Here is a 144179-nt window from a genome sequence, read left to right on the forward strand (position 1 = left end):
CAAAGGAGTATGGTTAGACATGGGACAAACTCATTAGGAAGGCTGAATATTTCTACAATGACACAGTGAATAGATCCATAAGTAAAAGTCCTTTTGAAATAGTTTATGGCTTGCATCCTACAAAGATTTTTGAGTTGAGAGAGTTGAAGGATGGAGTATAAAGTAGTGAATATGCTGAGAATTTTTTCCATTCCATGAGAGAAGTCCATGAGAATGTGACGAAGACACTAGCTGAAAATGATGACAAACTAAAACAAAAAGTGGATGCAACAAAGAGGGATGTTTAGTTTCAGATAAGGGATCTTGTGATGGTGCACTTGAACAAATACAAATTTCCAAAAAGGGTACCACACAAGCTCCAAATGAGAAGGTTTTGTGCTTTCAAAATACTTTCCAAGTATGGCAACAATTCTTACAAGGTGACACTTCCTAAAGACATTGGACTATCCCCCATCTTCAATGTTGCAAATTTGATTTCTTACAAGGGACCTACCCAAGTTGCTGATCAAAGTCTTCAATAGGTCACATGTAATGCCCTACCCAAATATTCTTGGAATAAGGATAAATAAAACCAAAGATAATTTTTTTAGACACATATGGATGCGCATGACAATCAACATACAAGGATCACAAAGATCACAATGAAAGATTGAACAAACATCCAAACACTAATGAATCTCCAAGTACCACTACTGACAAAAAATGACAAAGCTATGAAGGTCACAAATGCATTTGAATCTAAAAAATCTTAAGTTTGAAAGGTTGGGTTCAAGAAATCTTTAAAGGGTATCCCTATCACCTCTAAAAATATTTTGATTAAGTTGAAAAGTGCTCACTAGTTGCCCGAGCAGGCTTTCTCTCAAACCTAGGTGATACTTCCATATAGCATAGGCAATCCTTCACCAATATCGTGCAATATTTCTCCCTTTGTCATGTGATATATTCAAGGTTTGGGCAATAGATTTACTATGGTCATGTGATACTCTTCCAGTATCATATGATAGTTTTGCAATAGGTATGCAATACTTTCTAGTATCATACAATAGAATTCCTTTGGGTGTACTACAAGGATACATTCACCTAGGACTAAAAGGATACATTTTAATGAACAAATAGAAGGATAGAATATAGAGTAAAAACCTCTACACTAGGGAGTACTAAATCCACAAATCAAGGCTTGGACACTCAAAAATGAGAATAGCATGAAAAAATGCCACTAACCATCTAAATATAGTAGTAAAATAAAGACATATCAAAACCAACATGACAATGCACATAAAAAACTAAACTCTTGCATGGTTCCTCCCAACAATAATAGCATCATGAGACCTTGAAGGCCCTAACTATTTGTCATATGTAACATCCCAAACTACCAAAAAAGTAGTTAGAGCTATCTTATGAGGGTGTTACTACTAAAATGTAACAACATCATAAGAACAAAAAGATCTAACATGATAAACAATAAAGAAATAGATATTCCAACTAAGTGAATCAAATCATCTAACCATATGCTAACATCATAATATAGGCCTACATCAAGTAAACTAACATCATCAAAACATGATATCCAAGCATTCTAATTAAAGCATAAATCATAAGGAAACATACTCCAGAAACTGAAATTTACCAAGTGAAACATCAAGCATTGATTGCACTAGGATAATTGAATGTCTTTGTACATCAATCTCCAATAGTGTTATAGGTAGCTACACCTCCCAACCATGTGGAACCTATAGGTCCACTCCCACTATGTTGATGGAGATAATGATCCAACCATAAACACACATAAAGAAAACATCCATGGATAACACTCACACTAAACAGTAATGATGATTAAAACCAAGATCTTGAGATAATGCAAGTGGATCGGGTACTATTCAAACACTTTATGGGTCACTATGTAGGGGCTCACAAGAGGGTATGTAGCTTGGCATATGGTCACCCAAGCTAGTGTTGACAGTATCAACTCCCTCGGTGAGGAGCACGATGCTATGTCTTCAAACTTAACTAGGTGCTCACAAAACATTTTATTATCTTAAATTTATTACCCAAAAGATTATTTAGTTATCAATTAATTAGAACTTGTTCTTTTCAACCCTCTAGGAAAATAGTCACCAGGTTGTGAGAGAGAAGCCCCTTTATGCTAAACTCCATACCCATGCTAATCACATGATGAGTGCCCATAGGCATGCATATTTCCAACCCAACCCCAATGAAAATAATTGCACCAAATACAATGGGAGTTCAGGTCTCACAAGCATCGAATAAATGCATATGCACATGCTAATGTATGGCACACAATTATCATGAAGATCACAAAATAAGGGTTGGATGAGAACACAAGAAAAATAACACTTAACTGAATCCAAGCTTGGAAGTATGGATTTGACATGCATCCCAATGATACATAAAGGAAAAATAGTGGTCTAAATGACATCCTATAGATAATCCAATTCCATGACCAACATCATGCCAAGAAAACTAGAGAGAACTAGATGCCATGAAAATTGAGGTGAAAACCTTGCAAAAACCAACATTGAAAAAAATAAATGAAAATAAAACCCATTCACCCCAAGGATGAATAAGCCACAACAATATAATGAAAAATAGGTTCGAACACTGTATGCAAAAATGACCAGCATAACAATGCAAAACCCCAAACCCTCATCCCAATAATTAGAAAAATGTTCATACCTGACCAACCGGGCAAAACTATCAATTAGAAATAGAAGGGAACACTAGTTCTTAAGCTCCTAACATATAGATACTACAAACTAAAGTAGAAACAAAGCCAAAACATAAAAATGGGAGAGCCCTACCTGATAGCCAAAAGAGAAAAAATGGGAAACAACACAATAAAATAAATAGCTTGAGGAAGTTGTCAAAAGTCATGGCAATCCAAGGTCTCCTTGAGCTAGATCCAATGAGACTGATCTTGTAAAGATCCCACACTTGTAGCTCCTACAGTGAATAGAAACACAATCGTACAGAAGAGGATTTGGAAATTTACTCTCAAATTCTATTTTCCAAAACTGAGAAGTGAGGAATAAAATTCCAATTTGGATCTTTATTCACTTTTCGAGTGAGTAATGGATTAGGGTAAATAACCCCAAACCCCAAACCCTCATCCCAAAAATTAGAAAAATTTTCATACTCGACCAACTGGGCAAAACTATCAATTAGAAATAGAAGGGAACACTAGTTCTTAACCTCCTAACATATAGATACTAGAAACTAAAGCAGAACCAAAGCCAAAACATAAAAATGGGAGAGCCCTACCTGATAGCCAAAAGGGAAAAAATGAGAATCAACACAATAAAATAAATAGCTTGAGGAAAATTTCAAAAGTCATGGCAATCCAAGGTCTCCCTAAGCTAGATCCAATGAGACCGAAATCATGAAGATCCCACACTTGTAGCTCCTATAGTGAATAGAAACACAATCCTACAAAAGAGGATTTGGAAATTTACTCTCAAATTCTATTTTCCAAAACTGAGAAGTGAGGAATAAAACTCCAATTTGGATCCTTATTCACTTTTCAAGTGAATAATGGATTAGGGTAAATAACTAGGTAACCTAGTTAAACCTTAAAACAACCCAAACAAAAATAGGCTATTCCAAGTAATTGAAATTCATCTATGGCAAATTTGTCAGGAATTAAATTAAATTAAATAAAACAAGAAATTTCCTTAAACCAAAATTATAGAATTTATTAATAACCTTCACAAAAAAAAATGAACCTCTAAATGCACAAACATTCTCATGAGTCTAACAACATAATGAAAATGAGTCCATATTTATCAAATCACTAGAGGGTTTAATTTAAACAATTTAAATAGGATATGTCAACCATACATAGGTGACATGGGCTAGATATGAAAAAATAAATCACTAACTCCATGTGCCACTGCTAGGGATATAAATCTTGGGCACTAAAACACACGATCGAGTGCATTTGCATAAAATAACATAACCAAAGAAATAAATGCATTAAATGAGCTAGTTTGACCATTAATTTAATTATACTAAAATAATCTATTTACATCATTTACTTCCACATAAAGCACCACAAAGCAAGAATGGAATAAATAACCATAGCATTAAATCCAACATATAAATGAAATTAGAGGATATATCCAATACCGGATAACTAGATATCATCATAAAACATATTGTTCTCTCATAAAGGCATCATCATGTAGATATGATCAACTGAACAACATAGTAATCTAACATCTATGATACTAAAAATGAAAGTATAATTTCTAACCATTAGGTCATCTCAAATTTTAAAAATAACATGAGTAACAAGTATCTCTTGGATCAAAATATAACAAGGTATAGACTAAAAATATGAGAGGCACTACATCCTCCCCCACTAGGCATAAGCTTACTCCTAGAAGCCTTCACAAAGATAGGGGTACAAATCTCTCAATCATGTAGCATCCTCCCAAGTAGTAGAAGTCTCATCACTTGGGTCCCACTAGACCCTTACATGCTCTATATCCCAACCTCTCAAAGTAAGTCTCTGATGCTAAAGGATACAAATGGGCTATATAGAAAGCTACCCATCTTCCACCTAAAAAGCATCCAAATCAAGAACATGAGTCACATCAGGAATATACTTCCTCAAAATAGAAACATGGAAAACATCATGGATACATGATAGGTTAGGTGGCAATGTTAGTCGATAAGTAATAGGACCAATCCTCTCAAGGATCTCAAACAGTCTAACAAAATGTGGCACCAACTTAGAGTCTTTCCCATAATGGATGGGGCTCTTCCTTAGATGTACTCTAAAAAAAACCCTATCACCAAAAGAAAAGTGATGATCCAACCTATGTGCATTTTCATACTCATTATGCCTATCTTGTGTAGTAATAAAATGCTCTCTAATGTGAACAACCTGCTACTTCATATCCTAAAGTATCTTTGGACCTAGAAGTACTCGGTCCTCTAAACTATCCCAACTCAAAGGGGTACAACACAATCTACTGTACAAGGCCTAAAAATGTCACATGCCAAGAGAGCTATGATACCCATTGTTTTAAGATAACTCAACAAGGTATAAATAATCCTCCCACTTCACCTACATGTCCATCACATATGTGTGAAGCATGTCTTTTAAAACTTAGTTCACTCTCTTTGTCTTAGCATCGATTTCTAGGTGGTAAGCCAAACCAAAATTGAGCTACATGCTTAAAGCATGTTGGAGACATGTGCATAGTGCTGAAGTAAACACTAGATCTCTATCTAATATAATCTAATGAGAGATCCCATAAAATTGAACAATGTCTTCCAAGAAGAGATGTGCTACAAAAGAAGTTGTATAGAATTTCCTCATGGGTGAAAAATATGCTAACTTGGACAACTTGTCCACTATCAACATGATACAATCATGTTGTTATAATGACATAGGCAACCCTATGATAAAATCAATAGATATGGTATCCTATTTCCACTCAGGAGTGGCATGTAGCTACAAAAGACTCATCTAATGTTGATGTTCTACCTTCACTCTCTAGACCTGAAGAGAATGAGCAAAAAAATCACCAACATTATGCCTCATCCCTGCACAAAAGTATAGTGGTTTAAGATTGACATGCATCTTCATGATGTCGAAACATGTAGAATATGGTACACAATGTGCTTCCAACATAATCAAGGTATGAAGATCACTAGACACTGGTACATAGATATGTACCAAGTGTCATAGTAGTTCATTGTACTCAAGAAAATAACATGAAAACCTCCCTTCAAGGGTATGTCTAGAATCAACCTCTGACCTCACTTCCTAATACCAAGTGTCACCAAGAAAGGCCTCCAAGATATAGCCTTGCAAATCCACTCCCAATAAAAAGCCTTATATCTCATGTCACCTCTTGCTCAAGGCATCTGAAATTTTTTTTCCTTTTCTTTACTGTAGTGAAAATAAAATTCATACTCATACAAAAACTCCATCCAATGATGATGTCATGCATTTAGGTTTGGCTAACTAAAGATATACTACAAGCTATGATGATCACTATGCAACTCAAACCTGTGCCCCAAAAGGAAATGTCTCCAACACACAAGCACATGCATTATGAAAGCTAGTTCCAAATCATAAGTAGGGTAGTTAAGCTCATCATCCTTGATTTTTCTAGACTCATATGCAATCACATGACTATCTTGCATTAAAATCACACCCACATCTTCCAACAAAGCATTTGTGTAAACCATAAAATTTCCTATAGGATTAGGCACTACAAGGATCAATACACTACTAGAGTAACCACTAGCCTTCCTCTTTGAGATTTGTAACATGGCTTAACTGCCTCTTATGTTCTATAAGCCTAGTGGTTGTATCGGGCATTAATAGGTTGATCTTTTGTTGCAATAACAAGTCCATCTTATAACAAGTATCAAAGCTTGGCCACAGGTTTGAATCTCCCTAGGTAACACTAAGGGGTGAGTTGTTGGACTAATCGCCATCCATTTCCTTTAAGATTCATGATATGGCTTAACTACCTCCTATGTTCTATAAGTCTAGTGGCTATATCAGGCATTAATAGGTCAATCTTTTGGTGTAATGACAACTCTAGCTTGTAACATATACTGGTCAAATGCTCCTTAATAGCATCAAATACTTCCTCACATTGGTCTAACCAAACATACTTCTTCCCTTTCTACTGAAGATAAGTGATGGGATGAGCCATGTGAGAAAATTTCTTCATGAATTGACTGTAATAACTTGGTAATCTCATGAAACTAGGAACCTCAAAAACATTAGTGGGTACCAACCAATTCATGATAACTTGGACTTTCTCTAGATCCACCACAATACAATCACTAGTGATGATATGTCCCAAATAATTTACCTTCAAGTACAAGGCTCCACATTTACCCAAGTTTCCATACAATTGATGATCTTGAAAGCATTGCAAAACCTAGCATAAATGAACCTCATGCTACTCTATAGTCTTAGAATAGATTAATATGTCATCCAAGAATTCTATGAAACACCAATTGAGGTAATTGTAAAATTCTCCATTTGTCAAACTCATAAACACTAATGGTTCTTTGGTTAACCCAAAGGGTATAACCATGAACTTGTAATGCCCATAATATGTATGAAAACTTTTCTAATTAATTTCAACCTCATGCATACAAAGTTGATGATATCCTAACTTAAGGTCAATCTTCAAGAACACTCACACTATTTTCATATGTTCAAACAATTCATCTATCCTTAGAAAAGGGTAACTATTCTTCACCATCACCTTATTCAACTATCAATAATCAATGTATAAATGCAAGGATTCATCTTTCTTCTTTACAAAGATGACTAGTGCACCCCACAAGGTTACACTAAGATGGATATGGACCTTGGAAATTAATTCATCCAACTACAATCTTAGCTCACTCAACTCCTGAGTAGTCATGCACTAAGGAGCTTTTGATATCAGCTCCATTCCTAGTATGAGGTCAATCTAAAAACCAATGTCACACTACAATGGCATACCTAGTATCTTAGCAAGAAACATATCTACATACTCACAGAAGAGTGGGTGATCATCAAAGTGTCATTATATGGCTCTTGGCCTCCTTAAGATCATTAACAAAGACTAAAAGCATCTAATATTCCTTTTGCACACTTCACTTTAGTTAGTTAGCTGAGATCATCCAAAGTGAGACTGGTCTCTAGACCCCTAAATGTTCCACCTAACCACTTTTGTTGTCAACACAAAGCACCAACTTACACTAATAATCTATGTTCACCTAATAGGTGGCTAACCAATCCATGCCCAATACAATATCATATAATCGGATGAAAAGATCCATTATGGTGGTGAAGGTACCCAATTCTAAAATACATCTGTTGACCAAGGTGTCCACAACCACTTTGGATCCTATGGCTAACTCAACTTGCCACCTATCGACCAAACATGCTACCACTAGCCCACATTATTGAACAAGAGATGGTGAAATAAAAGAATCTGAATTAATTGAGTCAAATAATACTAAAGATGAAATACCATGCAATGTACCTATAGCCTTGACTATTATACCATGGTGCTCAGCTTGATAGTTATCAACCATCGAAAAGACTTGATGGCTTCTACCTACATATCCCATGGTAGGCTCTAATCTAGATACACCTCTGCTAGGTCCTAAAGAACTCTTAATAGGGCATCTTGCTGATTTATGCTTGAGCTGGCCATAAGAGTAACATTTTCATGCAAAGCAAAAATGGGGTCCACGTCCACCCTGCGCAACACTAGAATATGGTGCACTACTCTTGCTAGAGTTCTGATAACTACTCTAAGAAGGGTGATCCTGATGAGACTAGTCATGGCTCTAGTCATCCCCTATCTTCCCTAAGGAACCTAAATTATATCCACCCTTAATCCAACAACCTTATTGATTTTTATGAAGATTACCACCATGAGAGGGTGCTGACTAGGTTTGGCCCTTTCCTAATGACTAAGGAACCTATGCATCTTGTCTTGAAGTTTTTGCATTAAGATTATGAGAACCTACTTTTCCACTAAACCTCTTAGCCACATTTCTCTCCATAATTCTTGCTTTCTTAGTAGCAAAGCCAAGTGTCCTAGGCTGATGCATCTGAATATCTCCAATGATGTAGTCTTTAACACCTTGGAAAAAACACTGAGTAAGGAGTTCCTCAAAGATCTCCTAGGTGAGATCTGCTATACCAATCTAGAGCTTATATCCCTCAATTTTCCACTAAATGGATTTGTGGTCTCTCAGTTACATGACACCACAATAGGCTCTCAATTTAGTTGCATACGAGTACATGCAAGAGAAATGTTCAATGTTTAGTAACCAAGTCTCAACCCTAAGGCCACCTCCCTTACCATCATAATATGGTGGTTTAGACTATTGAATTGATTTCATAATGTCCAAATGGATAGAATCCTCACCATCCTAGTGTTGACCTTTCCAATGGTGCCCTCCACCACTAGGTGGTGTGTGAGAACACTCACACTCATGCTTCTCTTCCTCTCTATAATACGATATATAGGAATCTCCATGGTGATATCCCTCTTCCTGATCATGGTCATGTTGGTGTTCCTCTACAGGAGGTCCAAACTAAGCTATAATCTCTTGTAGCAAAGGCATCCATGCCCCAATGCTAGCTTGGTCATTGTTACCCAATTCTTCCCCACCAACCTAACATTCCTCCTCTTGGTGTTCTTCTTCATTATCAATTTTATGATTATTACCCCGACCACTAGGTCTATATGCAAGAGGCATCACTAAGTAGTCAACAAGATAAGGGTTAGAATCATATGTGACAACCATAAGAGTCACACACATGAACCAAAACAAGATATCAAAATAAGAAAACATAGTAACAACATAGTGGAAGCATAATACAAAGACCCCAATGTTGCAACATGGGCTCTGATATGGGATCTAATGCCCCACTTAGAGATCCTTCGAACAAGGATAAATAAAAGCCAAGATATGTTTTTTTTTTAAAATAAGTATGGATGTACATGAAAATAAACATACACATATAACAAAGATTATAACAGGAGACTCAACTAAAATCCAAACACCAAGGAATCTCCAAGTGCCAATACTAAACAAAAATGACAAAGCTATAGAGGTCACAAATGCATTCAAATCAAGAACTCAATAAAGGGTATCCCAATTAGCTCTCAAAACCTTTTAGTCAAGTCAAAAAGTGTCTGCTAGTCACTCAAGTAGGTTTTCTCTCAAAACCAAGTAATACATTCATACAACCTAGGTGATACTTCACTAGTATCATACGACATTTCTTCCTTTGTCATGTGATACTTTTAGGGACTAGGTGATAGAGTTACTATGGGTGTGTAATACTTTTCTAGTATCATATAACAGTTTTCCAATGGGCATGCAATACTTTCAACTTTCATATAATGGAATTCCTTTGGCCCTATGATACTTTCTAGTATCATATGACAAATTTCCTTTGGGCATGCGATAGTTTTTAGTATCACCCAATGTTAAAGCATTGTCACCTAGGACTACAAGGATGCAGTTTGATGAAGAAACAGATGGATAGAATAAAGAGTAAAAACCTCCACACTAGGGAGTACCAAATCCACAAATTGAGGCTTGGACACTCGAACACAAGAATAGCATGACAGAATGCCACTAACCACATACAGAAAGCAACAACTAAACTTTTTCATGGTTTTTCCCAATAGTAATAGCATCATGAGACCTCAAAGGCCATAGCCATCCCCTACAGGTAATATCCCAAACTTCCAACTAGGTAGCCAGAGCTATCTTATGAGGGTGTTGCTACTACAATGTAACAACATCATAAGAACAAGAAGATCTAACATGCTAATCAATAAAGTAATAGATATTCCAGCTAAGTGAATCACATCATCTAACCATATAGGCTAACATCATCAAAACATGATATCCAAGCATTCCAATCAAATCATAAATTAGAAGGAAACATAATCTAGAAACTTGAATACATACCATGTGAAACATCAAGCACCAGTCACACTGGGATAATAGACCAACTCCATACATTGATCCCCAACAGTGGTGGTAGCTATGCTTCCCAACCATGTATAACCCATAGGTCCACTCCCACCATGCTAAAGGAGATAATGATCCAACTACAAATAAACATATAGAAAACATTCATGGCTAACACTCATGCCAAATAGTAAAGATTACTTAAGCTAAGATCATGAGATAATGCAAGTGGATTAGGTCTAGGAATACACTCTATGGGTCACCATGTAGGAGCTCACAAGAGGGTAAGTAGCTTGGAATTAGGTAGCCCAAGCTAGTGTTACCAGCATCAACTCCCCTAGGAAGGAGCACAATCCTGCATCGTTGAAATTTATCAGGTTCTCACATAACATTTTATTATCTTAAATTTATTACCCAATAAATTATTTAGTTATCATTGAATTAGAACTTCTTTATGCCAACCCTCTGGGAAAATAGTTACTAGGTTGTGAGAGAGAATCCCCTCCATGTTACCCTACATGCCTATGCTCATCACATGATGAGTTCCCATACACATGGACATTCTCAACCCAACCCCAATGAACATAACTCCACTAAATACAACTAAGATTTTGGGCCTTGCAAGCACCTGATAAATGCACATGCACATATGTGGCTCACCACCATCACTAAGATCATAAAACAAGGGTTGGATGAGAGCACATACAAAATAGCACTCAACCAAATGCAAGCTTGAGAGTAAAAATGTGGCACACATCCCAATACAATATGAAAGTGAAATAGTGGTCTAAATGACATCCTATAGACAATCCAATTCCACAACCAACATCATGCCAAGAAAACCTGAGAAAATTGGGCGGCATACAAATTAAGGCGAAAACCTCCCAAAAAGAAACATTGACGAAAATAAATGAAAATAAAACCCATTCACCCCAAGGATGAATAAGCCACAAAAATCCAATAAAAATTAGGTTTGAACAGCATATACAAAAATGACTAGCATAATGGTGTAAAACCACAAAGCCTCATCCTAAAAATTAGGAAAATATTCATACCCAACCAACCAGGAAGAACTAGCAATCATAAATTTAGGGAAACACTAGTTCCCAACCTCCTAACATACAACTACTAGAAATAGAAGCAAAAATGAAGTTGAAACAAAAAAAATGGGAGAGTGCTACCTAACAACCAAAAAATAGGAATTAGCACAATAAAATAAAAACCTATGGAAGTTGTTGAAAGTCATGACAATCCAAGGTCTCATCGAGCTAGATCAAACGAGACCAATCATGAAGATCCCATGCCTATAGTCATGAAGATCCCATCCCTATAACTCCTACAATGAATATAAATGCAATCCTAAAGAAGAGGATTTGGAAATTCACTCTCAAATTCTATTTTCCAAAAGTGAGAAGGGATGAATAAAATTCCTTTTTAGACACTTATTCACTTTTTGAGTGAATAATGGATTAGGGTAAATAAACAAGTAGCCTAGTTAAACATTCAAAAAACCCAGATGAAAATCTTTTATTCCAAGTAATTGGAATTCATCTACAACAAAGCTAGTTGGAATTAAATTAAATAAAAGAAAGCTCAAAATTCCCTTAAACCAAAATTATAGAATTTCTTAGTAACTTTCATGATAAATGTGAACTTATAAATGCATAGACATGCTCATGGGTCTAATCACATAATATAAATGAGTGTGGATTTATTAAATCACCAAAGACGTTAATTTAAACATTTTAAATAGGATATGTCTACCATATAGGCATGAAATTGGCTAGATATGAATAGATGAATTACTAACCCAATGTACTACTATCAGGGATATAAATCCTACACACTAAAACACATGATCAAGCACATTTTCATAAAATAACATAGCCAAAGAAAGGAATACAATAAATGAGCTAATTTAGCCATTTATTTAATTATATTAAAATTATCTATTTACATCACTCACTTTCACATAAAGTATCACAAAGAAAGAATGAAGTAAATAACCATAGCATTAAATCCAACATATAAATGAAATCATAGGATATGTCGAATACTAGATAACCAAATATCATCATAAAATATACTGTCATCTCATAAAGGCATCATCATGCATATATGATCAACTGAACAACATAGTAATCTAACATCTATGATACTAGAAATAAAAGTATAAAATCTAATCATCAGGTCATCTCAAATGTAAAAATAACATAACTAACAAGTATCTCTTGGATCAAAATATAACAAGGTACAAACTGCAATTACCATCCTTTTAAAATAAATGCCAAGTATGGCAACAATGCTTACAAAGTGAAGCTTCCTGAAGACATTGGACTATCCCCCATCTTCAATCTTACAGATTTAATTTCCTACAAGGGACTTATCCCACCCTCGAATTAGGGACTTCAATAGGTCACACAAGATGTGGCAGACCTCCTCCTAGCCCTTACTCCACCTCTACAAGAAAATATAATACTGGATTCAAGCATCTACAAGAAGACTAGGAAGAAGGATTACTTAGAACATCTTGTCAAATGGCTTACCTAGGATGATATTGATGCTACTTTGATTAGAGAGACGAACTTCAAGAGGTTTGGTATTGATTCCATCTTACCTAATCCAAGGATGAATTAATTTTTTTTTGTTTGGGGGAGTATGGTGTAGGAGCACCTTAATCAAGCTCCCTAGGATTTAGTTCTTTGTTTTGGTTTTGGCATGTACCGACTCTAGCCAAGTCAGAAGGGTGAGTTTTGGCCTTTCTAGGTCTTTTCTTTGTCCAGGTTGGTTCCTAGATGAAGTTTCCATTCTAGGAGGTTCTAGTTTTATTGTTCAAGTGTTGTTTTTATTAGGCGTCATGGATCCAAGACCATAAAGCATAAGGAAGATGTATTTTTTAAACTATCTTGTCCTCCATGATGTTTTTGACATCTATTGTATGGATTTAAGATCCTACATGCCATTTGGAGCAAGAAAGGCAAAAGATGTCAAAAAGCCAAGAATGAAAAAAATCATGAAATTGACATCCTAAAGGATAAATCATTCCTAGACACCTTTAATGAATCATAATGGATAGGTTTGGAAGTTCCCAAGTGAAGGAAAGAAAAGTTTCTTAAAGATGCAAAATGTTGTCAAAGGTGTGCAATTTTTTGAAAAGTTGCTTGACAATTTTTAGACAAGAAAAGTTGCATAATGCAAGAAAGGGCTTGATGGTTGTTCCAACTAGCTCCAACCTCTTGGGGAACTAATAAAACCAAGAAGGAAACCCATCAAAATTGTTAGAAGTTTTAATCAATAAATTTTGTGCAAGTGAAAACATGAATTACAATCTAGTTTTAAATAGTTTTTGAGTTTCTTGGCTTGTTGTACAAAATAATGCATTGAAATAGTCATTATAGTGTTTGATTCTTTTTTTCATCTTATTAAATTACTTTTCATTTTATATTTCAAGTTTTTAGGTGTTCATTTATGTACATTTTGAATTTCATTTGTAAATACTTTGTATGCTAGTCCAGTTTTGACCATCTCTACAAGAATGGTTCCCCCATGAGTTCCTACTATAAGTTCTTCATGGATTTTGGAAAAATGGGAGTAGAGCCAGTTTTCATAATGTTCATAGGTTTTGGGGCCCTACAGAATTATTTGAGTAATTCAAATATGATGCCCGAGGCAAGTCTTTAATACTTAGTTAGGCACTCACATTATTGGCAGAAAGGTTTTGGGGTTTGAATGTGAAGCGTACTTGAAAAAAAGAGTTGTAGAAGGAGGAGGGATAAATTATGTCACTATATGGAAAAGGAGAAGGTCTCATAATAAACCTTTTTTGAGGGAATGATCAAACCCTAGTCAACCATGTCAGCTTTATTGTGAAACCCTTAATTATAGGCATACAAATTACTTTCAGGTGTACAAATGGTTTGGAGATTAGAGACCCACAAAATCCTTGAGCTTTTCAAAAGGGTACTCAAATATAATAAAAAAATTTCATCTTTTTTTGAGAAAATTGGAGTTAAAACCCAAAAACCCAAGTAGGACGGCTAATTCAATTAGGCCTAATTTGTGCAAGTTTGGTAGTTTTGCAAAGATTAGTAGAAAGCTCTATTGGTTTTGATTCCAAAAGGTTTGATGATGTACAACACTCCATAAGGAAACCCCTCACTCCATATAGTGGTAGGAATGATGAAGAAAGATCAAAAAATGTAATTAACAAAGTGGCTTGAGGAGGCATTTATGAGTCCAAGAGGTAATTCCATTGGTATATCTAGGTAGGGAGTAGTTAGAGGATAGGGTAGAGATCCTCTATAGATTAAGGTATCAAAGGGAACCCTAATAGGCTAAGAGAAAGCCTAAGAAACTCCTTCATAAGATAAGGACTAAGAAAGCTACCTACTTTTCCTTACATCAAGGGGGGGGGGGGGGGGGGGGGTGTGCATATTTAACCAATATTCCTGATCAAAATTTGAACATGTAGCTTGATCTAAAATTTGAATGTGAAACTTTTACTATCATACACATGAGAGAAATTAGTATAAATAAAATATATACCTCTTGGTGTTTGTTGTTCAAAGTATTTCAAGCTTGTACCATGCACATAGAAACCATTATCTTCAATAATAAATCTTAGATTTTATCATTATTATGCAATTATATTCTCTTCTTGAAATAGATCATTCCACTTTGCAACCTTTCTTCAACCCAAATTTTGTAGATGTGCATTCTTGTATTTACACAAATTATTTCACAAATATTTATAATCAATGATGTGCAACTGAATAACCACAATCCGGCTATAACTGTCAAACATAATAGTAGCAAATTAATTAATAAGATCAACTTGAATATTTTGATCATTTATTCATACGTTATCGACCCATTCTGTCACCTTCTAGTTTTAGAAGATCTAAATATGATTAAAACATGAAAAAATAGTTTCAATACTCTTTTTTCCTTTTTTTATTTTTTAATCTTAAATCCTTTTGATTTGGAATAGGAAGATGTTGAACTTCCTATAGCAACTACTAATTTTCATAATTTGATTTGTTTGACCTTCTAAATGTTATCAAAAAAAATTGGAAGCAAGAAATGTTATCCTAAATGTTGATGCTACGGGGGAGTGTTGCAAAACATTGTTATGATGTATTTATAATAGTGTTTGTCATTGATGACAACATAGTAATGAGTTTGTAAAAGACTAATAGAGCAGTAAATAGTGATTTGTGTGTTAAGGACAATACATTACTTATTTTCTTATGTTAAATTACCAACACATACTACAGTATGTATTTGTCATTTGGGCAAGTGCGTAGAACCTAAATTGATAGTGTACAGAAGATATGGTTGATATATAGAAAACCACATAGAAACGAAGCATTAGGAAATTAGTTCCTACTATATGATTGATACAGCTCATTGTAATTCATATAAAGGGTTGCACAATTAACTAGAGGTAGTATACTAACCACTAATGATGTCAGAAAGTGTGCAAGTATGAAAGTCACATGCTTGAAAGTTTTTGTATAACTCTGAGCCGACAACATTAACTAAATGTGTATTTCATTTAGTTAATCTATGATGATAAAGTGTGAAGCCAACTCAAGGATTTAATATTGAGTGTGGTACAAAGGAAATATGTTTTTCAAGTTTTAGACATCATCATTAAGATCGATGAGTAGAGAAGAGTTGCAAATTTTGAAGCAATAGAGAAAAGTTATTTTCTTATGTGTGTAAGTAACCTTAAGGGTTACTCTTGATGGTTATAGAGTTCTAGATCTGATTGCATGATATAAAGGTGAAGAATTCTAACATACTAGATAGGGGAAGAAGCAAAAGATTGTCACACGTCTATTATTCTAAAAGGAATAGTACCAAGGTCAATTAGAAAATGGGTTCATTGATCTAATCCTGAAGCTATTTGGATAGTGGGTTCAATTGCCTTTTACAACTTCTAGCAGGGTTGGCACAACTCCTAACAGAGTTGAAATCTCCTAATAGGGATTCAAAGTCTCCTAACAAGAACTCTTTGTACTAAGTCTTCTAATAGACTCCTAACAGGGTCCATCCTCTAAAAAGGAATATTCATATTAGTACATCATTTTGTGGGAATCATTCCCACCAAGATTTTCCCTCTGATTAAGGGTTTCCCTAGTCAACATATCTAGTGTAATTGTGTGTGTGCATCTCATTATGGTTTTTTTTTACATTGATTGAATGGTTGAATTTTCTTAAGAGGATAAATGTTTTAGATTGTTATATAACTAATTCACCCCCCCAGTTATATTGGTAGACTATTATTTCTAACACTTGGTATCAGAGCTTTAAGTCCTTGAAGGAAAAGTTTAACAACTTTGGGAGATGCATGGAAAAAAAATTTAGAAAGGAAAGCCCTAGATTTGATCACACAAACTATGACAACTAGAAGGATAAAATGAAGACTCATCTTTTGTGCATGGATCTAAGATATTGTCTTGTAACCAAAGAATCCAAAAAAATTGTGTAAGAAGACATTCTTGAAACCTATACTAAGGAGTAGAGAGAAGTATATATGTGAAACATAAGGGAAAGAGAAGCAACATTTTCAGCTCTACCTGAAAGTGAGTACAGTGAGGTAAAACAACTCAAAAAATCTCATGAAATTTGGAAAACTTTAGAGGCTAATTATGAGGGTAATAAACATGTAAAAAGGGTTAGATTACAAAATTTGAATTGTGCATTTCAAGATACTAGAATGATGGAAGATGAATCTATAAGAAGCTCTATTGGTAGAATATCTAAGATTGTTGTAGGAATCACATCTATTGGTGGAAAGAAATCTAATAATGAAGTGATATAAAAGATATTGAAAAGTCTAACACCACCTTTCAAGATAGTAGAACAAATGATTCAACTGATGATACCTTGTACTACTAATTTTGCCAAAGAAACATTGCTTGGCAGATTGGAAGCTACAAAATTCAATCTGAAACAATTAGGAGAATTAGCAAAAGTTGAGATAGCTTTTGGTGCATTGAATATTAAACTTGGTTTAGCAAGGAACACAAAAGTGCAGGGAGACATTTGTTAGCAGTAGCAAGACTATTGAGGAAAAGATCCAAGAAGGAGTGGATCTTCTTGTGAAAAGAGAAAAAGATGGTAAGAATATCTTCAAATGTTGGACATGTAATGAATTTGGTCATTATGCATCTAAGTGTCCTAAAAGAGAGAAAGTATAAGGGACGATTCAAACCTAGAAGACCTAGAAATTGTTTATATGCTAATGAAGAAGAATCTAATCAAAATAAGAGTGAAGATGAATTAGGATTCATAGCTATAAAGGAGGATGAGCTTGATAGAGAGATCAGAGAAGAAAGTGTGCTGATCTCACAAGTTGAAAAGAAAGATTGGATCATTGATAGTGGTTGTTCACATCACATGATTAGTGATATGAGTAAATTTGTCAAATTCAGAAGCCATGATGGAGGAATTTTCATAGTAGGGAACAATGCAGCCTGTCATATAATAGGAATTGGATCTATCACACTTGATGATAAAATATATACTAATGATGTTTATTTTGTTGATGGAATAAAACATAACTTGTTAAGTGTTGGACAACATATGGACAAAGGTTACCAATTATAGTTTGGTAATGACACATGCATTATCAAGAATAAGGAAGGAAAACTACTTGGTATTGACACAAGAACCAGATGTAATGTATTTCAATTAAACTCCACTAAAACAATGTGCTTGGTAGCTAATGTTGACAATAGTTGGTTAGGGCACAGAACATTTTGTCACATTAACTTTGGTAATATTGTGAAAGCCAGTAATACACTTGTTGTAAGAGATTTACCTAAGATCACTAAGTCCACCAACATTATTTCTAAGGAATGTATCTTGGCTAAGCAAAAGAAAGTCTCATTTCCCAGAAAATAGTTTTGTACTACACAAAAGTTGGAATTGGTTCATACAGATCTGTGTGGTCCTACAAGAACAAGAGGATTCTATGGAGAAAGGTATTTTATGATTTTTGTTGATGATTTTACTAGAATGATGTGGGTAGCCTTTCTTAAGGAAAAATTAGAAGGATTTTAGAAATTCAAGATATTCAAGAACAAAGTAGAGAACAAACGTGGAGTTAAAATCAAAAGCCTAAGATTAGATAGAGGAGAATTCACTTCTAGAGAATTCAATATCTATTGTGAAAAGCATGGTATTAGGAGAAAGCTATCCTCACCCCATACACCTTAGCAGAATGGGATTGCCAAAAGAAGAAGAAAATCAATTGCTAAAGCAACAAGAGCTATGTTATTCAAGAATGATGTACCAAAAACCTTTTAGAGAGAAGCAATCAATACAATAGTATACACACCAAATAGAGTGCAAATTAGAAAAGGTATGACAAAACACCGCATGAGTTATGATTTGGTTACTCACCATCAATCAAATATTTTAGAATGTTTGGAAGAAAATGCTACATTAAAATAGATGATGATATTGGTAAATTTGATCCAAGGAGCAATGAAGGCATCTTCTGTTTCTATTCATTAAAAAGTAAAGCTTACAAATGTTTCAACTATAGAACAAAAACTATAGTAGAGTGCATAAATGTTAAAACTGATGAAAAGTATGGCACTAAGGAAAAGATGATGGATTATAAGTCTGATGGAGATGATTATTCTAGGACGACCAACAGATGCAATTAAGTATTTCTCAAGACTAACAATGATGTATAGAATAATGTTCAATTTGAAGGTGTAAGAGAAGAATGGAGTGCAGTGCCTAAAATAAGAATTGAAGTATCAACTCCTACCCCTAATAGGAATTTGATAAGAAAACATCTTATTGATCAGATAATAGTAAGTAAAGAAAAAGTAGTAATGACAAGAAGTAGAATTAATGAAGAACTATGCCTAATATCTCAAGTAGAACCAAAGAGTGTAGATGAATCAATCAAAGATGACCATTGGATAAAAGCAATGGAGGAAGAACTTCAAAAAACAATTAAAAATGGCACATGGGAATTAGTCCCTAGACCAAAGGACAAAAATGTGATTGGCACAAAATGGGTATTCAAAAATAAAATGAATGAACAAGGAGAATTACTAAGGAACAAAGAAATACTTGTATGCAAAGGCTACTCTTAGCAAGAAGGAATTGATTATGAGGAAACATATGAACTTGTAGCAAGAATGGAAGCAATCAAAATGTTCTTGGCATATGCAGAAAATAAGAATTTTAAGGTATATTAGATGGATGTTAAGTCAGCATTCTTGAATGGACAAATTGAAGAAGAAGTTTATATTGAGCAACTAGAAGGTTTTCCTTTGATAGAAGAGAAGGGTATGGTTTGGAAATTAAAGAAAGCCTTGTATGGATTAAAGCAAGCACCTAGAACCTAGTATGCAAGGATGGATATATACTTAGCAAAGCTTGGATTTGCTAAAGGAACACCATATAGTAACTTTTACTTAAAAGAAATAAAAGATGGTTTGTTGATAATCATTGTATTTGTTGATGACATCATTTTTGGAGGAAATGATGAAGTCAGTAACAAATTCTTAGAAGACATGAAGAATGAGTTTGAAATGAGCATGATAGGAAAAATAAAATTTTCCTTAGGATTGCAAATTGTTCAAAACAAAGAAGGTATCTTTATTTCTCAGACCAAGTATTTAAAAGATTTTCTAAAAAGATTTGGTCTATAAAATTGTAAACATGTTGAAACTCTTATGGTAATCAGTCACAAGTTATCAAGAAAGGATGAGACACCTACTATTGAACAAAAAAAGTATAGATCTATGATTGGAGGATTGCAGTATCTGACTCATAGTAGACCTAATATAGCTAATGCAGTTGGAATTGTGGCAAGATTGTAGGCTAATACCAGAGAATATCACTATGAAACTATGTAAAGGATATTCAGATATCTAAAAGGGACATCAAATTATGGCATTTGGTATGACATAAGCAATAATTTCACTCTTTACACTTATCTAAATGCTGATTGGGCTAGAGATATGGAGGATAGAAAAAGCACTAGTGGAGGAGAATTCTTCCTTTGAGGAAGACTAGCTTCTTGGCTTAGCAAGAAGCAAGATTATACCTCAGAAAGTACTACAAAGGCACAATATGTTGCAACAGTAAACAACTATAATCAAGTCATATGGATAAAGCAGATGATGAAGGATATTGAAATTACATTTAGAGAACCTATTATCATTTACTATGATAACACAAGTATGGTTAACATGTATGAGAATCATTTTTTGCATTCTAAGACTAAGCACATATTTATAAAGTATCATGTGTTGAGAAAGAAAGTTGTAGAGAAAGAAATCAGACTGGAGTACATCAACACTAAGGAACAAATTGTAGACATTTTCACAAAGGCCTTACCAAAGGATACATTTGAGTACTTAAGAGGCATGCTTGGGGTTATGCCCCTACTTAGTTCATAATAGAATATGCAAAAGTGCATCAGTCTAGGGTACATAACACCATTGTTAGACTAGACTGAATGTTGATGCTTCCTTAATGGGGGAGTATCTGTGATGAATAGAGTCAATCAAGGACTCTTGGTAATTGGTAATTGGTAATTGGTATGCAATAGTTTCTTTAAACACTTGTGTTGTTTATAGAGTTATATGAAAAAGTTGTAAAGCAATAGACAACCTTGTGGTTGTGATGATAGATTATTGTATATTCAAAACAATTGAACCATTTGTATACTATCTTTGACATTGATGTCAATGGGTGGGAAGTATGACAAGAAAAATATTTTGCTATGGGGGAGAAATGTTGCAATAAAGGATTTTCTTGAAGCAAAATTTGATTGATGAAGAGACTTGTTGGTATTCTTGGAACTAGATTTTTTTCATCTATGTTGCCATCAATGCCAAAGGGGAAAATTATTTGCATGAATGTTGATGCTATGGGGGAGTATTGCAGAACATTGTTATGATGTATTTATAACTGTGTTTTTCATTGATAAGAACATAGCAATGAGTTTGTAAAAGACTAACAGAGAGTAGATTTTGATATTTATGTTAAGGACAATACATTACTTATGTGCTTATGCGTAGTTACCAACACATACTATAGTATGTATTTATCACTTGGGCAAGTGCACAGATCTTAAATTGATAGTGTATGGAAGATATGGTTGATATATAGAGAACCACATGGAAACAAAGCATTAGCAAAGTAGTTCCTCCTGTATGATTGATACAACTCATTGTAATTGATATAAAGTGTTCCATAGTTAACTAAAGGTAGTATACTGACTATTGATGCCATCATCAAGTGTACAAGTATAGAAGTCACACATGTGAAATTTTTTGTATAATGGTAAGCCAACTAAAATAATTAAATGTGCATTCACTTAATTAACGTATGATGGTAAAGTGTGAACCCAACTCAAGGATTTAATATTGAGTTTCATACAAAGAAAAGATGTTTTTTGAGTTTTTGACATCATCATTGAGATCAATGAGCAGAGAAGAGTCACAAATTGTGAAGCAGTAGAGAATAGTGATTTGCTAATGTGTGTAAGTGACCTTAGGGGTTACTGTCAATGGTTACAGAGTTCCAGATCTGATTGCATGATCTAAAGGTGAAGTTTGATGTACTAGATAGAGGAAGAAGCAAAGGATTGTCACAAATCTATTATTCTGAAAGGAATAATACCAAGATCAATTGGATAGTGGGTTCATTGATCTAATCCTAAAGATATTTGGATAGTGGATTCAATTGCCTTCTACAACTCGTAAGAGGGATTCATTTAAGTCTCCTAACAAGGACTCTTTGTACTAAGTGTTCTAATAGATTCCTAACAGGGTCCATCCTCTAACAAGGAATATTCATATTAGCACATCATTTTGTGGGCATCATCCCACCAGGGTTTTCCCTCTGATCAAGGGTTTCCCTAGTCAACATATCTGGTGTAATTGTGTGTGTGCATCTCTTTATGGTTTTTGTTTACTTTGATTGAATGGTTGAAATTGCTTAAGAGGATAAATGTTTCAGATTTTTATATAACTAATTCACCCCCCCTCCCTCTCAGTTATATTGGTGGACTATTATTTCTAACAAGAAAAATTGTAGAAATCATCAGCATCTACCTTCTAAAAAATTTACAAATTTATATGAACTATCATCTAATTGTAATAATTTTTTTACTAACTGTAAGCTCTAACTCACAAATCTGGATTAACAAACATCACAAGTTGGTATCAATGAAAATATCAATTGACATCAATGAAAAAAATAAATACCAAAGGTTCAAAAAATTCTCCCTTTGGTATTGATGTCAATTTATGAAGAAATGCTCCCCCCCCCCATTCAAATATAATTAGAATCCATTATGAAAATAAGATCAATAAACAACAACTTAGTTGAATATCACTATACCTTGTATCTGCATTCCACTTTCTCCCCCTTGGCAACAATGGCAAAGGGTAATACCAAAGATTTCAAAATTAGATAAACATAAACATGAAAATCTCCCACTAAAATCCATCACATGATAACGAGATTATGTACAAGAAGAGAGGGATAATACCTTTAATCTCATTCGTAAACCTTCAAATACTTCATTTGGTACTGGTATAGTAATGATATCATCCAATTGATCAATAGAAAGAATAAACTGCAATATGAAATCACCATTTAACACATGCTCTCTTATGAAATGGTAGAGAATATCAATGTTCTTTGTACGTGAATGCATAATTGGATTCTTAGAAATGTTGATTGCACTTTGATTATCACAAAAAATAGAAACTATCTTAGAAATGATTACCTTCATATCTGATTATGTTTGAACCATCCAAAGAACTTATTAACAAAAATAATATATTGTTATGTATTGAAAACAAATTGATACAAGTATGATAAACGTGTTTCAATTATTGTTTTGTCACTAGTGTCAAACATGTTATTTTTTGGTAAGACAATTACTTATATAATTTAAGTACTATCATTTGTTTGATTAATGAAAAGGATTTGATCAAATGAGGTAACAATAGCACCTAGAGGAAATGTTGAGTTATGATATGGAAAAGGAGTACAAGAATCAGTTAAGACAATGATATTATAGTGCAATAATAATCTACTTAGGGTTGCAAAGGTTGGCTACACTAATTAAGTTTAGAAGAATGAGTTAAACAAAGTCTATCTGCCAAGCTTGATAATTTACATAGTAGGTGCCAAGCAAAGTTAGTGCAAGCCGAGTAGAAAATCAATTGGAACTTAGCAAATTCAATTTTAGTGTAAGTCAAGTAAAGTTTAGTTGATACCAAGCACCAATAATCTTTAGTTCATATCGAGTGATTTGAAAATGGATGTTGAGCAATGCAGTATGTGTTGAGCATCATAAGATAATTAGTTCTAAGTGTCAATATTATTAGAAAGATCAAGAATTTGATGAATCTAAGTTGACAAGTTTGATTTCTTGGATTGTGTGAACTGTGTGGAAGATAAGGTTGATGAGCTAGTCGTACAAAATTCATGATCAACCATTTGAGGTGAATTCAAAGAGGATTGAAGGAGAGAATTTTTTAGAAGGGAAGGAAATGAAATAAAGAGGTAGATTCATTGAATCCTACCTAATGTAAAGTAAACCTAAAATGGATGATGGAGGATGAATGAAAAAATATCTTAATTCTCTATTTATAGAGATGGTTGGTCAGAAGAAAGGGTTTTCATGTGTGAGAACTTAAGGAAGACAAGGAGTCTAGGGTATTACTTCATTCAGTTGCCTAAGAGAAGAGACTACATTGGCAAGAAAAGAAAGAAGGCTTAAGGGTGTGGATGCTTGAAGGGTGAACAAGCTATCAGAGCTAAAGTGTGTGAAAGCCAAGCAGAATGGAGGACTAAAATAGATATTTGTAATCTGCAAGTGTGTTGTAAGTTGTTATCAGATCAAGCCTTATTGTTACTTTCTAATCATTGTATCAATCTAGGGTAATTCCTTTGGATTAAGGTTGACCTGATAGTCATTTGTAAATCCTTTAAATGGGTGACATTCCAAGTGAATGATCTAAAGTTCTCTAACAAGGTTCACTCCTAATAGGGTAACTAAAATCCTTTAACAAGGTCATATTTAATAGTGTGTATCCTAACCTTTAAGAGGGTTGGCCTTTCATAGGGCATCACTTTAGAATGAGTAGCATGTTACTACTGGTTTTTCCCAAGTTGGGTTTCTATGTTAAATCATTATGTCAAATGTTTATTGAATGTGTTATGTTTCATGTTTACATTTCTACAAACTGATTTGACAATAACCTACAAGTTTTAGTGATTGCATAATCTAATGGATGCATGTATGATGAAAATATTTTTATGAATATGGATTCACTAAGCTTTGAAAACTTTTAATTATACATCTCGACCTTGGATAACTTATTCACCCTCCCCCCCCCCCACACTTAGTTAGTCTAAATAATTCCAATGGTTATATACTTAGCCTCTGTAGTAAAAAGTGTATTAGCCACTTGTTTCTTATTATGCTCACACACAAATCTATTACCCAAGAAGAATGTTTCCCTAAAGTACTTTTCCTATCATTAAGACAACTCCCCAATCTAAGTTGGTATAAGCAAAAAATTTGAAATAATCATGTTTAGGATACCAAATACCATAATCATGAGTACCCTTAATATATCTAAAATTATTTTGACTAAATTTACATGAGATTACTTAGGTGAAGACTAAAAATGTACAACAAGACATACAACTTGCATAATATTAGGCCTTGAAGTAGATAAATAAAGAAAACTTCCAATCATAGACCTATATCTTCTTTGATCAAAATATGGTGAATCATTAGATTTTAATATGAGAAATCTGTAAGCAAAGAAAATATGACAATTCTCCAAGCATTAACATTTCAAATTTAGATTGCATAGCTTAGAAAATGCTAGACTTAAAGTATCATCATTAGAACCAAATATGACATCATCAACATTAACAAGGACCATAAGAACATCATCATCATTAACCTTAACATATATTTTACTATCAACACCTCCTCTTGTAAAACCATTATTTATGAGATATTGATCCAATTATGAATACCAATCTCTAGGAGCTCATTTCAAACCATAGTGTCTTCTTTAACTTGTAGACATGGTTAAGAAATTATTTTCTTTCAAAACCTTTTGCATGTTCCATATATACCTCTTCATCAAGATAACCATTAAGAAATGTAGTTTTAACATCCATCTGATACATTTTAAAACATTTAATTGTTAAAAATGCAAGAAAAATTCTGATCACCTCAAGCCTAGCAATAGGTGCAAAAGTTTCTACATAGTCTACACCTTCTATTTGAGCATATCCTTTACATAATAACTATTCTTTATTCCTTTCTATCTTTCCATTTTCATCAATTTTATTACTAAAAACCAATTTAGCACCTATTAAATTTTGATTTTCAAGCCTAGGTACTCAATCCCATGTCTTATTCTATTCAATTTGACTTATTTCTTCTTCCATGGCCTTTATCTAAAAATTATCAACCTTTTCCTCATTATAATTTTTTGGTTCTATTTCAAAAAGTAAGTAAAGGTTATCATGTTCACCTAATTTAGATGTCCTTTTTCTTGTTTGAATACCTACACTTTTATCCCCTAAAATCTGATCTTTAGGATGATACATCTTTAGTATTTTACAAACAAATTTTGTTCCTGGTATATCTGCGATAGGAGCATTCTATTTTTTTGTTCTTGTCATTTCTGTGATAGGAAAACTTTTTTTTTCTACTTCCTCTTCACTCTCGGTGGTTTCTTTTTTAGATTATGACTTCGCCTCACTTTTTCTAGATTTTTTATTAAGAGTATTTTCTACACTCGCTTATTCTACATAGCTTCATCCACTTTGACATATATGCTCTCAATAATTTTATTCAACCTTTTGTTAAGATATGTGTAATCTTTACTATGAGAAGAATATCATAAAAATATTCCTTCATGAAAATGTGAATAAATACTTCCAATGTTATGTTGAGCTATCATTTTGCATGATGCTTAATGGCTTGAATTCTTTTGAACTCCTCTCTTGAAAAGCTAATTGGAGGATCAACTCCAAGGTTCTGAGTGATCTTGTGACCTATTTGAATCTAGTCAATTGAAGATAAATGTGAATTTTCATGAGAAGGCCTTTACTGGTTCTAAAATGATTTGAATAAGATGCATGATCTACTTTCTATCTCAAAAAGAATAACCACACAAAAAGGAATATATTTTTGTATTTTCTATTTTTAAGATGAATGGAATCTAACAAGGAAACTATATGAATTCCTAATTTAATCAAAGAGGTTAGTAAAGCATATAATGAAGATAAAGAAACAATAAATTTAATAAAATAACATGAAATTTAAATCCTAATGGACATAAGCTATTGAAAAAACACGTCTGCGAGTTAAACTTTTGAAAAGATCAGTGGTAATTGATGAAAATAGGAGTAGAACTTTCTTAATTCCACTAATGCAATCTTCAATGGGAATTTAGTAATTTTAAGATCTTTCACTTTTCATCAAATCACAAGGAGACAAAAAGTGCACTCAAATGAGACAAAAAGCTATCCAAGAACAAAATGGCGATCTCTTCTCACACTAAGTACATTAGTGAAATTTGTAAACCCATAGCAAACACCAAAATTAAAATATCGCACAACTAGAAATAATGCAATAAAATTTTGGCTCAAATTACACTCCATGAACATACATTCACAAACTATAACACACCTAGGCATGAATCACTACTCTCCAAATGCAAGCACCAAAAGCATATATTATTTCAAAATAACGATGTCCCTGATTACATATTACATTCTCGTATTTATAAGAAATCTTCTCCTCAATTTGTGTTGAGAGTGAGAGATATCTTTATGTAATCATGTGCTCTTAAAATAATAATAAAAATCTATGTATGTACGAAATGACTATCTAACTGGTGCTAAGTAGGACTCCATCCATTTTATATCATTAATTGGATGCATGAGCCTTTACATGTCATAAAACAAAGAAAGCATGAATGAATAAGAAAGAGAAAGCCTACAGTTCATACAGAAGTGACTGGATGTCAAAAATAGAAGCTCCATCTTCAATAGGCATCTTTAGGAGTTAAAATACCATCAGAATTCATTTTCGATGCATGGAAATCTCTAAAGTTAGAACTAGCAGTTAACTATCGGTGCACCTTTGAATTCCTCAAAATCTTCCATGATACCACTAAAAAAGTGCACCTACACACCAATGCACCTGGTAGACCTGTGTACTTGGTGCACCTACACAACAATGCACCTTAGAAGTAGGTTCCAAAAAAAATAAAAATTTCACTAAGGGTCAAAATCAAAATTCTAGCTTTTGGGTTTTGTTCACCTTTATAATAGAGCTATCTCTATGCATTTTCCCTTGAATTTCTTAATGATCTCAGTGACTTGAGCCACATCTGGAAAATCTAAGGCTTCATATTCATCTTTTACCTTTTTCCTGTAGTTGTCAACTTCAATACAAGTCTCTACAAAATCTCCTAATTTCACATCAAGTTCTAGTAAAGCCTCTTTTTTTCTAAATGCTTGTGTAATGTCATCATCAATGGTAGCTTCCTCAAAAATAGCTAAAGAAGAATCACTATAATGCTTCTTAGCTTCCAAAAGTTTCTCTTGGGCTTGGTCCTTGAGCCTGTGAATCTCTCCATGTAATATTTCCATTACTTTATTGCCATCCACAATCTTTTCAATCCAATCATCAATCTTGTCTAACTCTTTGGCTATATATACACCCATCAATATCTGATACCTTTGGCCTTTAATTTCCTAAAATTCTTGCAAATTCTTGCCCTAGGTATGTATCTCATCCATCAAACCAAAATCTTGATTCAAAATGGCTATTAGCCTATCCACATTCTCCTGCATGATGTGTAAAAGCTTTAAATTTCCCTGAATGATCTATACACCTTTTTCCTCAAAAAATTCTTGTCATTGCTAAAAAGATCTCAAAAATGGGTCCAACTATACCACCCCCTTATCTCTTCTTTTAATTGTTGCATTCAAAGTTTCCTCAAGATGTGTGGGATCCAAGGGACCAACAACTTCACTTAGATATCCCTTTCGGATTTCATTTTGTCGTTGAAGTGTTATTAATTTTGCTCCATCTTTTTTCTAAGCTCTTGAATACCTCCTCCATTCCTATTGTAACCATTAACTTAGCAATATCCAAAGTAGGCTTCCCAAGCATGCCCTAATCTAATAATCTTGTGGTGTTAATTCTTCAACATTTGAATGTGGAGGAGGGATAGCCACATTAGCAAACAAGTCCTAGCTCTAATCACTCATAATGAAGGCTAATGTTTGTGCATCTTTTGGAGGTGATTCAAGCTTCCTTAGAACTTCAATTAGTTCCATTCTATCCTCCTCTTTAGTAGTGAACTACTACCTTTTATTCCTTATTACTTCTTTCCTCAGCCACCTTGGGATATGTTGTATCAGGGATTTACCTTTTGAGGATAAAGAATTTTTCTCAGCTATACTCTTCCCCTTATCACTCCTTTCTACTCCTTCTATGAGAGATTTTCAAAAGGATTTTATGTATCTATAGAGTCCATAGTCCTCCCCTTGGGGTCTTGGGAAGTTTTCTAAGGTTTTTCACCTATCTTCCCTTCTTCCAACACTTCCTTGGTGGATACTTGTTCTAGCTCTTCCTCTTGTTCTGCTTGTACCTATTCTTCTTTAATATGTGGAAGAAGGGGAGTAACTAAACCTTTATCCACACAAAATGTAACATGATGTGGAGATGATGGAATTATTTTAGGTCCTTTAAGGTGGTTAGGTTGATTAGTTGGAGTGTCTACTATATTTTCTCTTACCAATTTAGTACCCACAGGCATAAAATCAAAGTCTGACATCTAAAAGATATTAGTGCCTTCTACATCCTACTCATTTATCCATTGTTGCATCTCATCTTCTAATGTTATAGTTTGAATGGATTGTTTAGGAATAGATGTAGGTGTAATGGTGGAGCTTCTTCTCCTTTTTGACTCTATAGCTCTTGTAAGATGAGTTCTCCTATTCGAAGGTAAGTTATCCTCTTCATCCTCATCATCCTTTTCTTTTTCTTCTTCTAGAATAGGTTCAGGGATAGATGGGAAAGGAGTCACTTTCCTATTGACCTTTCTATCCTTTTTACCAAATTATTAATATTTCTTCTCTTTATAGGATCATCTTGTACTTTGGTTTCATCTCCTCCTTGTCCTTACACAGTTGGTGGCAGTTGAGGATCATCTTGGGTCTTAGTAACTTCAATATTTTCTAACCCTTGTATGTTTTCTTCTCTATTTTGTGTAGGTGCCTAAATTTCTCCCTCTTCTGTCTTAGCTTGTTGAGGAGAATTACTCTTCCTTTTTCCTTTACCCTTACCTTTCTAAGTCCTATAATATCCAGCTAGCCTATCAAGTTGGTGCACCATTTCAAGTCTCACTGGTGACTAGGCCATGAATGTAGGCACTATGACTTTTGCTTCTCAACCTTTAGTTGGGTGGGCTTGAGCATGGAAGATCACTATTTCAAGAATTGGATCAATTTTGAAAGGTCTCTTGATCCAATCATTTTTTAATTTAATTATGTGCCTTTCCCTATAATTAATGTTTGATTTTTTCTTCTTTGTCAATCTCAATATTCACTATAGGCCTATCACTAATCTTATCCATATTGAATAATGGATCAAGAAGATATGTTGTATCTTGTCACATAATCTTCAATGGAACCTTGATCTTCAAAGCACTCTTTGCTAGCTACAAATTCATCTGACAATAGTCCCTTATGTGAACATCATAGTCATCAATTGCATTCATCTAGTGATCTTCAAAGGAATCTTCATGTTTAAATGTTTTACCCACTAAGTATTGTACTCTCTTGATGTTATCAAAATAGGGCTAAGGGGAATTATACTCATCTAAGGGATAATGATCTCATTCATACTCAAAAATAGAATATCTTGTCTTTGATCCACCCTAAAAGGTCCTATAGCCATTGGCCACATGCAACATGTTTTGTGTTGCTTTCTAATTCTATCATATGTAGACAAGAGTTGTCAAGAGATCTCTAGGAGAATAATTCTATCACTAGGATACCTAGGGAGCTTCTTAGAGTTGAGAGTTGTACCCACTACCCTACAATATGTAAATGTTTGATATTAAATATAATAATCTTTGGCTTCTAATACCTTTGTAGCTGTATCTACTGACATACTCTTTTCATAATATCCCTCTATAAATTGGATTATCACAAATATGAAAGCATCATTTACAATCCTATATTCTTTTCTTTTCTCTGAAAGCTTCTTATTTACCAGCTAAGGATACATAATTTAAGGCCATGCATTTGCATCCTGTATGCTACCCTTCTTCTAGAGCCCACGGTAATCTATCACCCTTGTGGCTAACAAGTATACCAAGTATGATGTCATGTAGAATTTTTTGTTATCCTTGACAACCATTAGCTGCACACCCAAGTTCTCACTGAGAATGGAGGCCTAGTCAAGTGGAATCTTCACCATCTTGATGGTCTTGATAAAATGCACCATCCAAATGTTCAAATGCCCTGATGTTGGCAAACCCATGACTCTACTCAAGAGTATGATCAAGTATCCAATATCCTCCTTCATATACCCTCATGTCATATCCACTTTTCCTTCTTTTTGCCCTAAAGGATTTTTCTCAATGAGGTATGATGACTATATAATTTTAGAGGCTTTCTCCACATGTTCCCTATACCATCTCTCAACTTAGTGATAAGTCAAACAGATTAACTAATCTTCCCTTGGTAGATGGAATACCTTCTCTATATTGTTAGGTTAGAGATCTAGGATGATCTCTCTAGTTATGCTCTTCACAACCCTTTCCTCGAGAACATATTTCTCCACTAGTGTCATGATTAATTCCAAGGACTACACTAAAACTGGATGTGATTTTGCATTGGCAAGTCCTAATCTGATTAACATGTTTGCATACTATCAGGAGTGCACCCAAATCTATATGGCCTAACTCAGTATCCTAGATCTCTAAGTACTCATCATGAAATCTTCATTTTGTTAACACAACCTAGAACTTGAATACCATTGACTTCAAAATAATTTTCTTAGCATGGGAGGATGATGAAGATTCCATCAAATCTACATAAAAGGATGCTCATCAATCTAGATTGAAGGAAAAAATGATTAAATCAAACCCTAAAGGTGACATAATCAAAAACCCTAAAAACCAAGCTACTCAAAAACATGAAAAAACTTGATTTCAGCCCTAGAATGCAAAAAAGAGTGTGCTAGCCACACTTGATAGGTGTGCCTTGTGTGCTATTTCTTAGAAAAGTTTGAAACATAGGGTGCATAGTAGCACACCTCATGGGGTGCATTGATGCACACCCTATAATCATTTTGGTGCAAAGTCTAATTTTTTTAGGGAGATGAACAACAACACACCTAATTAGGCACACTTCTACGCACCCAAAATGCATGTTTGTTTTTTTTATATAAAAATTTTAAGGTTTTTTTCTATTTTAGTGTTTTGATTTGAAAAAAAAGGTAGTGCACCTAGGTAGGTGTGCTACTGCACACCTTACTTTAGGTTTAATGCCTTGTTTTCCTTTGAATGCAGGTAAGAGGCAGAGGAGGTACACCTAGCTTAGTGTGGTGCTGCGATAATGCACAGTGGAGATGGGGAATGAAAATGAATGGAGAATAAAGGGAGGGTCCTTAGGTTTTATAGACCTAGGGACCCCACATTCTTTTGTGCTACACAACTGCATTGTTGCACATCTATACATCACAAAATGCCTCTATCTTGAGTGGTTTTGGTGTTCTAGTGCACTTGTTGAGGTGTGTTGGTGCACCATTTGATTCAATGAAAAAGTTATATTCTCTAACAACTCTAATTCTGGAATCCTTATCTTCAAACTAGGACCTAGACATGAACTAAGGCACTAGATAAAACCTCCAAAAAAGGATTAGACCCTAGACTAGGGTTTTAGAGAGCTAAAAAATAAAGTAGGGGGTCCCCATTTCTTTTCAAAATGGGGAATGCATTGTGAAACCACAATACATTACCTTGTAAATTTTTAATAAAGAATTTACTACCAAAGATTTTAATATGTTTAACTAAAGTAGGATAACCATACTAAAGTTCATATGGAGTATGCTTAATTTTTACCCTGAGTTGTGCCTTATTTAGTGTGTATACTATTGTATGGAAAACTTCTTTCCAATATCTATATAAAATTTTAGATTCATCCAACATAGTCCTTGTCATCTCTTTCACAATTTTGCTCTTCCTCTCAACAACCTTATTTTTTTGAGGAGTCTTGGGTGTTGCATATCATCTTTTGATGCCATGTTGTTTAAAATAGTTAATGAACTCTTTAGAAGTAAATTAAATTTCTTTATCTAATCTAAAATATTTGATTTTCATATCTAATTCCTTTTCCACCATCTTCTTGAAAATCTTAAACTTGTTCAATGCTTCTGATTTCTATTTCAAGAAATTAGCCCATGTCATCCTAGAAAAATCATCAATGAATAACATAAAATATGTCTCACCATCTATAGATATTGTCTTTGTAGAACCACATAAATCAATATGCACTAATTTTAATGGCTTAGAAGAATAATGTCCTTTAGATGTAAATGAAAACTTCTTTTTTTTATCATGTAGATATCCTTCACAAATAGTATTGGTTAGTTTGTGTATGAGTGACATACCTCTTACTTTATGATACTTACATACTCTAACCTGTCTTGGCCATAAGAAAAAACACTTTCATGATTGTTAGTATTTTTAATGTCTTTCAAATTGTAATGGCTTAGAAGAATAATGTCCTTTAGATGTAAATGAAACCTTTTTTTTTTACCATGTAGACATCCTTCACAAATAGTATTGGTTAGTTTGTGTATTAGTGACATACTTCTTACTTTCTGATACTTACTCTCACCAAGTTATCAAAATTTAAGTGTCTAAGCCTTTTGTGCCATAACTAACCTTCATCATCCTGTCTCGACCATAAGAAAAACACTTTCATGATTGTTAGAATTTGTGATGTCTTTCAAATTGTACACATTTCCTTTAAATCTTTTACCTTCTACAACAATATTTCATGTTTTTAATTTTATTTGACAAATATTTTTATCAAATAAAACTTCATAGCATTATCAAAAATATGACTTACACTTGGAAGATTATATTTTAATCCTTCAGCATAATATACATCATTTATAAGTATTTTTTCATTAAACATCAAGGAACCCAAACCTTTAATTTTTCTAGAGGAGTCATCACTAAAACTTACACACCCACCTTTATAACTTTCCAAATCTATAAACTTGTTCTTATCACCTATCATATGTTCAAAGCATCCAGTATCTATAATCCATAGATCCTTGATTTAAAAATATAAAGCAACTTGCACAAACATAGACTTATTCTTTGGCACCAATTTCTTAACCATGTTAACCTTTTTGTTGTGTTCTAAATATGATGAACGATGCTCCCCTTAATACCATAAACACATAACAAAAACAAAAAACAATAGTAAATGCAAGAAAAAAATATGGACTTCTTATTTGCATCACAAATGTAGTATTATACAATTCACAAGTATAATATGCAAACCCACATGGGCACCTTCATTACAATAATCTACAAGACAAGCTACGAACCATCACCCAAAGCTATTCTAGACAATGTTTGAGCCTTTCTTAAATAGGCAATTTTGTGCCACCTAAGAAGGTTCTAGACATTGAAACTTAATACCTAAGGCTGACGGACCCTAATAATACATATAGAGTCAGCCAAATACATCTTTGACAATTACTTTAGATATTTTGGGTAGCCCAGCTTTGGAAGGCCATAACTTTTGAACTATTGCTTCGATTGGCTATTATAACCACTTTTGAAAATGCCAACTCCTGATCTACAAGCTTGGAGCTATGAAAATACCCCTCCATCAAGTTTTTAGACCTCATTTAGGCACTATAAGGCCTCCAATGGTGAGCCTCAAGATTTTTCTACAAATTTTTCCGCTGAAAATCTGCAATAACTTCTCCAATACATAAGCTTGAGCAATGATATTTTTATGGTAGACTTATAATTCTAAAATGAACCTTCCTGTAGAAAATGAGAAAATTTGGAGCTCATATGAAAAACTTACTAAAAATAGCAAGTTCCCATAAATAGTAACTAGCCTGTCTACTAGTCCTTATTAAAATAGAAAAGTCAAAATAAAATATTTTTGGGTGATGCAAGATTGCTCTTACACCGAGGATGCTCTTGCATTAGACACCCAGGGTAATTTGAGAAGTGACTCTATCACATCTCAAGTGTTCAAAGGAAAACCAAGATGGTTAACCTCCTCCTTTTCTAGCCATGATGAATCCTCATTTGGCCTCCCTTTCCATTTGAATATATATTTTACATAAGTTTTTCTCTTGGTACTTTTGCCAACATGACTATCTAGTATCTCCTTAATCTCCCTTGTAACTGAACTAATTGCTAGAATACTCCAATACGCTTCTACAAATTCATCTCCAACACCTCCTTCATAATACTCTATCAATTCTAAAATGTTAAATACTAGTGAAATATTCAATTCAATAGGAAACTCCACTTCATAAGCATTTCCAAAATCATGCCTTTTCACTATCTTGCATGGTCCAAACTTCTTCATCTTTAGCTTATTAAATGTACCCACTAGAAAATGCTCCTTTCTCAAATGAACCATGACTTCATCTCCAATTTGAAATTCCTTATACCTCCTTTTCACTTTTTCCTTAGCCTTGTACTATGTATTTATCTTTAAAATGTGCTTCCTCACCTCCTCATGGATGTTCTTCAAATGTACTTATCTCTCATTTGTCCAATGCCTCAATTCAGAAGCATTTCTAGGACTACCTCCCATATACAATCTAGAATGGTGATTTACTAGTGCTCCTACTGACAGAACTATTATATGAAAATTCCACCTATGGTAAAATCATATCCCATCTTTTTGGCTTGTCTCCAACCAAACATCTCAACAAGTTTATTGTGATTCACAAATTTTATCTATCCATCAATCTATGGATGATGTGATGAATTGAACTTCAAATTTTTCTTTAAATTTTTCCATAATGTATGCCAAAAATACCCAGCAAAATTTGCTATCTCGATCTGAAACTATACTCTTTGGTAGACCATGTCATCTCACCACTTCTCTGAAAAACAATTCTACTACATGAATAGCATCACTAGTCTTCTTGCAAGGAATGAAATGTGCCATTTTTGAAAACCTCCCAACCACCACAAAAAATATAATTATGCACATGCTATGTCCTCACTAATCCAAGAACAAAACCCATATTGACATCCTCCCATGGCTTCTTTGGTACAGGTAATGGCTGATACAACCCTTTATTCTACTTCAATACTCCTTTTTCCATCTGACATACTCTACAACTCTATACAAACTTCTTCACATCTTGTTGCAACAATGGTTAGTAATAATTCTTAGCAACCAAAACAATGGTCTTATCTCTACCAAAATGTTTAGCCAATCCTGCACTATGCTTCTCCTTGATGAGATTCTCCTTTATTAAAGTTCTTGGAATGCACAACTAGCTTCCTTTGAACAACATACTATCTTGGATCATAAAATCCAACCACTTTATTTTGTCAAGTGTAACAAGTTTTATACAAGCCTTCCATGCTTCACCAAAATCAAGATCATTTGGATACAAAGTACTGAGTTCCTTGAACCCAACCACCTCTAGCTACATTTTTTTTAGTAAAATTTGTCTTCTACTAAGAGCATATACAACTTTGTTAAACTTCCCACTCCCATGTTTCAAAACAAATGTATAACTCTGCAAAAACTCAACCCACTTCAAATGCCTTTGGTTCAATTTTCCTTGACTATTTAAATATTGCATAGCTTGATGATTAGTATACAAAACAAACTCCTTAGGAAGAAGATAGTGTCTCCACTTCTTCAATGCTTGAAATATAGCATAAAATTCCTAATCATAAAAAAAAAAAATTTCTTTTTAGCATCATTCAATTTCTCACTAAAGTAAGCAACAAGTCTACCTTAGTGGCTCATAACAACTCCTATTGTAGTATCACTAGCATCATGGTCTACCTAAAACACCTTGTTAAAATTAGGATGTGCTAAAATAGGCTGCTTGGTAACTTTCTATTTCAATATATTAAAACTCTTATCTACTCCTATGGTCCACTTAAACTCTTTCCTATCCCCTCTTATTGTTTTAGTCAAGGGTCCACAAATACTACTAAAACCTCTTATGAACTTTCTATAAAAACTAGTGAATCCATGAAAATATCTTACCTCTATTGCACTCCTTGGAGTAGGCCATTCAAGGATAGCCTTCACTTTCTCTAGGTCCATTTTTAGACCTTCTGCTAAGACTACAAATCCCAAGTACACCAACTCCATTACAAAATTGCACTTCTTTAGGTTTATCAACTACTTTTCTTCCCTCAACTTATCAAACACCTTGAAAATATGAATAATTTGCTACTCCTATGTCTTACTAAAGATCAACATATCATCTAGTTAAACAATCACAAACTTACCTAGAAACTCCTTTAGTACCTCATTGATGAGCCGCATGAAAGTTCTTAGTACATTGGTTAGCCCAAAAGGCATGACTAACCACTCTTATAGTCCTTCTTTGGTCTTGAAAGAAAACTTCCAATCATCACCTTCTCAAATACAAATCTGATGGTACCCACTCTTCAAATCTATCTTTGTGAAATACTCAACTCCACTCAAACAATCCATAATATCATCCATCCTTGGCAATGAAAATCTATAATTGATTGTGATCTTGTTGATGGTGTGAGAATCTATGCACATCCTCCATTCTTCATTATTCTTTAGTGCTAATACTACTAGTAGAATAGATGGACTTAGACTCTCTCAAATCAACCCCTTCTATGACAACTCATGAACTTGCCTATTTAACTCTTCACTTCTTGCTGGTGTAATTCTGTACACTACCTTGTTTAGAAAATTGGCTCTTAGAACCAAATCCATCTGGTGACAGATTTTCCACATTAGGGGCAATCCATTAGGTACATTATCCGATACAACATCAAAAAAATCTCCCAACATATCTACAACTTCTGTTGGTAACTTCTCTATTTCTTCTTTACTATCTTTTGGAATTATAGAAAAATACACATGCTCATGCTTCATACCTTTGAGAAAATATTTTCCATCTACAAAACATATTCTGGTAGCACTACATACCTTTTATTCTTTCTCCTTTAATGGCTTCAACTTATGTTTCACTCCATCCTTAGTCAGAGTGTAGGTATTTTCTCACCCATGATGTACAACATGCCTATCAAACTGCCATGGCCTACCTAACAACATATGACATATGTCTATAGGTATGATATCACATAGTACCTCATCTTGGTAGCTTCCAATCTTGAACTTCACTAAGCACTGCTCATTGGCCATGACCTTATGGTCATCTTGCACCCAAGAAATATGGTATGGATATAGGTATTTCTGTCTCTTTAGCTTCAACTTGATGACCATCATTTTTGACACCAGATTTTCAATACTTCCACCATCAATGATCACATCACAAAAATTATCTTCATCTTTGCACCTTGTGCAAAACAAGCTCCTTCTTTGATCAGGTTCATTCTCACCACTTAGCAAGACTCTTTTGTTAACTATGACTTATCCTCTTTTAGCATCTTTAGAGTGTGAAGATTTGGCATCTTCATAAACATGTACAACTCTAACCTAGTCTTTGGTTCTTTGATCTATCCTTCCTTGGCACTGGGTACATTCAAATGCTCTATGCCCTTCTTCTCAGTAGTGAAAACATTTCCCATAGAAGCCTCCTCTTCCTAATCCTTGTCCTCTGCCTCTTCCTCTCTGATCTCTCTTATTCTAATCATGGAAATCATTGGAATTATTTCCCCTTTGTTTTTGATTGCTACTTCCAACCTCATCCTTATTCTTCTGATCATCATTACGACCTTCATAAGATCATCTACTAGATCTTCCACTATGACCTCTTTCTCCATTCTTGTTGTCAAACTTCTTGCTTAGTTTCTCCTCAAATTTTATGACAAATTGGTATTCCTCCTCAGTACTATTCATTTGAACCATACTTATCTCATCCTAAATGCTTGTCCTTAACCCAAAAAGATAACAATCCACTTTCTCCTTATTAACTTCTACATGCCCAGTTCTAAAATGAACTCGATAGAACTCTTTGGTATACTCTTGAACATATTTTTGCACTTGCTTCAACCCTTACATTTTCTTTTATAAATCAAGCTACCATCCATTCCCATCTTGAGTTTTTTTCCTTTCCCTTTCTATTTTTCCCAACTAAACCTACTGCCACTAGATCTTTGCATGTCCCTTTAGTTTTGTCTTCACAAACTTGGCCCTATTAAGATCTTCAATATATTCATACTCAAAGTACTCCTCCAGTTCATTGATCTAATCGATCAACTCCTCTAGATTAAGATTTCCAAAAAATGTGGGAACTTCAAACTTAGGTCTTTTTCTAATCTTAAGGATGGCCCTAAAAAGCCTCTCTTCCTCTAGGTTTAGAACTACCTCTGCTCTGACATTTTCTTCTACTTCATCCTCATCCTTGCTTTCATCTCTTATAGGAAGATTTATTCCTCTATGTATTTGTTCTTCCAATGCTTGTATTTGTCTTTGGGGTGTTAGAAAACCCTCAGGTGTAACACCTATAGCTCTTTCGCCATGCTCTCTTCATGGAGGCATTTTCACACAAATTGCCTCACATTTGAAGATCTATCCACACACTCAAGAACTCTAACTCTGATACCACTAGATAAAGGATGCTACCCTTAATACCATAAACACATAAAAGAAACGCAAAAACAACAACAAATGTGAAAACAAAATATGGAATTCTTATTTTCACTACAAATGCGGTATTACAAAATTCACAAGTACAATATGCTAACCCACATGGGTGCCTTCATTACAATAATCTGCTGCAAGACAAGCTATGAACTATCACCCAAAGCTATTCTAGACAATGTTCAAGCCTTTCTTAAATAGGCAATTTTATGTTAGTTGGGAAGGTTCTAGACATTGACACTTAATACCTAGGGCTAACAAACCCTAACAATACATATAGAGTTGACCAAATACATCATTGACAATTATTTTGGATATTTTGGGTAGCCCAACTTTGGAAGGCCATAACTATCCAACTATTGCTTCGATTGGCTATTAAACCACTTTTCAAAAATGCTAGCTCCTAATCTATAGGCTTGGAACTATGCAAGCACCCTTGCATCAAGTTTTTAAACCTCATATGTGCAATCTAAGGCCTCCAACAGTGTGTAAAGATTTTTCTACAATTGTTTCCACAAAAAATCCACAATAACTTCTTTGATAGTTAAGCTTGAGCAATGAGATTTTTATGGTAAACTTATAACTCTAAAATGAACCTTCCTAAAGAAAATGAGAACATTCTAAGCTCATATGAAAAACTTACTAATAATAGCAAGTTCCCATAAATAGCAACCACCTTGTCTACTAGTCCTTATTAAAATAGAAAAGACTAAAAATAAAATATTTTTGGGTGATGCAAGATTGCTCTTACACCTAGGATGTTCCTACATTTGATTTTTTTCTTTGAAACTACATAAAACTGCATTTTTTCTTAGTATGAACAAAAAGGTTACATTTGTAGCACCTTAGAGTATTCATCTTTGAAAAAAAAAAACCATAGTGAAACTTAGTAAATCTCTTTGATACAAATCTACAATTTCTTAATCTATGTCCATATTGATGGCATCAAAAGAAATACCCACCAAACAAATGAGAAAATTAGAATTGTTATTTTTTATCCATGAAAGATGAACTTGAAAATGTTTTTTTTTTTTTTAAATCATTAGAGACTTGTTTTAAATCTACACTTTTCACACAATCTAATTTTGGACTAGTGGATTGCATACTTGAACTCTTATTTTCAGACTTGAATATTTCATAAAAGGTTTGTCATTTTTGTTACTAGAGCATTGTCCATGTACAAATCCAATTCCAATTAGATTATCTGACCTTCTTTGTTTACATAATATTTCATCCAAAGTATTATTTTCATACTTTTCAAGTTTCTTTTGTGTGGTACTAATTCACTTTCTAACCTTGTACATTCTTCTTCTTTTAAATACAATTCCTTCTTAGTAACATCAAGAATTCTTCTTTGTTCCTTTGTTTGCAGTTTTAAATATTTGAGACTAGCCTCAACAAATTCTACATCACTATCACTTTCAAGTTATTTACAAGGAGTTTCTATAGCCATGAATAATACTTCATTTTCATCACAATTAGGCTGACTAGAATCACCATCTTTGTATTTACCTGAATCTTATCTCAGCTTTCTTGAAAGATGTGATTCAAGAACTTTAAGGTACTTTAATTTACATGAATGTTTCTTAGACTTCTTTTCAGCCTTGAATGCTTCTTCTTTGCTTGCAAATTCTTGTTTTCCATCTTTCCTCATCTCATAGGCTACTAGAGATCCTAAATATCATCCATAGTGTACTTATTTATCTCTTTGGCTTCTTCAATAATGAAGATCTTGGAATCAAAATTATCTAGAAGTGATCTTAAGACTTTCTTCACAACATCTATATCTTCCATCTTTTCTCCAAGTCCTCTTATGGAACTTGCTACTTCTTCAATCTTTACTTAGTAGTCTTCTAACTTTTTATTATCTCTCATCTTAAAATCTTGTTTTCATGTTTTGGATCTTTGCTTACTTAACTCTAACATTGCCATGATAAGTATTTCTCAAATTGTCTCACACTTCTTTAGAACATTTGCAATGCATAACCTTAGAAAAAACATCTTTAGACAAACTATTAAAAATTGCAAATTTATCCTTCATATCCATTTCATAATCCTTTTTACCATTAGCATTTGTAGGAAAATTAATAGGAACATTAAAACCATTCTCAACTAAAGCCTATACATCAACACTAATAGATAATAAATATGTTTTCATAATAACTTCTCAAAAGGCATAATCCAACCGATCAAATATTAGAACTTTTAAAAAACTATCTTGAGCCATAATGACAAAGTATTCCACCCAACCAAGACCTACCCAAGGTGGTTAAACCTAACAAAGGGAACTTGGCTCTAATACCACTTGTTGGAATACAAACACCACTGAGAGCGGGGTGAATCAGTGGTTTAAAATACTTTTCAAAACTTAAAATAATCACAAGTTATAAGCTTTAACACATGAGAAAGATAGGTAATGCATAACAAAGTGACACAATATTTTAACATGAAAAACCTTGTAGGGTAAAAAACCACTCTTAAATCCTTCCTTTCTATTAGACCTTTCAAGAAAATAGTTTTAAAACTACAACTCTGTGAAGAGCCAACACCATTTATATTTAGGAGCTACAACTCCAAGAAACACCCATCCCTATCTTCTGAAGCACCCACTTTCCAAACTAGAAACACCTAGTTCCCTTTTTACAATTTGTAATAATGAAATTAGAGGATTACTCTATTGGCATATAAATCAACCTTTTCTGAACCATTTATACTTCTTATAGATTACAATTCAATAAAAATAAAAAATAAATCTACCCTTGTAATATAAAGCAATCTAAAATATTTATAATTTGCCAACTTCTTGTCACCCTTTCTTCTTGTCAACTTTATTTTGCGCTTTTTTTTCTCTCAACTTCCCGTCACACTTTCTGCCTATCAACTTCCTGTCTCACTTTCTACCTATCAATGCTTAAGATCTATCAAGATTTTTGGAACAAAAATTGATCTCAAATTTATCTAAATTTGATTAGAACAATGTTGTAATATCAAAAAATATCTTTGTCATGAGGATAATATCAATCTTTCAAATCAAGTATCTTTCATCAAAAACCTTCTTATCAATCATTCTTAGTCCAAGGTAAATTGAAATTGTAAAATCAAAGTGTAGATTTAACAAATATTCTTGATAAAAAATCTAAACATGTAACTTGATTTGAAATTTTAATATGCAACTTTCACTATCACACACATTGGAGAAATGGATATAAATAAAATATATACCTCTTAATATTTTTTGTTTAAACAATTTCAAGCTTGTTCCATGCACATAGAAATCATCACCTTCAACAATAAATTTTAGATTTTCTCTTTACTCTATAATCATATTCTCTTCTTGAAATATATCATTCTACTTTACAAACTTTCTTTAACCCAAATTCTGTAGATGTTCATTCTTGTATTTACAGAAATTCTTTCACAAATATTTATAATCAATAATGAAACTTAATAACCAAAATTTGGTTGAAACTATCAAACATAGCAACATCAAATTAATTAATAAGATCAACTTGAATATTTTGATCATTTATTCATACATTATTGATCCATTTCATCACCTTCTACTTTTGGAAGATATTAATATGATTAAAATAGAAAAAAATAGTTTCCATCCTCATTTTTCTATTTTTTATTTTTTATTTTAAATCATTCCTATTTGCAATAGGAACATGTTGAACTTCTTGTAGAAACTATTGATTTTCACAATTTGATCCATTTGACCTTCTAAATGTTATCAAATTTTTTTTGAAAGCAAGAAAAATTGTAGAAAATATCAATATCCACCTTCTTGCAAATTTACAAAGTTATATGAGCTATCGTATAACTGCAATAATATTTTGACTAAGTGCAAGCTTTAACTCACAAATATGAATTTGCAAACATCACAAGTACCAAAAAATATAAAAGACTTTGGAATAACAATGTGCTCAATACATCTGAATACCCCTCAAAAATGATATTTATAAGTGAGTTTAAATGGAAATGGAAGACCCATACATGAATGAACATCCCTTCCACATAGGATACATGTCCATCCTTAGATGGGCCCCCTTTTCACTTTATAGTATAACCTATTCTTTTTAACCATCACGACTGAAGTCATGGTTTCAATAAGACTCATTCATAATCATAGACCCCTAGCCATGACTAAGTCACTTCAACTTTAGTTTGGTGATTTTGATTATGATATTCAATGATTTAACTTTTAATAACATACACACATATGTATATGTATGTATGTATGTATGTGTGTGTGTATATATATATATATATATATATATATACATATATATATATATATACATATATATATATATACATATATATATATATTATGTATATATGCATATATGTGTGTATATATACATATGCATATATATACATATATATCTATGTATATGTATGTACATATATATGTATGTATATATGTATACATATATAAACATAGATATATACATACATATATGTATATGCATATACATCTATATGTATATGTGTGTGTATATATAAATTTTAAAAATGTAAACTTATTTAATTTCAAATATATAATATATACATAATGTTTTCAAGTTTAAAGAATTATAACAACATAACTATACCATTAGAAGATAAATTCAAGATCGGTTCTACACACCTTGGAACATGTTAAATAATAAATCTAAAGAACTCAAATTAGAAGAAACCAATGTTTTTGAATTAAAAAGCAGCTAAAACAAGGGGGCTAGCCCTTAAAATAGATAAACTGGTCCAATACCAGCAAATTACCACCAACCAAAATTACCCTCTACCACTTTTAACACAAAAACTTTTTTCAAAAGCACAAAGATTGTAGAACAAAAATCAATGTTGTATCTATATTGTTTTTTGGATAGGTAATAGGTCAAGAGGCCCACGCTTGTGTTTAGATTCAAAAACCATCTCAATTAGGCACCAAAGATCAAGGATGGATAGGTAACCTTGGTGTAGAAATTAAATAAATATCTCAAATTAATTTGACCAATTTTAGCACCTATTTTGATTTCCAAAATTATAAATTTGCTCTTCATAATTCCTTGCAAATATCACCAAAAAAATAGACTTGGCTATTATCAAGTTGTTAGAACAAAAAGAAGTATGCTTCATAATAAATAAATAAACTTATATCCTATTAAATTTAATTTTAAAATCAAATATGATATAAGGAAAAGATTTGAATAAACAAAATTAAGTCACTTATTACTATGAAAATTCCATGTTATTAGCTAAATTTAACATGATTATTTTGAAAATAAAAGTTCTAAACCAATTTTGCTTCAATAACACATGTCTTTAACTTATCATATTCACTTGTCTTATTAGACTCTCTTCTCCATTTTCTCCTTTGTTAGTGAAATTATCTTAGAACATTTATATTTAATCTTTATTAGATTATATCCTATCTAAACTTTTATCCTTCTACAATTCTTACTATCTAAGTGCAATTGTCTATCTAGTTAAAATATCAATTTTATCTTGTTAGTACATCTTCTCCATCTACTCCTTTATTAGCAAGGTTATTTTCTTCTTTCTTACCTTCTTTTTAAATATGTTTGATGATTGTTTCTTCAAAATGATCAACTATATCTAACACATACTCAAGTTTATAATTTAGGATCCAATTAGGGGTTTCCCTTTTTCTTAATACATTTGACATAATTTGTGAATCTCCCTCTATAATTATTTTCTTACTTGTGATATCTTGACTAAGTCTCAAGCCTACTATTAGGGCTTCTAATTATGCTAGATTCTTAGACATTAATCCCAAGGGTTTGGAAGGTTTAATTAGACATAGTTCCTTATCTGAATAAATTGTACAGCCTAGGTCTGTAATCCTTAATTATATTTAGAAGCCCCATAAAAAAAAAATTGAGCAACCTATATGAGGATGTTCCCATTTACATTCTTTCTTAGAAATCATTTTTGTTTTAGTATAAATCATTGGAGGACTCATTAGATTAAACTAATTTTTTTGCATATCTGCATCCCAATCTAAAAAGGATCTTTCATCATTATATAAAAATTTTAGACTATTATTGGCTACCTCACTTATGCACACCTCCAATTTACTAAAGAAGAACGTTAGATCCATACTTTTATTACAAAAAAATCTTATGTTCCTTGCTTTCCATATTTCCCATAAAAGGATAGATGGGGGCATTTTCTATAGATTATTATAAACATTTGAACTACCATATTTCAGTGAACTACTTAAAAAGTTCTAAAAAATTTAGGAAACACAGAATTCTAGTTTAATTTCCAACATAACCAATACCAACATTCTTTAGAAAATGAACATTCAAAAAACAAGTGTTTAGTAGTTTCAAAAAAAAATTCACATAGAGGAAATCTTGATGCCCCTTCAAAACTCATTTTAGAAAACCTATCTATTGTTTAAATTCTCCTTTGAAGAGATTCCTAAATGAAGATGCCTTCTTTTGAAAGACATACTAGATCCCAACATAAATTTATAAGTATATCAATCTTATTCCATTGTTTTGAGTTTATTATCTTTTCATACCCAGATTTAACTTTATACTTTTTATCTTTTTATGTTTCCCAAATTAGGATATCTTCCCATTCTTTACGATTTGTTTGTCTTTTATTTAAAAATTGATTAAATATGCATTTCTCCTATTCTAATAGGGGGGTTTCATCTAAAGATTTCTATTTCCATTCTCCAAATTGGTTATTGTTTATTTTACTTTTGTTTAATCAATCATATACTTTCCCCATAGATTTTTTAGGGTATGTTTTATGTTCAATGGTATATTTGCACTATTTCGAGAAGGAAGCCATCTAATGAGTACTCCCAAAGTAAAGAATCCTATCCTAAAACATATCTCAAGTTAGGATTTTAGCTATTAAAGGATGACAACTTAACATAAAGCTCCAAATTCATGATCCTTTTGGAAAATTTATCATTCTAAACAAAGATAAAAGATTACTACTATTTAAACATTTATGATATAAAATTGTGTCCCATATACTATTGTATTCTTTGAATATTCTTGTTGGTGGATAGATTTTCCTTTTAATAAAAAAGAAATGAAATAAAAATTCTACACCCAAATTTACATGAAAAATGCAATTTTCCAATAGTTGAGGAATTTCAACTTCTTCAATTCCTCTCTAAATTTCGGTAAGGGCCAGCTTCCTTATTAGATATTCAATCAAAACTACCTTTTAAATAAGAACTACTTTTAACCAGAAAGTATTAAGGCTTCCTGTCTATTCTTAGATAGGGGGATAGTCTGATAAAAAAGAATTTCATAAACAAAAAAAAATACAATGAAGAGAATGCACAGTTTCTTTATCAATCACCTCTTGAAATACATTCAAAACTAATACTCATCTTAACATGAAAAGAATTATTTAGCATCAAAGGAATTTCAGCAATTCAATATTGATTCAATACTAAATCAATAATGATTAAATTCAAAGCATAACATCTTTGAACATTCAAGCATTTCCTTTCCAAAAGAACAATGCTATTTAGATACAATTTTAGAAACTTAAAACATTTTCATAGCTATAACACTTAAAAATGGTCACAGTATGATACCATCAAAAACTACCAACCTTAAACACTATTGAGTTCTTCACTTAAATAGAGAACTATCCAAGAATCTCCTTGAAAACTTGTTTCTCAAATAATTAAAAGTAGTTATAAAACCCAGCATAAGGGTATGTAGACCTTGAGTTTAACTTTTTAAAAATAGAAACTAAATATCTTGAAAGCATTTAAAAGATAACACTAATCATCTGTTGATTGGTCAAGTAGTTCTTCTTCCTCCTCATCTTCAACATCACCCTATCCATGTACCAGCTTCCACATCCTAAATGCATTCATGAATTCGGTCATGGTAGTTGTATTCATGCTCTTGATGCTCTATAGTTAGTTTTTCCAAATGTCCTTATCTAAGTTCATCTTATGCATAGTATCCAGGTAACTAGGGTGTTGCAAAGTGTACATGCCTAATATTACTTTGCTTTTGGCCACCTTGGAGAAGTCAAATGATGTGAGATCAATTTTATCTTTCATAGACTTCATGCATTCTTCATGTTGTTTGATCATAGTCTCCATGTCAAAACCTCCTTCCCTAAGAGAATTAGAAAAAGTTGAGCCAATGGATTGGAAGTCCCTACTTACATGTTCAAAAATTTTTGAATTCTTTTTCAAATGATTCTATCCTAGAGATAGAAGAAGTGTAATTGGATACCCTCTAAGCTATATTCTTTCTCAAAACTTAAATCAATCATGCATCCACATGTTGCAGCAGGTTCTCATTTAGGAACTTTTCTAGCTTGAAATCTTCTACTTCCACCAATTGGGTCACCATTGCCGAGAATTTCTCAAGTTCACCTTTCCAAACCATTGACTAAATACAAGATTAATCAAGTGCAGTCTCAACTAGAGAAAGAATCTCATGTAGATTTTTCATTAGTTTAGTGACTTGATTTTTTACTAGGTTAATCCAATTGAACATGGTAGACATCATCATCTTTCCTTTCTTTAAATCCTCTAATAGTTGTTGATTTTTAGGAGCACTCAAATCAAAGGTAAGCTATGATTGGTTACCAGAAACCAAACTTTGACCTTTTAGTGAATTTATATATTCATCCATTGCATTATCCTCATCTTTCAGTTTCTTCTTTTCAATCCCACCCTTTTGTGACTATAGCACAAGTTGTTTGGTTGATGTCTCCACCTATTGTTCTTTTTTTTCATGGTTCATTACCCCAAAATTTGTGCATGTGATTTCAAATTTTCTTAGGTCCAAATTATCAATTCCCTCTTTTTGATTGTAGGTGGCTACCTCAGCTATACTCCTCCTCGTTGCACTATCAAAGGTTACCCTAGTTGTTCTTTTAGTCCTTTTGGGTTTGGGGGCCTTGTTGGTATATTTTCTCACAATGTCATCAATAGGGAAAGAAACAAGAACCAAACTCCTCTTCCTATTTACTGAAGCTATGAGCTAGTTAGGAGTGGTAGCATATTGTTACAATTCAATACCTTTTTTAGGAGTGTTTACAACTTGCATCATTGAAGGGGACAAACCCACAGTCATCTAAACTCTTTGACTATTATCAAAAAGCTCACCACCTAGGTCTTTATCTAACTTTCCATCCACCTAGATCACCTACTGGAGCTTTGTCAGTACTAACATTTTATTTTTCTTATTACAATGAACTTTTTACATAGGAGGGGGATTATGGATCTTCTTCTCAAAGATCATTGACAACCTTATATTACCTACAATCATAAGACCAACATTAGAAATAGGATCAATTTGGTCACTAATATGTGTGTCCTTTTTCATTCTCAACCAAGACTTTGTCTTTTGAATCAGATTTGTTGTTCTTTCAATAATATTGTCCTCCTCTTTAGAGTTCTAATCTATAGCAACTGTATTATAATTTATAGGTTCAATTTCTTGGGGAGCTAGGATATCTATTATGTCTTCTATGTATGTGATATCTACACCTAGTTACAATTGAAAAAGATGGACTTATGTGATAACCTGGATAACCCCCTTTTTTCACCTCTAAATCATCTGTACAATCCTCCCAAAAATATTCCACATTAGGAACATGTACAATCCTTTCATGATTGTCAAATAGGCTATGGATAATTCTTTTGTTGGCAAAATCTAATCTAGCCTAATAGAAGCCAAAACCAAATTTAACCAAGTCAAAGCTTATACATGTTGCATCTTCCATGCTTCCCAATGTCAATTTTCCTAGCTTAAGTGGGGAAATAATATCACAACCTTATTTAGCTTAGAATTTTTTTTACTACAACAACTAATTATTGAGCTACCTCTGCCAAGACAAAGCAATCAAGGGAAAACATGGGAAAGTATATAGGTTCTTCATCAAAATCTCCTACTGTCAGATAAGTAAATCTTGGGAATTGGATATATAGGCTAATGAAAGATTGAATGAGCTTTTGAGAGTCAAGGGACAATCTATGGTGCAAGGGGCTTTACATATCAAAGCACAATTTTCCAGAAAAGACATCATGGACCCTTCTAAAATCTTCCAAAACTTTATCATTGTGCAACAAGGGAAATAGTTATATACAATATTGTTATTAGTCCAAGGGTCATGTGCTAAATGTTGTAAATCCTAAGTGGTACCTAACATGTACATCAAATAGGACAACATGAAAAAGTTCTTATTCAAATTTAGAGCCCCCTTCAACTGATCTCTAAGAGAGATAGCTATTAATTCTATGCAGTCTAGAAATTGTGAGCCCTTTAACAAAATTTGAATGTAAAAGTACATCCATTCTTGACAAATAGAGACATTAGAAGACCCAAAAATTCTATGCATTAGGACAATTATATCTTGGACTTTAGTGGCCATTTGGCTTTTCTTCAAGGTTTTGGTTAACCTAGAACTACCTTTTGTAGAAAGATTCAGTCCAACTCTTTGCTATCATGTTCCTATAGACATTTTCTTGTTCTAAAAATCTAGCCATGAGCAAGGTAGGAGTTAGGTCAGCAAATTGTTTCTCTTCTAGGTGGAATAATCTAGTTATAGTTTTCCTATTGACACTCAGCAAAATGCTTCCATCTTTCCTCAATATATTCCCTCTAGACACATTATACATATGAATGCACTCTTGAATCAGTTTTAGGAAATGGTAAGTTGGTGGGAAAGTGGAGGCCATGAGGCAGTTAGTATCCAACACTTTAGTGGAAAAAGTTTTGACAAGTTTTTCACACAATATCTTTGCAATACCTCCTAAATCAACCCCTAATAGGTCTGTGTCAGCTACTATAGGGGATTTGCATTGTAAACTATGAGTATTCCCAAATAGGTGCAGTGTAGACTTCATGATTTAGGAGCTTCAATTATATTTGAAAATAAAGAAACAACCACAAATACACTTTGGTCAATAGGTACAAGAAAAATAACCAACAAGAAGAAGGGTTACCTGAAGAGTGACGACCATTATAGATATGGAAGAAGGCTTGCTCTCTCCAATTTTCCTACAATTAATTATTTGGGACAAGAAAAGAAGTTTAAAGCCCTCTTTTTAGAGGTGAAATCTTCTTTATATGCATCTCAAAAATGGAAAATGATCATTAATTATGTAGAGGATCAAAATAATTTCAGCATTCCATGAAGATAAGGTAATGGGACAAATTAGTGAATGGTATTAAACTAAGAGACAAGTACTTCAAATAATTACTACCCTTTACATGTTCCAAATCTTTATTTCCACACTATTAAATCAAGGTTTTGGTGTGGTCATTCATGATGAACTTATTTCAATTATTAACTGCTTGCACTTACCTTTAAATCATGACATCACCCACTATCTTGTCATACTTGACTAGGCATCCAGCTATCAGGTGTCCTCCACACATGCATATATATAACATGTGAATTGGGCCCACCAAAAAATATTGTCTATGAGAATTGGATGAAGCATTGAACTTGTGAACTAGTTCAATTGGTACAAAGGGTTCAGGGTAGCTTCATGCTATTTGAACTTGGTATAAGGAGCTCAAAAGGTTAAAGGGATACAAAGAAGTTTACATTTGATACCAAGAAACTTTTAAACTTTTTGTAAGATGGTTTTAGGGTGAATTACTTCAGATCAAAGCTTTCTATGGAGAAGACTTGGTCAACAATTATCTTGAGGGAATGATGAGCTAAAGGAATAAGGTTGGAAAAAAATGGAAATGTTATCATAGCTCAAAATACATTTGACTCTTGATAGAACCGATGGTTCAAATGAAAAATTCTTGAAAACAAGAGTAGACCAAAGATAAAAAATAAAAATGGTGACTCTGAAAAATATGAACTAACATTAGCTTTGTTTGGGGACTTGATGCAAGAGCATACTAGGTTTCCTTATTGTCTTCATCATTTTTTTTCAATCTACAAGTTGGTGCCAAGTTATTGTAGCATTCAGTTGGTGGCTAGTTACTGTAGCACTTAGTTGGTGCCAAGTTACTGTAGCACTCAGTTGGTGTTGAGTTACTGTAGCACTTAGTTGGTGCCAAGTTATCATAGCACTTAGTCAGAGTCGAGTTACTATAGCAATTCCTTCATGTGCTAAGTTACTGTAGAAATTCCTTCATATGTCGAGTTAATGTAGTAATTTATCCATGTGCCAAGTTCTTATACCAATTCCTTCTTGTGTCGAGTTACTGTAGCAAGTCCTTCATGTGCTAAGTTATTGTAGCAATTCCTTCATGTTCCAAGTTACCTAGTGTATGTTGAGTGACCCTTCATATGTCGAGTTCTTTTACTTATGCCAAGTGCCAACATTTGGACATGATTTCTACGAGTCAACTTGCAAGATTTACTTCAATTGTGACATTTATGTTAAGATCTTTTCTTGGGATGTATTTTGACCATTGTGGGGTCAACCTTCCTCTTATGTAATGTTCTAGAATAATCTATAAGCCATTTTGGCAAGTATATATAGCATTTTTATGCTTAGAGTTAGACAAGTTTTTGGGGAAGTAGATTGTAGAGAAAAACTAAAAGTGCAAATTTGCTATTGTATCTTTGAATGTGAATGTATTTGTATTTGGCACCTTATAGCTAGGCATGTATGAAGATATTTTGATGAATCAATAAAAGTATTTCACTCTTCTTCCTCGTTTGGTTATTTTTCTTTGTGTTTGCTTCCATTGTCTTAACTCTTGCAAGGTGGTTTGGATAGTTGGGTGAGCCTTTGGCCCTAGTTTTCCCTATCCTTCCTACATTAGGTGATATCAAAGCTTGAGTTTCATCCTTTTGGAGATTAGGTCATGGAGAACCCTAATTTAGATTTGGTTGTAGGGTTGAAAATATACAAATTTGACCTATAACTTGCAGAGGGTTACAATCTTGCAAGAACCTAATTTGTAAAGATGGTTCGTTGTAGAGGAAATGATAATAATGCCATATTAGATCAATTGAGACAATTGTAGCCAGATTAGATGCTGTAGAGATAGCCTAGAGGAGAGGAGCATATCTTGATGATGTAAGTGATGATGAACTAGTAGCACCAAACCATAATGTAGAACCTAAAGAAGATCAAGATGAGGAAAGGTTGTTGCGAGTGTTGTCTAGGGAAACTTCAAAGCCTATTGTAGAAGTTGTTCTTTATGATGGAAAATTGGATACCAATGCTATGTTGGATTGGATCTCTAATATGGAAAAGTTCTTTGAGTATGAAAACACTCCTGATAATAGAAAGGTGAAGATTGTAGTTACTAGGTTGAAAGGAGAGAAAAGGAGAAGATCAAAACTTGGCCAAAGATGGTGAACAAGGTAAAGAAAAAATTCCTTCCTATTGATTACCAAGTTAGCTTGTTGAGAAAGATAAACAACTTGGAACAAAAGGACATGACTATGAAAGAGTATATTGATGAATCCTATAGATTGGACATTAGATCTAGACATGTGGATGATGATGTTGAGAAAATTTCAAGTTACATAAATGGATTGAGATCTAAAATATAAGATGAAATAAGTTTTGTGAAGTTGGAAAGTGTGGAAGAAGCATACCAATATGCCTTGAAAGCTGAGCAGATCTTGACAAAGAAGCATGAACAAAGATAAAGAGGTAGAGGTGGTAGATTCTAGAGAGGTAGAGGTAGATCTTATGGTGAAGGTACAAAATCTAAAATTTTTGTGTAGGATAAAGGCAAATATAAATGGAAGAATCATGAAAAAGGAAAGACCAAATGGAAAAGTGGTAATTCTTACCGAGGAGGTACTAATTCTTACTAAGGAAGAGGTAATTCTTATTCTAGAGGTGGATTTCATGGTAATTTTTTTAGATGTGATAAAGAGGGACATAGATTTTTTGAATGTAGATTCTCTGAAAGTGGACAAGGTAACAAGAATGTTGTAATTCAAGGAGATAATGAGGGTTCACCAAGTGGAATTGAGGTTGGAGAAAATCAAATGATGAGAAGAACCTTATGTAATAAGGGAAGTGATGAGGAACCTATTTTAAGGAGAAATATTTTCAAGACAAGATGCAAGATGGCTGGAAAATGTTGTAAAGCGATCATTGACATTGGAAGTTCTACAAATTTGGCATTAGAAGAGCAGGTTACAAATTTGCAATTTCCAAGGCTAAAGAATCCTAAACCCTATCATGTTTCATGGATCAAAGATAAGCATAAGATATTGGTAAGTGAGCAATGTCTTGTGAAGTTCAAAATTGTACATTACTTTGATTAAGTTTTGTGTGATATTGTGCCCATAGATTGTTGTCATATTTTGTTTAGTAGACCTTGGCAATTTGATAGATATGCTATACATGATGGAAGATTGAATCAATATACTCTTTGGGTAAATGGGAAGAAACAAAGTAAATGGGAAGAAACAAATATTCTTGCCTTTGATTGAACATCTAGATGAGGCTAGTTGTACTGCAATAAAAGTTTGCATGGTTAATGGGAAACAATTTGAAAGGAAGTGAAGAAGAATCAAGTCTATTTTTCCATAGTTCCTAGAGGACCGAGTGTTGGTAGTAATGACCAAGCAACAGAAGCTAGTAATAATCGAGTGATAGTAGATAGTGATAGCTAAGTACCAATAAAAATTATAGAATTGCAAAATGAGTATAAGGATATTTTTTTTGATGATATTCCTGATGGTTTACCTATAGTAATAAGCATAAGTCATTGTATGCATTTGATTCTTGGAGCTAGTTTGTTGAGCATAGCACCATATAGATTGACACCTATAGAGAATGAAGAACTTAATAGACAAGTGAATGAGTTGTTATAGAAAGGTTTGATCAAAGAAAGCTTGAGTTCATGTGGTATACCTATTGTATTAGCACCTAAAAACAATGGAGAATGGAGAATGTGTACTGATTCCAGAGCTATTAACAAGATAACAATGAAATATAGGTTTCCTATGTCGAGGATGGATGACATAATGGATTGTTTGAGTGGAGCAAAGTATTTGACCAAGATTGATTTGAAGAGTGGCTATCATCAGATCATAATTAGAGAAGGTGGTGAATGGAAGACTACTTTTAAGACAAAAGATGTTGTGTATGAATGGTTGGTTAGGCCTTTTGGTTTGACTAATGCACCTAGTACTTTCATGAAGTTGATGAATGAAGTTTTGAAAAGATTTTTGGGTAAGTTTGTGATTATTTATTTGGATGACATTTTGATATTCAGTAAGACTAAGGAAGAACATCTTGAGCATATTAGACAAGTATTGTAGAGGTTAAAGGAGGAAAAGTTGTTGATTAATCTAAAAAAGTGTTCTTTTATGCAAGAGGAGATTGTGTATTTGGGATTTGTGATTATAGCTGATGGATTGAAGATGGATCCTGAGAAGGTAAAAGCAATTTTGGAATGGTTTACACCTAAAAATGTGAGTGAGGTAAGATCATTTCATGATTTGACTAGTTTTTACAAGAAGTTTATAAGGAATTTCAGTTTTGTTTGTAATGCTATGATTGAAACAATTGGTGGGGGGGCGATAAAAAGGAATTCAAGTGGACACATGGAGCTGATAAGAGTTTAGAAACTTTGAAACAAAAGTTTTTTGAATTACCTATATTGGCTTTGCCTAATTTCAACAAAGTAGTTCAAGTTGAATGTGACGCAAGTGGTAATGCAATAGGAGTTGTATTAAGTCAAGAAGGTAAACATGTTGGTTTCTTTAGTTACTATAGCACTTAGTTCATGCTGAGTTACTATAGAACTTAGTTGGTGCCAAGTTACTATAGCACTTAGTTGGAGACAAGTTACTGTAGTAATGCCTTCATGTGCCATGTTACTGTAGCAATTCCTTCATGTGCCAAGTTACTGCAGCAATTCCTTCATGTGTTGAGTTACTATAGCAATTCCTTCATGTGCTGAGTTACCTAATGTATGCCGAGTGACCCTTCATGTGTTGAGTTCCCCTACTCATGTTGAGTGTTAGCATTTGGATGTGATTTCTATGAGCTAACTTGCGAGACTTATTCCAATTGCAACATTTATATTAAGATATTTTCTTGGGATGTTTCTAGACCATTGTGGGGTCAGCCTTCCTCTTATGTAATGTTATAGAATAATTTTTAATCTATTTTGGCAAGTATATATAGAGTGTTTAGGCTTAGAGTTAGGAAATTTTTTGGGGAAGTAGATTGCAGAGCAGAATTGAAAGTGTGAATTTTTTATTGGATCTTTGAATGTGAATGTATTTGTAATTGGCACCTTATAGCTGAGCATTTATGAATATATTTTTATGAATCAATAAAAGTATTTCACTCTTATTCCTCCTTTGGTTGTTGTTCTTTGTGTTTTCTTCCATTCTATTAACTCTTGCAGGGTTGTTTGGATAGTTGGGTGAGCATTTGGCCCTAGTAGGAACCTAGGCTAAATAAATACAAGAAGAAGAACCTTCAAAACTTAAATAATATCAAATCCTATCCATTATAGGTATATGGAAGGATATCACCATTTACATATGATAATTCAACTACATTAGGGCCAATTAGTTCAATTACCTTGAAAGGACCTTTCCATAATTATTTAAACTTCCCAAGACTTTCTTTCCTCTCATATTGCTTATCCCATAAAAGAACTTCATCACTAGGTATAAACTTTCTTGGTCTTGCATTCCAATCAAAAATATTTTTTACCTTCATTTGATGTTCTATGATTTTATCCACCATTTTATTCCTTTCTTCCTTCATTCTTGTCAGGTACATAATACTTTTCTCTAGGGAGGACTAAAAGTAGGAATCTTCTATGACTATTTGTAATTTTGTAACAGCAAGATTCAATGGCAAAGAGACTTGTGTATTAATTCCATACACTAATTCAAATGGAGACATACCTATAGCCCTCTTAGGAGAAGCTTTTTCTACCCAAAGTGATTCATATAATTTCTTATGCCAATCTCTACCATTACTGCTCACCAATTTCGTCATGATGGAGACCAAGTCCTTATTACTTGACTCTACCTAGCCATTGCCTTGTGAAAAAATAATTTGAAGCATGTGCTAAGGTCATTCCATTTTCATAGTAGAACATAGTGATATCTTCAAAAGAAAATTAAGAGGAATTATCAACAACTATCTTGGTAGGAACTTCAACTCTCACCAAAATATGATTCATGAGAAAGTCACAAGTCACTTAAGTATTTTCTTTCTTGGTGAGAATAGCTTCAATCCACTTAATGAAATAGTTAGTTTCCATCAAGATAAACATGTGTTTAGAACTAGATATTGGACTTATAGGTCTAATGAAATTGATGCCCCATTACTTAAAAGATTAGTCAATAACCACTAGTCTCAAAGGTAGTGTCACTAACTAAGGTTTGCATGTGAATAGTTTACATTTTTCACAACCCTTGACATACAAATAAGCATCTTGAAACATACCAAGCTAGTGAAAATTATTTCTCAAAATTTTAAATGCTATGACAGAAGAAGAAGAAATGACCTCTGCAATTTTCTTCATGGAACTTCTTGAGTAATTTCCTTTGCTAAACTTCATCAACACATCTCAGATAGGTTCCATCTATCCCTTTTTTGTATAACATGCCTTAAACAATTACACATTTTGTGGCTTTTAACCTCAAATCTCTTCTCTCCTTGGGAGTCATCCCTTAGGGTAGTCTCCATATGTTAGGTAATGTGCTTCTTTGGAAAACCATGATTCGATGATACTTACCAATAAAACATGAGGTGATTCTTCTTTCTCATTTGTAACAATAATATTTTCAGCAATCAATTTACACAAACCTTTTTCTCTTACTAATTTTTTTGGCTTTATATCAATATCATATTCTCATAGTTTAACCACCCAAGTAGCCCTTTTATTTAGTCCTACATCCTATAGATTTAAAATAATTTTCACAATAGTTTTGAGAACATAAACAATAGAATACAAAATGCAGAATATAGTACTTAATTTTTTAATAGCTTTTACTACTACAAAGGCTTTCTTTTTAATGATTAAATATCTTAATTCATGTTTTTCAAAGGCACACTCACAGGGAATTCATTACCTTGACAATCATTCTATGCTAAGATACTCAAAACATATGCTCAGATGCATAACAATAAATGATGAAATCTTTTTTTAAATCAAAAGCGGCCAAAGTGGGAGCCAGAGAAATAGACTTCTTAATCTCTTCAAATTCTTTCATACCTTCTCCATTCCACTTGAAAACTTCTTTCTCACTCATCATTTTTATTATATCTTTGGTGAGTTCAAAAAAATCTAGTATAAAAGCCCGAAGAAAATTAACTTGGCCAAAAAACTATTTGACTCCACTCCTATTCACTGGAAGGCTTAGTTGTTGGATAAATTTCACCCTTTTAGGATCTATCTAAATTCCATTCTTTGATACAATGTGTCCCAACAATTTCCCTTCTTCAACAAAGAAAATTGAATTTTTGGGATTTAGAGGCATCCCATGTTCCCTGCACATATGGAGTACCAAAAGTAGGTCATTTAAATGATCATTTCTTCTCTTAGAGAAAACTATCAGGTCATCGAGATAGATCACAATGATTTTATCCCTCAAATCTTTAAAAGGAGAATCCATGGCTCACTAGAATGTGGTGCTAGCGTTAATGAGACCAAAAGGAATCCTATTGTAAGAAAATGTGCCACAGGGAGTTATGAAAGTTATTTTGTGCTGATCAACTTCTACTATACTAATTTGGTTATAACCTAAAAAACCATCCAACATAGACATCATTTATGCTCTAGCTACCTTTTGTAGCAAATGTTCCATTATGTGGAGTGCATAGTTATCATTGAGACTAGCTTGATTCAGATTATGAGAATCTATGCAAATCCTTATTTCTCTATTTTTCTTTTGTACTAGAACAATGTTAGCCACCTAGGTAAAATGATGAATAGGATAAATAATTCATGCTTTGAGCATCTTTCGTACCACTTTGAAGATAGCCTCTCAAACTTTAGGATTGTAATTTCTCAAATTTTGTCTTAAGGGTACAACTTCTAGCTTCAATGGGATAGAATCTGTACACTCTCCATTCCTAAATATTTCTTTGATGTAGTGCAAGGTAGGATATTCCCCAAAAGAGATGTCCTAGCCTCCAACAATATAACCATACAATAGAAACAATAGTGCAAGATCTAATACCAAATTACAATAATATATATTCATAAAATATAAGTGATTACATTCAATGCGCCGAGCTATAAGGACTTCTTGGTTACAACCAAATACAAAGTACATAATAGTTCTACAAGATCCCTCAATATCCAAATCAAATCCTATCTATTTTAGATCGACACTCTAGTAGAAACCCCCAAGGAAGATCTCAACTTGTGCTCGCAAGCCCACCAAGCAATCTCCTTGTTTTCCAAGCCGTAACTTCTATCTCTTCCCCAAATTTTCTCCTCAAGCTCCTCTTCTCCACAGTGGATGAATAATGACATAAGACTTTCCCAAAACCCCTACTTATACTAATATAAGCCACAAGTAATCCTAGAACACAAACTAAATGCAAATACATAAATTAAATGCCACAAGTTGGCCTACAACAACAATTAAATGTCCAAAAATTGATATCTGAGTAAAATCACAATATCTCCTAGCTCTAATTTAATTAGAACTCATGCTTTGAATTTTAGGTAGAAATATAGGTCCTCTACAATTAATTAAATTCATAAAGTTTTATTACCCAAGGTAAAGTGTGCATCCATCTTAAAAGTCACCCACAACATACTATCGTGTGAAACTACCAGAAATTGAAACTCTAAAAGAATTGTCATATCCCCAACTTGTAATGAACTAGGACTTCTTCTCTCAATGAAAGGAAGTAATCTAGGTCCTATTAAATCCTTGAAGTGTTTAGCCTCTCAATCATTATGAAAATCTAGTTACATGCCCTACACTAGGCACCCAAAAACAAGAAAAATAGAGTTTTAGCATCAAGGTTCAAATAGCTCGAACTTCAACTGAATCCACCCAATCTCTATGTAATCATGAGGAAAAGTTATCCAATGTGTCTCCAACACATCTCCAGCCATGAAAATCATATCTCCACCAAAATCTAGGCTAGATTCTCCTACATTATACTCCCTAGGTAAATAGAAAAGTGTGTCCCACACTTTGATGCCCAAAGAAAGATATGTAACCAACTTCATCTTTAGCAAAGGCTTCCACTTCATCAAAGTCAATAGAATAAATTTGAAAATCCACCATATATGCTTCATCAATTGAAACATCAGAATCAAATACATATCAACAACCCAATTAGCATGCTCACACCTAAGAACAAATTGAACATAATATTTCATCAACAAACCCTCATCCACATCGGCAACTAGTGAATCCGCACTAGTAGCAAAAAAATTCACATTAGTAGAAATATGAAGATCTCCATCAACACATGTTAAAATCACAACACCAACAACCTCTTTTCTCACAACAAGATGCTCTTCAACACACAACTCATCACCAAAAATAATTGAATCATCCATTACCAAGTGCTCTGCAATTCCCTTGTCAGATTCAGCCAACTAATCATGAAAACCAATCTCTATCCCAGCATCAACAAGGTTAGAAATATCTTCAACAATAACCTCTAGCTACTCTACAATTTTTGTATTAGACTTCACAAATTGATCAATAAAACCAACCTCTTCCACCTCAATCTTGCTATGCCATCTTCTTTCACAAACAAGTCTCTTAACTGGCCAAACAACTCTCTTTCGTATCAGTATACTTTATCTCCACAAACATCTATGAAATGCCTTCCTCATCCTATCCTTATCTTAATCAACCAAACTAGTTTCAAACTGAGTAACCACCTTCTTATTCTGATTAGCCAAACTAGCTTCAAACTGAGTAGATATCTTAGGGAAACTCCTCTCCACCACATCATAGAGATTCATAATCATCTCAAGTTCCAATCCTCTCAGAGTCATCTCCCAAGATTTCCATAAATCCTCTACAAAAAATCCTTCCCACACTCCTTATGACAACCTCAAATTTTTTTCAAGTCAAATCACAACTTGCCACCTTACATGAACAATCAAGAACCACATCACATGTCCAGGACCATGGATCTACAATCCACAAACTCTTTATGATCACTCCTCAACAAGATCATTCTTCCATCATCACATCCATTGATCCATCTACAAGCCCTCTGAAATTGCAAGTTAGTACCATGATCTACCACCTTATAACCAAGAGATCTATGAATCCAAAAAGAAAATCCACTACTAGATCAAGATCAAATCAAATCTACTTCTCCACCCAAGTCATGGTGCAAACTACCTCAACTTTAACGATCTATCTACACACTTAGGAAAAACCTTCACTATGATACCACCTAATGCAATGCAAGGTAGGAGATTCCCTAAAGGAGATGTCCTAGCCCCAAGCAATACAACCACACAATGGAAACATAACACCAATAAACAACAATGCAAGATCTAATACCAAATTACAATAATATATATTCATAAAATATAATTGATTACATGCAATGTGTTGGGTTGTAAGGCCTTCCTAGTTATAGAAAAATAAAAAGAAAGTAATAGTTTTACAAGATCCCTCAAGATCCAAATCAAACCCTAGCTATTATAGATCCACACTCTAGTAGAAACCCCCAAGGAGGATCTCAACTTTTGCTCACAAGCCCACTAAGCAATCTCCTTGTTTTCCAAGCTTCAGCTACTAGCTCTTCTCCAAACTTTCTCCTTAAGCTCCTCCTCTTCTCCATGATGGATGATAATGAAAAAATACATCCCCAATACCTCTACTTATACCAATCTAAGGCACAAGTCATCCTAGAACACAAACTAAATACAAATACATATATTAAATGCCACAAGTCGGCCTACAACAGTAATTAAATGTCCAAAAATTGATATCTGAATAAAATCATGATATCTCCTAGATCTAATTGAATTAGAACTTTTTCATTCAACCACAAGTATAAATATAGGTCCTTTACAACCCCTTAAATTTACAAAGTTGGATTCCCCACATAAATGTGTTCATCCATCCTCAAAGTCACCCACAATAGACTGTCCTATGAAACTGTGAGAAATTGATACTCTAGGAGAATTGCCATATCTCCCAACTTCTAACGAATTAGGATTTATGATATTGATAAAAGAAATTAATATAGGCCCTCTTCAATCCCTAAATTTTGCATCCTCTCAATATTTATTCAAATTTAGTTACATGCCCTGCAATAGGCACCCAAAAACCAAAAAAACACAATTTCAACAAGGTTCAAATAGCTCAAACTTCAAATCAATCCACCCAATCTCTATGAAATCATGAGAAAGGTTTGCCAATGTATATCTAACACATCCCTAACCATCAAATTATATCTCCACCAAAATCCAAGCTATATGCTCTTGCATCATTTTTAAATCATCATAACTCCAAGTAAAAACATCTTTTAAATTAGTTAATAATGATCTAGTGTATTTATCTTTTTCTTCTAAGGAACAAGTTTTACTATACTTATTGAAAATAAGGCACCTACAAGAGAAGAAGATTTAGAACTTCAAAAGTCTATGCTAAGAACTATTTGCAAGACTAACGACAAAGAAGAGATTAAGAGATTGTTGAATAATCTTGCACCTTACTTGACAAATAAAGTAAGACCATTTTTTTTTATGGTGGGTGAGAAAGATAAATTAAGAAGTGACACTCCGGTAACAATAAGTTAAATGTTGACAAAATCTAAGGCAATATCTCCACAAGCACCCAGAACCTCAGAAGCATTAATGAGCAGTGACACTATGCAGATAGATCAAACCAATATTACCATTAACATTGATGATACTAATCCATTTGAAGATTCTGAATAAAATGAACCCAATATTGAGGATATTCAAGAGAAACTGAGACAAACTGAAGAAGAAAAGAGGTTACTTGAAGAAGTAAAGAAGAAAGTAGAAGAGGCCAAGAAGAAATTACTTGAGGATGAGAAGAAAAGAAAGGAAGAGGAAGTAAAGAAAAGGATAGCAGAAGAAAAAATAAAGAAGAAAATAGAGGAAGACAAGAAGAAGAGATTGGAAGAGGAAGAGAAAAGAGAAAGCAACTGATGATGATGATCAAACTGATTTGATTTCATCCTTATCAAAGCTTATTCAGAAGATTAGAATAGTAAAGAGCCTATAGAAAACCTTTATTGAGGTTACTGATACACTACATAATACTCTAGTAGTGTAGCACACTGAAGTAGATCCAAAATAGATGGCACATGTAGTGTTGAAGTCATTTGATGAAGAATTTACTAACTTGTTGAATTTTGTAAAAGAAAAGGCACAAATTTCACATGATGCTAACTTGTTTAGCACCATTTGCCAAAATATTAAGAATGATTTAATAAGTCTTGATACTTGTATCAAGGAACTTTGCAAATGTCAATAAGATGGGAAGATATTGTACATTAAGTGTACTCTATCATATAATCTAACTAAAGACATTGACAGTCGGATAGGAGAAAAGTTGAGTGAGCTAGAAGCTCTATCTAGCCAAATTCAACATCCATCTTGTAAGATTGATGATTTTCAAGGACAAATAGCCAATATTCACAATGAAATTAGAAAATTAGAGCTTTGGAAGGAACAATTTTTGAAGAGGATATCAGATTTTAGGGAGTCTATTGCTTTAAAAGTATCTTTTGTTGAGAAATAGTTGGAGGTATGTGTCAAGGCCATGGACACCTATTCTAAATTTTAGTAATTAGATCCTAATGTAGTTGAGATTTCATCATATTCTTTGAGTGCAATTCTCACCCTAGCTAAATCCTCCAAGGAGACATGGACTAAAGATATGGATAATCTTAAGGAAAATTTTGATGATTGCATGAAGATTCTATCAACTTAAGGAAGGATAGCATCTTTGGACAATTTTTTTGACATTTTGACCTTTATCATTGATGTCAAAGTGGGAGAAGTAAACATGAAAATTGTTAAAGGGAGTAGTGCATTTTTAGGGAGAAGTACATTGAGAAATATTGTAAAGTATATTGTAAGGGGGAGCATATGTAAAAACTTAACAAAATATAATAGATGTAGTTTTTGTTACTTAGCCAATTTTTCCTATTTTGTTTTATTAATACCTAAGTTGGAGATTTAATGGTAACACATGATGTACATGCTTACAAGAAACCTCAAAAATAAAGATACTTATCTTTTGGTAATTAGAAATTTGTCTAAGTATAAAATTTGGTATACAGCAATGTATTGTTTTTATTATAACCTGTTGTTGACATCATATTATGACCAGCAAAGTTAGATGGAGATTGTATACATGTTTTTGATGGCATTTATAACCTTAGAAGTCTATAAAAATTGTATAGAATAGAGGTATTCATGTTTTGATGAAAGAGGATAGTAGAATTGAAGGAAAGAATTATTTTATTTACAAAATAATTACTTTTCCAATTAGGGCCGATATCCTAGATGTTTACTCTAAGTTGGAAAAGCATATTGTTGTCTTAGCTAACCTAGAAGCAATTTGTGTAAAAGTATAGTATATATGCAAAGGACATCTTACATATTTAAAAATACAGATGTGTTATTGTGATGTTGAGAAATCATATACAAACTTTTGTGAAAGTGTTATATGTGAAGTTTGTGAAGCTATTTCAAGACCCAAGATTGAACTAAGGAATTTTCTATATTCCAAAAGTCTGATTACTGGTTTGAGAAATGGGCTCATCTTGCATTTATTGTACTACAACTCCTAATAGGGTTGGAATCTACTAATAGAGATTAAAAGTCTCCTAATAGGGACTCCTTATACTGAATTTTCTCATTGACTCCTAACAAGGTCCATCCTCTAACAAGGAACTTATATATCAATCTATTATCTTGTGGGTATCATCCCCACCAAGATTTTCCCTTGGCCAGGTTTTCCTAGTTAACAAAATATGGTGTTATGAGTTATCTTTGTGCATTGTTACTATTACTACTCAGCATTGTTTTATTACTTTTTTATATATGGTTTAGAGTAAGAAACAACATCCAATTGGTGACTAAAGTTTTTAGATTACTAATTCATCCCCACCATCCCCCTCCCATCCCCCCCCACCCCGCCCCCCCACCTCCTCAGTAATCCCTATTTCTAATAGAAGATAAAGTAAATAGTAAAGGAATGTTCACATTACCCTACACAAAGGAAGGATGTATACTACACTAATAGAGGGAGAAATTTCAAAGATTTATTTGATTTTTGGTATTATTGTTGGTTGGTTTGCTATCAATTCCAAAGAGGGAGATTGTTGATATAAGATTATTTTGGAGTGAAGAACCTATAATGGAACAATCATTATTTTGTCAATGATGTCAAACATGCTACCTGTTGGTGAGATAATTGCTTTTTTGGTCTGAACGATATGATTTAGTTGATTGATGAAGAGGGTTTGAGAAGAGGAGATAATAGTAACACCTAGAGAAAGGTTGAGTTATTTGGTGTGTAAAAGAAGCCCTAACACCAAGTAAGACATTGATACTATAGTTTATTGTTTATCTACTTAAAGTCTAAAATGAAATATTACTCAAGTTAAGACTAGAAGAAGATCAAGTATGAAAAACAAGTGGTGCCGAGCAAAGAAGAAAAGTAGTACAATCCAAGTGATTGTCAGTACATGTCAGGTAAAGTTTAGTTGATGTCGAGCATTAGTAAACTTTAGTGTTTACTAAGTAAACTAGTGTTGGCCAAGTGGAAGAATAGTATAAAAGCTAAGTGAATAACATATTGATGTTGAGTGTTAGTATTTATGTTAAATTGAAGAATTGACAAATTAGAGCTGGCTATTTTGTTTTCTTGAATTGTGTGAAGCATGTGGAAGATAACTATGATGAGTTGTTGGCATAGAATTCAAGGTAAACCATTTTGTGGTGAATTCAAGGAAGATTGTAAAAGAAGTTTCTAGAGGAACCAAATAGAAAAGTAGGTAGATTCATTGTATCGTACCTAATCCTACCTCACCCTAAAATGGATGATTGTGATTAAGAAAAAAAATATCTTAATTCTCTATTTATAGAGATGGTTAGTCAAAAGAAAAGGTTGTCATGTGTGAGAACCTGAGAAAGACAAGGAGTCTTGGTTATTTCTTCATTCAATGGCTAAACAAAAAAGACTGCATTTTGCATGCAAAGAAAGAAGGCTTAAGTGTCTAAATGCTTAAAGGATGAACAAGCTATCAGAGCTAAAGAGTGTGAATGCCAAGCAAAATGGAGGAATAAAACATAGATCTGTAATATACAAATGAGTTGTAATTTATTATCAGATCATGCCTTACTATTACTTTCTAATCATTGTATCAGTCTAGGGTAAATTCTTTGGATTAAGGTTGACCTAACAGTCATTTTTAAATCCTTTAACTAGGTGATGTTCTAATGGAATGGTCTAAAGTCCTCTAATAAGGCTCGCTCCTAATAGGGTGATTTAAATCCTCTAACAAGGTCACATTTAATAGTGTGTATTGTAACCTTTAACAGGGTTGGCCTTTCATAGGGCATCACTTTAGAAGAGTGACATTAGTACCATGTTACTAGTGGTTTTTCCCAAATTAAGTTTCCACGTTAAATCCTTGTGTCAAATGTGTTATTGAATATGTTATGTTTCATGCTTACATTTTTGTAAAGTTGTTTTGACCTAGGATAGTAACCTACAAAGTTTAAGTATTGCATGATCTAATGGATGCATGCATAATAAGATTTTATGGATATGGGTCTACTAAGAATTGAAAAGTTTTATTTCTACATATGGACCTTGGATAATTGATTCACCACCACCCCTCTTAATTATTCTAAAGAATCTCAACAAAAAGCTTCAACCGTTTTAGGAGTTGGTAGATTAAATACAATGTATGCAAGAAGAACCCACTGCACTAACATGCAATTATATAATTATGTTCTTCACAACAATAGGTATACATATAATATTTTCTTACTACTATATCTTGCACTTTCCCTAATCATATATTAGATTTTGCATCACATAAGGCTTAAATATCATATAAGCTTTCTTCATAAATAGTTTACATCACATCTACACTTCAGATTATCTATGCAAGATAAGATCTTTACTTATGTCTCGCAAATTAATAAAATTCTACTCAGCCAACCTTAAATTCTTTCACACACTTGAATGAATATAAAATTGACTTAGGGTAAACATCTAGGATGTTGGCCCATCATAGTAATTATTTTTTCACCAAAATAATTCCTTAAGTCATACAATCCAATTCTCTAATATGCTATATTCTATTATGTTAAACACCAAAACTAGTAAATCAACTATAACTTATGTCATATTGTCTGTATAGATCTATGCACTAATATATGTCATCATGATATTGTAAACTATTGATCCTCAATTGTGCATGTCCTAACTCAAACTTAGTCATCCATACACATTATACTTGTCTCTACACTACTACAATCTATCTAAAACTTAGACAACTTTCTAACTCTAATTGCATAAATGGAATATCAAATACATGTCATAAATGACAATGCTTTAGACATCTATCTAGCCATATTACCAACAATCTCCCCCTTTGGCATTGCTAGAAACATTTGGGAAAATTGGATAAGTCCCAAAATGATGTCATACAAAATAAACAAAAATAGCTACACAAAATTGCTTTCAAAAAAATATTGTATTCATATTTTGATGGATCATTTCATTCCTTATCACTCCTTACAATGATGTATAAGTGTACCTCCCCTTACATATACATATATATTTCTCTTTTAAATATAAAACGTATACAATTTTCCTTACATATACTTCTCCCCCTTTGGAATCAACAGAAAAGGTGATAAAAAAAAATTGTATACAAAACTATGTTGCCTTACATTGATTACCTTGTCATTCTAGAAAAACAATCTACAAAACCAATTTTTAGTCAATCCAAATCTTTCTTTGTCATGCCCAAACTATGAGGGCAAGAACACAACAAATTTTTTTTTTTGATTTAAAATTCAACATGCTCTAAGTTTGAAAATGATTGAGCTTACAGTTTAAGTCAGTTTCTCTACATTACGTCTTAAGATTATAAACAAGAGGATGGTTATATTATTAAGGTTTGAAACTTTAGTTATAAGATTTATATCGGTAAACTTATGTTCTTACATTAACTTTTAATAATAAGAAAACAATTAATTACAAGACAAAGCAAATTTATTCGAGTTTAGATTCATTGAGAATGTATAATCAAAATCAACTATAAAACTCTTAGACAATAATCAATTTACAAACTAATCGATATTGAAAAGTCACTTTAAGGAAAAACAATTTAACTAGAATTAAAACATATATATTATATATATATAATTTATTAACTTTAAACATTTCAACTATTTTAACATAAAAATTAACTATCTAATCTTACTAATTTGCATGATGATAGAACCTAAAATTTAGTATTAATTTATCATGATGCTTATATCAAAATTAACTTAACCTTGTAATTCAAATAAAATCACCATTCAAATACCAATTCGATTTATGCTAAATTAAGACTATGATTGCAACTAAACTATATTAAAAAGATAAATTTATTTTTTAAAAATACTAACTAAATTAAAATCTAAACTATATTACATTTAATAGAATTTTGATACAAAACTAACTTAATTCTAAACCCTAACTAAATCTAACTAAAATTAACTCCTAAAGCTATAGATCAAAAACTAACTTATATTAAAACTAAAGTAAATATCCACTAACACCTATAACTTTAAACAAACCTACAAAATCTTAAATTTAATTAAATTAATTAACCACTAAGTAAGTAAAACATAAACTAGCAATGAATTAATATTATTAAATAAAAAACTAAACTAAAAAAAAAAATTTAAAAAAAACTTAATACTCAACTAACCTACCTACTCTAACCACTAACCACCCATCCTACTACCCTACCAATCTCCCCATTCCCCACTTACTTGGGCAGATTCCCAAGTGGGGGTGCATTGCCCTACGCCTGCAAGTGCAATCACCAGTGGGATACACTAACACAAGTACTGTCAGGTTTGTCCCCATCCCCTGCGCAAGGCAAAGCCTACCATGATCTAAGCGTAGGATAAAGAGGGGATAAAGCCTTCTAAAACCCCCCCAATCACTTCAATGAATTTCAAACCAAATGATGACCTGCGAAAGGGTTAAAAGGTGGGGTGACATCACCCCAAGACCCACATTATAAAATTTATTAACATATTCCTTTCAAGCCCATCTCCAAAGGTAGGCGCTAGTGCAGAATAGTTAATGCCAAAAGTTTTCTTGGTAAGTTTTAGGATATTTAGGATAGGAATACTTTTGAAAAAAAGTTTATTTTAATGATGGTCTATTATTTTATTAGTCTGTAATAGAGTGAACTATATTAGTGATTTGCCATACAAATTCCAGAGGGATAAATGTGCTTCTACAGGCCTCTTATATAAGCATTTTTGAACTTTACTTGTTGGCTTAGATCTTACTATGTAGCTTTATAGGATTGATGTTTTTAATTCATAATGATAGTAATCTACCACCTTTTTATGCATTATGCTCAACAAAATCAAATATTGCAAGATCATCAAAATCTACGTAAATTTCTTATGAATTCCTACTTAATAATTTTCATGAACCTCAGATGCTATGTATTTCGATGATACCTACATTACATGAAATAATCATCTACATATTCATTTAACTATCTATTATAACTAATGGAACAAAATTGAAATAACATAGTGACAAAACTAGTCTTAAGGCAATTGAAACAATAAAGAGATCAAAATGATAATGCTCTATTCATTTTGATGGGAGTATCAAAACACACCACGTTCTTTCCTCTATCGTATTTTCAGATTTAAGTTGGATATCTTGACATAATTCTTTCCTTCATGTTCTTGCAAATTCACTTTCAACACAACCTTACATAAACTAAATCATACCAAACTCAAGGAAATACCATACATTTACAATTTGAATCTTGCATAATTTGATATCATTGTTTCATCTTATCTTTGATACACATTCATATGACAACATAGAATACGAAAATTTTAAGAGAAGCAAAATTTACTCAATCACTTATTTTATTATCAACCTGATTCAAGGGCTCAGCCGGGAAAGAACCAGGAAGAAAACTCGGCTTCGTTGCCATTTACAATAAGGTTTAAAATACAATTACAATAGGATCTCAATCCCAAATTTCAACAATTAAATCAAATTTTTCCTCATGATCAAAATCAAGGAATTTGTAATGTTTTTTAAATCTCTTTTCAAGAACCATGGAGGAAACCAATAACTAATCGGGTGACAACCAAGCAGAACCAAAAGAAAATCAAACATGCATAGTCATACATGGTTTACACAATAGGATTCACAATGAATCAAGATTAGGGAAAGGTGGATTCTTCCAATAGGAGAAATCAAGCACAACACCAATTCAGATGCCCAATCGAGGCTAATAACCAAGAACTTTCGTTCTTCCATTTTAACATGCCATACTCATACCAGGTTTGTGCTGACATGTAGGGGCCCATAACACCCTACCCTTTATCCCTCTTCTCATCCTGAGAAGAGACTCTACACTGGTTGGAGTCCAACTAAACAGACCTTTCCCAAAATTGGTCACTTCTGCCCTCTCCAAGGGTGAGTAATACCAAAACACCCATGTAAGAAAAACTCAAAAAAAAATTCAGACATAAACAAGGAAGGAAAACAACCAAAAAGACATGGTTTTCAAATCTTCCCACGTACCCACAACCATACAACAGTGAAGCAACAACAAGATAACATGAACATGAAGCCAAACATAAAATCTGAATAAGGGAGATGAGAATTTCCTACCTTCACAAAGAGGTAATGGCAATGAACAAGTTTGAGTAGAGTATCCCTTTCCTTCCTTCAACCTTCAAGCATTCCTCTCTAAATGTAGAGATTGGGTAACAATAAAACTAGTCCAAGGAAGGCCTCCAAATAAGCCTCCAACTCAACCACCCAAAAGGAGCAATAACTATTTCACCCACTAGCCACCCTAGAAACTCCCAACTCAACCTACACTATGGTTAAACCCCAAGTGGAGATGAGGTGAGGTAACTCAAGATACCCATGATCAATTTTCGCACAAAGGCAAAAAGGGACTTTTTGAGTGACCTCAAAAGTCAAAGCAAGGGGCTTAGGGGTTGGAAAATACCCCTAACCCATACCCATACCCTATGGTTAGAAAAAAAACAAGTTTTAAAGCCTTAAGAAGAGGTTTAGAGTCAAATAAAATCTAGGAATAAAATAGGTCCAACTTACTATCCTAACTTAAACCAACTTGGTCCAAAGGTTGAACAATTAATCCTAAACAACCACTGAAGCACATAACCATTTTACAAGTGTCAAGCGACACGAAAAGAACATAGTTATGAACATTTAACATTCACTGAGCAAGAAAAATGCATACATACATCTCACAATAAATATACGTGAATTATGAACAACAAGGTTTTCAAATTTAGCACATGGAGATCAATTCTGTTCCTCTGTAGGGTTTCTTGGCTAAATATCTGCACACTCATTGCACACATCAGTAGTCCTATAAAATCATATGTACATAAATGTATACGTATTCAAAAATTCACATAAATTAAAACATACATCAATAAGGGTTTCTTTATTCTACTTAATTCTTAACCATTTAAAATATCTTAAATCAAAGCCTCGATCCTACCTTTACTGATTTCATCAACATACATACACATGAAACATTATATGACAATCATCAAATATATCTGAAAATAACATCACACAACATGAAATAATAAAATATGTTCTAAGCATCAGATAATGTCTCGACATCTCAAGTCGTGAATAACAAAATAAGGGTAATGTATCACTATGCTACAATGGGTCGGGGCGAGGCCTCACATTCTTCCAGTTCTTCTTGATTGTGTCACATATATTGATGAGTGCACAAATTTCATAGGATGCCACTTCTACCCTACTCAAGTCAATATAGGAAAATTTATCATAGGAGGCCTTATCTACAAGATACTCCTCTAATTGCCTTCGCAAAATGCTAATTTTGGGTTACAGGATTTCTCTAAGAGTAGAGAACTTTTTGATTATATATTCCTTATCAGCTTTAATGCCTCTAATAGCTTTGTCAATCTTCTCCATTTATGTTCCAATATCATCAATTCTCACCTTAGGTTGTGTTGGTGTTTTTCTTTGATGTTAACAGTACTAAAACTACTAGGCGACAAAAGGCTTAGTACCTAGATATCAATACATACACAACCTAAAGAATAGTCAATTCTCATTATCACTTGCATATGCAAAATACTAGGGCCCAACTTCAACAAAACCTTAGATGGTTTTCTACTCTTTTGGCTCTGTAAAACCAGGGCGGGTGCACCCAGGGATGGTTCAAAGATGCCAAAAGAGTAGAAAACCGTCTAAGGTTTTGTTGAAGTTGGGCCCTAGTATTTTGCATATGCAAGTGATAATGAGAATTGGCTATTCTTTAGGTTGTGTATGTACTGATATCTAGGTACTAAGCCTTTTTTCGCCTAGTAGTTTTAGTACTGTTAACATCAAAATAAAACTCCAACAAAATGGCGACTCTACTGGGGACTCTTTAGTGTCAAAACTTGAGAATCTAAAGAAGATATAAACCCAAGTACCATTGCTACACACTGACACATCCAGCTTATCCGAGTGTCTTATCTAACAAGCAAGAGTTGCAGTCTTACAACATCAGTGATTGATCTCTTTGTGCCGTATTTCTGTTCTCACTTGTGTATTGTTTTCTTTCTGTCAGTAAGAAGTGTTATTATATTTTCCCGAAAAAGGGTGGCGACTCAGTCAAGGTTTTGAAGCTAGTGCTTATTGTAACAAAAGGAGAATATGGCTAACAAGAGAAAAAACACAAAGGCTTACATGAGAGCCAATCCCGATGTATCAATGTATACTGATTTACCCCAAGGTGGTAGGAAGAACCAAAATAAGAAAAGAATAGATCCAAATCCTACTTGGAAGCCTAGAGGTAATGCCTCTGTAAATTCCCATTATCAACCGATAATAGCAAGAGAATCATCTTCGCTTAGTTCTGAATCCGAAAATACAAGACTTTTAGGAGGTATTTTCAGTACCCCATTACCAGATCAGAGATTTTTTCAAGATAAAGACGTATCTACTATGGGAATTGCTTCACTAAGACTAGGGCCTGTAGCAGATATAAATTGTAGGCTAGGATTCAGGAGTTCATCTGATAACCTTTTTAATCCCAGAGTAGCCCCATATATGGAACCGAACCTTATAGATCTAGATGATCCTGCTGATTCTGAGGCAACCTCTGCTGATTCTAAAGAAGTGCAATCTGAAATAGGATTTTTGAAGAAATGGATCACTGAGGAAGAAGCTAAGAGCATCTGTCTTGAAAAGGAAAGGGAGCGAGCCACTTTGGATGCAATAATAGAAAGAGATAATTTGCTAAGAAGGATGGCTGCTTTGAAAGAGCAAAATAAAAAATTAGAAGAGAATACCCCCACTCTCCATCAGGACGTCTTTGGAAATATTGATAATCTAAGAGCTAAAGTTCAACAACAAGAAAAACTCCTAAATCAAAGACAAGAACCAATTATTGCTCAAGTTCAAGCTTATAAACCCATTCAAGTTAATCCAATAGAGCCCACTGGAACAGTTCCAGATAAAGGGAAAGGCAACGCTGTAGGAATCCAAATAAATGAGCCTCAAGCCATACCGAGCAAACCTATACAACCCTCCATATCAAAATTAGATCTAGAACTAGAGAAGGCTCGAAAGGAGAGGGAAGACCTTGCAAAAGAACTTGAGAAGGTTGAAAATGAAGCTCAGGCCGCAGAAACCAGAAGGAAAATCCAATTCATAAAGTCTAATTCTGCATTGAATTCATGACCTAGTTTGTCTATCCCACCTATAAATCCTGCACCAGTTAATGCTCCCATAATCCCGACTCAGAAAGCACCCCAATCTGCTCCTACCTCATCTTCCAATATTGGCACTCAAGTCCCATTTGTCCCACCACAACTATCCCAAGCTACTCTCCTAACTCAAGCTAATGTAGCTAGTACCTCTAACGCTCCTGGTTTCCAGAAGAAGCCTATATACCTCGAAAAATATAGACAAATATCATTTGCCGGTATTCCTGGTGCCCCCCATCCCATATCTTTTGATTTAAGGGATAAAGTGGCCAAGTTTTCTGGAAATAATGCTGTTACTGGTGAAGAACATTTGAGAATTTTCATTGACATGATCAATGATTATGAAGTTGAACATGAGGACATGGTGATGAAATTATTTGTGCATTCACTCACAGAGGATGCAAGGGATTGGTTCAGGAGGTTGCCTGATGATAGTATTACTTCATGGAGTGATTTGGAGAAATTGTTCAAGGAACAATATGGGGACAATACCAATGCAGGATTCATGTTGAATGAGTTCAACAATATCAAGAAGAATCCAAATGAATCCACATTTGATTTCAATGTGAGATTTCAGAAAGGGATGTACAAACTATTTCAATTTATGCGGTTAAATGAAGACGTCTGTCTTACAACCTATTTCAATGCCTTTGATAGCAAAATGGCCTACCAACTGAGAGATAAGGATCCTAAAACTCTGAGAGATGCCTATAGAGTTGCAGTGAATATAGAAAATAATAGAAAGGCCTTTGGCAAATTAGGGAGGAGGGATGATCCTAAGCTTTTCAACCCTAAGAATAATAATAAAAGGGAAGGTGACAAAACTCCCATAGGAAAAAGGCCTGAAGAACCTACTATAGGCCATGTTTTAGAAATGCTCAAGAAGATGAATCCCACTAATTTCAATAAGACAAATGTTACTGAGAGAGCCCCTATGAATAACAGCAATTTCAATAGACAGCCTAGGATGCAGAATTACCCTTACACCACCCAATGGAAAGATGGTAAACCAGTTCCTAACCAGATCCAAAATATGAAAGATAAGGGTACCCCAGACCCCCTGCAAAGGAACACTGTAAATATGAATGATGATGTGCCTTGGTGCATTATATGCCAATCACCTCATTCTGCTGATTATTGTGTTGTTGCCCAGTCGTTCGCCCAAGCTCAAGGAGTGCAAGCAGAAGAAGAAACAGAAGAAAAAAACCATGATGATATAAGCTGCAATATGGCGAATACATCTGATGATTTGATAGATTCTGATTCAGAAGAACCTGAGAATGATGTTACTAGCCAGAGAATTGCTTACTAGTTACATCATCAGCAAATATTTTCAGATGATGAAAAGAATGATACAGATAAGGTATGCAATACATTTTCTAAAGTAGGTTTCACAAACCTAAGAATCCCCTCCAAGGAGGAAATTGATAGAATTACAGCTGAAATGATTTCACAAGTCCACAGTAATTACAATTTGAGAAATAGAGCAATAAATAATGTGGCAGGAAGGCCATCTAGTATGTTCATCAAAGACACCACTCATAAGACAGATGATCGACATAAGAAAGTTAGTATAGATGTGTCTAAGATCAAGGAGAACAAGGGTCAGAAATGGGAACCAAAAAAGAAGGTTCAATTTCAGAAAGTTGAAGCAACAAAGACCGTAGTGCAACCAGAGAAATTAGAACCAGATGTTGTCAAGTTAAAAGTGGTGCCCACTACTCAAAAGACTCCGATCCTAGGTACTATTGTAAAACCTACTGTGGTTGAACCTGTTGATATGATTGCCATGTTATCTCAAATTATTGTGAAAGTACCCTTGTCTGAGCTCTTTAGAATTGAAGAGCATAAAAATAAGGCTTTGTCATGGTTGGGTGGAATAGCAAACAACAATAGTATTGATAATCAAGCTGTAGCCCAACAGACCCCATTAATAATAGAGGACAATGGTATTATATCCCAGATTCCTCAGATGTTCTTAGATGATTCATCAGTTGCGTTCATACAAGATATTGATCCTTTTTTCCTTAGTTTAATCATAAAAGGGAAAACCTTGAAAAATTGTATGATAGATTCTGGAGCTTCCAACACTATAATGCCTTTTAAAGTAATGGAAGCCCTAGGATTGAAGGTGGATACTAAGCAAGGTAGATGCCGAGGGATGGATGCTAGAGAGGTTCCAGTAATAGGTACTATAAATGCCTTACCATTTAAACTGGCTGCATTTCCTGAGGTGGAATTAACCATGTCTGTCCTTGTAGTGGATATACCCCCACATTACGGGATGCTACTTTCCAGAAAATGGAGTGCCGCAATGGGGGGAAGCCTACAATGTGACCTTACTTATGCCACTTTCCATATAGGGGACAAAGCTGTCAGGGTAAATAGGGAACCAAGGGTTAACCACATCTTAGGTGAAGAAATTGACAAAGATACCACCTGTTTCCTAGACACGGGGATTAATGCTTTCAGGGCTGAATTAATTATTCAGGAAGTGGAAAACTTAACTGATATCATTGAAAATGAGGTTGAATGTTGCATGAATTCACCAAAACTGTGGACAATGTTTTTTGATGGGGCTAGTTCTAAAGAGGGTGCAGGGGCAGGTGTAGTCTTTGTATCCCCTGAAAATAACACCTTCAGGTATTCATTCACCTTGAAGTTTGCTTGCACTAATAACATTGCTGAATATGAAGCATTGTTGCTAGGTCTCAAAGTGGCCACACACCACAAAATTAAGAAATTGTGTGTCATAGGGGATTCTAAATTGATCATCTCTCAGATTAAAGGAACATACTCCTCAAAAAATAGGAGATTAAAACAATATAGAAACGCGGTCTGGGATCAAATAGAATTCTTTGATGCATTTGGGATCTCATGGAGAGATAGAACCCAGAATAAAATGGCTGATCTTCTGGCCAATGTAGCTATCAAACCAAAAGAAATATCATTTGTCGGAATCTCCCAGGTTGAGATTCAAAATAGACCTTCTATACCTGACAACATTGACAATTGGCAGGTGTTTGAAGATGACAAAGATATCACAAATTTTTTGCTAAATGAAGACAAATACCATGGGCAGGAGATGGACTGCAATGGACTGATTGAAACCATAAATGGGAAGGAAACCATTTTTGGTCAAGAAATCATGCAATTAAAAACAAATAAGATGCCTAAGGGGTTGGTAGTCTTGGAGAATATTTTTGATAACCAAGACAGAGTAAAATTGGGAATAAAGGACCCCAAACCACAGGAGCTAGAAGAAATGAATTTGGGAACGGATGAATTCCCTAAAAAGGTTTACATCGGCCAAGATCTGCCAGTTCAAATCAGAAAAGCATTAATTGACCTACTTAGAAAGTACAGGCATGTTTTTGCTTGGTCATATGATGACCTTAAAGCTTATAGGGAGGACCTTTTCCAGCATGTCATACTGTTGAAAGAAAATGTAAAACCTTTTAGGCAAAAACAGAGGCCAATCAATCCTACCCTTGCCCCAAAAATGCAGGAAGAACTGACAAAACTGAGAGATGGTGGAATAATCAAACCAATTAGGCATTCCACTTGGGTTTCAAACCTTGTTCCTGTAAGAAAAAAGAATGGAGATATTAGGCTTTGTGTGGATTTTAGAAATCTAAACATTGCATCTCTAAAAGATAATTATGGCTTACCTAATATGGAAGCCATGTTGCAACAAGTGACCGGCTCTGAATTGATGTCAATGATGGATGGCTTTTCTGGATATAATCAAGTTATAGTAAAAGAAAGTGAACAGTTCAAAACAGCCTTCACAACCCCTTGGGGAACGTATGTGTATGTGAGGATGCCTTTTGGCTTGACTAATGCAGGAGCTACTTTCCAAAGAGCCATGGATGTAGCATTTCATGAATATATTGACAAATTTATGGTTGTGTACCAGGATGATCTTATAGCGTATTCTAACAAGGCTGAAGATCACTGCAAACATTTGGAAAAAAAATTTATAAAAGCCCTGGAATATGGGGTATCCCTAAACCCAAAGAAATGCCCGTTTGGGGTCATAGAAGGAAAGTTATTAGGACACATAGTGTCCAAGGATGGGGTAAAAATAGACCCAGAAAGGGTAATAGCTATTGATAAAGTCCCTAAACCTAAAAACGTGAAAGGTATACAGTCCTTTTTTGGCCAGGTTAATTTTCTGAGGAGGTTTGTTACCAACTTCGCTGAAATCAGTAGACCCATTTCAAAAATGCTCAAGAAAGGAGCTGTTATAGATTGGAATGGTGAACCTTCACAGGCGTTCCAGGATATAAAAACTGCGATAAAAAATGCTCCAGTGTTGAGGACCCCAGATTATACAAAACCCATGGATATTTTTTCTTTTGCATCATTCCATACTGTAGCTGCAGTTTTATTACAGAAAAACCAAGAAGGGTATGAACAGCCTATTGCCTTTTTTAGCAAATCCCTGCAGCATGCTGAACTGAAGTATGAAATAAATGAAAAACAAGCATATGCTTTGGTAAAGGCTGTAAAAGCATTCAGAAGTTATTTGATAGGTGCTACTATTATTGCCTTTGTACCTAGTGCTGCAGTTAAAGATATTTTCTCTCAGCAGGAAGTGTCAGGAAGGAGATGCAGATGGATCAATAGAATCCAAGAATTTAACATTGATATGTAGATAAATAAGTTAGTAAGAGGTCAAGGTTTGGCCAAACTTATGGCCGAAACTAACCTAGAAGCTAATCAGATAAACCTAGTAAATGATGATTTCAGAACTGATTTATGCGACATGGACCAGTGTGACTAGTACATTAATGTTATACATTATTTGCAACACATGACAGTTCCTCCCCATCTGCCTAATAATGAAAAAAGGAATATTAAATTGCAAGCCATCAGGTATGTAATTGTTCAAAATAACTTATGGTGGAGAAACTTTGAAGGAGTTCTGCTGAAATGTGTTGACAGAGAAAGGGCAAAAGAGATTTTGAAAGAAATGCATGCTGGAGTATGTGGAGGACATTACATGGCCAAAACTACTGCGCATAAGATAATAAGAGCTAGTTTCTGGTGGCCCACTTTGTTCAAAGATGCTCAAGTTATGGTTAAAAAATGTGATCCTTGTCAGAGATTTGCTGGGAAGCTGAAATTCTCAGGAAATACTCCACTGAAGCCAGTTGAAACTAAAGCACCTTTTCAACAATGAGGTCTGGACTTCATAGGAGAAATTTTTCCCAAGTCCAGTACTGGCTATTCTTGGATTCTGGTTGCTACTGACTACTTTACAAAATGGGTAGAGGCTATTCCTACCAGAAATGCAACGAGTAAAGTAGTAAATAATTTCTTATTGAATAATATCATTTCCAGATTTGGATGTCCACAGAAAGTTGTCACAGATAATGCTATGTGTTTTAGGTCTGAGGAATTCATCAAGTTTTGTGATAAATATGGAATGACAAGAACAACGTCTACCCCATATCATCCACAAGGGAATGGACAAGCTGAGTCCACAAATAAAAGTCTGTTGAAAATCATTAAGAGAACCTTGGACGATAATAAAAGGGCATGGGATTCCAAGTTACAGTTGGCAATATGGGCTGACAGAGTAACTGAAAAGAAGGCAATTGGGGTGGCTCCATTTGATTTAGTGTATGGAATTCAAGCTAGAATGCCCCAGAACAATTTGATGGGATTATACAATTACATCCAGTCATATGATGGAGATACTACTGATGAAATGAAAGAAATAATGAATGAACTGGTAGGATTGACCGAAGCCAGAAGAGAAGCATCTCTGAGAAATCAAAAATTGCAGTTACAAGTCAAAACACTCTATGATAAAAGAACTGTAAACAAGAAATTTGAAAATGGAGACCTAGTCTTAATGTGGAATGCCAGAATTGAAGATAAAGGAAAACATGGCAAATTTGATCCCATTTGGTTAGGCCCATATCTCATTGAGAATGCTTGGGGTGAAGATTCCTACATAATCAAAGTGTATTTGATAATATTCTTGAATTTCCAGTTCATGGACAGTTCTTGAAGAGGTATTTTTCTTGAAAAAATACTTAGTTTCTTCCATGAACATTAGTTTTAGGTTTTCCTGGCGTCCTGTTTTCTGTAAATCCTTGTACAGTCTGAGTTTTTGTTTTTGTGTGTTGCTCTGTGCTCTCTGAAGAAGTTGTCATTTCTCGGATGTGTGGTCTGCTCTCCCATAGATTCTGAATCCTTGCATAGACTCAAGTAGTCTATCATCCCCAGACAGAGCCACTGTTGGTCTGACTTTTTCTGCAGTAAAAAATTTTTCAGTTAAACCATAGAAAAGTCAGATGTTCTATGTCTAAGTGAAGCATAGGGTTTTGGATAAACCATCTATAAGAAATATTCGCCATATAAGCCCTATATTCATCCCTATTCGTAAATGGTCGGGCGCGAAATTTTCAAATTTTAAAAGAAGCGAATATGCTTTCGTATTCCTTTTCCTTTCTCCCGGGTTACCTTTTTTCCTATTTGTCCCAACCGTCAGATCCGATTAGATCTACCGCTGGCATTACCTCGCTATTGAAAGTTGCATGCTCATTAAGTATAGCGATATAGCGAGTGTTGAGTTTATAAGCGGTGGGACCATGAAGTGAAGGTGCGGCGATCGGAGATTTGCTTATTAATTGCTTTATTGTGCAGGTACACTTTGCAATTCGCCATAAAAAGGGGGAGAAGGACCCACTAGAATATTTGACATCAGAGCCGGAATGTTGATTTTTTCGAAAGCTCCGCCACCTCGCTATCGGAAAATTCAGGCACTTCACCGTTAGCGAAGTAGCGAGGCCACATGAAAATTTAAAAATGATGACATTGCATCTTGCTTGTATCATAATTACACCAGGTGGCATGACCAATCATAAATACCTTTGTCAGAATCAGTTTTAATTAACAGAAGTAATTACTGGGTACCCCTTGCGTTTTCTGACACAGAATCCTTTAAAGTGTCGAAGCTCGCTACCTCGCTATCGGAAAATTGAGGTGCTTCACCGTTAGCGAGTTAGCGAGGCCCCGTAAAATGGCAAAAGATCGGCAAGATCTATGATGATGTGTAATGACAGATGACTGTAATAATTTTGACATGTGCCAGCTATGCAGAGATCCGATTCTCATTAATACCTACCTGACTAAATGTACAAGAAATCTGGAACATCAGCTTGAAGTGAATCAACGGAGCTCGCTATCTCATTATGAAGAGTTGCAAGGAAGATAATTACAGCGACATAGCGAGATGGGCCCACCGCTTTCTTTCTTAAGAAGTCCTGTAGCGTATCTTCCGATCATTTCTTGATCCGATCAACGGTTGTCGCCGCCTCGTTATGACAAGGTGCTTTTTCTTTATGCATAACGAAGTAGCGACATGCTGACACGTGTTCTCCGTTGTCAGTGGGTCTAAAGGTAAGCACCATCAAAAGAAAGAATTATGTACATGGCAAGCTCTCATTGGGTAATATAACTGACATGGAAAGTATAACTCCTAGTTGTTCTCTTTGTACCGCATGATCGTAGGATCTTTGAAGATCAACGCCGCAGTTTTAAATAAAAAATGTAGTGCCACTCTCTGTATTAATTAGACAAGAAACCTTCATCCGTGAGAAAAAACAGAGTATAATACAGAGAGATTGCATCAGTTTCATTTCACACGAGAAAAGATTTGAAGCCATTCTTGTGCAGAAGCTATTACTGAAAGAAAAGCGTGCCAAGGTTGATAAAAAATTGTCAAGTTATCTGTTCGCTGAAATTTTGCAGGAATACAGAGGAGAATTGAGACAGAATTCAAGTAAGTAAAACTACCATCATCTTTGTGAGCTTTTAAGTTTTAAAAAGGATAGCCCAAGATGCCTCCTAAGAAGGGATTTATAGGAGCAGTAAACTACCTGGATAGAAATGTCCATGATGATTTGCTGGAGTTACTTCCTGAGTCCACTGTAGAAACGGTGCAAGTTAAGAGGTTAACCTCACTCAATCCTAGGCTTAGGGTAGCTGATGGATTGTATGATAAGGGTAATTGGGTCCGGGATGCTCAAACTACTCAGACTGGTTTGAGTTTATTCAAGAAATGGTTTGCAGAGAGAAAGTTATATGCCCCTCATGCCAACATTTGGAATTTTGATCTTGGGAAGCTTGTTGTTCCCAGCGTGTTTATGGATTTTGACCTGCTTGAAGCCATAGCAAAAAACTATGACCAAGCCACTAAGGTAGTGAGGAGAATAGATGGTGAGGCTTTAGTTACCATCAGTCCCGAGGAGATTAGGAAGGTTTTCAGTCTGGGACCCCTCACCATGTATCATGTGCCCATTAATCTGATAGATTTAGAAAAAGAATATATATCCAAGAGGGATGTAGTTAGACAGGGTGCACTGAAAGCCCACATAGGCCGGATTGGAGGCCTCCCAACCATAACATCATCTTCTAAAGAGCCCTTCAAGAAATCATGTTTTAATGCCAGGGCAGTAGAGATATATAGGACCCTGTGCAGAGTCTTCGGAGAGGGCGAAGAAGATTTTATTCCGGTGAGCTTCATGTATATGATCACCCAAATCTCTTCTTTTGGTGTGGAAATAATTTTTCATTTTTCATTTTACTTGGCAAATGAGATTCATCATGGATTGGTGGGGATTGCACAGGGCAAGGTGGAAAAGGTTTGGGGTCAGTATTCCTTGCAGATGCATATGTTTCTTTTTAAAGGGGCCATTTATTTTGGTAAAGAAATGGTTTTAAATAAGGAACAAGAAGGGGAAGCACTACCAATCCAATTATGGAGTGCAGACATGACCTGGGAAGCAGAAAATGCTAGCTTCGTTAGATTTGATAGGCATTTTGCCTCCAAACTAAGGTGCCTCTTATTGAGTGATAATCCCAGAATCCCTAAGGCATTAATGCACCTTGTCAGGCCTATGGACAAAACCCATAATCTAAAAGTTTCACATAATTGGGGAGATATTATCCCATATTCAGTCTCAACGGTCATCAGGGTCTATGGTTTCAAAGGAACACCCCATGTATTACCCTATCAAGTACCTTTGAAGGTAGGGATAGCTGAATTTTTGTGGCAGTTGGGAGGAGTGGAGGAGGCCTTTTTGCACAAAAGGGGGACAGGATCAATTTTTCCTACTTGTACTATAGCCCACCAGTTTGTGATAACTAAAGAAGGGTGGGTCTTTCTCCATAAATTTTTGGATCAATACAAAATGGCAGTGTCTCACTCTCATTTTTGTGATACAGAAGGTTTCTTTAACTCTGCTCTTAGATTGAGAATCAAGCTTCGTCCAGTTCAGCATGAATTCTATTTTCCTGAAGATATAATAAGAGATGAATATTCTCTCCATGAGCAAGAAATAAAGAAAGAAAAATGGAGAGTCTATTCAAAAGTTTTGGAATTCATTAATTGTTTTGATAAAAATTTCAGTCCTCTTAGTAATGCTGCAAACAATGCAGATAAAATACATAAGCTCATGAGTAATTTCTCTGAGATAATGGAGGTAATGAATGAGAAGAAATAGCATTTTATTAATTCTTTTCCAGATAAAGCCAGAGAAATTATGAGAAAATTGGGTTTCACTCCCAACATTGGAATAGGTCCACTGGTGGTACGGAAGAAAACAGGATATACTATTGTCCGACAACAGGTGCCCATTGTGCATAAAGAAAAACAGATTGTTGGATCCACCAGCACTGTCCTAGAAGAAAGACCCCCTGAACCTTCCCCCAAAAGAAGGAGAATAATAAGGGAGGAAGAATCCCCTGATGAAAGTGGCTCACCTTCTCAAACCCCAATAAGAGTTGAGGAAGAACAGCTCACCAATGAGCAATTCGAACAAATGGGGTCACAAGGAGAAATTTCTGTTACACAAGCAGAGATTGATGAAGGGAACCCTCAGGAACCCCCTGTACCAAGTTTTGAATTAACTACAGCAGATTTCAGAGGAAGGGAATTGGACCCTGTTTTGGAACAAGCCAGTCAGCATTTTTTGTCTGATAACAATTTTGTAAGATCTAGGGCTTTCCATCAATTTGCGTGGAGAGTAAACATGCACATTTTTGAGCAAAGGTGCAATAATATGAGAGCAGAACATCCAGAAATGGATGAGACTTCCATTCAAAATCTAATAAAGGAACAAATGGTTCAAGAGTTCCAAAATATAACCCCTGATGAGGGAAGACAGATGGTAAAAAATGCTAATGTTTTATTATTGCCCAATTGGGACATTGCTAACGCATTAATTTTTAATTCTGTTTCAAATAATTTAGGACTCCAGGATCCAAATAAAGAGTAATTCTTGGGTACAGCATTCAGCAATGATCAAGCTGCCCTTGTTATGTGGTCCCTGAGAAGAGGATCCAGAATTACTTCATCATAGCCTGATGATTCAGGACTAACAGGGAGTATCATTGTAAGAAGAGTTGCTGACACTTCCAATGTACAGGCTGCCCACATGAATGTGGATTATTCTAAATTTGCCCTGGCTACTGCGGAAAGAGAAGAGAGGGAAATGATTGATATGCATAATAAATATGAACTAGTGGTGGAAGCCTATAACCAAGAGGTAAAGAGGAGAATTGAGTTAGAAAATAGGGTATCTCAATTAGAAAAGGTACTTGGAAAGAGAAAAGTGGGAGAATCTAGTACACTAAGAATTGCATATCCCCCACAGTCATCTGTGGGATTAACCCCTATTATTGAGATACCTGACACCCCTGAAAGACCCCAATTCTATACTGCAAAGGAATTTGAAGCAGAAAAAATCAAATTGCATGAGTGGCAGATAGAATTTAGAAATCAGCAGGAAGAGAAATGGAGGCAGGGTGTGACATACTTGAGGGATAAAATACAATGGTCAAATTTTTATGATCAATTGACAAGGATTGTAACCCTCATAGATGAGTTAAATAAAGAAAAGAATGGACTAGATTCTCTTGCACAGAAGTGGAGACAGAGGAATAATGATGTTACAATTATTTGTATATCTACAATTCAAATGCCTTATCATCAGGTTGAGAGGATTTTTGATTTATTGAATCAATTAGATAATTTTGAAAATAAAAGAGATTCTTTACAGAGGAAATTGACACTCTGTTTTTCAAGATATCTTGCTAAAAAATTCACCCTATTTCCTTGTGCCTTAGAATCTATTGATACAGTAAAAGGAAAAGGACAAATGGAAAAAGGAAATGGATGAATTATTTGATAACAGAATAACAAACATCATCAGTGAGACTGGCTATTGGTTTTGGGCAAAGACAAATGAAGAGCTGGTAAAGATACAATTGTATTATGCTGATATAAGAAAAGAATTCGATGATTTAGAAGAAAATGCCAATTCTTTAATAAATATACAAAGAGAAACCCTAAGTTTTGATTGGCCAGATGATGATACTTTCAACAGATGGAAAGATCAGTTTAGTGAACAGATGTCAGGAGAAGATGACGAGGAAGATGTAAGAGTAATAGTTACTCTCGTAGTCAGCAATGATGACATAGAAAATCTCCAGGTTAAAGTGATTTTGCATGTAACAGAAGATGATACATCACTTGCAGACCTTATGGGTATGTACTCTGAAGATGAGGAATGATTGCGAGAGCAGATCATAACAACCAAGAAGCATAACAGAAAGGGACCCGCCAAGAAGTGCTGTTGTAATCAACCTTTCTGTTATTCTTGTTTTTTGTTTTTCAAAAGAAGGACACCTGTCACCTACTGTAGCCTGAAGCTTTTTGCATCTCACATTATTTAAGTGAGATCCCAAGGCTAAAGATGGGTCCGAATTTGGTTTTCACTAAGTATTGTGCTTAGTTCTTTTTTGGTCCAAACATTTTGAAAAAGAAATTTATAGTATACTTTTTCTGTCAAAATTTCTGAGATATGGATGAATGTAGAAAGAACTGTGCTTCTTCTATGAAGGTTTTTCTGGGTCTTTTGTAAAGGATATACCATTTTCAAAGGAAATGAATACAAATTATGAACTGTCCCCATATCTATTCTTCTCTGAATTTTTTCTCCTTTTTAATACTGAATTACCTTGATGTTGTGTGAGTAAAAGCTTATGCAATTGATTGCAATTTAGTAAGAATTGTACATCCATTTGTTATTTTTGTTAATTCAATGGATTAAGTAAAGGCTTTGATGAATGTGATGAGGTTGCTTGGGTGTTAATAAGGATTTTTGAATGATAAATTCTGGTAAGAATTGCTGATGAAAATTCGTTGCAAGGCAACAAATTAGATCTAAGAATTTACTCGACTCTGAATTCCCAATGGATTAGGCACTGATCGAAAGTATTTCAGCCCAAAAGAGAAGTATATTATAACTAGCTTTTTTCAAAATACATCATAAAATCAATTTTCATTTATCTTTCCTGTAAGATTTTCAAAGTTGGCCAGCACTTGCCTACCTGGATTGTTTTAGCTTCATTTAGCCATTGTTGTTGGAAACATCTGCAGAGCTATAGAATATTTCTTGGCTATATCTGTTCAAGGGATGTGTTTATCAGTTATTTACTTATATGTTTGAGGATTTAGAGATGAGAATCAAAATGAAACTAAGGATAATTCTCATACAATTATTCCATCTTTGAACCATCCCCGGGTGCACCCGCCCTGGTTTTATAGAGCCAAAAGAGTAGAAAACCGTCTAAGGTTTTGTTGAAGTTGGGCCCTAGTATTTTGCATATGCAAGTGATAATGAGAATTGGCTATTCTTTAGGTTGTGTATGTACTGATATCTAGGTACTAAGCCTTTTGTCGCCTAGTAGTTTTAGTACTGTTAACATCAAAATAAAACTCCAACAGGTTGTTGCAATATGATAATCAGTGTATAAAACTTGCTCATTTGACCCTTGATCTAATTCTCAAAATATTATAGGTGACTATATGACAATATGCACTATCCATACAAATTCTTACCTTTATCAATATTCTTCCTCAATTACTTAATGCATACATCTGGTGATTTTACATAATCTCTCACATAGTGCATACCATATCAAATAGTGATGCATCATGCTTATCTTGTGCTTGTACTAAGGCAATTTTAGACAAGGTTGTGAATTCTTCATCAAAAGACTTCACCAATTATTTTGCTTTAGTCTACAAGTCTGGATTTGTAACATTTGAGTGAATTTTTTTCTACATCCTATCCAAGACTTCTGTCGGTGTTCTCTCCAAAGACTTAACTAACTTGCTCTTTTGAAACAATTTTCTCAAAGAGATCATTAGTCATTTATGATCATAATCATCATCCGATGGTATAGGTAATAGTTTGACTATTGATGATGGGCTAGATATTGATGTTACAATAGTTGTAACTATTGTTACAACATATGGTATATTAGCTTCATGCTGAAATTTTACCTTCCTAGATTTTGTTTCCACGTGTTTCAAATTGGGTGAGAATGTTGACTCTTACATCACAATCTTCCATCTCTACTTTAATTCATAATTTTCTTCTTCTGTCTTCCTTTCCTCTTCCTCTTGCTTCTTCTTTCTTTCCTCTTTTTTCCTTTTTATTTCTTCTTCTTGTTTCTTCCTTTCCTCTTCTTTCCTCTTCTCGTCTTCTCTTTATTTCTTCCTTTCCTCTTCTTTCCTCTTCTCTTCTTCTCTCTATTTCTTCCTTTCCTCTTCTTCTAACCTTTTCTTTTCTTCATTCCTTTTTCTTTCTTCTTCATCCTCTTCATCAAAACTAGTGTATGTAGTAATATTGTGAACAATGGTTGTTCCATATCTTACAAAAGGGTTATCTTTATTATCCATTGTTATGTGTGTACTATCCACTTGCATGGATTCAGTACCCATAACTATGTGAGGAGGTGAGTGTGTTTGATGTGTCTCCTTAACATATTCTTCACCATTAGATAATATATTGGCTTCCACATAGACTGGACTATCTAATTGTGGTTGTGTACTCTCCTTTATGTCTTGAGGTACACAAGTCATGTATTTCATTATGGCTTCCTTAGTTTCTTTCCTAACCTCTTCATAATTGCCTCTCATAAGAAGAATAGCTCTTCTTTTGTTCCTTAGCAAGGGTTCAATGCCCTTCAAAATTCTAATCAAATCTTCCTTTGTGCTCACTTCACACAATTTGTTAATCATGCTCTCTCTCAGCTTGGTGTCTTCTTCTACTACTCGCCTCTTCCTATTTAGTAGCCTATTGTAAAGATATTCTGGGATGTTACCTTGTATGCTATCAAATCTTTTATTTATTAAGATCATATTCCTTACAATAACATTCTCTAGTTTTTTTCTATCCATATTATTAAACAATATATAATATTTATTCAATTGTACAAAATTATCATCATTAATAATCTACATATTTAGATTCTCTACCCTAGCTTTCCATGCTTTCTTTCCTATTGAAGTCCTTCCTTCTTCTGTTGCTTGCTCAACTTGTCTCTCCTTAGATTCATCATTAGATTCCTTAGAATCACTGATTTGTAATGTCTTTATTCCCTTTTTGAGTCCACTGGCAGTCTACTTCACCCTTTTCTTGGAGGTTGGTGTAGATTCTTTCTTGAATTTCACCAATCTCTTATATTTTATCTGTGCAATAGGAGTTTATTCATCTTATTGCTTCTTAGGTTGATCATGATATACTCTAACTAGTTGTAGTTGCACAACTATTGCATAGGGTGCAATGGATATCTGTGCACTAGGTCCTACAACTATTATACCTTCATATGGTGTTGCTGCTATCACCTCATTCTACCCACTGGCTTTCATTTCTAGTGCAATACCTTTGATATCAGTAAACTCTTCTCTAGTCATACTTGAGTCCTTGAGAATGTAATATATCTTCTTCTACACATTCTTCTTGATTTCCTTGTTGTGAAGTTCAAAATGTTCTTCCCTTACCTTTTCTTCATATGTCTCCCATCTAAGGTATTTCATATCCTTCTCTGAATGGAGTATGATCTATGCATATCCTTTTATGAGTTCTTCACTCATTTCATATCCCATAGGTTCAATGAATTTCACCATGGGTTCTACTACTTCCATAGAGGTAGTATTAGTTTCCACCATGAAATATATCTCATCTTTATACTTTTCCACCATGGAAGGAGGGATTCTATAGCTCTATTTCATTTTAGTCTAAAATTTCTTCATCATTTTATCAATGTCACTATCTCAAACATTCTCCAATCTAGCCCTAAAACATTGTGTTACCAACTTCATAAAGAATTCATCACTTTCCTAACTATTCATACCAAGGAATTTCTTGGTTGTAGAGAAGAATAGATGAGTTAACAAAAACTCAAATCTAAAGACTACAATCTTGGTCTTCTTCAACTTTGCAATATTGTCCAACAACTATGTTATGACTATCTCACACAAGTTTACCTTGCTACTATAACATAAATTTCATGCATAAAACCTATTGACACTGAGTTCACTCTATAACTATGATTTATCTTGTATCCTATAATCTTACTCAATATTTTGATTCCAATATCTTGAATCTGATCAACTATCATGTTTCTACCATCAAACTTAGTCTTAAGGTTTTTCTCAACAATATTTTTAACATTCTTGTCATTAGCTAGATTGCATCCCTCATTGCTTAAACCTGTGACCTTTTTAATTAACTAGTACATCACATATCCATAACATCTCATCATGAATTCTACTCAAGATAATCCTACTCTACTCATGATTATCAAACTCCATGTAGAACATATACTTAATCAAATTTAGCTCACTTAGGTGTGCGTAATCAAATTTAAGGATTAGGTTATTATTACACATAACACCTAAATTATTATATATGTCTTCATCTCCAATGCTCTTAAATTCACAATGAATGTAGCTTCTAATATCTTCTACATGAAGCACATTCGACAGGATTTGGGAAAATGCACCTAGAGGAATGTCCATAAGAGAAATAAATGGGTGTTTCTTCAACTTATAGTTTGGTCTCTCACTTACATCATACAATGTTTGACTTTCCATAATTCTTAACTATATAAACTCAATATTCAAATTCAAGATCCATAAAATACCTTAAATGTCACATTTTAGGGCTTTTGTAACTATGCACTTCAAATGCTTCTTATCATAGTTCAATTCGATGTCAAATGATACTTAAATTGCTCTAAAGTCTTCACACAATCAAATGGTACTCACAATCTTTCTTACACTACTTAAATTATTTCAAATATTTCTTCACAATAAATTCATATCTACCAAAAGTTCAAAGACTATCATTGATTACTAGTAAACTTGTTTTCTTTCTTACAACTTCTTGCGATCATATCTAATCTTGTGAACTTGACCTTTTATTAACTGTAAAACTTCTAATTCTAGAGAATTGACCAAAGTGGAAACAACTTTTAGTGCATTAAGTGTTCATCCTCTTTTTTTCAAGAATTTTAAGCACCAATGGAGGCTATGCTAGCAGAAACAGATCCTAATCTGAAAAAGATAAGAAAATTGAAGAAGGAATAGCCTTGCTCATGAGAAGAGAACCAGATGATAAGAAATTTTTTTAATGTTGGACTTGCAATGAATTTTTTCATTATGCTTCTAAGTGTCCTAAAAGAGAGAAAAATTATAACATAAATTTCAAGCCTAGAAGACCTAGAGATTGTTTCTATACAAATGAAGATGATGAATCAAAGGAAAGAGTTTAGAGTGAAAGTGATGATGAATTAGGATTTGTGGTTATAAAAGAAGAAAATCCTTAAAAAACAAATTAGAGAAGAAAAGGACTTAGTTTCATAAGTTGAAAAAAAATCTAATTGGATTATAGATAGTGGATGTTCACATCACATGACTAGTGACATGAACAAGTTTGTTAAATTCAAAAATCATGATGGAGGAATTGTTAGATTTGGTAACAATGTAGCATGTCACATCACAAGGATATGATTTGTTACTCTTAATGGAAAGACTAATACTGATGATCTTTATCTTGTTGGTGGGTTAAAGCATAATTTGTTGAGTGTTGAATAGTTGCTTGATAAATGTTGTCAGTTGCAATTCATAGAGAAGACTTGCATTATCAAAGATAAGGATGGTAAGTTTATTGGAACAAGTAAAACATCCAGAGGTAATGTGTCTCAATTGAACCCTACTAAGATGACTTCTTTGGTTGCAAAAGTAGATAACAATTAGCTATGGCATAGAAGTTTTTTTCATATAAACTTTGATAATATCATGAAGGCTAGTAGTACATTTGTAATCAAAGATTTACCTAATATCGTAAAGCTTGCTATTGTTGTTTGCAAAGAATGTATCATGGCAAAGAAGAAGAAGGTTTATTTTCCCAACAAGAATTTCACTACCATAGAAAATTTGGAGATTGTTCATATAGACTTGATTCATCCTACGAGAACAAGAGGATTCTATTTAGAAAGGTACTTTATGATTTTGTTGATGATTTCACTAGAATGATGTGGGTACCATTTTTTAAAGAAAAATTGAAGGCATTTGAAAAGTTTAAGGTGTTTAAGAATAGAGTTGAGAATGACTCTGGTGTAAAGATTAATTTTTTTAGATCAGATAGAGGTGGAGAGTTTAATTCTAGAGATTCTAACATCTTTTATGAAAAAAATGGAAACAAGAGATAGTTGTCAGCACCCAAGACTCCTGAGAAAAATGGGATAGAAGAAAGAAGGAATAGATCTATATCAAAGGCAATAAGAGCTATGATTTTTAAGAATGATGTATCCAAGAAATTTTGGAGAGAAATATTCAATATAGTAGTATACACCATGAAAAGAGTGTAGATCAAAAAAGGTACAAATAAAACTCCTTATGAACTATGGTTTGGATATGCACCATCAGTGAAGTATTTTAGAATATTTGAAAGTAAATGTTAAATAAAGAGAGATGATGATATTGGTAAGTCTTATCCAAGAAATAATGATGGTATTTTCCTTGTTTATTCATTTAAAAGAAAAGCTTACATATGTTTTAATTAGAGAATTAAGACAATTATTGAAAGTGCAAATGTAAAGATTAATGAAAATTTTTGAGTTAAAGAGAGAATGTTAGATTATAATTCTAATGAAGAAGAAGATAATCCTAAATATGTTAGAGAGAATATTGAATTTTTATTTGAGACTAATAATAATTTGTAGAATTATGTTCAAATTGTTGAGAAAAGAGAAGAACAAAGATCAAAACCAAGAGAAGAGGTAAGAGTTGAGGTAGAAACTCCTATAATAAACAAAAATTTGGTGAAGAATCACCCTAAAAAAGAAATTATTAGTAGCAAAGAATAAGGAGTGATGACAAGAAATAGAGTACATGAGGATGTATGCTTGATTTCTCAAGTTGAACTTAAGAGTGCAGATGAGGTATGTAAGGATGATCATTGGATTCAAGAAATGAAGGAAGAACTAGATTAGACATTAAAGAATGAGACATGGGAATTGGTTTCGAGACCTAAAGACAAGAATATTATAGGAACTAAATGGGTATTGTAAAATAAGATAAATGAACAAGGTCAACTTTTGATTAACAAAGATAGAGTGGTATGCAAAGGATATTCATAACAAGAAGGTAAAGACTATAAAGAGACATTTCCATTATTGGTAGCAAATAACAAGGGGTGATGACAAGAAATAGAGTACATGAGGATGTATGCTTGATTTATCAAGTTGAACCTAAGAGTGTGGATGAGGCATGCAAGGATGATCATTGGATTCAAGAAATGAAGGAAGAACTAGATCAGATTGTAAAGAATGAGACATGGGAAGTGGTTCCTAGATCTAAAGACAAGAATATTATAGGAACTAAATGGGTATTTAGAAATAAGATGAATGAACAAGGTGAAGTTGTGATGAATAAAGATAGACTAGTATGTAAAGGATATTCATAGCAAGAAGGTATAGACTATGAAGAGATATTTTCCCATGTTTCTAGAATGGAAGCAATAAGAATGTTCTTGGCTTATGTAGAAAATAAGAATTTTTAAGTGTATCAGATGGATGTAAAGTTAGCATTTTTGAATGGAGAACTTGAAGAAGAGGTTTACATTGAGCATCCTAAAGGATTTCCTTTGACAGAAGAAAATGATATGCTATGCAAATTGAAGAAATATTTGTATGGTCTAATGAAATCACCTAGAACTCAGTATGCAAGATTGGACAAGTATTTGGTAAAACTTGGATTTCCTAAAGGTAAAGCAAATAGTAATTTATATTTTAAAGAAATTGAGAATGGATTATTAATCATTTTGATATTTGTTGATAACATAATATTTGGAGGTAATGATGAAGTAAGTGGTAAGTTTTGTGATGAAATAAAGAATTGATGTAGGAGCATCCTAGAGTTGTTAGCAATCTTGCATGTTGGAGGTATTTTGGCTAGGAGTTGTGGACTTGCTCAACAAAGGAGTGGCACTTAGTCACTTTTGAGTGTAGTATTAGCTGAGGTGCTCACTCATTGAAGGGGCTTAGTCATTATTGGAGCTTAGTACTTTATGTTTCTTGGAACTCAATATTGTGCTTGTAATGTGTTGGTTTATCATAAATGCTTGGGTGTTTGTTGACACTTGACAGTGTATTGGTGCTGACTAGAGTGATTGGTGCATTTAATGTTGCCTATGATCATAACGTAGATCAATCTAGGAGTTTGTGTGGACCTATTTGGATCTTCACTGTCTCTCCTATGTGTATTTGATTTGAGTTGTAAGCCTCTTAAGGGATTTTGGTATTTAATACATATAGGAGGCTGACTTGCTCCTCAACATATATTTAATGTAAGGATTTAATTTAATTTGTAGCTTACTAGGCCAATTTGTGGCTTAGTTGGGTATAAATAGGGGGTCTTGTGGAGTCTTTAGTCATTATTCATCTAACTCAAAGAAAGGATGAAGTGTAGGAGTGAAATTTGAGAAGGGTTGGTAGTTGTGGCTTGGAAAACTAGGAGATTGTGAGGTGGGCTTGTGAGCACAAGTTGAGATTTCCTTGGAGGTTTCCACCAGAATGTGGATCTGGACAAGTTGGGATTAGTGTGGGCTTGGATCTTGAGGGATCTTGTAGAATTATTTTGCAATTGCCTTTTTTATTTGGCCCTAACCTAGAAGGCCTTAGAATCAAACATATTTCATGTAAATAGTTGATTTTATGAATAAAGAGTTGTGATTTGGTAGCACACATTGCATTGTTGTTGTGTTTCCACTATGTGGTTATTTTTTGGGGCTAGGAAATATCATTTGGGGATTCTCCTACCTTGCACAACAACAAGTGGTATCAGAGAAAATTTTTTCCTGAGTGTGTAAATCAAGCATCGAAGTTGAGGCAATTTGCATCAAGACTTTGGTGAAGGATGGATGAGAAGGTTGATCTTGTGGAACTAATGAATCTTCGAGATTTGTGGATCTATTACTTTTGGTTTATAAAAATCTTGGAAGGATCCTCTGAGAATATTGGACCCTAGGGTGATTCATGATCTTAGTGATGTTATAGAAGAAAGGATCTCAGAGAAGGTCAAAGAAGATTTTAGATCTTAAATGGAGGAGGTTAAAGCCAATTTCAAATCTAAGATGGCATTGATAAAGAGTGACATGACCACTAAGATCATTAGTGCTATAGGTGGTGTACCTAGGCATGTGGGTACTGAAGATGGTTATGAGGAAGTTCTTGAAGACTTTGAAGTTGTCAAGGATCAACTAGTGAGGAAAAAATTGATTGTGTGAAGAGACCTATGGGAAATAGGGTTGGTCAGTTTGCTAGACCTGGATCTCAGTTAAAGCTGAAGCATAAGATGGAGGTTTCTAATTTCTCAAGTACTTGAATCTTGAAGACCTAATTGATTGGATTGGTGAATTGGAATGCTAGTCTAAGATAGAGGATCTAGGAGATCTTCTTAGAGTGAGGTTGGCACAAAGTAAGCTAAAGGGACATGTTTCTCTTTGGTGGAAAGAACTAAAAATAGATAGATAAGAAGAAGAAGAAGGTGAAATGAAGATCACTAGATGGAGGTTGATGGTAACTTAGTTTAGGGATAAGTTGATTCCTATTAATTATGAACTTGAGTAATTTGACAAGTTGCATAATCTGAAGTAGAAGAATATAACTATGAAAGATTATATGGAGGAGTTTGACAAGTTGACTCTTCATTCTAGGCACAAAGAATTGTCTAAGGAGAAGGTGGCTAGATATATTAATGGTTTGAGATTCAATATTCAAGATGAGGTTAGTGATGAGAGAATTTAATGTTCCAAATCATACCATACTTTAGCCTTCGTATAAGCCTTCACACTCATTTTAGTCCCCATTTTATATTCCATTTTCTCCTTATAAGTTGCATATGATTTAATATTTATGAGTAATATTTAATCTAGCTATTAGATAGAATATGTGAATAAGTAATATGTGATTGTATCTATCAAGTGGAAAGTCTTCATGTAACCTACTATGTATCTTCTTGTTACTATAATACAAAGCTCCATCAACTTATGAATATCTCATACATAAGGAAGAACCACCAATGACTAACAAGGATCCATGTTGGGACTGAGACATGTCAAGAGGGAATGATGAGCCAATGAATGGATTAGCATATCAATATCCTATCCAAAGAATGGAGGAGCAAGAAATTTGGTAGTCATAGGCTATAGAAGTGATGGGAGGTCACCAAGTCAATGCACAGATTGTTTTCCATACTTGAGATTAGACACATTTAACTATGACCCATAGAATGGCATTCACTCCAATTATTTTGAATTCAAATGCATGTATGTGTGGAAAGGACATGAAGGTTTGTTACATGCTAGAGGATATAAATAATCTTTACCCAAAACTTAACAATTATTATTGCTAAGTATTTTATATGTAATGGATTTTTGGAAAAGACATTGTAATTGAGATTCATTTTAATGAATCATGTGGATAGAATACATGTCATCTACTCTATATCTACATTTTTTTGCATATAAACCTTTATCAAAACCATAGTTCAAAAATGGTGGATGGAGACAATATTATTTTATGAACTGATACAACAAATTGTATATTCATTGCAACTGACATAATTTTGTTATAGATTTGATATGTAATAATCATTCTTTATATGGCATGTATATTAGAGTAGTTAATACATTTTTAAGGCTACTTATATATAAACAATATGAGATATAGTGTTGAAGACATACAGTCCTATAGAACGTGCAACATTGTACATAGACTATTATTATTATTATGAAATATAAGTTTCATATTTGCATGATTCCAGAGGTGTAAAACTATTATGTTTATTCACCAAGTGGTTGAGGAGGAAGGGCCCACTCTAAAGTTACCTAGTGATTATTTTCTATTAGTTATGTTTGGAGTGCATTAAAATTAGTTTTCATTTGTATGTTAATTAGCTTAGCATTGCATAGTATGGATTTAATCGTAGTATATTAGTTTATGTGTTTAATATCCATATTTGATTGTATAATAATATTTCATATGAAATAGATTATGAGTTGATAATTTCTTAAGAGTTGTAGTTATGTTTATTACAAATTAGTTTTGTTGTGTTGTTTCTGTTTCTGATGTTGTTGTCATGAGGAAGTGACAGTTCTTGTCATTGGGATTCATTTAGTTTTTCATAGATTCAATTCATGTACTATAGCTACATTCATAATCCCTCATCTCATAGCTAACATCCCTTGATACCATATTGCTCGGATGCCTTTCACAAGCTTATGCGCTTGGATTGACACGTACAGACCAGCTAAACTTCATTATAAATCATTAATTCTTTATTATTATTTTCCCTTATGTTGGCTTATCATTTTGGCACCATTACTGGGGAAAGGTGTCAAAAGCATGTTAGTTTGCTGATTTGAGTTAGGAACAATGTGTTAGGATTAATGCTTTTGCAATTGCTAGCCTTGCTTAAGTAACTAATCTTAATTTGCATTATGTAAATCATATAGATGCATTGCTTTATATATATTTTTAAGAGTTTGCAAGTAGGCCTTAGAAATTAGGTTCATTATTTGCTTTAGAAGTTAATGAAATTTTACATTATCATAAGTTGTTGTGAGTTATTGGTAAAGACAAGAAAATTTTGAAGAAAAATGTTTAAAATGGTGTATTTTCAATGTTGTTCAAGTATATCAATTTTGGTTGAAAATTGTTTCAAAAATGCAAAGTTTGAAGGAAATACAAGAGGTCAAATGTGCTTGGCATCAGGGGCATTACCCCTCAACCCTACCCTTTACTATGACAGGGAGCACACCTTGGGGGTTGCCCCAGGATCTCGCAAGGGATGTGGCCCCTTGACCCCACTAGTGGCTGCCACCCCCAGACCCCCACCTTCAAATTTAAAAACAAAAGATGAAATTGGTGGGGAAATCACATTGATCAAAGGTGACATTTTTACACCCCCTATACCTAATGAATGCATATTAAATGATATTGATCTTCCATTATCATAGGTGTGCAAGAATTCTTTCTCTATGTTTGAACATAAGAAAATCATTGATGAATTCTTAGAGCAATGTGATTTTGAGGATGAAAATTTAACCAATTGTTGTTTCAATTACTATAGGAAAGATGACCAATGCATATAATTGAGTAACCAAGTGCACGTGGTGAATGAGGGACAAGCTATTTGTAAGTCTCACCATGATAAGGGTGAAAGTGGACAAGTTTTTCTTGTAATAGATAAACAATTTCAAACTCAAAATCAAGAAGATCAAGGTATGTATTCTGTTGGTAACATATATTATCATTCTATTTCTTTAGAAAGCCAACATATTTCTTCAAAGCATACTTCTATACCTAGTATGCACAATGAATGTAATCATGAATGCTCAAAACAGCCCATATATCCCTCTTATATTCTACCATGTCCATCCTTACCATCTTCATTTCACACATCCTTCTTATTTCCATCTACTTTATCTCCTTCACACTTTGTACCATATTCATTATCCCATTCACATTACACTCCACCCTATCCACCAAAGGCAGCTATATTGCCTCATACAAAACTTCATAATAAGGTGGCTAGAAATATATATAATATCGAACTTTCAAGGATCCCTATACAATCTAATGATTTGCTTAAAATTGATTAATCAACATTGGAATGTTTTGATGTATATAATGGATGAGGTTTTGGTTTAATTAAATTAGAAGAAAAATATTATTTATTGAATTACAATCAAATTTGTTCTTCCTTTCCACTTAGTGAATTCCAAATATTAATAAATGAGCCCATACTTCAAATAGTACCAATTTTAATTATTGGAGTCATAAACATGTATGTTTGTGTTAATCACTCACTAAGTAATATTAAACCATATGCATTCCATATTCCACAAACATGCTCCCAAATCCTCCCAGGTCTATCTTTTACTAGTTTTATACCTATGGATATTGATCTTTGGAGGCCTATGGTTAATATATGTATTCCTCACATACTTGTTGATTTAGGACCAATAATTGATTAAGTACAATTATAAGGGATTATATGAATTAATGGCCAATATGTTAAAGTTGGATGATTCCTCTTTGTTGATTCTTTCCATTGTCCTAAAATGACCAAATAAACTATGGATGATCCATTTATTTGACAAGTATCACTGTATTAATATCCATATATTCTTCATTCTAGGTTATTGTATCTTACAATGATCATTCATTGATAACAAGTATTAAATCCATTTCATGATTCCTTGAATAATTCAAAGTCCCTGTATATTTATAACCTACAGTTAATTTGGGGATCCATCCATCGAATTATTGAAATATTTGTGACTCACACTCTCTATGGATTACCTATATTTTTTTGGTTATCCCAATGATTTTGTGACCTTGTGGCATGAATTTAAGTTGGTGGGGGGGAATCCTTCTAACTTTTTGGTGCTATGATGATTTACAATCAAGGTTCATTGATTGTTTCATTGGTCACTTTAGCAAACTTCACCATGTAACATCTAAAAAATTCAAGGTATTTATTCTTATGTTGGTTGACATTGTTATAATCATTGTAATCACATTCTTTTTATCAAGTTTTTATTTATATTAATGGCTCTATCTACCATTTGTATAAATGCATTACTCACTTAATGGTAGGGTTATTAATTGGATATTGCTATACTTGATATGCTTGGTTATGAGAATATGGTTACAAGTCTATTGTTCTCATGAGGTACAATACCACTTGATGATGCTTCTCTACACAAGAGTTGTATAACACATTATGTTAGCTTTGCTAACATTGTGTGGGCTTGCTAGCTATCTAGCACATATAAGTTTTGGTTGTGCTTTACTATTGGAATTCACATGCATATTTTGGTATAAGGTGTTCATTACCTTGAAATGAGATTTCCTTTCTTTGGTGATTTATCACATGGAGGAAAATATACAACTTGATCTATGAGATTCATGATTATTTTTGAGCTACACATCCAAAAACACTTTGAAGACATTGTAGATCATCACACTCCTTCCTTGAGTTGTGGCTTCTCCTCTCTAAAGTTCTATAGACACATTAGAGACTATCATTTGTATTTCACTCTATGACCTTTTCCTTGATAATAAAGGTGTGTTTATTTGAAAAAATGGATATCTCTCAATCTCTACAAGGATTGGATATGTAGTACAACTTCATGCTAGGTGATCCATTTTTTATCAAGCAATTTGTCATATCAGTATCATCATCCTTGTGATTATTTATTTCATCCAAGTGTCCCAGTATGTTCTAAATCTGTTCATGTGATTTTCAAGTTCAGTGGCATGAGATACATAGATCAAGGTTGATAGTGTAGTGTTTTAGTGTTCCCAACTTTGTGGAGATTATTTCTAGTCATCATTTCAAGTTCATTATGCAATCAAGTTTTAACAATGCCTTATGTGAGGTCATGGAAAAAACTCAACTTTGGATGGTATCATTTTTCATCATCCATGTTAGGATTTCATTTCTTTGGTCATTATATGCAGTTATTGAAAAATTGAAAAAAATCAAAAAATTAAAAAATAAGAGAGAAAAAAAATGCAATAAAAGATCCAACAATGAAAACCTTTAGGCGTTGTTGCCCAATTAATATCTGAAAACTATTTTTCGATGGATGTTAACTACAAAATAAATCCTTAACTGTGAAAACTATTTTTACAATGCCATTAAGCAGTGAGTGATTGAAAATTGGCTTGCCAACAGTCACTTGTCATTATCAAAATGTGAAAAAATGAAAAAATGAAAATGAAAAAAAAAAAAAAAAATAGAAAAATTGAAAGATGCAATAATTGGTGTTCTTGGATTTTCTACTAATTATTCTTTCCAAAACACTCATTGGCTTAAGTGGTTCTTTTCATTCTTGGCACCTCATGTCGCTCACTCTTGTAGCTTAGTATGATCCTCAAATCTATGATCACCCATAATCTGAGTTGCCTATTCAGTTGAGGTGTTTTTAGTACAATTTTCTACCCATTGTATGATCTCTAGTGCTTCAATTAATGATGATGGTTCCTTAGATTGCATTATTTGTGCCAATTTTTAGGTTCCTTCTAGTAGTCTTATCTTTAATGCTTTCAGTCAAATGGTGGTATTTTGTGGTGTTGCAATTTTTTATGCTTCTCTTCATTCATTGTTGTGGATTCCTCCATTTTGGTGGCCACAATTCTTGAGTTACTCTCTATTCTAGCCTTGATCTCTCTACATGCATGTTGGTAAAATAATCAATTTGTTTTTCCTTATTTATCTCTTAACTTTATTTATATATCTTATTATGTTGATCATTATGCAACACCCCTCCCTATCCTCTCCTTGTTTCCCATGGATAGTCAACCTTTAAGTTGGGGGGGGAGGAATGTCATCCTATTAACTTCAGTCCATCACCCTTAATAATTCCCTCACACTATCAATTATATCCATCATATAATAACCTTTGTTTAATCTCTCATCTCTCCTATTTCACCGATTTAAACTCCTCTTGTGCAAATTGAGATATATTCTCCTATATAAAACCTTTTGAACCATGATGCTATAAAAAATGAAAAGAAATGAAAAGAGAAAAGAGAAATAACTTATGAAGCTGAAAGAGATATTCCTATTCAAAAGAGGAAAAAAAAAAACAAAGCTTTCCGTGTGAAGTAAAGAAAGGGATTTGTGTTTATATGTGAATTATCATGGTGGAGATAACATCTAAATCCATAAATTCAAATGCTTCTAATTCAAACCAAAGCCTTCCTAATCATAATGATTGCATGAGGATGTGTAATAAGCTTAATTGAGGGGAATGATTAGAGTATTTAATCTTCCAAATCATACCATATTGTAGGCTTCATATAATCCTTCACACTCATTTAAATCCCCATTTTATATTCCATTTTGTCTGTATAAGTTGCATATCATTTAATATTTATGAGTAATATTTAATCTAGTTATTAGATAGAATATGTGAATAAATAAGATTTTATTGTATTTATCAAGTTGCAAGTCTTCATGTAACCTACTATATATCTTCTTGTTACTATAATACAAAACTCCATCAACTTGTGAATATCTCATACATAAGGAAGAACCACCAATGACTAACAAGGATCAATGTTGGGATTGAGACATGTCAAGAGGGAATGATGAGCCAATGAATGGATTAGTGGATCAGTATACTATCCAATGAATGGAGGAGCAAAAAATTTGAAGTGATGGGGGATCACCAAGTCAATGCATAGATTGTTTTCCATACTTGATATTAGACACATTTAACTATGACCCACCGAATGACATTCACTCCAATTATTTTGAATGCAAATACATGTACATGTGGAAAGGAAATGAAGGTGTGTTACATTCCAAAGGATATAAATAACATTTTCCCAAAACTTAATAATTATTATTGCTAAGTATTTTGTATGTAATGGGTTTTAGCAAAAGACATTGTAATTGAGATTCATTTTAATGAATCATGTGGATAGAATACACATCATGTGCTCTATATCTACATTATGTTACATCTAAACCTTTATCAAAACCATGGCTCAAAAATAGTGTATGGAGACAATATTACTTATGAATTGATACAACAAATTGTCTATTCTTTACAAGCTGCATAATTCTGTTATAGATTTGCTATGTAATATCCATTCTTTATATGGCATGTATATTAGAGTAGTTAATAAGTTGTTAAGGCTATGGATATATAAATAGTATGAGATATAGTGTTGAAGATGTACAGTCCTCTAGAACACTTAGCATTGTACACAGACTGTTATTATTATTTTGAAATATAAGTTTCATATTTGAATGATTTTGGAGGTGTAAAAAAAAAAATTCTTCCTCAGGTGGCTAAGGAGGAGGGGCCGACTCTAAAGTTATCTAGTGATTTTTTTTGTTAGTTATGTTTGGAGTGCATTAAAATTAGTTTTCATTTATATGTTAATTAGCTTAGCATTACATAGTATGGATTTAATCACAGTATATTAGTTTATGTGTTTAATAACTATATTTTCTTGTATAATAATATTTCATATGAAATAGATTATGAGTTGATAATTTCTTAAGAGTTGTAATTATGTTTATTATAGATTAGTTTTATTGAGTTGTTTCTATTTCTGACGTTCGTCTCACCAGGAAGTGACAATTCCTATTGCCGAGATTCATTTAGTTTTTCATAGATTTAATTTATGTACTATAGCTACATTCATAATCCCTCATCTTGTAGCTAACATCGCTTGATAGAATATTGCTCAGACTCCTTTCACAAGCTTACACTCTCAGATTGACATGTATAGACCAGTCGAACTTCATTATAAATCATTAATTCTTTATTATTATTTTCCCTTGAGTTGACCTATTAGTTTAGTTAGTATGTTGAATATTAATTTGGTTGAGGATACTCATTAGTATGCTTTGAGAGAAGAAGAAAATTTGAAGAGGAAGAATCAAGGTAATGTTAGAGGGAAGGAGAAGTAGGATGTCTCAAAAAAAGATAAACTAAGTGATGAAAATGAACCAAAACTTGTAGATGAGAAGAGGAGGATAGGTAGAGGTGATTTTAAGTTTACTTGCTACAAATGTGGAGATATAGGTCATAGATTTTATGAATGTCCTAAGGCTAGTGATGGAAGATTTGTTGTTTTCAATGAAGTCAACTTGAGAAAGGAGAGATTTTTCTAGCTCAGCGAGTACTGGTTGGTCAGAGGACACTGGACTCTTGTCAAAGAACTAGTTTTTTCAAGACTCATTATAAGTCTAGTGGTAAAGTCTACAATGTGATTGTGGATGGTGGTAGTACTGATAACCTAGTTGCTGAGAAGATGGTTCAAAAACTTGGTATGAAGAGAGTTATAAATCCTTGTTCTTATAGGATTGGCTGGTTGCAAGGTGAGAATTCTTTGGAAGTGAGGGAGCAATGCCTTTTTGATTTCTAGATTGGGTAGTATAAGGATCAATTATTGTGTGATTTTATGGACATGAATAGTTGTAATTTTTTGCTTGGTAGAACTTGGTAGTATGATTGCAGGGATGTGCATGATTGTGTCAAGAATGTGCTTACTATTGTGAAAGGTGGCAAGAAGAATTCATTGATTCCTTTGCAGAATGAAGAGCTCACTAGAAGGAACCCAAGTATTGGTAGCTGAGTTGAGTTGGTAGAATCTAAAAGGTTAGAGATTAATGTGGATAGAAAACCTATGGAACATCAAGTATGGATATGAAAGAGTAGAATTGGAACAAGGGAAAGAGTGTACAAGTTGAGGACTTGGAGGATATGTTTTTGAAGAACCAATTTGGGATTTATGTGCTAAATCCCAAAAGATGATCTTCCAACTACTAAGAACATCTTTTTGAACCTGGGGTGTCTGATGTAGGAGTATCCTAGAGTTGTTAGCCATATTTCACGTTGGAGATATTTTGGCTAGGATTTGTGGACTTAGTCACCAAGGAGTTGTGTTTGGTCACTTTTGGGTGTAGTTTTGACTGAGGGGCTCAGTCATTATTGGAGCTCAAAACCTTATTTTTCTTAGCACTCACTATTGTGCTTGGCATGTGTTGTAGGAGCATACTGGGTGTAAAAGCAATCTTGCATCACCCAAAAATATTTTCTTTTCAGTCTTTTCTATTTTAATAAGGACTAGTAGATAGGGTGGTTACTACTTATGGAAACTTGCTATCTTTTAGTAAGTTTTTCATAAAATCTTAGAATATTCTCATTTTCTATAGGAAGGTTCATTTTAAATTTATAAGGCTACCATAAAAATCTCATTACTCCATCTTAAGTGTCAGAGAAGTTATTGCAGATTTTCGATGGAAAAATTTGTACAAAAATCTTCAGGTTCACCATTGGAGGCCTTAGATTGTCTAGATGAGGTCTAAAAACTTGATGAAAGGGTACTTGTAAAAATTTGAGCCTATAGATTAGGAGCTAGTATTTTTTAAAAGTGGTATAATAGCCAATTTGAGCAACGGTTCATGAGTTATGGCCTTTCAAAGTTGGACTACCTAAAATATCTAAAATAATTGTCAAAGATGTATCTAGCTAACTCTATATGTATTGTTAGGGTCTATTAGCCCTAGGTATTAAGTTTCATTGTCTAGAACCTTCCCAAGCAACATAAAATTGCCTATTTAAGAAAGGGTCGAACATTGTCAAGAATAACTCTAGGTGATAGTTGCTAGCTTGTCTTGCAAATTATTGTAATGAAGGTGCCCATGTGGGATAGCATATTATACTTGTGAATTTTTTAATTCTACATTTATGTTGCAAATAAGAATTCCATATTTTGTTCTTGCATTTGTCGTTGTTTCTTTGTTTCTATTATGAGTTTATGGTTTAAAGGGGAGCACCCTTCATCAAGTGGTATCAAAGCTAGAGTTCTTGAGTGTGTGGATAGATTGCTAACTATGAGGTAGTTCACACCAAGACCATGGTTTGAGCTAAGCGTGTAGATAGATTGTTGATTGTGAGGTAGTTTGCACTAGGGCTTCAGTGGAAGCACAAAAATGCCTCTATGAAGAGAGTGTGGTAGAAGAGCCATAGGTGTTACATCTAAGGGTTTCCTAACCCTCCAAAGACAAATGCAAGAATTGGAAGAAAAAATGCGTAGAGGAATAAATCTTCCTATAAGAGATGAAAGCAAGGATGAGGTCGAAGTAGAAGAAAATGTTAAAGCAGAGGTAGTTCTAAACCCAAAAGAAGAGAGGCTTTTTAGGGCCACTCCAAGACTAGAAAAAGACCTAAGTATGAAGTTCCCACATTTTTGTGAAATCTTAACCTAGAGGAGCTAATAAATTGGATCAATGAACTAGAGGAGTACTTTGAGTATGAAGATAATGAGGATCTACATTGGGTCAAGTTTGCGAAGGCAAAACTAAAGGGACATGCAAATATATAGTGGTAGGAGGTTCAATTGGACTGAAATAGAAAGGGAAAGGAAAAAATCATGAGATGGGATTAGATGATAGCTAAACTAAAGAAACAATTCATTCCCATGGATTATGAGCTTGATTTTTTAAAGAAGATGCAAGGGATGAAGCAAGCAAGAAAATCTATTCAAGAATATACCACTAAGTTCTACTGAGTTCTCATTAGAACCAGACATATAGAAGGTGATAAGGAGAAAGTTGCCTATTATCTTTATGGGTTAAGGCCAAGCATTCAGGATGAGATGAGTCTAGTTCAAATGAACAATATTGAGTAGACATACCAATTTTTCCTAAAAGTTGAGGAGAAACTAAGCAAGAAATTTGACAACAAGAATAGCGAAAGAGGTCACAGTGGAAGATTCAAAAAATGATATTATGGAGGCTATAATGATGATCAAAAGAACAAGGATGAGGCTGGAAGTAGAAATCAAAACCAAAGGGAAAACAATTCCAACCATTTCCATGATTAGAATGATAGAGGTCAAAGAGGAAGAGGCAAAGGACAAGGATCTAGAAGAGGAGGCTTCCATTGGAAAATTTTTCATTATAGAGAAGAAGGGCATGGAGCATTTGAATGTACCCAGTGCCAAGGAAGGACAAATCAAAGAATCGAAGGCTAGGCCAAAGTTGCACATGTTGATGATAATGTTGGATCCTCACATTCTGAAGATGCTAAAAGAGGAGAAGTCCTAGTTAACAAAAGAGTATTGCTGAGTAGTGAGAATGAACTTGATCAAAGGAGGAGCTTGTTTCACACAAGGTGAAGATGGGAAGATAAGTGTTGTGATGTGATCATTGATGGTGGAAGTACTGAAAATCTAGTGTTAGAAATGATGGTCACCAAGTTGAAGCTAAAGAGACATAAACACCCACATCCATAACATATTGCTTGGGTGCAAGATGACCACAAGGTCATGGTTAATGAGTAGTTCTCAATGAAGTTCAAGATTGGAAGCTACCAAGATGAGGTACTATGTGATACCATACCTATGGAAATATGTCATATGTTTTTGGGTAGGTCACGGTAATTTGATAGGCATGTCATACACAATGGGCAAGTGAACACCTACACTTTGACCAAGGATGGAGTGAAACATAAGTTGAAACTATTGAAGGATAAAGAAGAAAAGTTATGTAGTGCTTCTAGGATATGCTTTGTTGATGGAAAAGAGTTTCTCAAAGGTATGAAGTGTGAGCATATGTGTTTTGCTATAATTCCAAAAGATAGTAAAGAAGAAATAGAAGAGGTACTTGTAGAAGTTGAAGATATGTTGGGACAATTTTTTGATATTGTATTAGATAATGTACCTGATGGATTGCCCCTAGTGAGGAAGATCGGTCACCAGATGGATTTGGTTCTAGGAGCCAATTTGCTAAACAAGGCAACATACAGAATGACACCAAAAAAAAGTGAAGAGTTGAATAGGCAAGTTCATGAGTTGTTGTAGAAGGGGTTGATTCAAGAGAGTTTAATTTCATGTGTTGTACCAGGAATATTAGCACCAAAGAAGAATGGAGAATGGAGGATGTGCATAGATTCTCATGCTATCAACAAGATCAAAATCAAGTACAGATTTCCATTGCCAAGGATGGATAATATTATGGACTATTTTAGTGGAGTTGAGTATTTCACAAAGATATATCTAAAGAGTAGGTACTATCATATTTGTATTAGAGAAGATGATGAGTGGAAGACTACTTTTAAGATCAAAGAATGACTTTACAAGTGGTTAGTCATGCCTTTTGGGCTAACCAGTGCACCAAGCACTTTCATGTGGCTAATGAATGAGGTACTGAAGGAGTTTCTAGGTAATTTTTTCATTGTTTAACTAGATGATATTTTGATCTTTAGTAAGACATTGGAGGAACATTTGATCCATATTCAAAAGGTGTTTAATAAGTTGAGAGAAGAGAAGTTATTGATAAACTTAAAGAAGTGTGATTTTGTAAAGAAGGAGTTGGTGTACCTAGGATTTATAGTCTTAGCAAAAGGTCTAAAAATGGACCCAAAGAAAGTGAAGGCTATCCTTGAATGGCCTACTCCAAGGAGTGTGAGAGAGGTAAGATTTTTTCATGGACTAGCTAGTTTTTACGAAAAGTTCATACAAGGTTTTAGCAGTATTTGTGGGCCCTTGACTAAAATCATGAGAGGGGATAGAAAAGAATTTAAGTGGATTGTAGGAGAAAATAAGATTTTTATCTATTGAAATAGAAGGTTACTGAGTAGCTTGTTTTAGCACTTCTTGATTTTAACAAGGTGTTTCAAGTAGATTGTGATGCTAGTGGTACTGCAATAGGAGCTGTTATGAGCCAAGAAGGTAGACCTATTGCTTACTTTAGTGAGAAATTAAATGATGCCAAAAGAAAATATTTTGTTTATGATCAAAAAATTTATGCTATAGTTCAACCATTGAAGAAGTGGAGACACTATCTTCTTCCTAAGGAGTTTGCTTTGTATACAGATCATCAAGCTTTGCAATATTTGAATAGTCAAGGTAAATTGAACCAAAGGCATTTAAAGTGGGTTGAGTTTTTGTAGAGTTATACTTTTTTTTTGAAACACAGGGTTAGGAAGTCTAATAAAGTTGTAGATACTCTTAGTAGAAGACAACTATTGCTAACAAAAATACAAATAGAGGTGTTTGGGTTCAAGACACTCAATACTTTATATCTAGATGATCTCGATTTTGGTGAAGCGTGGAAGGCTTATACAAAACCAATTACACTTGACATGACAAAGTGGTTGGATTTCATGATCCAAGATAGTATGTTGTTCAAAGGAAGCCAGTTGTGCATTCCAAGAAGTTCAAAGAGACAGAATAAAACCATAGCTTTGGTTGCTAGGAATTATTACTGGCCACAATTGTAGCAAGATGTGAAGAATTTTGTACAAAGTTGTAGAGAATATTATATGGTGAAAGGAGTGAAGAAGAATATAGGGTTGTATCAACCATTACCTATACCAGACAAGTCATGGGAGGATTTTAGCATGGATTTTGTTCTTTGATTATTGAGGACTCAGTGTGGGTATGATTCTATTTTTTGTGGTGGTTGACAAGTTTTCAAAGATGGCACATTTTATTCCATGTAAGAAGACTAGTAACATTGTTCATGTAGAAAAATTATTTTTCAAAGAAGTGGTGAGACTACATGGTCTACTAAAGAGTATAGTTTCATATTGAGATACCAAATTTGTTGGGTATTCCTGGCATACATTGTGGAAGAAGTTGAATATAGATTTGAAATTCAATTCATCACATCATCCATAGATTAATAGACAATCAGAAGTTGTGAATTGCAATTTGGGAAACTTGTTGAGGTGTTTGTTTGGGGATAAACCAAAAGGATGGGATATCATTTTACCATAGGAAGAATTTTCATATAATACTTCTATCAATAGGAGTACTAGTAAATCACCATTCTAGATTGTATATGGGAGTAGTCCTAAAAATGCTTCTAAATAGAGGAAGTTGGATAAAGGAGAGATAAGTCATGTTGAAGCAGAATAATTTGCTAAACATTTGAAGAATATCCATGAGGAGGTGAAGAAGCAAATAATAAAGATGAATACATAGTATAAGGCTAAGATAGATGTGAAATGGAGGTATACAAAATTTAATATTAGAGATGAAGTCATGGTTCATTTGAGCAAGAAGTGTTTTCCATTGGGTACATATAATAAGTTGAAGATGATGAAGTTTGGACCATGCAAGATAGTGAAAAGGCATTATTCTAGACATGTGTATGAAGTGGAGTTGCCTACTGAATTGAATATTTTACCTATATTTAACATTTCAATTTGATAGAGTATTCTAAATTAGGTGATGGAGATGAAGTTGCAGAAGCGCAGTGGAATATTCTAGCAACTAGTTTAGCTACAAAGGAGATTGAGAAGATATTGGATAATCGTATTGGAAAAAGTACCAGGAATAGAACTTACAAGGAATCTAGTCAAATGGAAAAGGAGGCCAGTAGAAGATTCATCATGGCTATCAAAGGAGGAGGCTAACTATTTTGGTTTTCCTCTAAACACCTGAAATATGATGGGGTTACTTCTCAAATTACACTGGGTGTTTGATGCAGGAGCATCCTGGGTGTAAGAGCAATCTTGCATCACCCAAAAATATTTTCTTTTTAGTCTTTTCTATTTTAATAAGGACTAGTAGAAAGGGTGGTTAATATTTATGGGAACTTGCTATATTTTAGTAAGTTTTTCATACAAGCTCGAATGTTCTCATTTTCTACAAGAAGGTTAATTTTAGAGTTATAAGGCTATCATAAAAATTGCATTGTTCTAGCTTAAGTATCGAAGAAGTTATTGTGGATTTTTGATGGAAATTTTTGTAGAAAAATCTTTAGGCTCACCATTGGAGGCCTTAGAGTTCCTAGATGAGGTCTGAAAACTTGACAAAAGGGTGCTTGCACAATTTCGGGCCTATAGATCAAGAGTTGGCATTTCCAAAAAGTGCTTATAATAGCTAATTAGAGAAATAGTTCGTGAGTTATAGCCTTCTGAAATTGGGCGACCTGAAATATCTAAAATAATTGTCAAAGATGTATCTAGCTAACTCTATATGTATTATTAAGTTTCATTGGCCCTAGGTGTTAAGTTTCATTGTCTAGAACCTTCTTAGGCAGCATAAAATTTCCTATTTGAGAAAGGCCCGAACATTGTCAAGAATAGCTCTAGGTGATAGTTTGTAGCTTGTCCTATAAATTATTGTAATGAAGTTGCCCATGTGGGTTAGCATATTGTACTTGTGAATTCTATAATTTTGCATTTGTGATGCAAATAATAAGTCCATATTTTGTTTTCACATTTATTGGTGCTTCTTTGTTTCTGTTATGAGTTTATAGTTTTAAGGGGAGCACTCTTCATCAACATGTGTTGGTTGCTTGATAATTCTTGGAAATTTGCTAACACTCAGCAATTTGTTGTTGCTAACTAGAATTATTGGTGCATTTAATGCATATAGTGTGTGATCATGACATGGATCAATCTAGGAGCTTGTGTGGACCTATTTGGGTTTTGGTTCCTATGTGCATTTGGTTTGTGTTGCAAGCCTTTTAAGAATTTTGGTATTTAATATATGTTGGAGGCCAACTTGTGGCTCAACATATATTTAATGTAAGGATTTAATTTAATTTGTAGATTACTAGGTTGACTTGTGCCTTAGTCAGGTATAAGTAGGAGGTCTTGTGGAGTCTTTAGTCATTATTCATCCAGCTTGGAGAAGAGGATGAAATGTAGAAGTGAATGTTGAGAAGGGCTAGTAGTTGTGGCTTGGAAAACTAGAAGATTTTTTGGTGGGCTTGCAAGCATAAGTTGAGATTTCCTTGGATATTTCTACCAAAGTGTAGATCTGGACTAGCTAGGATTAGTGTGGGGTTGAATCTTGAGGGATCTTAGAGAACTATTTTGTAATTGCCTTTTGTATGTGGCCCTAACCCAGAAGGCTTTATAGTCAGGCATATTGCATGTAAACAATTGATTTTATGAATAATGAGTTATGATTTGGTAGCAAATATTGCATCATTTTTGTATTCTTGTTGTGTGCTTATTTATTGGGGCCTAGGACATCTCCTTTGGGGATCCTCCTACCTTGCACTACATCAAGAATGAGTTTGAAATGAGTATGATAGGTGAGATGATGTTTTTCTTAGGGTTATAGATTGTGGAAAATAGATAGGTATTTTTATATCATAGGCTAAATATTTGAAAGACTTGTTGATAATATTTGGTTTGTAAAATTGTAAGCCTATTGGTACACCTATGATAATTGGTCACAAGTTATCCAGCAAAGATAAGACACCTACAATTGAGAAAAAGAAGTATAGATATATGATTAGAGGTTTGCAATATCTTACTCACACCAGACAAGATATAGAAAATGTAGATGGGATAGTAACTCAATTTCAAGATAATCCTAAGGAATCTCATTATGCAATAGTAAAGAGGATATTCAAATATCTAAAGGGTATGATTGATTTTGGATTATGGTATAATAGATCAAGTGATTTCACTTTGTATGCATATATGGATGCGGCTTGGGTAGGAAATACGAATGATAGAAAGAGAACTAGTGGTGGAGCATTTTTCCTTGTAGGAAGATTGGTCTCTTGGCTAAGAAAGAAATAGGATTGTATTTCTCATAGTACAACAGAAGCAAAGTATGTAGCAGTAGAAAATAATTGTAATCAGATCATGTGGATGAAGTAGATCATGTTGAAGGATATTGGGATAGAGTTTTCAGAACCTATTATCATACATTGTGTTAACACAAGTATAGTGAGTATGTCTAAGAATCATGTGTTGCATTTGAAGATTAAACATATATCTATTAAATATCATGTTTTGAGAGAGAAAGTTGTAGAGAAAGAAATTAGATTGGAGTATATAAGTACTAAAGAATAGATTGTATATATCTTTACGAAGCCTTTGCCTAAAGATGCATTTGAGTACTTGCAAGGTATGCTTGGGGTTATGCCCCTACCTACTTCTGAGTAGATGATGTAGAGATTGCATCAGTCTAGTGGCACAGAGAACTATTGTTTGACTAGATTGAATGATGATGCTTCCTCTATGGGGGAGTATCTAGGATGATCAGAGTCATCAAGGACTCTTGGTAGCTAGTTTAGAATAGTGTCTTTGGATACTTGAGTTGATTGAAGACTTAGACCATATGATTGACATAATGAAGCCTTTTTCATTGATGTCAATGGGGGAGAGATTGCATGAAAAATATCTCCTTTGAATGGGGAGAGAGAAGTACAATGAATGGGGAAGAAGATCCTTTAAGCACAATGGGGGAGAAGTCTACATGAAAGAAGTATCCTATGAATGAGGGAGAATTGTTTCCTATGTAAGTATGGGGGAGAAGTGTTATAATTGTAAGGAAACTCATGTGTGGAAACAACTTCCTACACTAATCTCTTAAGAGAAGTATGGTACAAATCATATTAAATCTTTTACACTTATAGATTCAATATCATGTAAACAACAATATTTCAGCCAACCAAGCATAAATAAAATAGATAGAGAAAGAAAAACATAACACAGACTTTTCGATGGGGGAAAAACCTTTTGGTAAAACAACCCCACCCCTCTAGAACATGTACAATGTATTATCTTCAACACAAGGTTACAATACACTTGCAATGCAAGTTTAACAATGACAACAGAAGACTCCATTAGCAATTCACAGTACCAACAATACACTTTTTTGCATCATCACTCTCTGTAACCCTAAAAATGATTATAACATGCGCTTCACTTTAGGGCTACTCCCAAAGGTAACCGTATTAGGGTTTTACCATTCTTCGAGAAAATAGGAACCCCAAAACCCCACTATTGGGGTAGAGTGTATAGTGCTCAAATTTATCAGTTGCCACATGTCTTCACCTATCATTGGATCTTCCTTACATAGCTCTTACGTGTCATAGGAATCCATCATAACCATTTTAGCCATGATCTCCTTATACACAATTCAAGATGCTGACACATCAACATTATTTGCAAGAAATACATTTTACAAAACAAATAATAAGAATAGGAATTATCCAAGGTTGAGACACCTTATTCCTAAAAATAATGGATGATAGTCATTGATGTCAATGGGGAGAAACATTGACTTGGGGAGAAGTTGTGAAAAATTGATTTCAATCCATGTACAACTGTAGAAATATAGATGAAGAATTTTTTCTTGAGAATCAAAGTGCGAACAATTAATGTCAATCCATGTAAGAATGAGAAAGTATACATAGATAAGTGTTCCAAAGGATTTCAGATTTGATTGATGAAGAGGCTTTGAAAAAAAAGAGCAACAGTAGTAATTGAGTTTGTTTTGGTATTATTAAAACTTAGATGTTATTCATCTATGTTGCCATTAATTTTAAAGGGGGAGATTGTTAGCATGAATATTGGTGGCATTCCATTGGGGGAGTATCCTAAGCATTGCTATAGTTCTTGGGATATTGTTAGCATGATTGACATATTGCATTCATGATTGTGTTTTTAATTGATTTCAACGTAGTATTGTTTCTATGAAGACTAGCAGAGTAGCAAATAGAGAAAAAGGTCATATAGATAGAGTATTAAAGATCAAGTCAAGCGTGGTTAAGGACATTTTCTACACTATGTCCTAATGAATTAATTAAGTGTGTATACAGAGACTCAAAGACATATAGAAGATATGTTTGATTTATAAACAGAGTACCTAAGAAGCAGTTTATGATGTTTGGATTGTATCTCCTTACAAAGATAGAACCATCATATGCATAGTTAGATAATGATAGTAGGAAGCTTGATGATTATGTCAATGAATGTACAAGGTCTGAGGTTACACATGTGAGAAATTGTAAATACTATGACCCAAAAGTGTTGTGTAATTCTAAAATAATTAATTATCTTAAATAGGTCTTATTAGAATTAATTGGGAAAGCCTCAAGACCGACTCAAGGAATTGTTTGAGGAAATGGTATAAAGGAAGGATATTTTCCTTTTTTGGAAAGATGTATCAAGTAAGGTATTCAAAGTATTTGGTAAATGTAAGTAAGCAATCCAAGAGATTATTGGATGCAAAGTTGGTGATCTAGTAAGAAGATCTAGAATAGGAAGTCTAGTTGATAGGATAGAGGAAGTACGAGTATAGTTTATTCTATTATTCTACAAGGAATAATATAGAGATCAATTGGATAGTGATTTCAGCAATCTTACATCTAAAGTTGTTTGGACAATGAGTCCATCTACCTTCTACAACTCTAACAGGGTTGGAATCTCCTAATAGGGATTCAAATTTTCCTAATAGGGACTAATATGTAATGAATGTATTTATTGACTCCTAACAAGGTCCATCCTCTAGTAAGGAACATTTATACTAGTACATCATTTTGTGGGTACCATCCCCACTGGGGTTTTCCCTCTAATCAAGGATTTCCCTAGTTAATACATCTAGTGTTATTATGTATGAGTATCTTGTTATGGTTGTCGATTATATTGATCACATGCATAAAGGTTAATAAGGTTGATAAATGTTTTAATATTGAATAACTAATTCACCCCCCCCCCTCCCCCCGACCACCTCTTAGTTATATTGGTGGACTTTACTTCCTAACGCAAGCTACTTAGTAAACCATAGTAGGAATACTTCACCGAGAACCCCAAAGCATAAAACTGAGCCACTTGGTAAAAGAACACACCAAGACATTTACTAAAAGAGAAATGTGAACAACATGAAATGTTAATCACAAATCTAATGTTTCAACCCACTATAAATAATTCAACCCATTGAATTTTTCTCATTTCAGTTATCTATGATGTGGGGGGGAAATAGCCAACAAACACATAAGCATAAAAGCTCTTATAGGGGTACTTTTGCAAAATTTTCATATATGGTACTCAAAATCCACTTGAAATTTTGAGTCCCAATAGAACATAAGAAGAAAATAAGAGTCTTGAAAGATTAAAACAAAGGGTTGTAAAGTTACCTACACTTTCTTTGCTTGATTTCACTAAGGGTTTTCAAGTAGACCATGATGCTAGTGGGAATGCAATTGGAGTTGTTTTGAGTCAAGAAGGAAGACTTGTAGCTTTCCTTAGTGAGATGGTGCTAGAAATAAATACTTGCTTTATGATCAAGAATTCTATTTTATTATTCAAACTTTGAAGAAATGGAGACATTATTTGATGCCTAAAAAAATTTTCTTGTATACAGATCATAAGGTCTTGCAATACATTGAAAGTTAGAACAAACTAAATCAGAGATATATGAAATGGGTAGTATATTTGCAAATTTTCACCTATGTTGAAACATAGAAGTGGCCAATCAAACAAATTTTATGATTCTTTGAGTAGAAGAAGGGGTTTGCTAACAAAAATGAAAAGGTTGAAGTTCTTGGTTTTGATGATTTGAAGACTTTATATGAAACTGATCTTGGTTTTGCATAATCTTGGAAAGCATGTAAGTACCATTTCATAACTAAACAAGATAAGTGGATTGATTATTTCATTCAAGATGACATTTTTTTTGAAGAAATTTGACTTTGCATACCTAGAGAATCTATGAGAACTAACATCATTAAAGAGAAACATTGTGGTGGATGTGTTGGACATTTTGGGATTGATAAGACACTAAAGTCAGTTTTTGAAAGATACTATTGGCCATAGGTATATAAGGATGTTCATAAATGTGTGAGAAGTTGTGGATTTTTTCAAGAATAAAAAGGACCTAGTCAAAATTTGGGTTTGTATTCACCTTTGTGTGTTCCTAGTAGACCTTGGGAAGACATAAGCCTAGATTTTGTACTTGGATTACCAAAAATGCAAAGAGGTTTTGATTCTATATTTATGGTGGTAGAAAGATATTCTAAAATGGCCCATTTCATACCTTGCAAGAAAACATATGATGCAATACATATAAAAGAGCTATTTTTCAAAGAGATAGCGAGGTTGCATAGATTACCGAAGATAGTTATTTCAAATAGAGATAAAAATTTCACTAGATACTTTTGGAAGACACTTAAAAAGTTAGATACTAAACTTAAGTTTAGTTCTACATTTCACCCTCATAATGATTGACAAACCAAAGTTGTGAGTAGAAGTTTGGGTAATTTGTTGAGATGTTTGGTTGGAAGTATGCCTACAAACTGGGACTTGATCTTGACACAAGATGAATTTGTGTAAAATAACTCTATGAATAGAAGTACTAATAAGAAAACTTTTGAGATCATAAATGGACTACACCCTAGAGGAATTATAGAACTAAGAAACTTGAATAAGGAAGAAAAGAGTAGCATTGATGTTGAAGATTTTGTAAGTTTCATAAAAGAGATGCATGATTATGTAAGAGACACTTTGTAGAATAATACTTAGAAATATAAAAAGTGAGCTTATTAGAAGAGAGGACATAAATATTTCAGTGAAGGTGATTAGGTAATGGTTTATGAGAAGAAAAATAGATTTCCAGTTGGAACATACAACAAATTGAAAATGAGGAAGTTTGGACCTTGTAGAATTCTAAGAAATTTTGAGAGTGAAAATTCTTTTGAAGTGGAGTTTCCTGAAGATATGGATATTTCACCCATATTCAACATTTCTAATATATTTGAGTACCATGAGCCTAAAAGAGATTTGACTGATAACCCAGATTATCCAAAGATGAAAAAGGAAGGCATTGAACAGATCTTGAACACTAGAATAAGAAGAAGCACCAAAGGGAAGGATTACATGGAATACCTCAATTAGTGGAAAGGAAAACCTATTGAAGATAGTTCATGGATATCACAGGTTGAACTGGATCTATCTGATTAAGTTTAGGATGCTCTTGAGTCTTGATGTGGACATTAGTTCCAAGTGTTTGATGTGGGAGCATTTTGGTCTTAAGCAATCTTGCATCAATCAAAAATATTTCTTGTTTTTTGTACTTGTCTATTGTTCACAAAGTAGTCATTGTTTCTTTTTATTTCTTGTTTTGCATAGTTGATATCATGTTGAAGACCTATTATAGATCCTTGTCTTATGTCTGTGAGTTTTTATGTTTCATCTTATTTGAGTTGTGTGTCATAATTTGTGGTCTTTGTTTCCATTTTTTTCATCCAGCAAAGTGTGTTGTTTCAAGACAATTTCCTATGCTTATGTTATGTCTTGCATAGTTGTGATCTAACTCTTAACACACGTGTGGACCTATCTATATGTGTGTGTGGTTTAATGTTGTCATTTACTTGGATTTTGGTTTACTCTTCCAATATTGAACCTATATTGTAATTAGATGCTTGATTAGCTAACTTGTGGCTTGGTTGGCTATATAAGAAGCTTGGGTAGAAGTAAGAGAGTAGCTTAGAGAATTCTTAGATATATAGAAGATAGAATTGTAATTCCTAATTTAGTATAATACCACAATCCAGAAGGCCTCACACCCAGGCATGTTGTTGTTTTGTATGTGAAGTTAAATAATCACACCTATGAATATGTTGCATTTGGCCTTGAATTCTCTATTGATTATTTGAATTTTGTATAAAGCTTATGTGTGACTCTAAGAAAGGAATATTGGAAGGCTTGAAGTTGAATTTATTCCACATGTGTTTATGCCCTCCCCTTGTTCCTACATCATTGATCCATTATTTTCACTAAACATTCATATAACCAACCTCTGCAGCACTATCTAAACAAATAAATATGTTGACATTAATGAAAATGCATCTCTCAAATATGTGAATGCACATATTTCCCCAATAATCCAACAACACTTGTGTTCCTATGAACCTCTTTATGTCTCCCGTATGTCCTTGTTCTTAATGACAATGCATCTCTCAAATATGTGAATGCACATATTTCCCCAATAATTCAACAACAACACTTGTGTACCTATGAACCTCTTTGTGTCTTCCATATGTTCTTGTTCTTACAGATTGACCTTGTCATTCAACTATAATTCATGTTTGTGACATCTAAAAAATTATATTTATATAATTGTTAGAGCTCCAAAATTAACCACTATATGTGTACAAAGGATTTTTTCATTTCGAGTGATTAAAACCCTTGGATTACCTTGATGAGATCCAAAAAGATAGTAATTTTGACCAAAATTAACTCTAAGTTGGAAATATTTAAATTAACTTGTATTTATAGATTGTTCTAAAGTGTTGCACAACTTTGAGCATTCAATCTTCTACCCCTACCAAGGTCACTCCCATCTATTTAGATACAAACATGGATGTGGCTAGTCTACAAAATATATATTTTTTGGCTTCTAGTAACATTGCTTTCAATTTCCTCCTATACGAGCTATGGATTATGTCACCACATAAGATCTTAACCTCATAGCTCAATTAGCATGTTAGTTTTGTTGAAGTATAGAATCACTTGAAGAGATATACTCATTACATTGAGTATTTGTATCCATGATCTATATGAACATTGTTTTATGTCTCATATTATTGATAAGAATATATTTATTTAGCTATTTATTTATTTATAAATGGATTTTCTTAACTAATTGGGCTCTTATAATCATAACAGACTATTATGTTTTTTTTTTAAAAGGAAAATTTGGCAAGCCACTGTAATAGTTTATTAAGTCTGATTCAACAAGGTCAACTAGGAAAGAATCAGTGAAGAAAACCCAGCATCATCCCTAATATATACATAGATTTATATAGTTTAAGAAAATAATTACAAGGGGTGTATCAACTACCACCCAACGGTGAACCAAAGAGTACCTTGACATTGATTTCTTTGGATTGTTCCAAGCATAATCTTCATGACAAACTTATCCTAGCAATTAGCATTTATCTTACAAATCTTCCCAATCAGACACAAAACCACCTTCAATTGACCCAAGCCCACCAAGAATAGGTCCCCAACTAGAACATAACTCTGAAGTGCCATGAATCCAATCCAAATCTGAGTTAACCTCATCAATTAAATCCCAAAAATTATATTCAATCAGCTGCAACATTCATATCCTTGGAGTTTGAAACATTAGATTCCTTCTGCAAATCAATCATAGCCTAACCCACCATCTTTATACTTTCCACCAAATGAACACCCATTAATCTTATGGGCCAAAGCTTGAAGCATTTCAAGAGACTGCAGGAGATCCATAGCATTGGAAAGGAAAATTGAAATGAGCTAAGACGGATAGAAAAACAAAAGTGTCGAAGGATATAAAAATTCTTCACTGATGATATGTCAAATAGCTCTTTGGACTATTATGTTATGAAGTTCCTGAATATAATTATTTTACCACCACATGATTGTTGATTGAGAAGAAAACTAATTGTGTTTTCTAATACACTGACAATGATCAAATAGGGACATGACCCTGCATGGCCTTTGGTCACGTAGAATCATGTCTCTATGGGACATGACTTTGTTGTAGCTTCTATTAGATTAATTTTATCTTAAGATACCTCGTTGATGTAAAATTATCTTTAAGATAAATACCTTATATTAAATACATTATGCATTATATATTATTATATAATAATATAATAATGTATCACATGTATGGTTAATATATTAATATTATATATATTCTTAAAGGTGAGTTATACATATATAGTTATTTATTAACTAAATGATCATTAACTATAGGGACATGTCTCTTGAAGAGACATGTCTCCTTCTCTCATATTTATATGAGATCCAAATCTGCATTTGAAAATCATCAATCACATTGGCAATGTTACTACATTTCCAAAAATGATATTAGAAAAATAGCATGGTATCAGAGCCAACTACAAATGCAATGTCAATTATTTTCTTGAAAACTGTAGGAGTATTATAATGCATTAAGTGCTTATAATACATGAATTTATTAATGGGCATCGACTAGGCTTGGGGGTCAACTATTGAAATCTTTTTGAAGGGCATGGATTCGGCCTACTACATCAAATGTGGTAGAGCATGTCGAGCCTAAATAAAGTTGAGTGATCTTCTTGAAAAAGTTGGCCTCACCCAAGGACTAACCTTTATACGTTAGGTATAGATATCTACAAAATGAAATAGCTAGGAAGTGATACACAGAAAGGAAGATAAGAAGAGTTAAGTGAAATAGTATCCCCAATGAGATCAATGGTAATATTGGGAAGCTTGCAAACACTAGAAGAAATGTGAATGTGAAATAAATTAGGGACAAATGAAATAGGGAGGAAGACACATAAAATAGAAATTCATATATCTACATTTGCAATAAAGGCACAAAAAGATCCATGCATGTAGTCATGATTATTGTTGGGGTACCAGAGCATACAAGCATTAAAATTTATGGTCTGAAGCAAATCAAATCATTGTTAGAGAATGACTAGATGTTGACAAATAGAGTTCATAACAATACTTTGAAGTATGGGCAAATGCACCAAGTTGTGGTGCCAAAAAGATGACACCTTTTTTTTTCTTTCTATTTTTGATAAGCGCACACGCACTATAGCACGTCCGCACTATAGCATGCATGCACTATAGCACTTACGCACTTTTTTTAAAAAAAAATTACAAAGTGCATACATTCTATTTAAAAGTAAATTTTAAAGGCTTTAAATAGCACGTGCATGCTATAGCGTGCATGCACTATAGGGCACACGCACTATTCAAAGCTTTGCATTCTACCAAGCCTAATGTTTGGCTTTGCCTTGGGGACCCAACCCACAACTTTGGAGTTTATAAACTGGTCTGAGACATGTTTTGCTACAAACATACAAAAAATGATTGATTTTTCTTGTGTGCTCTTCTTCCAGTTTCCTCATGGTTGAGCATTGATAAAATCAGGTTACATGACAATGTAGGTCTTTGTGTTAGCTACACAACCATATAATTTATTTTTTATTTGAACTATTTCAAGCCTTTCATCTATAATTTATTTTGAATGTATGTCCATTTTTTGTCAAAAACCAACATGTACTAATTGGGCTGTAGATTTTAGCTCATTCATCAAATTTTGCAACAACTTAGTTTTTTAGAAACTAGACTCCATTCTACAAACTTTGAAAAAAAAAGAAGTTTTGATTTTAGATTAGTTTTCAACAATTTCTAGGGGGAGCACATAGATATTTTACATTTTTGGGATGTGTCTAATTAAAAAAATCATTAAAAAAAAAACACATTATAAAATTACTTGAAAATTTTGGGATAAACTACATAGTGTTAGGTAACTTTTGACTAGAGCAGTTAAAAATTTTCAAGAAAAAAGTTAAAATTTTAGGGGGGCCACACTTTGTACTACATTATGTTTTTTTGGAATAAATAGTAACACTTTCTGTGGCCCCCTTTTTTGAGGACCTAAAACTAAACCATTTTGGAAAAAAATTAGTAGTTTAGAAACTAGATTCAAAGGACTGTGACTTTTGTTTTTGTCAAATCTTAAAATTGTGAGCATAACTATCTTCAAATTCTTGTTGAAGTCTAGAAATTGCTGATTTCAGGAAAAAGGTGTCCACTTATACCCCCCTTTTGGCACCACAACTTGGTGCACTTACCCGTATTCAATTCAAAAATTAAATGGTGCATAATTTTGTGAACTCCTATAAGGATGATTATATCTGGCATACACAATAATAGGAAGACTAAAAATGATAGTCTTATCATCGATTATCTACACTTAGTCGAAGGATTGTTCCTACATAGAGATTTATATCGCATTGGTTATTTTCTAAAAAGGTTTGAACAAAGTTAATAAAAAATAGAATGTATTCTATTTTTTTAAAAGCATCTTGGAGGAGGTCCCAAATAGAGAATTCAAGGGCAAAATTCATCTATGCATAGTGTGGTTAGGGGTTATAGATCTCTATCATCTTAGAGGATCATGTTCAATCCCTTTACATTTAAGAACAATGTTGCTTTGATGGATAAAACACACGTTATCTTCTAGCATGGAGGAACAAAGTGGAAGGGGTGCACACTATAAACATAGTTTAGGAAGGTACTACCAAGTATGACCAATGTTCAGGTTGAGCTTTATGATTTTAGTGACCCTTGTTACCTGACCCATATTTTGGGGTCAAACCCATATGTCACCCTAAGAGCATGGTAATGACTGTACTGCCCCGCCAAGGGATCCAAAAGAATTAACCTAAAGTTTTACTAACTTTGCCAAACAATTTTTTTTAAAGAATAACATGTACAACAATCATAGAGTAGCATAAGCAATAACATACAATCATACATAAGAAAATGTAACAGATTACATTCCTTAAGGATCCCAATACGTTGAGTAATGTTTAATTTTAATTGATACTAAGTCAAATAAATAACACATCCAAATGAAAGAATTTAACGTCAAGTCCATTCTATTTAAATAATATACATGTGTTCCAAATGCGACTTGGTATTAAATTCAGAATGCATAATCATCCATTGTACATGTCACAGGGTATGAAAGGTTGAAAGAATATACATTTACAAAATACATTACATCATCCTTTTTGGATCCATGAAACAAAGTACCATACAATAAGTAAAATCATCCATCATAATACACAAAGATAGAATGAATGGAAATGTAGAACAAGGAACTCAAGCCATGGCATCAACGAATGGATCTCAGTGGTAAAATTAAAAAGCACTACCACCCGACCTTGTGGTAACCCAAAAAGATTCACTCTCACCATGCTAAGGAGATAGTCTCAAGTCCCAAATAGGATATCAATCCAAAAATCAAAAGTAATATCTAGGTCAAGGAAAACCCGAAAAGTAATCTAACTTAGAGGTTCCAAGATAATATGACATCTAGACCCAGAGGCAAACAAAAAAATATAGGGAATCTTTTATGCAAGTGGGAAAGTTTCATCACATGAATCAACTCTAGAGTTACCCTGGCAGTCTAACTTGACCCTAGCCCCCTAGTGACTCTATGTGACACTAGTATCCTTTCATACTTACAAGGCATACTATCAATGCATGGTCGCAACCAAGTGTCCTCTCTACTCCCATCTTAGTTTGTACTAGCACTCGAGGCATGGACGAGAAAAGACAAAGACTCTTATTAGGTTTATTTTACTCTCATTTAGTGTAGTGTTTTCACTTATTAAAATAGCCTACAATGGGTTACCCTGGCAACCACTTTGGGCCCCAACCTCCATTGCAATTCACTTCTTGACATTACATATAGATAACCTTTTCTAAGCTCATAAAAGTATAAGTCAAAGAATCATAGTTTTCACCTCAGTCCTACACAAGTGACTGGAAAACATCAAAAGACAATTCACAATAACACCTCAGTTCTTTACAAGCAAATGGAAAGCATCCAAAAATAACTTATCGATGACTCAGAGTTAAGTCAAATACATGTCATACCATTCATCTCGTTATCACATAAGAATACTGAAAGCAATAATGAACAATATAACCAAACTCATCATAAAGCATACCAGACACATTACCATGGTTCAGTTTAGAAGATCAAGATCAAATCATCATCATGACATCGCATACATAGAACTTATGAGCCTCTTGTAACATCCTAAGATTGGTCAACACTCTAGTCAACCCAAACCCAAAAGATAAGACAACATACAATTAACAGTGTAGTTTCATAGTTTGGTTTGATTTTGAAAACACATAGTTTGAAAATAGTAAGGTTTAAATTTTCATTTCAATGTAAGGTTTTTAAGTAGATGAGATTTATAGTTTACCCTTATAGCTTAACCCATTTCCTGTATTTGAACATAAAGCACATTTGCCCTTATTTGATTACAATTAAATATTCTAAAATAATTTAAAGATATTTATTTATTAAATTATTAAAATAATAATTATTGATTATCTAATAAAATAATTACAATTTTATTAAAAATCAAAACTATTAATAATAATAATAATAAAATAAATTTAAAACTTTATTAGATAATATTTATTATTAAATAAACTTAATTAAACTAAATTTAATTTAATTAATTAATAATTACTAAAAATAAACTATATTAATATTCATTAATCATTAATTAAATTAATAAATAATAATAACTATTAATAAAATTATTAATAAATAATAATAAAAATTAGAAAAAAACATTTTTTTTTAAATCACATATAATTTGATGCAGTTTAGGCCCACTAGCTGGCCTTCACAAGTTGTCATGCAACCATTAAAACATCTAATGTTGCAATAGCCTCCGGTCATAGTACTTACTGTGGGCACCAATGACATTAAATCGCCACTAGGATGGGGGAAAGGGAGGCGGGGATTTGGTGGCCCCACCTCCTTCCCAAATTATTACTTTTTATTTTTATTTTTTAATAAAAAATATAATTTAAAAAAATCCTCATATATATATATATATATATATATATATATATATATATATATATATATATATATATATATATATATATATATATATATATATATATAATAAAAGTTCTAACAATACTCTGATAGGAAAAATATGATAAACCAGCCAAATTTATATTCTTAAATTTCTATTTCTTTCAAAACCCTTCCCTATTAAATTAACAACTTTTTAATCTATAGAATGAGTGTTCTACTAATTTTCAATCCTCACATATATAGAAGAAATTGATATGAATACCAGTAAATTCAAATGAAATATTGAAAGATTCTTCACAACAAAATTTAGGAAAACAATTCAACAAGCACGATGAAAATAGGAAATTTTAAGAAACATAATTTATTGGGTGAATAAAACACAAAGCTCTACCTAGTTCTGATGTTAATTTGCAACCACCTAAAGATTGTGAGAGAATTCTCTTCTCGCAAAACCTTCTCTCTAAAAAATGCCTTCTCCAAAAATCGCAGTCCGTGTGAAATGAACTCTCAATCTCTTATATGTAGTTCTCCCCTAAATTTGGGGCACTATTATGCGATCACGTGAGGAAACTCGTTGATCACAATCTTTTAACTCTTTATTTACTTTTTTGAATATTCATTCACATTTTTAAAATTTAAAATATCTTTAATAAATTAACTTCTCTTTCACTCTTTAATTAATTTTTGAAGTGTCTTTTGATAAAATATTTATTAAGTAACAATAATATTTAGCATTTCTAAAAATGATCTCCTAACTTTTTTTCTTTTTTTTTAAATTAGTAAATAGCCAAGGCCTCGATTAATTTTATTAATTTAAATAAATAAAGAATTACAATAGCTTATCTCTGTTCAAACGGGCACCAGTAGGAAAGAACGAAGAAGAAAACCTCCAATCTAGCCCAGGAAAAATGTCCTATGTTATTACATTTTAAAAGGGGCATACTCTAGTAGAATATTATAAATTAATTTACATTGGGAGCAAGGGCATACCACTGATGAGAATAATGTCGATAACCCATATATTAATTAATTGGTTAACTCATGCCAACATAAAAGGATATCTCCTAACTATTTTATTATTAAATTAAATTAATATTATTACACTCTAAAATTAGAACTATAAGTTTCTCTTTAAATTTAATTCTTTTTATTTAATTAATTTCTCAATTAATTAAATATCATTAAATATTGAAATTATCTTAATAATTTTCCATTAAACTAAATCATTAATTAATCTTTTAATTTGACTTAATTAATAGAAAAATACCAAAGACCTATAAGATGAAATATGAAAACCCATCATATAATACCAAATACAAGATCAAACTCAAGGGTTATAATCATGAATTTACATCATATGATAAATTCGAAAGGGTAATCATCTCAAATGGTTGTCCTAATTTTCTAGGACATATAGTTTAAAGATTACGATTTGGACTCAAAAATTTATCTCCCCTCTCTTACCATTGAGATATTGCAATAGGCTATGCTCATTCTAACAATTCAAGGAATTCAATACCCAGTACCTGTAATCTACATAAAATCCATGGATGTACAAAGACATATATTCTAAACTAAACAAGCAATAGTAGGAAGTGGTGCATTGTGTAGATCCCGACTAGCAGGTAACTATGACTCCCTTCCTTAACCACATTAAAAATGTTATACATAAAAAAAACATACACGCACAACATACACATGTAGTATGAGGTAAGTATCCATATAAAACTACGTACAAATAATCCATCTACTAACATCATCAATTAACTAAAATCACTATAAATAATCATCATCAAAGTATAATCATGCATACACAAAGTAACTAGTACCAAAGTAGTCTCATCATAAAATCAACTGAGTATGAAAACAATATCCCATAATTTTGGAAAATGATGCTAATAATCATCAAGCATAAACATAACTGGCCTAAAAGAGTTCAGCAATAATAATTGGATGTAAATTAGGGGTGGGCACTACAACAACTATCAAATTAGGTATAAAGAAGCCCTCCAAATATAATCATGTGTCTTGAGAATATTCATGTAATCCCATTCAAACATCGACATAAGCAAGGTAAGTAGAATCATCATGTGAACATTTACCTTTATTCAAGAATTTAAATTGTTTATGATTTTGTGAATTTTCTAATATTTCCATTTTAAATATATAGGAAATAAAATCTAATCATGATCATTGAATTTTAATATTTAAAGTAATAGAATAAAATTCTTATAGATTAGCGATTGTATCCAACCTTATATAAATGGCTTCAAGCCAATATAAGATTTGGGGTCTTATCTATATAAATGACTAGGTTGAGCATTATATTAGTCTCTCCCTTATTTATTTTTGTATTTCTACATGTACTATAAGAGTCTTGTGCTTTGATCTTTTCCTCTGAGAATGTTCTTGTAGGAAAAAGAGGTAGATTGAGTTTTAGAGGGAGGCTGACATTTTTAGTAACCTTGAAAGAGATGGAGTAGGTAGAGGATATGGTTTTGTCAACTGTCAGTGATATCCATCATGGAGTAAACCAATGATGTGATGGAATCTTCAATGATCAATAAATTGTAACAGTCAAGAGGATTGTAGTTCATTCAATTGTGTGAATAGGCCTACCCCTTGTGTACATCATAAGAAAGTTGTGACTTTAATTAACCTACCTACGAATGTTTGAAGCTTCAAAGGATGGAATTTTTGACATGATTACTCTAGCTATTGTTTTGGACAATTAGAGATCATAATATATATGTTATGATAGTCTTCATAAAATTGTGATTGTAGTTATTAGACGAGTCACTATTTTAGAGTGTTAAAGTCAGATAATATGTTACGTATAGATATCCTTGATTCTGATATCTTATAAAATGTTTTCGTCACTTCTCCCTTGCTAAGAGGGAGTGGTGAAGTATAGCATCAGTCAAAGTGATATACTCGTTACATTGAGTATTTGTATTCATAATTTATATGAACATTATTTATGTTTCGTGTGTGTGTGTGTGTGTGTGTGTGTGTGTGTGTGTGTGTGTGTCTATTTATTTATAAATGACTTGTCTTAACTAATCGGGCTCTTATAATCAAAAGAGACTATTACCTTATGAATTTCATGAATGTAATTGTTTTACCACCACGTGATTGTCAATTGAGAAGAAAACTAATTGTGTTTTCTTATATGCTAACATTGATCAGATAGGGACATGATCCTACGTAGCCTTTGGTCACGTAGAGTCATGTCTCTATGGGACATGACTTTGTTGTACCTTCAATCAGATTATTTTTATCTTAAGATACCTTATTGATGGCAAATTATCTTTAAGATATATATATAATGCATTATATATCTTATATATAATATATTTGTTATATATGTAATTTATAATACATATTATATATTATGCATTATAAATTATTATATAATAATATATTACATACATGGTTAACATATTAATATTATATATATGCTTAAAGATGAATTATACATATAGTTATTTATTAACTAAATGATCATTAACTATAGGGATAAGAGACATGCCTCCTCTTCTCATATTTATATGAGTTTCATATCTTCATTTGAAAATTATCAATCACATTGGCAATGTTACTACATTTTCATAAACGATCTTAGAAAAACAACAAGTTCTAGCTACAAAATCCTAAAAAGTTTACATGCCTTGGTTCCCTAATTTCCTTTCTTCATTTTCACTTTCATTAATTGAAAAAATGTTATACTAACAAGAGCTCTATTAGAGCTTGAGTCCCTACCTTATGTGAGGAGAGGTGAGTAGGGTTTGAAAGAGAAGAAGTTATCAGAAAGAACAATTGGACCCAAAGATCCACGATTGCCAAAAATCTGTGATTGTGTATGTAACATGTAGTTTATGTTTAGTTTACAATTTCTTTGCATTTATTAATCAATTATAAAGCATCATGCATCTTTGCCTATATATAGCATATTTCAAGTTTTGGAGTAAAACATACATCAACACTAAAAACTTCCTTTCACTAAGCAACCAAATTCATTTAAAGAGTCAAATTCACCTTCTAAATTAATTTATTTGAGATCTTAAGTAATAAGAGATCATTGTTTTGATGTATTTTTAGTTGTATGTTTAAAAATCCAGTATGAGAGGTTGACGTAGAATTCTGTAAAGGAGTACATTTATTATTGTGGTCACCACACTGGGAAGTAAGCATGGTGTTGTCTTTGATGAGAACGCTCATAGATTTGGGCCAGCTATTTCTGAATAGTTTGTTCTCGTTGATCAGGAAAAACTTGTTCGCCTACGCTCCCAACATGACAACAGTAGGGCTGCCCAGGATATGTGTCATGAAAATCCACCCGTGTTTAGCGTACCGTGTGTTGTACCATGCATCCAGATCGAGCAGGTTATGCCAAGACCTCAAATAGTCGAGGGACTCTCCCATGTAAGGGAATCCAATCCTTCCTAGAGGTAGGGGAGGCAAATTTCTTGTATCCTTAAGTCTTATGGCCACCTAGATAATTGGAGCATAGAAAATGGCACATGCATATGCTATGCCAACAACGATATAGGAAACTAATGTAGCTGCTCCCATGGAGATCCAACTGTAATTGTATATTGGATCCCATAGCATAGACATCTTCCACAACGCTATGCTCAATTTTTATTTGGAACGATAGAGAAATATGACTAGCTGTGTTTGGGGGAATTTAGCAGTCTGCAAGAGATTTTATATGGCTAAGGCTGGGGTCTTATGGGCACTCCTTGCTTAAAAATAGAGCAAGTGTTGCTGAGATTTTTTAGGAACATTTAAAGGGGAGCAGTCCCATGGGCATTACATATAAATTTGCTTTTTTTTAAAAACTCCTAAATTGAAGGAAATATTAAAAATATAAATTGTTAATTTTAGAAGTTTTGGTAGGGTAATTTCAAGTTGGAGGGAAAATGAAGGGTAGGTTCTTGCCAAGTGGCAGAATTCTTCCCTAAACAGTAGGGGCTATTTCCAACCCCCCCCCCCCCCCCCCCCACCTTTTCCATCTGCTCAACTAAAAAGTAGGGGCTCCTAGTTAATAGGAAAAGATTCCAAATTAAGCTTTAGCCCCCCAAAAATATTATCATGGGACCTCCAGCTCCTTAAATATAGAGCCCAAGCCCCCTCCATGGGACTCCAGGGTAATTAGAGTCTTTCTTCATATCATCTTACTTGAAGATACAAGCCAATGTTCAATCCTACACTTTGTGTGGATGAGTGGAGGGCATTCTATGAAGATAGTGATGATACGTGTTAGGATTTAACTCCAATTACCGCACCTGGCAGTGGTTCGTCCCTTATGAGTTATTGTTTTGCACATGCAGAAAAGAAAATTGAAATGACATTTTCGTCATTTTCTCAAAGAAAGAAATCAAACATGATCACCTAAGTATACTGTTCAATCTTATCATCAATTATATGGAAAGATTCCCAATGATGAGCTGGAGTCCTTGTTTTAGAGTGAGAAAGTAGATTATTATTAAAAAAAATCATAAATCTAAAATTTTGTAAATGATTGAAAATAGTTGTGTAAAAAAGAAGAATTTATAAAATTAATTCAATTAAAATAGAAGACACAACATAACACAATTTTATATAACATGAATAATAAGTGTTTTATTTTATAAAATGAATAATGAATGTTTTATTTTCATAATTCATCTAAAATATATGTTACTTGCTTCATTTTGATGTAGGAACAACTCATGTAAGCAATTTGAATTTCAAAGATTGAAATTGAAATTTCCTGATTTTTAAATTATTGTACTATAGATTAAAATTTGTAACTAATTATTATGCTCAATCTTGCATAACTATTCATAATAATAAAATATTTCTTAAAGTAATTTATATTTTCAAGTGAATAAAGATATGAATCCTTAAAAAATATTGTTTATTATTTTATAAATAAATTAAATAATCTCTTTAATGATGTATTGCTTAGTAAGATAAATTTATAAATAATATTAAATATATTTATAGAGGATTTCTTAACTTATTTTTAATTTTAACAATTATGCTTCAAAATATGTCCTCACACACTTTAAAAATCAAAAAAAAAAAAAAAAACAATAGAAATGTGATCAATAAATAATTAACTCTTTTCCATTAAAAAATCAGGATGCCTTGACTACAACTGTGCCTACCTTTTGAACTATGTCAATAGTATTAATTTACAAAAATATGAAAATGTAATTGAAATTTAACTATAATTATTGTAGAGATGTAAATATGAGCTAACATCCACTACTAAATAATATATTAATCAATACTAATGCAATACAGAAATATGCTTCATATGATAAGAAAATTCTTACAATCACAATATATGATTAATGTATACTCCAATATAAAGTATTTTGTTTTCTTGGAAAGCTTTTGACATGTTTAAGCAGTTGTGTTTTGGTTTAGTATGTTTGTAACACAGTATAATACATGCTAGACATGAAGGCAACTATTTTTTCTTATGCTCTAAAAAAAGTGTGTTGCAAAATAGAGAAATATTGACATTGTGAGTTGATTTCTTTCATACATATCTTTCAGTGAAAATTCCTCCAATCCTTTATTAGTAACACAAGCTAACCCCACATATAGTTTTAAAAAATTGAAATTGGGAAGTATAGAATAGACGACATTAATTTAATAGAAAAACTATAGATATTAATCAAGTATCACGATTTCCACACACCGCCCAAGCCCTTAATGTCAGAGTCCATTTTCCCAAGCCCTTAATGTCAGAGTCCATTTTAGAAATCTAAAAATTTTAGACTTCACAATATTTTTGGCTACCACTGATTCAAGTAGAGATTTGGCATTGATGGTATAGTAGTCTTTATTTTTGGTGAGGGAGTAAGTTTGCATAGGGCACAATAACAATGGCTTTTAGTTAACGGGGGGGAATTTTTTGGATTGTATCTATATAAAGCACTTAAATAAATAGACAAAAAAAATTAGAAGAGTTAACCATGTGTGTAAAATAGTTAATTAATTATATGAATCAGTAAAGATATGGGCTTGGTGCAATCCTTAGAAAGCGTGCCAATTTTAATTTCTAAAAATAACTTATCACTTGAGACTGCATATATCTATACACAAGTAAAATAGTAAAAAAAATTGGTAAATATTCTAGTCTAAAGATAAAATATTATAGGAAGGTTAGATATGTTTTTGAAGCCATCAATGTGAAAGGTTAATATGTTGCTAAGCCATAAAAATAGGATGATTTGATGTCCCGTAACTTAGATTTTCAATGGGCGAAAGACAATTGATATGAAATACAAAGAGAACAATGGCAGAATAGTGGAATGGGCCATCTTGCTAATTGAATTAGGTGAAACAAGACTTACTTTTTATCTAGCTTTGGAGTGCTCAATGAATTATAGGCCCTACTCTGAATTGCCAAGGTTGCATACAGGTGCATGTAGATGCACGAGAAAAGATGGTCATCCATAGATCATGTCACTGTGGAGATTGAATAGACTCTAGCATTGTTGATGGGAATGTCTTGCGATGAGCAGCCCAATGATTGCATTAAAAAAAATTCACTAGATTAAGAGCAGCAATGGCTAAACAAATTTAGATGGCAAGTGTCTTTAATTTTTATATGATGAATTGAAAATATATTGACAATGGTTTAATGAATGCACAAGCATGTTTTAGATATAGGTTTTGAAGATGCAAGGCATGTAAGCATTTCCTTTCAATACATTTTGTTTCACTAGTAGAAGAACTAATCAATGGAGAACGAATACATTTATGCTAATTTATTATTTTAATGGAATGACATGTCCTGGTTTTGGGTTTTTGTTTGGTTTGTCAGGTTAGTTTTTTTTTAATTATCTAATTGATATTTAACCATAATAGAAGGAAGGAATTCCTTTATAGTTGTTGTACACATATTGCTTCTGATTGGAAACTCTTGAATGGTAGAAATCTAGTGGTTACAATCATGACCAGTAGTACTTCTTATGAACTCCCAAAATCAATCAGCAATCAACAATTTTTTTTTTAAAAGATAATAGTAACATCAAATAGTGCACTTTCCTAGAAGACGATCTAATTCTGCTTTATTGTTTCTTTATTTTCTTCTTCTTCTCCTAACCATTTTTTATTATTGCAAGAACAGTCATGTGGTCCATGCTCAAAAATATTCCTTCTTCTCACACAATCAAAAACTATTCAAGAAGTGAACCATGAACCATGACCAGTGTTAGAGGAGTTTGTTTGGAATCAAAAATATTAAAATGTGATGATCTCAGAGTTTCTAGGAAAAAACTTAAATCATTATGAGAGGCCAAAGTTAGTGCATGGGATTTAAATTTGGATAGTAATTCATTAATTTCTACTAGACCCATTTTTTTTCATTCTATTTTGCATTATCACCTAAAACATAAACTAGAAACATTGATTTTTCAGTAGAGAAAGCCTAGGTAAGGAAAATAAGATGTTACCATTTTAGAGTTAATAACAAGAAATGACAATGGTAGAAACAATTTGATAGTATCAAAATCTAAAAATAGAAATACCAAACACATATTGAAGCACAAACAAGGAAAATCAGCGTGTTCGTTCATAAAAATAGAGAGAACATGAAAATAAAACTTACAATATTAGGATTCTAAAAACTTGTAATGTCCCATTTCAATGCAGGTGATAATACTATACCCTTGAATGTCATCCTTGTGATCTGAATTCCTAAAATTTATACAACCTCTGAAACTTACACACAATTGAAAGTTGTTAAAGAAGAGAAGTCAATGAAGCTATTGAGAAAGAGGTAAATAACAATATCATCTAATTCTTTGTAAGTAGCCACTCTGATAGTGTTGAATCTCAACTGTCATAACAAGCTTAACTTGTGAACCATGCATATTTTTTTGATTGGGAAAAATATTATTCAAAGCATCACACCCATTTTCCAAAATAATAGACTATATTATGCTCAAAATCTTTTTGCAATATATGTTTTAGTTGAAGTTGAATTTAAGATGAATTCAATTAGGTTACAAAATTTCGTTGTGGTTGCATATAGAAATTTGTTGCAAATTATCATCAAATTTAGTAACATTTCTTATCAAATCAATCATAGGAATACCATTTTCTTCTATAAGAGTTGCAGATTATGTTAGAAAGCTTTCACACAAGGCATGGGCACACATCAAATCATAAGAGTTTTTCTAAATGTTTTTAGTGGAGACTTCCCTACTAACCATCTAAAAATATACAGGCAAGTCATCTATATGACAAAATATCACAAAGACATGTTGCTCCATAGAATCGAGTTAGGAAAATTATACACAGATTGGAACAAAGTGTGCAAATTTTAGGAAGAGGCATAATGGACAAAGAAAAATAAAGCAGCTTTAAAGATTTAAGGAAAATAAAAATCTGTAGAAACTAGGCACATGCAAAAAGACGAGTTGGAGAATGGAGAAATGGAAAGAAATAAAAATAGAGAAAATGCACACTAAAGATAGAGTGAGAGGAAAGAGTGGCACATGAGAGGAAGTTGGAAGTTGCGTGGGAAATCTAAGAGAAAATAAAGGGGTTTTAAGCCATATTAGTGTGCTATAATTCACAAACATCATTCGTGTTTGATGTGCATACAAAAATTTAAAACCCTAATTGCCAACTATTAGCATCTATGTGCACAACTGCAAATACTGTAATACCACTGTATTGCATAGAATGGGGAAAAAAATGTTATGATACATTGTATGAAAACTATATGATCATAAATTTCATCATTTGGCTTCTGGTTTGTTGTTTTTACATACTAGGATCACACGATGATACAAGAAGAAATTGAAATTGAAATGGGTACTGAGGTCTCGTGCAAAATGCCACACGCCATGTCCAAGCTCTTGTTTTCCTATCTTCTCTTCCAATCGCCCAAAAACACGCCACCTGTATAGTATTTGGCCACCTGGACTGTCTATAAAATGACACTTGCCTGCCAAATGGTGCTTGCATGCTCACCCACATTTTCTCTAATATTTTCATAAATAAATGAAAAATACTACCAGGAAAAACATCTTTAGTCAATGAAAAAAAAGAAGTTAATTTTTTAAATGTCAACTTAATACCACTTTTTTGTTAGACCATATGTTTAGAGGATGTTGCACGGTTCTTCATACACAAACTAATGCTATAATTTCAACCGAAAACTTTAGTCTCTGCCTTACGAAAGAAACTAATAATTCTATTACTATTAAAATACAACACAAATCTAATGACTATGATCCCCTTTAGGCTCCACAAGTTTATGTCCATGTACCACTATTACAAATATTTGATTTAAGAACCGTAACCCACTCTTTCAAGGAAAAAGAGCAGCTGGTGAAGGGTCAAAGGACAAACATGCGGTCTACCTTGGTTAAGCGTGGTTGAAAATTTGCAAAAGCAAGAAACAACTATTGGAGTTCAAGTTGTATTCGTAATACATAGCCGTCAAGAAACGACCTTTCATCATTATGTCCTTCTTTGTCGCCGGCGGCGAATATTGACGTCGTATTTTATGCATTTCTAGAAGTGGTTGACAATTTCCATTTATTAACAAATCACGTGAGTTTACGCCTTGGTCGCAGTTTGCATTGGTCAACGTAGAGGTGAAAGCCATTAAATAACCCTTTCTTCTCTCAACTACTCTCATTATATTTTTTCAGGCAAAATTTTGAGGACGTTGTCTATGAGATGGATCATCATAAAACTCAGGTACCCATTCTAACCATGTTCTTGTTCTTGTTCATCATATTTTATGATTAGGGTGCAATTTATAATGTATTCTCAATGTTTAAGATTATATGTAACAACTTTTGGATTTTAATCATATATATTTTTGGAAAATTTGTATGAATCGCATTCTATAATTCATCATTGTAATTTTTATTCTGTTGTAGTATGTATTTTCAATCAACATTTAGAATCAGACTATAGATCTGTAAGTAATGGTTTTTTTTCCATCGATTATATTTATTATCTAAGAGAGAAATTTCTTTACAGATTGTTGCCGAATTGAATCGTATTAAGGCTGAGAACCAGAAGCTGACAGACATGATAAACCTCATGACCGCTAACTACCAAGGCTTAAAAACCCAACTCATGAAACGTCAGGTATGCAACTTAAAAATTCTTTCATAGTCTCTAGGAAAAATTGGCTGATTTTGTAAATAAATCAAAAATGTATATTTTTTAATTTGGTGGGTTTTTTTGGGGTTTTGTAGGAAGAGTGTTTTAGACAGTCTCCAAGAACAATGGGAAAGTCTCTTAAATTGGGTATAGACATGGGAGATGATATGAATGATGGTAGATCTGGACAGGAGGCAACCATGGATTTTAATGTCAACAATATCAGCTCTGATGAGAACTCCGAGAATTCCTTTGAAGAGAAATCCAAGCATTCGATGGAAGATTTACAGTTGCCGTCTAAAAAGAGGAAGATAAATCGTGTATTGTTGCAGGAGAAGAGTGAGTTTGAGAATGGTAATTCATGCATGAATGAAGATTTACCAAATAACAATATCATAACTGCGCAGACAATATCAGAGATTAATATGGTATCATAACTTGTTACGATTGATACACTTTTTTCATTCTTTATTTTTGGGGGATAGAAAGTAGAATATGGTAGGAGGCCAGTCATACATTTGAAGGTGATACGGTTGTGATTTTGTTATAGAAATAGAGTATGGGAGGAACTCAGGCATAAATTTGATGCTCAAATGTTTATGATTATATCTGGGTACTTTTGTCTTAGAAGACTATCATAAATGAAAGAGCACCAAAGTTTATATAAGGTTGTATTACATTTGAAGATGAATTTTGTTTGAAGGTTATTTATTGTGTACACAATTCAAATGCGATAGGAAAAATATATCATTGCAATATTTTATCAAATTATTTTGAAATTCCAAAATTTAAAGTAGGGTAAAGATGGTACGGAGAAGATAATAATAGATTTGTAATAATGTAAGAAAGTTATTATTAATAACTTCAAAACTTAAATTTAAGATAAATTAAAATAAATCTACTACTATAATATGTTGATGCTGGTAGTACAGTCAAATATATCTCTAATATTAATGGCACGTGGAAGGTTTCAGATTGGGCGTTCCCATCTTTTGCTCAATCTTTGTAGTTTTCACAGCTCCATAATAAATTGATTTAATGTGGTTGGTTTATTTCATCTCATCATTGTATCAGTTTTATTGGTTCCTTGACTGATATTGATTTGTAGAGATGAAGGATTTGTGGAAAACCTCTTAGATGTGTACTGTTTTTTGGACAGGCCATCAAATTATCCAATTTCAATCTTGATAATTAATGTTGTTAAGATAGAAAATTGTAGAATACTTCAACTCTTAAAGGAAAAGGGAAAAAGCTGATGAACGCTTTTATTAACAAGTTATCTATTTTGGCAGGTAGGAGATGGGTGCCAATGGCGAAAATATGGGCAAAAGATGACTAGAAACAACGAATGGCAGAAAGGTTATTACAGATGTGCCACAGGAGGTTGTTGCCCTGTTAGAAAGCAGGTACAGATGTCTGTTGAAAACCCAAGCATTGTGAACACCACCTACATAGGCCAACATAATCATGTGCTGAAGCCTATCCCCCTGGCAGCCATTAATGCTCATGCAAGTGATCATAACACTGGCACTGGCAGCAGCTCAAGCTTCTTCAGAGGCAATCAGCTTCCATTCCCTGCCTCCATTGCCACAATCACATGCATGGGTTCTTCTCCCACCATCACTCTAGACCTTACACAAAATCCACAAGGATTAAAGGTTCAAGATTCATCATCACTAAGGCATAATACTAGCAACACTATAGCATAAGTTGCTCTAGATTGTAGTGGTAATCAACAGACGCTGTACAGTTGATTAATTTTCAAAAAATCAAAAACATCATGGATTTTTCTGAAAATTTCAGCATTTGATCTTAATGATCTGCATAGTTTGTAGTCGAAAACAACAAAAATATTGGAAATCAATCACTACGTTTTCGTGAATCTGAAAATAAAAATTGACTTTTTTTTTGTCATTAGTACATTTTGTCTCGAGATTACTGACCAGCCAAAGTTTCATTATCACAATATGTAATGTTGTGATTCTTGCAAACAAGATTCAAATCTTTAAAGAAATGTTATCAATCTATCTTATATTGGAAATGAAGTCTCTTATTTACAACTTCACCATTTCATAAGTCTACTTAAAAAGCATAGTCCAATTGAATTTCCATGCTAGAAAGGATAAATTATTTCCTTTTCAAATCAATTTGGACACGATATCATGGCTTCTCTGGGTTTCACACATTTGATCCATTTTGAGGATTACTGACTTGTATGTTGCTGTGAAGGTGATTGAATAAACATATTTGGAGGAGATGAACAAGATCTGTAAGTGTTGATAATGGAATAAAATTGAGATCGTGCATTTGTTGGACTGTTCTTGTGTATTGGATATACATGATTTGGGCTGTTTTTGTTAACTGTATGTTACTTGTATAGAGTACTACATAGGGAACACATACAGGGAAAAAGCACCATGGAATATGTTTCTTATAAAACCCTAGAATGTAGGATAGGTTTTGAATCTATGAGCGGATAATTTTTCAAAGGATCTAGATGGTAGATATTTAAGTATCAATGTGACTTCTTTGGTTATAGACGTATGCAACTGCATCACATTTAAAAATATTCAGAGTTTCCAAGAAAGTCATTAAATGTGGGGGAAATTTTCTTGATAAGACTAGATATTTCAACATTTTCAATCCACGACCGATAATCGATTTTTCCAATATGGATAAGAAATTGTGTCTCTATGTGTGTATATATATATATATATATATATATATATATATATATATATATATATATATATATATATATATATATATATATATATATATATATATAATTTATTTATTGTAAATTAATTTATAAGAAAAATTGTATAATTATAAATATTATTTTTTATAATTTTGATAATTTAAAATATACATTCCAAGTATAAGATATATTTATTTTATTGTAAATTAGTCTATATTAAAATTTGTATTTAATCATAGGCAAGAGTCTACAACACAACGGTAGATTGTTAGCCACTTATCTAGGACGTCATGGGTTTGACTCTACACAAACCTAATAAATAATATTAATTAATTACAATGCACAATAATAATTAATCTTAGCTTTGGCTAGTTACCCATCAAATTAAAAAATGTACTATTATAATATTTTAATAGATTTTTGAAATATTACACAGAAATATCATTCTATAGTATTTTTGTGAAAATAATTCATAGAAATCTTTCAAAAATACTACATAGTGGACATATAAAATGTAGATATATTGTAGGACAAGAAAATGAGGGCGGCATTAGAATTAGCAAGCAATTGAACAAGATTCTTAAGAGGAATCAGCAACACATTCATAGTGTTAATTCCAAAAATGGGAAATGTAATATCATTGGATAAGCTTACAACAATCTTAAAAGATAGCTCAAGTCCAAATAGACTAAAAATTATTCTACCCTACATTATTTATGTTAAGAAGATCCATCTTTGATGGAGTTATTATAACATAGGAGGCAATTCAGTCAATTCTTGATAAGAAAGAATCCTTTATAATCATTAAAATAGAAAATATATATCAAAAAAGGCATATGACAAGCCTGACTAGACATTTCTATGTAACTAGCACTTGCACCTTTGATGGTGCAAGGGATTACGCCAATAGACTTATTTACTTTTAAGTATTTTCTTGAGTATGTGCTTTATCTAATATATTTGATTCAATTGTGTCATTTTGATTTCTTCTCACACTCAAAATACAAATGCTTTGTCTAAAGAGTTACCTAATATAGGCGGTCCTCCTCCTTTTTGTGTATAATTGTATATTGATTGCTTTTCATTTTTAAGTATCTTTCAAAAGTGAAAGCAGGTCAGATACAAAGACCATCTATTGCTTTTACTCTAGATATAGCTGTAAAAGTGAGTCCTTGTCTTTCAATTCCACCGATATCAATCGTTGCTTTCTGTAACATGAGTCCCTGGGATTTGTATATTGTGATAGCCCATGACATGGTGAGTGGTAGTTGTCTTCGGTTGCCTAATGTGGTTGACACTATTGGAACACATTTTGGTTCATCTTGATTCCATGGTGGTCCATTACATAGTTTTTAAAACATATAACAACATACATGGGTATGTCTGGTGGCTTGGTGCTCGTTCTATAGACAATATTTGTGATTTCACCAATTTCTCCATTGATGAGTCATGCTTCTATCCAAATTTTTAATATCCATCACATAAAGTAATGCCCCCTACATAGTAGTAAATTTCTTTCCTATTTCTCTAAGATGGATGGCTTCAAATTTGTGTATGAGTGATGTTGACAAGGAGCAAGAGTTAGAGGTTTTAGTAAATTGCTAGAGGAGATTTGGGAGGAATAGGTGGAGAGAGTCATCGGAAGAGATTAAGGATGAATAGGTAGAGAGAGCCATCTGTGGTTGAGACTTTATAAGTTGGATGTTGGGGTGGCAAGGTTTACTATATACATTTGTGTTGTCGTGCATGGCCTATTGGAAAGCTAATGTGGCCACATTTATTTACAACCTAAGTGGCAAAAAAAACTTTTTATATCCCTAAACATGTTATTTAAAGTAACTCTCTCGAGTTGGCCATGCAAATAGATGATATCGAGGAATGTTTAATAAAGCTATGCATTTTTCAATATAAACAATCATTGTTGTTATTTGACTTGACTAACAATTAAATGCATTTGATCAATTCCTCATGTTTTGAAAGTTTTGTCCAAATCCAAATAGTTGTTTTTTAATGTTTACCACATATTGTGTCATAACTATCCTTCACTTTGATACTTTGGTATGATCCATCTATCTATACTATTCATCTCCTTATGTTTTCCTATCTATTTTTATCACTATCAATATTTTCACCTATTGTTCTTATATTTTAATATATATTTAGATTCTTTTGATTAAATCTACACATAAGGCACATGCACAATTTAGTAAATCCAATTGCCTAAGCTATATAGAAAGGTTATGGCCAAAGTCCGCAAGAGTTCAAATCAACATATAAGAAATTAGAAGTCCTCTATCTCTATATTTCATTGAAAATGTCCTGCCAATATTACCTAGGATATTTGAAGTCTTCTTCCTTTGCTTCCACTATAATTTATCAAATCATTGAGAGTTAATTTTACGATAAAGAGTAACCTTGTATAGTGGCTCATTCTAATGATATATTGGTCTTAGTTTATTTTCCTAGAAAGTACATAGATTAAGACAGTGAGTTTTTTATTTATGAAAAAGGCATTATTTGAGTGAGAACAAATATTCATTAGAGTGCCTATTTCTTTCATGTATGGTGAATTAGACATTTTTTCTTGATGGTTCCTATCCTTAGTGTGGGAGAAAGAGAGACCATGAAAGTAAGACCACCTCTTGTAATCTACGTTTGGTAAAGAAACAATAGGTACATTTAAATATTATTGTGTTGCAATGTGGATGAGAACAAATGTTTAAGATCATCTAAAAGGTACAAGAGAATGTAAGGGACACCACCACTTGTAATAGAAATTGGCTAAGAAATTATAGATACATTCAAACTTTTTTTTTGCTACAATGTCATATAGAAAAATTGTAGATGCCTGATGCTTTATACATAAACTATGTGCATCGAAGATGTTGTAAACTCAATGCACATTCCATAAGCTATGTACATCTATGTTGTTGTAAGCCATGTATGACTTTAATATTGCACACATGATAATTAATATCTAGGACATGTTTGTGTTTCTCTAAAATTATAGAATAATAATTAAGAGAAATTAATGCATGGTATATATGAATGCCCCTCTTGATCCAAGAAGGTATAAAATGAGCACTTCAAATATCTTACATTTTCAACTACATAGAGACTTACTGATCCAAGGGATAAAAAAATTACTAAAAAGTAAAATGTCCCCAATGCTCCAAGAATCAACATCATTACAAAGTGTTCACAATTTTGACTCCAACATAACTCGAATGAGCAAAATTGGAGTTCAAGTGCAAAAAGTATGACTAGTCAAAATTTGGTCAAACTGGGACTAGAGGCCATAAAAGGGTGAAAAAATAATCATCTCAAAAGTATTTGACAATGGATTCCAAATGAAAGAGCTTGTCAAAAGCTTTCCAATGGCATTCGTTTCATCAAGAACGGAGATTGGATATAGAAGTTGTGATGGTTTCAAATTCAAGCAAAAGTATGGATTTTGATGATGTCAGCATGACATCACGAAATCATAAAGAGAGGGAAAACATTCAAATTCGAATTAAAATAGCTATTTAATTCGAATTAAAGGAATGAGATAATGGGAGTTGAACTCCTAACCATTGGCCTCCTAAAATTAAGGCCAACCAATGGGCTATTTATGGCATATGTAATATTAAGGGAAGAGTTGTTATCTATTCATAACAAATCCGCCCAAGCTTATTTAATTAAGGGTATTTGTTGAAAACAAACCCGTAATTTTGGTGTCAAATCATAACAAAATAATGGTAAAAGGGGTAAATTCGAAATATGTAACCAAAATGGGGGATTATGTTGGTTAATTGTTTTAGCCCATTTTTGGCTAAATTTGATGTATAAAATGGGGGTAGTAGGCTTTGGAAAGGCATCCAGGTGGTGAGAAGGAGATTATGATCTTGGAGACTTGATGATTATTCCTACACATTGGAGAGTAATGCTGCAATTGTGCTTGAAGGGAAGATCTTGAACACTTGTAATTGATTTTGGAGCAAATCGGATTGGTCCCCCTATTGGAGCTGGACGCAAAGACGTAGTCCTTCTCGGACGAACTCCGTTATCAATCGTGTTTTGTCTTATGTCTCTCTGATCTCTTTCTTTCAGTCATTACCTTTTTGTGCTTTGTTCATTTAAGCATTTAAGTTGTGTTAATTTGCTAATTAACGCTTTGAAATTTTACTTTATGAAATAATGTTAAGCATTCCTCTGTAATAGTCCTAGATCCTAATCAGATCACTTACATAATGTGTTTCTTTTGTGGTGTTATAGTATGCATCTATCACAATATAAGCTAGGTGAAATTTGTCTTTGTCATTAAAAAGTATCAATTTGACGTTCTTCTATAAAATCAATATATTGGCATTATTGTCATAGTTGTTCAATGATATAATTAGAATTATCTAGAAATTCAACAGTAAGGTGCTCAATACTTCGTTGAACAAAGAGAGGAGATTCTACTGAATCATAATCAATTGAGATTACTCTAATTCATATAATTTCATTTAATTTGGTAATTTACATTACATTTTAAATTCATTCTAATTTAGTTACAATCATTGTTGAATACTTTTTATGGTATTCTTGAATAGTCATTTATAAAATCTCCATGTCTACCTCTCTACTACCATTTTTATATCTCTCTTATTCACAAGCATAGACACTCTTTTCTCCTTCCCTATCTTTGTTTTACATTACCCCTCTTTGTTATTCACTCATATGTATGACTAACCTATTTCCTCCATTTCTCTTTGATTTATTCTATGTAAGGTTCTCTCTCTAAGCGACATCTTGTAATTAATGAACGATCAAACTCATACAATCTTACAATTTTTTAGCCTGTCATATACAGTTAAAAAGTGCAAAAATAGCCAATATAGCCATCAAATTCTAGGCCTGCACTGGAGGAAGGCAAGCCAATTTACTCCTAAATTAGGAGTGACACATAATCTAAGAGAAATGAGCTAGTTGTCATTTTGATTCATCTACTAAATGGATTGTAGCTACAATGCTTGCCTTCCCAAGTTTTATAAGCCAATTGCTCTTTCACTGTCAAAGATTGCAAAGGGTTTTACGTACAATTTTGTTATCAGCCTATTGTTATTTCTATTGATAGTTATTATCCGCTTGGTTGAGCATGGAGTCTCATGCTAAGCCCTTGCGATCTTGTTCCACTAGTGTCAGCTCAAAAATTAGAAATTTCAATAGAAAATAGATATTCAAGTATAGTTTCAAGCAAAATCTAGCTGAAGAAAACAAACTGAAGCTAAGAGACATCTTGTAATCAATGAGCGATCAAACTCAATGAATAGATAATTTTTTTCATATATGATAAATTGAATTTAATTGTAAAATCTTGAAATTATTAAACATATATCTTAAGTAATATTCAAATTTTCTAAATATTGTAAATTTTATATCTATATTTTAATCTTCAAATTTTTTATTTTTGTATTTTTATTTTTAAAAAACTTATACTTACATTATTTAATGTTCATTCTAAGTCTTTCTCTTAAATCTCATCTCCTATCGGTGCACTCGTTGCATATACAAAAGCATGTGATTGCTAATTATTTTTATTTTCCCATAAGTGAGTTTGTAAAATTTAAAGTTCTTACCAATGTAATATGGCAAATGATCCAAGCCCTAGATCAAAATCTTTTAAAAATAGGACCCATACTCATTAGAGCAAAAAGTAACAAGGCATGCCTATATTTGTCAGCCAATAGAACAATAGAAAAGGAAATAGTTTGATCATCTTTAATTAATTAATTGAAAATTTAGAATCAAGAGGTTACAAAGATATTAAAACAATATTTTTCTATATTATTTGACATGCTCAGAACAAAAAAACAAAATAGTTACAAACTGTTACAAAATAAAGTTTACAAATAGCCAAAAGTACATGGCAAAGACAAGTGTATAACTTAGCTTTCATGTGGTCTCAATGCCATTTGAGAGGGATCTTTTAAAAATGTATATGTTTGGATCAATATTCAATGTCTAATCATCATTTGTAAAACATACACCCATAGCTATATGGTTGCGACACCAGTTGCATCATAGGGGGAATATGGACTTGAAATGTTACGGAACTTACCTAGGATTATGGTTTTAGTTAGAATTATATTTAGGTTTTGAATATTTATTATGGTCTTATTGTTTAAAGGATATATAATAGATGGCGTTAGGATGAGAGTTAAGGTTACAATTAGAATGAAAGCTTAAAGATAGAATTATGATTTGATTAAATTATTTATGATTATAGTTTGAATCCTAAATCTTATCCGCTTTTTAATGCAAACTATAAGTCTAGATCATGTCGTAATGAACTAATACATGAACTGTATCCCTAACCATATAATAATCCTAATTCTAATCATAATCCTAATTCTAATCATAAATACTTTAACTTCATAAATTATCATTTTTCTTAAGGTGTTTTAATGAGTTGCTAGATATAAACCTTAATTATAAACCTTAATCATAAACCTTAATTATAAACCTTAATCATAAATCTAAATATACTTATAAATCTAAATTATAATAGTTTAGATCTTATTTATATTCTAGAATTGAATACAAATCCTAATACTAGATCCTAATAGATTAAAAGTTAAATGTTAAACCCTAACCTTATACATGTAAATCATAGTTAAGGTAAAGATTAGGGTTTAACATTTAAGCTTAATATTTTTATTTAGAATTAGGAGAAAGGCTTAGCATTTATGATTATTTTTAGGATAAAGGTTTACCATTTAGGATAACTTAGTTAGTCTAAGGGTTAAGAATTTAGGATATAAAGGTTTAGGATAAGGGTTCTGACTTGACATAATTAGAATTTAAAAGTTAATGTCAAGGTTTAATATTTTGTAAATTAGGTGCATGCAATCATAAAATGGATGTAATCATGTGAACTCAAGTCACACTAGATAAACCCTACATGATGCTAGAAAGCTATAAAGTGT

The 144179-nt window shown here is 33.2% G+C and overlaps 1 protein-coding gene across 3 annotated transcripts; it reads left to right on the forward strand.

Moving 5' to 3' along the window:
* The first annotated feature begins 133972 nt into the window (after positions 1 to 133972).
* Positions 133973 to 136445, forward strand: LOC149532876 (putative WRKY transcription factor 40). 3 transcript variants are annotated; one of them, XM_089803849.1, is made up of 4 exons: positions 133973 to 134111; positions 134400 to 134510; positions 134621 to 134953; positions 135818 to 136445. In XM_089803849.1, exons 1-4 carry the CDS (start codon positions 134091 to 134093, stop codon positions 136232 to 136234), a joined length of 882 nt encoding a protein of 293 aa, XP_089659975.1. In that variant the 5' UTR covers positions 133973 to 134090; the 3' UTR covers positions 136235 to 136445. The 3 variants fall into 3 exon arrangements, with proteins under 3 accessions (XP_089659975.1, XP_089659976.1, XP_089659977.1); XM_089803850.1 differs by having other exon boundaries at positions 134621 to 134879; positions 135818 to 136016; XM_089803851.1 differs by having other exon boundaries at positions 134621 to 134864; positions 135818 to 136016.
* Positions 136446 to 144179: the final 7734 nt, after the last annotated feature.

Source organism: Cupressus sempervirens, chromosome 10 (assembly GCF_028749045.1).
Source record: "Cupressus sempervirens isolate cs-2001-9-10 chromosome 10, ASM2874904v1, whole genome shotgun sequence".
NCBI classification, from domain to species: domain Eukaryota; kingdom Viridiplantae; phylum Streptophyta; class Pinopsida; order Cupressales; family Cupressaceae; genus Cupressus; species Cupressus sempervirens.

What these genes read in the sequence shown, in the direction of transcription:
- LOC149532876 (XM_089803849.1), top strand. Translation starts at nt 134,091, where the DNA reads ATGGATCATCATAAAACTCAG. An exon ending in TGGATCATCATAAAACTCAG is followed by an intron (nt 134,112 to 134,399) that starts GTACCCATTCTA and finishes ATTTCTTTACAG; the next exon opens with ATTGTTGCCGAATTGAATCG. An exon ending in CCCAACTCATGAAACGTCAG is followed by an intron (nt 134,511 to 134,620) that starts GTATGCAACTTA and finishes GGGGTTTTGTAG; the next exon opens with GAAGAGTGTTTTAGACAGTC.